This window comes from Apaloderma vittatum, unplaced genomic scaffold (assembly GCF_000703405.1).
Source record: "Apaloderma vittatum isolate BGI_N311 unplaced genomic scaffold, ASM70340v1 scaffold380, whole genome shotgun sequence".
In the NCBI taxonomy this organism is placed as follows: Eukaryota; Metazoa; Chordata; class Aves; order Trogoniformes; family Trogonidae; genus Apaloderma; species Apaloderma vittatum.
In genome coordinates, this window is record NW_009694834.1 from 1 (window position 1) to 128,951 (window position 128,951).

At 38.5% G+C, this 128,951-nt stretch overlaps 1 protein-coding gene across 4 annotated transcripts; it reads right to left on the bottom strand.

The window, feature by feature from the left end:
* Positions 1–33,701: 33,701 nt before the first annotated feature.
* On the bottom strand, positions 33,702–91,103 carry SLC1A3 (solute carrier family 1 (glial high affinity glutamate transporter), member 3). 4 transcript variants are annotated; one of them, XM_009868865.1, is made up of 9 exons: positions 90,923–91,103; positions 73,955–74,092; positions 51,580–51,784; positions 50,148–50,190; positions 41,234–41,529; positions 39,381–39,614; positions 36,906–37,100; positions 35,422–35,556; positions 33,702–34,161 (listed from the first exon to the last, which is right to left on the bottom strand). In XM_009868865.1, the coding sequence occupies exons 1-9, from the start codon at positions 91,101–91,103 to the stop codon at positions 33,957–33,959; spliced, it is 1,632 nt and encodes a 543-aa protein (XP_009867167.1). In that variant the 3' UTR covers positions 33,702–33,956. The 4 variants fall into 4 exon arrangements, with proteins under 4 accessions (XP_009867167.1, XP_009867182.1, XP_009867190.1 ...); XM_009868880.1 differs by lacking the exon at positions 73,955–74,092; XM_009868872.1 differs by lacking the exon at positions 35,422–35,556 and having other exon boundaries at positions 33,957–34,161.
* Between the last annotated feature and the right edge of the window lie 37,848 nt (positions 91,104–128,951).

Sequence of the window (128,951 nt, forward strand, 5' to 3'; positions counted from 1 at the left end):
TCTGCCTCTTGCCTTCAGCCCTGTCTCCCTTAGCTCTCTTCCAGTGTGCGGCGACTGCGAGCGTTCAGAGAGCTCCAGGCCCTTGCCACCCACCGGTTCCACGCCTCATGGACAGACAAGCCCTGCCTCTGTGTGCCCTGCGGAGCTGCCTGTGGCGCCGATCCTGTGGGCAGGAGGAGGAGGAGGCATGGGATGGAGGCGGCTGCCTTGGGACAGTGGCCCCCACAGTGAAAGGCCCCTGACAAAGGCAGGACGGATGTAGGAGAGCTGAAGAAAAGCACTGGCGGATGGTGCAGCCAGTATTCCATGACATTTAGCATATTTTTTCTTTAAAAATATGCAAGAAAGGATCAACAACCAATACAAGACAGGCAAAAATGAAAAGCACCAGGGCAGACCAAGGAGAAATGACAAAATACAGGATAGACCATGTCAGGGAAAAGAACAGAAAAGAAACACCAATAACTGAATGAAGAAGCTCTGCAAAAATATACCAGAAAAACCCACAGTCAAGGGGAGTTTCTGTAACAAGGTGTGGGCTTGGCAGGAGAGCATTCAGGCCCTCCTTGAATGGGCCCTGCAACTTACTCGGACTCAGGGGTCTTTAGAGAAAACCTGCCAAAAAGCAGGAGGTGTCAGAGAAAGCAAGTTTTCTGTGGGAGGAGGCAGAGGACAAGGCTCTAGCCACGGACCGTGGGCTGGCCCTGTGCCCTGAGAGGCTGTCAGTCTCTGGGGGAGCGTGGGAGCAGGGCTGCCGTCTGCTTTGCTGGTGGGAGTTTGTCGGAGCAGATGGAAGGATGGATGGAAGAAGTTGGAGCCAGGCCCATAAAGCCCCGGCCTGTCCCAGAACCACTGGGCCATGTCACAGAATCACAGAATGTTAGGGGTTAGAAGGGACCTCAAAAGATGATCTAGTCCAGCCCCCTGCCAGAGCAGGATCACCTACACTAGATCGCACAGCTCTTTTGAACGGCTCCATGGGAGGAGTCTCCACAACCTCCCTGGGCAGCCTCACAGTGAAAAAGTTTTTTCTAATATTTTTGTGGAACTTCCTGTGTTCCAGCTTGAACCCATTGCCCCTTGCCTTGTCACTGGACATTGCTGAGAAGAGCCTGGCTCCATCCTCCTGACACTCACTCTTGACATATTTATAAACATTGTATGAGGTCATCCCTCAGCCTCCTCTTCTCCAAGCTAAAGAGACCCAGCTCCTTCAGCCTTTCCTCATAAGGGAGATGTTCCACTCCCTTCGTCATCTTTGTGGCTCTGTGCTGGACTCTCTCCAGCAGTTCCCTGTCTCTCTTGAGCTGAGGAACCCAGAACTGGGCACAATATTCCAGATGTGGCCTCACCAGGGCAGAGTAGAGGGGCAGGAGGACCTCTCTCGACCTACTAGCTACTCCCCTTCTAATACACCACAGGATGCCATCGGCCTTCCTGGCCACGAGGGCACATTGCTGGCTCATAGGCATCCTGCTGTCCACCAGGAACCCCAGGTCCCGCAGAGCAACAGCACAGCCCTTGGCACTCACCATATTACATAACCAAAAGCTGTGCCTGGGTATGGAAAGGGTAGAAGGAGGTCCTAGAGGATCTGTGCACTGTAGCTTGTGGAGTGCTTCTTTGCCTGAACTCTTGGACATAGTGTATTATCCTGGTATCTTTAAACATACTAAGATGAATATGGACTCGTAGTGTCTAAAATATCCTATTTAGGCACACATAGTCTCCAAAATAACCTATTTAAATGTGCATAAGACCTTAGATACTTTACAGTGTTCTAGAAAAATCAGAATAATTTTTTGAGCAATGGCACGACTCAGTTGTTATAAGAGAGGACATCTCAGGGTGACATTGATGGGGAGTGGTAATGGAATATACTTCTACTAAATGTGTTTAGCACTGCAGAATTTTTATATAATATTGCTGTTCAGAGTACTAGGCATCATGTTCACTATGTGCGATCCATCTGTGCATGACAAACAAAAACCCAACAAGGAAAGCCTGAGATCTCCTATTCAACATCTTTAAGACTTACCGTCTGGCAAGAATAAAGTAAAATCAGTGGAATTTATCTACCTTTCTTTACATAGTAATTGTCTAAAAATTCGCAGTGTGGCTACACTTTTAACTTTAAATGCAAATTCACACTGGCATTTAGGCTGCTTCTCAGCTCTGCTAACTTGTGGAGTCCAGCACATACTGCATTGTTTGTAATCCGTATCTTATTATCAGTTTTTGTTACTTAGCATCTCTAGAAGAAGTATTTCCATTCCCCCTCCATCCTTTCCTCTGTGGGATTTAAGCAAGCACAGGTAAAAATCAAGGCTGTTGTTTGCAACGAGAAAAGGCATATGACACTGTAGAAAAATTATCATTAAAATTTTCATAAGTGTACAATACCAAAACCGGGAAAATACATGCTGGTTGGACATCTGGAGCATTTGCAACATCTTTGTAACAGCTTCAAAATCTCATTACTCTGAATGAGAAACTATCTGTATGAAATCCAAGCACCTAAATTAGCATATCCTGTAAGCAGGCTCGGCCACGTGGCTGAGCCTGATTAAAGCTCAACATCTCTTTCTTCTGGGTTCTAAATCTAAAATCTCTTAAAAAACCAGACGTGGTCTACTACCACACAAAACACGAGTCTTCAAGCAGCATTGGCATTAGAAATTCAGAAACCTCAGGCAAATCTCTTCTGTACTTTCTGCCTCTTTCCCACTCTTATACACACTATATATCCTTTTCTGTTACATTTTACAGAAGTCTTCTTTCTAGTTAGAGCTACATACTTACTTTACGCTATGAAGAGGACATCTCTTGGAATTGCAGAAAAAATGCTGTCTTGTTATATAGCGGCAGATCTCCATTCAGTGTTCCTTCAACACTTTACCATAGTGACAGGTATTGCTAGGAAGTTTTTCCAGCAGTTCTTAGGATGCTGACCTGAATGTTTAAACCTTAAAAGGGCCTCTAGAGTGTACATTTTAAATTATAAGTAAAAGAAACTAAGTAGTTCCTTGATACTAACAGATTGTTCTCTTAATGCTTAGCAGTGAATGCAGTTTTGTAGCCAGACCCTAGCAGTTCTCAAAGGTGCTGATCTAGTTCTTTGTTCAGGTAGCCTAGAAATTCCTATAGTTAGGGACAGAATTCAGGTATTCAGAATTCAGTTGTCAGACTGGTGCTGTGGCACCGAAGATTTTCCGTTACTTGTCCATGAGAGGAAACTGGAAAGCCTTGCTCCCCCTGTGGAGAGGTTAACCAAAAAGCTCTGTGACACTGCCTGAGGCCCACATTCCAAATGAGTTTGTCTTAAGGGCTAAGATAAGAAAACACAAGATAATAGAAGGAGAATGAAGCAAGAGTGCTAAATAGGAGTCCTGCATTTCTTGTGTGCTTTATTCCAGAACTTCAAAAGGATCTGTTATGTTCATCAAATAACAGAGATTTCGGTTCTTATTCGAGCATGTTCTGCAGGTTGCTGCTGCTCCTTTGGTGTTGCTTCAACATGGTTCTGCGATTTATTTAACTTAGAAAGTTTTGAAAGGCCACTGAGCAGACAAAAGCCAATGTTTATTAGCACAATGCCAATGGATGGGGAACATGCGCTCTCCTAGTTTTTGTCTTTATTGCCACTGATTGACTCTTTATTTTAGGCATAAATGAGATTTTAAAGCTGGAAGATGTGAGAGATTCCTCTAAGTATGTTACTTAGAAAATCAATACTGAAATAAATATTTCTATCTTGCTTTTTTTTTTGTTTTGGATATAGCTTAACTCCACAGAAATATACACTTAAAAAAAAAATCCAGTGCAAGCCGTGCAGGAACTGTTTGTTTTCATTAACACACTGTTATTCCATTTGGAATAAAAAAATAGCTTTGAAACACTCTGCTAGATTTTGTGATACTAAGCTTTATAAAACCCATAATCTGGGAATCCATTTAGCTCAGCAATTTCTCATTAAAAATATTAAATAATGAAATGTTTGCAAAACTAAATTGGAGAGGGGGAATCTGATTGTTTGTACTTTATTGAAGCAACATAAATGTGCTGCAAACATAAGAAAAGCTCCTGAGCTTGCAGGCATGTGGGTAGCATTGCTACCTGAAACATCTATGCTGAGACATGCTGCTAATGAAAAGTAAAAAGCAGATTTGCTATTACACTGAAGAGCTCAAAGCTTTTATATCAGTTCTTTCTAGAAAATGTGCAGTTTTAGGAGGAAAGGTGAGCTAGATCACTTTACCATTTCTCCACTCTTTTCCTTATGTAGAATTCTGAACAGACATGTCCATAGCTGGCCTATATGACAGATCCCACATGAATACGTCTTTGCCTAGAGGTCATTGAATGTCATTTCTGTCCAGTTCTCTTTTCAATCAGATCATTCATGATTACAACACAACTCTGTGTCATGAGTTTCTAAGGCTAGGACTGGGAGAGAGATTTGAGAAGAAGGAATAGCTACAGTCAGGTTGCCCAAGTTTAATTAGGCTAAATTGGCAGCATGGGAGAGCCTTAAAAATGCAATTCTTAAACTCTCACTTGCATAGTCTTTAGGGTCAGTACCCTGAGGGATGTGGCTATTCTGCCAAGATTACAAAATGAGATTGGGAGGGTAAGCAATACTAAGGGTCTTAAATACCAACTGGAACTTCAGGCAAAGGGGTTCAATTCTGGGTTAACTCATCCTTAGGATTGCAGATGGAGTATTTTTGTGCATTTAAAAAACTAGTTTTGAAAAGAAGATGCTGGGAAGGGCTCCTGGTTTAGGAATTATTTATTTATTATAATTATATTTTTTTATAATATATTTTTAGATATTTATATTTATTTATTATAAAATGAGATTTAAAAATTAGGCATAAATACTTTTAGGCATTAGTTTCCTAATTGAAAAAGCAGCCTAAATCTTGTATACTCCTGCCATTTGTAGTCCTGGTTCATTTACGGTAATTTTTCTGAATTGTTCTCTGATTTAAGTGTAGTCCAGAATGGTATATAAACTCAAGCTTGAGCTACTTGAGCAGTTGTACTAAGTGATGCGGTACATGCATAGCTCACCTTGGGTCAGTGCCATTTTGACAACAGTTGATTCAGTGCCTGAGAAATTTCTGAACTTGGAGCCACAACTATGTGATGTTTGTATATAGCTCTGAGAGTTGGCTAATTGTTCTTTCCTGCTGTCCCCACAATCTTCCTCTTGCTAACATATAACCTGTCTTGGTGGTAACCTCCTCTGTTCATACTGGTAATGTGACTCGAACTCTTAACTACTGCATGGCTAACATCCTTACGTGTGACAGATTCATACCTGTATTTATAGCTAATAAATCCTGTACTTTTCTGTTTATCTGTTCAGGTGAGGGATTGTTTCTATCAAAAAGGCAGACAGTGATGAAAGGCCCAGACTCCTTTTATGAGTTAATGGTCTACTGTGTGCTTCTTTACTTAGCCCTAGGTGTCCAGGCTATAGGAATCATAGAATCATAGAATGTTAGGGCTTGGAAGGGACCTCTAGAGATCACCTAGTCCAGCCCCACCCCCAAAGTGGCACCGAGGGCAGGCCACAGAGGAACTCATCCAGGCAGGTTTTGAAAGTCTCTAGAGAAGGAGACTCCAAAACCTCTCTGGGCAGCCTGTGCCGGTGCTCTGTCACCCTCACAGTAAAGAAGTTTCTCCTCATGTTGAGGTTGTGTTCTAGCTTACACCCTGTGTTCCTTGTCCTATTACAGTCTCAAAAAGAGTCTGGCACCTTCCTCTTGACACCTACTCCTCAGATATTTGTACATGTTAATAAGATCCACTCTCAGCCTTCTCTTTTCAGGACTAAACAGCCTCAGTTCTCCCAGTCTCCCTTCATAGGAGAGATGTTCAGGTACCTTGATCATCTTCGAAGCTCTCTGTTGGACTCTCTCCAGGAGGTCCCTGTCTCTCTTGAATCGGGGAGCCCAAAACTGGACACAGTATTCCAGGTTTGGTCTCAGTAGGGCAGAGTAGAAGGGGAGGAGAACCTCCCTAGACCTGCTGGACACAATTTTCTTAAGGCACCCCAGGATCCCATTGGCCCTCTTGGCCACAAGGGCACGTTGCTGTTCCATGGACAACTTACTGTCCTCTAGGACTCCAAGGTCTTTCTCCATGGGGCTTATTTTGAGCAGTACAACCCCTAATCTGTGCTGGTGCCTGGACATCCCCTAATCTGTGCTGGTGCCTGGCGTTTTTCCTCCCCAGATACAGGACTCTACACTTGTCCTTATTGAACTTCATGAGGTTCACTTTTGCCCAGCCTGTCTAGATCTCATTGGATCGCAGTGCAGCCTTCAGCCACTCATCCTTGCATATCGTATCATCTGTGAACTTGCTGAGGGTGCACTCTATCCTGTTATCCAGCTCGTTGATGAAAATATTGAACAATATCATGTAGCTCAGTCGGTTGGAGTGTAGTTCTGATAATGCCAGGGTCGTGAGTTTGATCCGTATTCGGTCCCCCTGTGTTGCCAGATCTTGTTGAGATATGTCCCTGCCCATGACAGGGAGGTTGGATTAAATGATCTATAAGGTCTCTTCCAGCCTAGGCCATTCTAGGATTCTCTGAAAACTGGAACCAGTACTTACCCCTGGGAAACCTAACACATACTTCTGCAAAACTGTAAATAGTTTTCTCCTCCAAACAGACTTCAAAAATACTAAGATGCAGCTCCTGTGAAACCTGACTAATGCAAAACCAACAGCTCTTGGAAGGGGCAGCTCTTTTTCTCTATTGTGTTTGAAGAGGATTCCAATCTACTTTAACTGTCCAATGCTGCACCCCAGAGGTAAGAGAACATTCAGTACTCATTTTAAGCACCATCTAGGACAGTTCTAACTTGATAACCGCTCTGAATATTGGCATTGAATGTCTTGCTTTTTCATTTGAGAATTTCTGTAAGTGGTGTGCTTTGTCCAGGACCACTGCACTGCTAGTGAAGCTATAATCAGCTGATGCCTGATGATTAGAAGTGAAAAAGTAGTCAGATGTGTCAGCAGTTTCTCATTGCAGTGTGTCCCGAGGATGCATCTTGGCTGTATTTTGGTGCTGGCCCAAGCACTCTAACATCAAATAGTGGTGGAATTCCAATTAGACCACATCTTTCTAAATCACTTTCCTCTTTTCTCCCCTCCTCATCACATGCTCTTTCACGGCCATCAAATTCTGCTGAATTGAACTGAAATCTGACAGGAGCCTGGAGCTCAGAATATAGGTCAAATTCACCTTGGAGTTGCAGCAAATTTTGCGTGCTGGTCTGGGCTTAGCCATTCAATGACAGATGTGCTCTCCAGACGCAGCACTGCAGAATACTTGCAAGCCCTACATGAACATGATACTAGTGTGTGCAAGCTCTGTGCAAATCTCCTGAACGCTAGGCAGATTCTGAGTGTCAGATGCCCACTCTAGAAGCTGAATGCACCTGTCCAGCCCCAACAAATGACTGGAATATACAGTGTGCCCATATTACAACTAAGGGCTAAGCAGAACCTCCTGATGGATGTGAATTCAGCTTGCACAAAAGACAGTTTCAGATCACAGAGTGCAACACACTACACTTAACAGAGCAGCATGCAAGACAGTCACCTCTCAGTGTAACTGCTCTCAGTGTAACTGAGAGCCCAGTAGGCTCCGGTTTGAGTAGAATTAGCCTCACTCAGTGACAGGAAAATAAGCGTGTCATGCGAGAAGAGTGTTCTTAACTAGGTAAGTAGTTAAGTAGTTGGCTAAATCAGATCCTACCCTTTCATTTTCTCAGATGTTTTCCCACCTTTTGGAAAACAGTTTCCTTAGATGGAAGAAGGCATCTAAAAGCAAAGTGTCAGCACTGCTGAAATTCTGTTGCCTTCTGAGCTCTTTATCTGGTGAGCATGTTTCCACTGCAGAAATCTTGCAGTCATTTTCATTATCTGTCTGTATTTTGATTGATAAGCCATTTTGTGGAAACTTCTGTCTGTCTGTACAAAATAAGCACTTGCTATATCTGATGTTTAGAAAGTGTAGCTCACTTTACCAGACTTTGGGAACCCTGCAAAGTCATGAATGCCTTCCATCCTCATGGATAACATATTATTACTGTGTTATCTATTGTTCATTTTATACTGCACATCCACAATTTACTGTTTCTTAAGCTTTAGTGAGGAATTGCAGGCTGGTCTTTGGACCTTTTTAATTATATTACTATAAATGTTACCATACTGAAACTAGGGAGAGCTTCACTTCTGTAATATTTTTCGTAACTGTGAAAGTAGTTAGTTTCTTTTGGAACAAGAAGAACTTGAAGAACTCTAACTGAGTCTTCTGTTTGTAAGTCAGTATCCCTGTGGTTTCAGTGTAAGAAGTCTAGATCTTCCTACTGTCATGGATCTTGAGGTAAATGTCTTCCTTTCCTTATTTGACCTCTGTGATCTTTAATGGATGTCAAGACTGTCTAGATACTGGTTTTGCATAAAATCCTATTTTCTGGATTCTTTGTTAGAACTACCCTTCTACAAGCATGCCTCCAAATGGCATTTCTTTGTAACAATGTTCTGAGTTTTACTGAAAACCTAAAATGGAAAGCCAGTTATTCTGCAAGCAAATAACATGAAGAGTCCAGTCTTAATTTTGTAAGAATAAAGATAATCTCTGAAATTGTCTAGACTTTGTTTTTGTTATCAGTTTCCCTATAGTTCTCTCCCTCCACACCCTTTTTATCGATAATTTAATCAGTTACATATCAGCTTTCTTAGGTTTAATTAAATAGTCAGCTCTACAATAAATATAGTTTTGGGTTTCTGTTGCAAGGTAATATTTGCATATACACAATTGGAAGAGATTCTGTGGGTATTTTTTTTGCCAGCAGTAGAAAAGGCACAACGCGCTGTTACAACTGATCATTGCACATCAACAGATGTTCAAAATTAACTGGAGTTTGCCCTTAGTTACAGTTAAACACCTTTGTCTCCCTGAAATTTTACTGGAAGACCGTAATTTTTTTCTCCTTACAGACACCCAGCATTCCAGATCACCTCAGAGTACAAATTCAGTGAGTCAGAACAATGGGAGTTGTTACTGATGCTCTGTTCTCTTTTTGTAATTTTCTCCAGAATGCATTTTTTCAAATATTCTGTTTGCTCCTTTGTATTGTTTCTTTGGTACATTAACCTGTAATACAATTTCTTGTTTTCTATGAAAATTAGAATGATGAAAATGTGGAATAAATGAAATAATGTATTTTGAGTTTTGTAAAAGATTTTTTAATATCCAACAGTTTTGTTTAGAGCCCACTGTTTCTTCGTGATACACCTTGTAAAATAAACCTTATTACATTGCCCTCTGGTGGTGTGAAATGGTAGTTTAAAATACTTTATATATCGTGAGGAAAACATTGTCTTGAGGAATTAAATAGAGAAAATTCAGTTAACGAAGCAATGAGATTACAATGCAATATCAATATGAAATTAAACAGCATTTACTGCACTGGTTGAATACACTATCACTCAGCTGAGAGGTATTAGTTTGGTTGGTACAATTGCAATAATAAATTTGAAATAAGTTGCAGTCATTTTACCATCCTGAAAACTTTCACTACAATCATTTGTCCCAGAAGTTTTCTAATCTGATGCTTTACAAGAAATAATTTAATTTTAAAGACCAAGATAACAAGAATATTCACCCATTCTGTTAAGCACAAACAACATGCTTGCAATAAAACATGATGATGACAAGAGTTTTGTGCTACTTGTACAAAGGGCCAGAAACTGCAGTAAACTTCTCATGCAGAACTCGCTTTGGATTATGCCTACTAGGTCAGTATTTTGAGTTGTTTTATTTTACCCAAAACCTTTTTTGCCAACATGGACCTTTCTAGAATGCATAAACAGAAATAAATTATGAATAAGTGTCTTGGTTTGACCCTGGCAGGCAGCCAGGTACCCACACAGCCACTCTCTCACCCCCCCCTTCTCCACTAGACAGGGGGAGAAAATATTTCAAAGGTTTGAGATAAGGACAGGGAGATCACTTTCATTTACCGTCCCAGGAAAAACAGACTTGATTTTGGGGAAATTAATTACATTTATTAGGGTATCCTCTGAGAAAACAAAGTAGAATTTCCTGCTAAATACTCAATCTGGAAAAGTTTCTGTTGTAGTTGTGCTCGAATTGCTACTTGATGTGAGTCTACTTTCAGTGTCACTGGTTCTGTATCTGCTTCAGTACACTGCTTTCAGTTGGTTGCCTACTTTATCAAAAAAAGAAGAAAATAATTTGTGCCATTTTCTTGTCTAGCACAGCATGCCCACAACCTGTAGCTGAAGTAAAAACATCTGATCCCCCACTTCCTCTCTCTCCCCTCTCCATCTTCGCTTGCCCCCTCTCCTGTCCCCTACTCTGAAGAAGATATTTCACGGTATACAAAGTGTCCAGTGTAGGCCATGAATTCTCATCATTTATTAGAATAACTAAGAGACTCCATATGCAGACCATGATAATATATGACTGGGATAATCCTGGGTTTTAATAACTTGTGCTATGACAGGAGAAAGTTGTCACCAGCTTCTGTGCTGAGATTCTCCCAGGAGACGCAGATGAGCCTGTTGAGTTCCTGATTCAGATGTAGGGATCTTGTGTGGTCCTCTCACCTCTTCTCCTCCTGCTGTGTTACCTGCCCACCATGTGGAGTCAGTGCCGCACTGCTCTTCCCTCCTGCCACTTATGTGCTTTTTCCTCTCCTGAACGCTAGGACCATGGCTGCCGTTGGGCTTAAAGCCAGCAGGAGTTTTTAATTGTACCGCAATTGGTTATGTTCTTCTCACTTGCACTCTCATCTCTTTGCTCTCCTCCCCCCACTCTTCCTTACTTTTAACAAGGTTTGCTTGGCCTACTGAGTGCTCAAAGCTTCACTAACTACAGAGCAGTGGAGCCTGACCCAGCTCTATCTTCAGAAACAGCGGTTCCTAAAAAGCTGCTAATGCCAGCTGACCTCCTTCTGACCCCTGTAGCCTGAACATATTACCCTTGTTTCAGCCCAAGTGTCCCAGGATTTACCACAGCATGAGATTAATCTTGTCTGTGTGCAAAGCGGCTGTAATTACAGTGATCTATGATAAGTGGCAGGACTATTTGACTGGAAAGACCAATAAAACAAGTAGATCTGCATGGCTGATTTTCCTATACTTTTGGGGTTTTTTGTGTGGTGCTTGCATTGGATTTGGTTAAGGAGAGCTTTATCTACTGACGTTCAGTCCAACTACCCCATTTTAGCACCAAGGAAGTGCATTTATTTTCTTCAGCAGATGCACATGGAAAGAACCATGTGGGCTTTTCCACAAAAGACACCATTGTTACAGTGAGTTGCACACACTGGGAGTGATGCTTGACCATTTCTTCTCCATACACTGTATGAACCATGCATGCTCAGTGCCTTGAGTTTCCCTGTGGTAACAAAAAGGTCCACAACCTCAGTGGACACAATGCAGGCAGCCTTCACTCTGTGGGGCTAAAGTTACCAGAGTTGAGTTAGAACAGAATGACAGCAGAAGAAATGAGGTATGATGTATATGAATCCTTTCATCTGATCTAAAGCACACATTCAGGCTCATGCAGATCGGGTAGTGCAAATGCTTATAGGTAAGAACCTTGCTTTTTTATTATACTGTAACTTGTAGACACCCATCTTTTCCCTGAGCATGTTGCGTGGCTATTATTTGTCTCTAGAAGAGAAGCTAAAATACACAGTACTGAATTTGGAATGCACAACATTGTGCTCAAACATTTCACAAATACCTATCCTTGCCTACCAGAAACCAGCCTCTCTGTGGCACTCCTCCTACTTTTATGGACTTGTCTTTTGCATATTTTTCCAGGAAAGATATGAGGAGTTGGAAAGAAATCTGGAGAATGAGGATGCTGTACGCCAAAAGGATTTTACATGCTTTTTTTAGAGTGCCAAGCCCATTTGTTGTGTCTGTGGTTGTGAAATCAATGAATAGGATAGGATAGGATAGGATAGGGTAGGATAGGATAGGGTAGGATAGGATAGGATAGGATGGAATGGAATGGAATGGAATGGAATGGAATGGAATAGAATAGAATAGAATAGAATAGAATAGAATAGAATAGAATAGAATAGAATAGAATAGAATAGGAATCATACAGCTGAAAGGGACCTATAATGATCATCTAGTACAACTGGAAGCAGTGAGAGTGTGTGCAGTAACAATGACAGCATATACAGCGACCCATGCAGAGAAGCTACAGTTATACTGGAATTTGCCAGTTTGTATAAAATAAATTTAACTTTTGCCCTTTTAGCTGCTGCCAAACAGCTTGTTCTCTGTTGTGTTGAACCAGGATTGAAAGAAGCAACATCTTCTCTTAGTCACTTCAAGAAGCCACTACTCTGTTGTATAATGTGATGAGAGACCATTTTTTAAAAACCGGTCTTTGGCTTTGTATGTCGTTGTCTTTGTATGTCTTAGCAGCCCTCTTTGTGCCAGCTCTGATTGTGTTATTTGTGAACTTCATAAACCTTGCTTTTTCAGTATACAAACTTCTTAAGATCTGTATAAGCTCAGCATGCAGTGAAAGGCTAAGTCACATTGCCTTACAAGTCCTGTGAATCCAGAGCACTCAGACCGTAGTTTCTTGCTGCTCACCTGGTGTGCAAAAACGTGTTTGCCTTTGCCCACAGGAATGACATTACTGTAACATTGATCTAAGTGCAAACTGTGAATTCTGGGTCAAGGATCTTTCTGGGACATTAGACGTGTAACTGACAAGCTAGGCATAGAGCTGCACAGCAATAACTACAGATTCATACTAGGTCCAGCATGCACTTTAGTTTTGTTGTTAATTTTTTCTGTTAAGAAAACCAGACACCCAAAATGATCATCTGTGCAATTTTGCATCTCCAAGATTCTTTCTGATGGGAAGCAGCCTACAGGATCAGTCCTGTACAGAAGCTCACGAGTAGGGACAGAATAATGCTAAAACCATTATTTGAACAAACCTGATTAAACATCTCTCAGGGCAGAATATATACTATAATCTCAAGAAAATTCAGTAGAGGCTGGAAATGAGCTTGACTGCAGATGAACTTGGTGCTTTGTGTTTGCAACATTGTAATATCACAATTAACGAGTTGTTTGTAGCTGCAAAGTGAAGTCACTTTTTGGTGATCTCAGCTGATGGTATGTCTTCAGATTCTATCTTTGTATCAGCAGATGAAAAACCAAACTGAGTCCTTCTGATCCACCCTCCTTTCATCCACTCATTTCTCTCCTTACTCTCTAATGAAATTAATTGTTCACACGGTGTCATCCAAACCTCTTTATCTGTGCTGCTCCCTATGTTTCCAGCCATTATCATTAACACCTCCTTGCTCTTTAACCTTCCACTGAGCCACACTGATGGGAGCTGCTTTTATTCTGCTTCTTGTTTCTGGGCCTGAATGAGGGACAACTCTACCCAGCTGATAAGGACCTGAGATAGTTTGGGTATCACCAGCTGTTGGAGCACTTCTGTCTTATGGCCATCCCTACACTTTCCCACAAGAACTACTCTGTTGACTCAAAGTAGAGGTGGTTGTGTCGGCCCACCATTGTCTTATATTTCCTCATCGTCAAAAAACTCTTTTGCTCTGCACTTTAGTGAATTTTAGGGGCACCAGCAGAGATTTTTTTTCAGGCTTTCTGCACAGTTTAGGATATAGGAGATTGATAGGATCTCCCAGCTAAAGATCTATAGAATGCAAAACAGTTGGATGTTTGGGGTGAGGCTAATTCCCATGGATGCATAGTTTCTAGTTTCTTGGCATTTAATTCTGAAGCCAGTAACAGGTTTCCTATCCCTCTAGGGTGAGAGGGAGTGCTGCAGGAACCTTAGACCTCCCTAGGGCTACAGAGATAATACCAAAGTTATGTATCTGCTCCATTTGCTTATAAGATCCCCATATATCCTGCTGTCCCTGAATGTGCCAAGGTAATGCTGGACTGGAGGCACTTTTTGTGGTGACAGAGCGGGTCACACTGCAGTAACTCCCTGCCTCTGCATCATACTTTGGTTTTGTTGCCCTATTTGCCTTGTGCTTCCCATTTTCAGAGTTCAAGGAGGAAGGGAACAGAAAGGCTAGAATTAACCCTTAATGTTCAGAAAACAATTACAAGATGCCAGAACATGATTGCTGTTGCCGTTGTAAAAACATGTCTACTGCTCCTGTCATGCATGGCACGATCAGCACCTACCTACTCTGAGGACACCAGCACTGGGCTCTCCCAGGTAGCAGTAAGGCTGCCCTGCTGGGTCTGCTTACTGAGCCATCCCTTTTTATGCCTGACTCGTTCATTTTTATGCTGGCTGAATAATGACTCTGTGAAATTAAAATGATTCCAACCTGTGTGTGGCAGAGACTTCTTGCTTCAAATTAGCATTATAAGTTGCATGCATGAATCCTGTGTAGACTGGAAAGGGCAGGGTGGGGTTGCTTTGTGGCATCCAATTCCCACATAAGATGATACGATACTAATAAACAAGTTGGTTCCAGGAACTGGATTTTCACAGGCTGGCTGGAGGTGCAGTGGAAAATCTTCACTGTGAGAGAACTGTGGCTGCAAACATGACTTGGGTACAATAACCTTTGAAGACAGTCAGATATTTACTTGAGTGAGATCAAAGATCCAGAGGGAGATTTGCTGTTTCTGGCAGAAATAGATTTCCTGAGAGAATCTAGTCATTTTGAGACATCTGCTTGCAGATTTAGATGGGGGATACTCTTAACCTGGAGAACTCTTCTCCACCTGGTGTCTCCTCTTGTAAATGCTGCTTACTTCAGGCATGAAAACAGAAAAGCTGTGAAATGAGCAAACAACCTGTTCAGAAAGCTAGTTAGTTGCTGTTCAAAAGGGCAATAAACGCTTTATTGGAAATCCTAGGATACATGCAGAAAACTGAGCTCACTGTGCTAGCTTAAGGAAGGATGCTGGTGCACCTGACATGGGGGCTGTGTCTGGCAACATTGCTTCCCAGTTTTCTGATGTGCTTAGGTAAATCCGTGCTGGTGAGCAGTTGGCTAGGTGGAGACTTACAGGTGGATTCTGCAGGAACATCCATAATCTCGTATAGATTGGAGCATAATATCCTATCATTCTCTCAGTACTTTCCAGGTTTTACTCTTGCTGAATCAAGATGCTTTATTTCCCTTATAAAATTACTTTGATGTGAACCTGAGAAGGCCCTTGGCCATGTGAGGGTAATGCAACATAGTCCACTGCTGGCACAGACCCTCTGAGAGAAGACAAACAAACATAATTTCTTATCTTGTTCTTTCCCATGCTGGAACATGTCCTGCAAAATATTATTGCATTCCCTTTCTCACTTTCCCAGCCCCCCTCCCTTTTCTTCCTCTCCCTCTGCCTGACACTAAATCGGTTTTAATGAAGATGCTGCTGCCAGTAAAATGATGGCTATATTTGTTTAATGAGCCTATTCCAATGTGTTATTTAATTGCTCCATTATTTCCTTTGTCAGTGCTCTGGGTAACAAAGTTATTGGTATTTGACTAATTTTTCATGCTTGAATTAAAACATATCAGTAAATACAATGTCATCTGCAAAGAGGAACTACCAGCAAACTATGTTGATTTAAGGACTTAGATTTCTTTTTCTGTCTCTCCGTGAGCAGTAATTATTGAGGTAAATGAAACTTATGGGAACTGTCATTTCAAATTGAATTTTAACCGCTTGCTTCCTGGAATAGAAGACATCAAGCTTACTGTCTGAGCAAAGCATAAACAAGAATAAATGTGGAAATACTTAGTGAAGGACTTGCAGGGAAGGCAGATAGTGGGCTGCTTGTGCTAAATGTTGTGCCCATCATATATGGGCAAAAAAAATGAAGTAACTTAAGTGACTGCTATAAGTGTAGTGGTTTTATCTGGGACGGGGTCATCTCCTTCCCTGAGAAGATGTACTTAGAGAGCATTTCAGGTCCATTTTCTGAAATTCCGTCCTAAAGAAGCACGATCACTGGGCAATCAGAGCACAAGGCTTCAAGGGCTTCAGTCCCTATGGTCAGTGCTGCAAGGGAAAGATTAGACCTATCTCCTGTAGTAGGAATTCCTCCCCCACGGGACACCTTTCTGACCTGCATCTATCTCTCCTCTTCCTCCTGGGAAGGGAAGGGGGAGAGGAGAGAGAGAAGGGAAGAGAAGAGACAAGAGAGGAGCAGAGGAGAGGGGAGGTAAGAGAGGGGGAAAAGAAAATGTAGTTAAATTCCATACTGAGCTTTTCATTACACCTGAAATGAGTGGTTGTGTAAGTAGATAAGGGCAGAGTGTGACCCATAGTGATATTAAATCCAGCAGCATACTCAGAAAATGAGTGGATAAAAGCATCTAAAAGCTCTGTTGACTTTTTGTAAGAAGATACTTCCAAAGAGGACTGATTCTGAAATCACCTCAAGTAACAAGGACAGAGTTTCCACAGTCTTTTAAGCTGCAGAAGACAGAAGATTTCCTCTTGTGTTGTCAGGCTTCCATAACCCCTTGAGACACCCTGTCACTGATTAACACAGAATCATAGAGTGGCCTCAGCTTGAAGGGACCTTAGAGATCATTTTAATCCAGCCTCCCCTGCTGCCAGGGACGCCACCTCTCGACTAGATCAGGCAACACACGGGGACCGAACGGGAATCGAACCCGCGACCTTGGCATTGTTAGCGCCATGCTCAACTGACTGATCTAACCGGCCCCCTAACATAGAACATCAGAAAACAGGAAAGGTGGAAAATGACCTGGGACAAGAACACACCCTCATTATAAGTGATTACTGCAGGACGATATCCTTTCTAACTCGTTCCATTTAAGAATAGGGCTGCAGAAGGTGAGATGAGAGCAAGTCAAAGTCCTACTGCCAAAAGTAAGCGTAGTGAGTTACAGAGGAGCAGAAGAGGCTAGAGGTGGGAACTACAGCATTTTCCAAAACAGATAAACAGGGATTCATGTTAAGATGTGGTTAACAAGGTACAGCTGCCACTGGGGGACTGTGCTCTTGCATCAAGTATTCAGGCAATTTAATCCTGGTTGTTCTTACAACAAGATGGGAATTCAAGCCTGTAAACTGATGCAACAATACGTATGGGTCTGACAACAAGAGATTAGTTATCTCTGTGTTGAAAAGGAGTGAAAGAAAAACTCCTAAACCTATAGTTTAGTTTCTGAATTAGAATAAAAAGGAGAACTTCCAAAACAAATCAGTGCTGCAGAAAAAGTGTGTGAGATAGATAAAATTATATCTGCTGTCAAAATGGTAAATCAATCTTTAATAAAGGGATAAAATCTAGAAAGTGTTAGTACTTTACTAAGGCTTCTACATGGGGAAACGCTCCATGGGAAAAGCTGTAGGAGTTGCCTGAAGCACGGAATAGGAGATCTTGGAGCATGGCAAGGCTCAGGTTTCCAAGTCTCTTAGAATCTGTATTCTAATAACATTGTATGTCTGCATTTATATGTTCTATCTCCTGAACATCTATTTTGATTATCACATATGTAGGCATGTGATCAAAATACCTACCTTCTTTAAATGGAATTTGATTAGTCTGTGGGCAGGCAATCTTACCTGGCTGTTCATTGACTTAAGAGAGAAAACCCTCTAGATTTCAGTTCCTGCTTCAAGCTGTGTTTATGTGTTTGTATTAATTGACTGTTTAATATAAATATTTCAGTATGCATTGAAGTAGAGGGCAGAACACAGCTGTGTATCCAAATCACCAAACAACAGAATGATGATATTTCTTGCTTAGCATTTTAAATTCTTTTCCATGTAGAGGCACAACTTCAAGCGAAGGAAGAGACCATGCTGTCCCCATCTGCCCCTATGCTCAGAGCTTTTTACAGGTCTAGTTCTTACCTCTGGGGCAGGTGCACCCTCTACAACTCTGCAGTGACAGGTACTTTCCTTCTCCCCTTCTTCAAGGGTAGAGCAGAACCTTTTTGCTGGCAAAACCAGTGTGCCAGAGCAGCAGACGTTTACAAAAATCTGTCTGTTTAGAGAGAGCAGGATGCTTTGTGACCAGGCAGGCAGTCACTGCTGGGTTACCCCATGTTGAGCTCTTATAAAAAGACTGGAAGTGCAAAGTTACATATGGGCTGAAATGTCATTTGAATATTATTTGAAGTTTTGAATCCTGTAGAAACTGGTGGAAGTTTTATGCTATTGATAGATGTAACAACTCCATTAGCTATCTCAGGAACTATTTACAAAGTGTAGGTCTTAATAATAATACTTTTGAAGTAGTAATAAAAAATAGTAGCATGAACTCTGTAGAGTGGTTGAAATGACTTAAGTTAGTCTGTAAGATTAGAGCTTCAGATATGCTGAGGAGAGGAAAAAATAAAATAAAATATTTCAAACAGGCAGCAGGTGAATCTGTTTGACTGATACACAGTGAAACATGCAGGCTCAGGCATCTTTTGTGTGTATTGTCTGTACAGTCACATGTGCCCCTCTGTATGTGTTGCACAACACATACTCACCGTGCTGGTTAACAAGTTTCAATCATGCCTGAAACAGGAATTAAAGGATTGCAGGGAGATTATATTGTAAACAATAATGAATAGGGTAGAACGCATATTAGTTTAAATAGTATTAAATAAATTGGAGAAAATCCCAGAGAGAACATGAAGAAATGTAAAAGGTTTGTAAAGCGTGCTCTTAAGACAGGCTGAAAGAACAAGGTTTGTTTAAACTGCAAGAAAGAAGACTGAAACAGCCACAGTCTGTACATATAGCAAAACAATTATAAAAAGGTGATTTTTTTTTTGTTTGAGATGGGAAAAGAACAAGAAAAAAAACATCTTTTGTTGCAAAGATATCTTGATGTGAACGGTAGGAGATACTTCTAAGTGGAGTGTAGATCTGGGTGTGGTTAACTGAAGATTTTCACAGACATATAAGTTTTTGAAAGCAGATTGGACAAACATCTGTCAAACAGAATGTTGGTTGTACCTGATCTTGCTTCTGCATGACAGTTAGACTGTACAGATCTCTCTGAACACCCCACTGCTATGATACCAGACTAACCTGATCTTGGTAGAATGTGAGGACTTGCCAAAATCAGAAGGAACTAAGATGTGGGAATTAAATGAAACAGGATAAAAAGTGGTGTGGATTCACAAGAAGTAGATCAAGCCAAACTTTCCCTATCATTTTATTTCTAAATGTATCTGATTTTCTTGACAAAACCAATTTATTAGAATGTAGTGTGTGGTATGATAACTTGAAGAAAATTATTAACTGAATTGAGGAAGATTGGTTTCTATAGAACTGCTCAGGAGTCTGAGACACTGGTTAAAAGAGAAAAAGATAAGAGTAATATTTAAGGGAGTGTAAGTAGTAAGATTCTCCACTTGAGACAAGTCTTAATAATTCTGTTAATGACTTCTTTATAAAAAGAAGTCAGGTACTGATTGAATGCAATGAAATTCATTTGTGCAAAGTGTGAAGTCATTGCACTTAGGGACTAATAACAAGAATTTTTGCCATAAAATGGGAGATAATTTAAACATTGAAAATGTTTAAAGGATGGCTGCATATAAAGAGAATGAGATGGTAGTAAAGCAGTAAATGAGATCTTGGGATGTGTCAGTGAAGTATTTGAAAGCTATTAGGAAGAATTAATGTTTTTGTGCATCCCTAACTTCATCTGAAACAGCATTAGCAATTCTGATTTCTTATATGCAAGAAGGGTAAGGGCTCAAATGTAGAAGAGAACTGCCAGCACAGTCAGGGGAGCAGAGATACATTAGAGTAGACTTGAGGAAATTTACAGAATCACAGAATCACAGAATGTTAGGGGTTGGAAGGGACCTCTGAAGATCATCTAGTCCAACCTTCATCCCAGCATACCTAACCACTACACCACAGCCTCAAGTGCTAGATCTACTTTTTTGTTAAACACCTCCAGGGTTGATGACTCCACCACCTTTACTCTTATTTGAGCCAAAAGAAGGCTAAGAGGAGATACTGTAACACAACATGAGGAGTGAGAAATGCTTCTGATGTTCTATAGAGTATCTAGAATAAGAACAAATGGATATAAATTAGTTTTATAAAATGGGAAAATGACTAGAACTTCCTAGCCATTGGATAGGTTAATAAACAGCTTCCTAACTATAATGATAGAGGTAAAAAGCCAAATCCTAATTGCCTTTAAAATGGACCCTGGTAAATTCATGACAGACATATGATTTGGTGTCAATGGTAAGAGGGCATCTGTATCACAAACTCTTGCTTTCTTACTTTCCAATGCTCAAGTAATAAACATATGTGTCTTATGCTTTCACATGCTTCTGTGGTAATTGGGGACATGAGAACTGCCATCCTGGATCAGATCTCCAGTTCATTTTATTTGCTAATTTGATTTTGGCAACAACAGCAACCCAAAGCTTCAGATAAAGTGCAAAACTGCTAAAGAAGGCATGTGATGTAGCATGTCCCTGCGGGATTTTTCTCCAATAGAGAGACTAGTGGGTGTCCTGAGGCATGAGAATTTCTGTCCTTTGTAATATTTGTGTATAAATTTATCTGATGTGAGTGTGGATGTTCTTACTGTCTTTATAAACATGGAAACTCTGGACTCTGCTGAAATCTTCCCCTCAGTATAATCTGAAGTAACTATAATATGTGAATGTCCAGCTTATTTAATGGACTGACATTTTGTTTCTTCTTTAGAAGAGAGGCTAAATGTCATATCATCTTTCCACTTAGTGGAGGTCTTGGCCACTTAATATCTTCTTTACTAACACTCCAACTAGCTCTACTCCTTCTATGCTCCCTTCATGTGGAAGATTTTCACAAAATCACAGAATCACAGAATGTCAAGGGGTGAAAGGGACCTCAAAAGCTCATCTAGTCCAGCTCCCCTGCCAGAGCAGGATCAGCTACAGTAGGTCACACAGGAACACGTCTAGGCGGGTTTTGAATGTCTCCAAAGAAGGAGACTCCACAACCTCCCTGGGCAGCCTGTGCCAGCGCTCTGTTCTTTACCCTCACAGTAGAGAAATATTTCTTTATGTTTGAGCTGAACTTGCTATTTTTTAGTTTGTGATCATTTCCCTGTGTCCTATTACTGGATACCAATGAGAAGAGTCTGGCTTCTTCTTCCTGACACTGATTCCCCCAATATAATTTCTCTTGCCTTCCTTGACATGGCCTTTTGCAGTTGCATAGTTGCATAGTTTCAAAATGATTCAAAAACATGGCCAAAGATGGACAGTAAGGAATTGCTATTCAGCCCACCGGAAAAAAAAACCACAACAAAAGCACAACTATTTTCTGCTTTTGTTCATTGTTTCTAGGTGTTGACTTTTTTGATACTGCATTTCATACCATTAGTTCTTCAGTGTCATTTTGAAAACTGTAGCTGAAAGAGACATAAAAACCTTAAATCAGAATAACAAAAAGTGATAACAAAAGTACATACAATCCAAGATGAATTTCCATGTGTCACTTGCATAAGTTTTTTGTTTTACTTAGAAGGTAAGCAGAATTCAGATCAAAATGCTGATTTAAATAATGTCCAGAGGCAAATTCTAGAAGAGGCCACAGGCCTTGAAATAGTAAATTTTCACATAACATTCAGGCTGAGCATGTACTATCCAAAGGGGAAACTTAAGGAGAAATCCATTCTGAGTTGCTGAAAATGTTTCTGTTCAGGGCCGCTAGATGTCAGGCAGAATGAAGAATTCACCCTGCCTGATTTGGGCTGCATTTCATCCTGGTGTAAGAGTTTACTGTAAAGCCTGCAAATCCCCTTGAGGAAGGGAGGAGGAGTCCAAGGATCACAGTCCTTGGACCAGCTTTCTCTGCAGGACCGTGTGTCACATCTATTGCTCAAGATTTCTCTGCACTTCTTTGTGTGCTGGACTCTGCCCTCATGAAGGTTGAAATTAGATACTGTAGGGACAGCACATCTTCTGGACAAAAGCACTCTGCTAGAAGTGCTTTAAACCTCACTGAGGTAGTGCAGCTTTTAGGTGCAAATTTTTTAGTGTGCAGGAGCCAAAAAAAATCAGTTCTGCTTCTTGTTTCGAGCAATTTCATGATGTGAGAGTGGCTGGCCAGGGCCCAGTCCCTGAGAAGGACTTCAGGGAGCCCCTCTGTGTAACGGGTGATGCACATAAATGTACAAAAAATGCCAGTCCTAGCTCCAGAGAGCAAGAGGCAGGAGGAAAAGCAGAGTAAAGGAGAGAGATTAAAAGAGTTAAAAAATAAATTAACAGAATCGCTATGCTTTAGAGCTTGCTATAAGTGTGTTCCTCATTCTGTGATGCCAGCTGAAGAAATGTTTAATCTTGGCAAAAGCAGCTAATTGGGCCAACGAATAATCATTCACCCTGTGACTGGGTTATAAAAGTTTACAACCCTGACCTGTTACGAGGAGAAAATCACGAGTCTCATATTCCCTCACGCTTGGCATGCTAATTAGAATAGAGACATCACATTACATCTGGAGCCCCTCGGATTTTACTGCTAATGATATTTGTGTCTATCATGGATTCTTCCAAATAAGTGCATTATAGGGGTTCAAAATCAGCTCACAAGTTTGATTTACCCTGTGGTACAAACTTTCTGCATACTTTTCTTCAGAACTGTTTTTCAACACAATAAAAACTTAAAATGACCTCTATGTTGTGGGAGAGAGAGACTTCGTAGTATGCCATTTGGAAATACCCTTATGCTGGGTTTTCTAAGTCACATGTTTTTCATAAAATGCTTTAATGGATTTTCTTACAAAAGATTAAGATCCAGAAAATGTTTGCACAAGAATGTTTTAATAATTGTATAAACAAATTCATAATAATTTAATTTATTCAAATGAAAGTAATTTATATTAAAGATATTTTGGACATAGCTCTTCAGTGATGGATACTGACAGCACTTCCGTTAACAGACGATGAATTGCTGCACCAAGTTGCTGTCTTTATCTGTTGTTGTTCTCTCCAATCAGTTGAGTGTGATGAATCTCGAGAAGTCATTTTTCTGGAGTTTTTGTTTTCAAAGCCCAAATAATTCCCCTGTTCTTTAAGAGAAAATGGCAGAAACATAAGGATAGCAAAAAATAGTATTTCAGTAAGGTGCATTTGTAGATAAGATGAAGTCTCTGTGCTTCCAACTTTGAGCTTTCTCTGTTTGGGTGGGTGTCTGGAAAACAGCAGAGCACAGCTGTACAGTTTTGTACTGACACTTAAAAGGCAGCTCCAAAGGAAGGCTGGATTTGCTGAAACTGATTAAGGAATAGAAACACAAATGATGAGAAAATATGACATTTTGTTCACTATTTGACCTGGCCATTCTTGAATTGGCCTGTGTGGGCCAAAACAGGCAGGACGCAAGAACAACCACGAGCCATGGCTGAAATGTAAAGAGTAGGTTTATTCTCACTACCTGACAATCTGGAGAGTGTTTGCAAGCAGTGCCCGCTCAGAGGGAGGCACACAGGCAGCAATCACACGAGCCCTGCGACAAGCAGCAGTGCCGGCCCGAGAGGTCTCTCCTTGGTAGAAAGCGTGTGGTATTTATCCCACTGCTTTGTTATGTTTTACTTGCTGCTCTGCCTGAGCTCCCAGGATTCACACAACAGCTTTGCTTTGTTCCTTCTCGCAGCAGGGCAAGGATGAGAGAGATGCCCCCGCATCTATCCCAGGCCTCTGTTACCTATGCGCAGGTGTGTTGCTGGTCGAGCCCACGAGGCCAAACAGGAACTCAGTGTGAGGCGTGTGTTTTCTGACATCTCAGGTGCACATCACCAGAAGCTACCTACAGTCCTCCTCGCCAATCTTCTGTTATATTTGACATGGCCAAACTGCAAAATAGTACTGGGAGCTCCAGGAAGTGGTTCTTGCTGCTCCAGATCTAAAAGAGAGATCTGTGCCTGAGGAAGTCAGGGAACTTTACAAAAAGCTGTCAAGGGTTAGGGCTGGGCCAGCCACTAAATGCTGACAGATGCTCTCCCTTCCCTGAACAGGAAGGGAAAGGGAATAAGGCAAAGAGACTTACAGACTGGAAAAGAAAACCAAAACAGTTTAATAAACAATGATAGTACTAATGACATAATAAGAATAATGAAAATATATACAAGTATGTGCAAAACTGATAGCAAACCAGACTCTCCCCTGATAGTAGTCATCACTGACACTGCAGAGCAGGCTGCTAATAATGCCAGGGTCGTGGGTTTTAAAAAAGTAAAACCTCTGAGCAGATTGGTTCTGTTTAGCTCAAATGAGGACACATGCTGCAAAGGAAGACAGAATATCATATGCAAGAGCACATACAGCATTAGCAGAAGAAAGCACATACAGCAGAAAGCAGAAGATAGGTATTCCTGAAAGATATTAGCCATCAATTTGCAGCTCCAGGGTGAGTAGTCTATGCAAGATGCAGAACCTCAATGCATGAGTAAGTGAAGTGGAAAGCCACTGGTGCCATAGGATACTTACCAGCAGAGGACAGAATGGGCCAGTTGTGTTGCCCAAATGTCTGCTCTTGTGAGACAGGTGGAAAAAAGGAAACACATTAGAAATATCCTGCTACATCAGGCCAGTGTTCTGTTAAACATGGTATTTTCTTACTACTCTGCGGTGGAGACACTGTTTAGTGAAAGCATGTGAGCTGGCCACTTCTCTGGTTCTGTTCCTTAACTTTCAAAGTTGTTGTTGTAGTAAGAATGCTGGAGAATTTGTTCTTCCATAGTCCTTTTGGCATCTGCTTTTAGACATGTTCATGATTGTATATAATCCCTTTTTGAACCTCTTGATACATTTGCCTCCACTATGATACTGTCTGCAGGCATGTCCTGCGACAGCCAAGTTCCAAATTACACTACATGATTGGTAAAACTGTACTTGCTTTTTAACTAGTTTAAACTCTATTGTAAAATACTCTCCCTGTGGTGTCATTGAGTTCCCCCTGTGTCCCGGGGTGATGGAGCAGCTCTACTGAAGAGCACTGAAGAGCACTGAAGAGCAATTCTGCGTTTACCTTATCCATTGCCTTCTTGATTTTATTACTCTTCATCATACAAACTCTCCAAGTAAGGAGTCTCAGACTTTTTGTATCACCTCATAGGGCGACTGTTTTATTTCATGATGATTTCTCTTCATTTCTCTGTACCTTTCTTAATTCCTGTACATCCTCCTTGAAATACACAGACCTGGACTGTCTACAGGACTTGAGGTGTGGCTGTACCAAGGCCTTTACATATGAGCAAAATCATGCCCCTTGTTCTTACTATCTTCACTGCCTGTTTTCTGGCCACTGCATTGATCCAATAAATTTAGGAAACTGTTCTTGGCTCATAACTGCCAGTTTGAATTCAGCATCATGTAGACATTGTTTAGATTTTTATTTTTTTTCCCCCATAGGTGCACTACATTGCATTTGTCTAAAGGGAAGCTTACCTGGCAGCCTTTCACCCATTCAGTTCGGTGAGCTCCTTCTGCGATTTGGCACCACTGGCAAGGAATTTAACTACTTGAAAGAGTATAACGTCATCTGCACGTTTAAAGAGATTTCACTGCAAACTTCCTTCTCCAGAGGCTTGGAAGGTCTTTAATAAAACTAGTCCCAGCACCAATTCTTGTGAGGACTCACTTTGGACACTTCCACCATCCTGAGGAATGTTAGTTAAGCCCTACCATTTGTTCCTTACCTTTTATCAAGCTTAAAATCCATAAAGGATCTCTCCTCCACTCCATGGCAACTTATTTTCTGTACTAGCCTTTGGTATAGAATGTTTTCAATGCCTTTTTGAAAATCCAGATATATTACACCCACTGCTTTCCTTGCTAGTGCACTTACAGAAGTCCAGCAGGTTTTCCCTTTGCAGAAACTGTCAGCTCCTTTGCAATACCCATGTGTCCATGCGCTGAGTGGGTTTATTCTCTTATCTTACCATGCCAGGAAGCCAGAATTGCTACTCTGTAGTTCCCAGTATCTCCTCCAGCACCCTTTAGCCCTTCCAGTACTACCTCCCTTCTGTTCACAGCTCAGCTTATATCTGGAGAGTGCTTTGCCCACCAAACTAAAGTACACTGTGAAAAGTCACAAACTGAAAGGAAAGAAGGAACAAGCTAAGTTTGACTCCATAGTTTATTGATTATGGCTCTGAAATAGAAGAGCTGCTTTGAATTGACAGTGAAAAGAAAAAAGTCCCACCCATGTTCCTGGAATTATTTTAAAATAATTTAAAAATTATTCTTTATATTTTTAGCAGATGATGCGCAATTTGATAACGGGGGAATTTCATGGTGGTTTGGTTATTGCTAAACTGTGAAAGCCCTAATACAGTTTGACAAAGACATTAATTGACAGGAAGGTCAATATTTGCTGGAGTAGCTTTTAAGGGATGCTATTTTAGTAGTATTCAGTATTATAGGTGTAGGATTCAGTATTAAAGATGTCAGATGTTCAAAATCATGAGTTAGTCTCTTTTAAGCCCGACTTTAAAATTATGATTTGGAGCTCTTTTTCTTAGTTTTCTGGACTTTCATGTCGCATCATGCTTTTAGACAGCAGTGAGGGCTGGAAATGTATTTTAAGACAGTGTAGGCAAAACTCTCCTAGTTCTGACTCTAGGATTTTGCACTGCAATACTGCAAGAGTTGGCAGCATTGCTGGTTTGCAAAGGAAAAGCTCAGGCCCTGGCCAGATGCCACACGGCATTTGCTTCATGCGAGCAGAGAGCAGCTGCATAGCTGGTGGATGTGACCCTGGAAGATCTCACCTGACTCATCTGAATTCTGGAGTCATTCCGAGGTTTTGAGGCAAGTTGTCAGCCTACCAGAAGGAAGCACGAAGTGCAGTCCTCATGGTTGGTTTGTACTCAGAGGGGCTCTGTAACTTGTTGGCAGGTTAGAGCAGTTGAGTCCGGGAAATGGCCTGGGCCAAGCTCTGTCTTGGAAGAAGGGAAACTTAAAAATACCAGATGCTTTTTGGCCACAGCTGGCAGCCTGGGTGATGCTTTTTCAGTTAGAAGTTAATCAAGGTTTCCTGTAGAAAGGTTAACATTTGGTCTGACTGTCAAGTCCCTTCAAAATACGCTATGTCAGCGCATTTTCTTTACATGTCAACAAGAACAAAGTTTGACAGGTCTAGATTCCAAGTGTGCAAATCTAGCATTTTCATAGCACCTATGACATCAGATTACCAAGAGAAAGCCCCTTCAAAGAGAAACAACTGACACTGGAACAGAGATTCGTAACTGTGTGAAACTCCACTGTGTTAGCAATTAGTGTTAGCAAATTAGCCCATACACCACCATTCCCCCAGTATCTAAAAGAATGTTTCAGGAACCATAGCACATTTTTCCCAAGGCACTTGCATCTTGTCTGAGAGATGCTCAGATAAAACACAGAAAAATGAACACACACATGAAAGAGTCGGTGGAAGAAGGAAGGTGCTCATAGCTGAACCTCTTTGAGGCTGTGCTGAACAGAAGACAAGCTGAATGAGTGTATTCTTTATGTGAATAAATTGGATTATAGTAATAACAGCTGAAGCAAACGGTAAGTGTTGTGCTCAAGTGTTCATCAGAGGATTTAGCTTAATTTTTTTAATTGGAGGGAAAATATTACTTGTAAGAGAACACTAGCCACAAGATGGCAGCATAATCCAATGATAATCCAATTTTGGCTGTCATTGCTGGGAAACACTTTTCAGTTTTTAGGAGGCTCATTGTGACAGGGCCACAGTACATCTGAAAATGAAGTGTTGGCAGCATCTGAATAGCTCTTTTGCACTGCGGAGGCTAAGTGGCACAGTGGGTTAGTACCGTAGTCTTTTTCTTCTGGAGACTCAGCCTTACATCCTGGCTTAGCCTGTAAATGAAAGCAAGTTGGGTGGTCTCATCCCAGTCCCCATTTGTACATATCACAAAACCACCAGGCAATTTGGCACGGTCAGGAGCTGCTGCCTGGGAGAGGAGCAGGACTCGAATAGGAGAGGAACTGCAGGTCATGGGCAAGGTGAGTTGGCAGAGCCGCCAAGGGAGGCTTGTGTAGCACCAGCTCAGACTGAATGACAGTCACCAGCCTATCATCAGTACTAATTTTATTCTGAATATTTGCACAGTAGTTTGTGCTCTCTGTGTCAGATCTTTATTTTATCCTTCTCTGTGTTGCTACTCATGGGAATTTTGCTAGTGAAAGGCGCCAACAAGCACCACAGGATTTGGACAAGTTTTATGAACAGTTAAAATGAATAAATTCATTTAAGTTTTGTTTTGAAAAGAAGCTAGCATAAATCCTTAAATACATCTCAAGGCTCCACAGCAGAGGAGATAATAGTAGAATGGTACTATGCACTAGGAGACAGAGTGCAAGATGTGACCCAGGTGTGTGTCAGCTCCACTGCATGGGCTGCTCTTCACAATCTTGATTTCTCTGGGAACAACCCTTTTGCTGGGACAGGATTATTGTCCCTGTTTTCTTAGTCAGGAACCAAAGCACAGAAAAGCTGAGTTGTGTCTAGGTTTATGAAGGAGACTGAAATCTGAATCTGGGCTTATGAAGACCTGCTGTAGTGTTGCTCTTGGAGGGGAAGCTGTAAAAATGGAGTAAGGCCAAGAGAGAAAGCAGGATAGATGGAGAGAGCAATTAGGGTACCACAGCAAATGGGAAACTGGTTGAGGCAATGAAAAAAACCATGGCACAGGAAATTAACACTTAGGAGCAAGAGTAGGAGGTAAGAGTAGTGAAAAATTATCAGGAAAGAACTGATGTTTATAATTTTTATCAAATATCACGAGTTTTTAAAAGCTCTTAAAACAATAGTACAATGAAGAAAAAAATGCCAGCAATCAGGAAAAGCAGAAAAATGTGCAAGATCTGGAGAAAAGAAATTGTAAAGAGCAAAGAAAAAGCATGAATACAAAAATATACTGCTCAAAAATGCAGTTTTGAGGCAAATAGTTGTGAAACTGTGCCAACTTCTGTATATACAATTGACTTTAAGATGAAGAGGCATTATAAAGAAGGGGAGTTATTTAATTTTGACATTTTCCTAGCAAAATAGTTCAGTGTTTTATTTCCAAATTACAGTTCATTTTGCAGCTGAATTTGCTTTAATTTAAAGTAGAGTAAAAGCAATCCTGAAGCGAGTTAGACTGTTTCAGGAAGTGGAGAATGAAACATTTTGTTATACCTGAAAAAGACTTTTTTTTTTCCTTTATTTTTATTCTTTTTTAAGCAGTAAGAAAAATATGTTTCCCAATGCCCTGGAAGAATTACTCTACCCAGTTTTTCAGTTCTCTCACTGAAGTGAAAAATCAATTATTTGTGCCGCCCTAGTTGTGCAATGAGGCATGTTGAAGGAAAACTTTGATTAGAGATGCAAGTGCTCCTGTACTAAAATTCTGGAATTTTAGATACCTCTGCTTATCTTGTAGACATCAGAGGAGTCAGGTGCGGAAAGGGGGTAAAGGAAAGGGCTTGCCATGCAGGATTATATCATCTGACTACAACTCTCTTGGTTATGAGGGGGAATTTGCTGCCTCACTGATGTTGCAAGCCTGGGTTTTTGGTTTGTCATGAGTGTGTACAAGTTTTTCTCCATCTTCCAAAATACTTTCTCTATCTTACTCCATGCTTCCAGAGCAAGCTGGTCTCTTTACAAAGATGACACAGAAATCCAGAAAGAAGTGATCTATCAGTTCATCTCAGATTTTTTTGTCCTGTTGTGGGAAACAGTTGATCACACTAGAAGCAAGGTGATCACACACTGCTGATCACAACTAGCGCACTGTTGATTGTGCTAGAAGCAAGACAAACTCTTCCAAACCATTTTCATTGAAACTTCATTAAACCAAGCATGTGCTACAACATTAGCTGAAAAAGAATGTCCTAAATTTTATATCAGTTGTGCCTGCACTGGAACACAAATGTCACTTGTGCAAATTCAGTCCTTCAGAAGCGAAGGCAGAAATACTTTCCTGTGCCAATAGTTGATTTTCCACATGCATGATCACTTTGCTTTATACTGGCCACACACTGTTACAGAGACATAAATTCTCACCTAAGAATGGCATGGCTGTTTTGTATCTCAGCTTTCAAATGAAAACACTGCTAAAAAATTATGGAATACCAGAGATCTTTGTTCTACATGGGGGCACAGAAGGGTAAGCAAGGCCACTGTGCCAGTAATATCTCCAAGTGATATGCTAACCCTCTTTCTTTAGCTCTTCTCATCATGATAGTAATTCTAGAAACACAGAGATACTTACCTGGATTGAGTGAATGAATGTATAGATAAGTAGAAGAAAAACTGAGAAATATAATGCACTTTAGAAAACCATATATTCTCTTCTTTTATACAAAATTGGTTGTACTACATATTGTTTTCACTGAAAATTATAGAATTGTAGGATGATTTGGGTTGAAATGGACCTTTAAAGGTCATCTAGTCCAACTCCTCTCCAGTGAGGAGGGACATCGTTAACTAGATCAGAGCCTTATCCAACCTGGGCTTGAATGATTCCAGGGATGGGGCTTCCACAGCTTCTCTGGGCAACTTGTGCCAGTATCTCACCATCCTCATAGTAAAGAACTTCCTAATGTTGAATCTACATCTACCCTGCTCTAGTTTAAAACCATTGCTCCTTGTCCTATCACTACACTCCCTGATAAAAGAGTCTCTCTCCAGCTTTCCTATAGCCCATTCAGGTACTGGGAGGCTGCTGTAAGGTCACCCCAGAGCCTTCTGTTCTCCAGGCTGAACAGCCCCAGCTCTCTCAGCCTCTCCTCATAGGAGAGGTGTTCCAGCTGTTCCAGCCCCCTCATTATCTTTGCAGCCCTTCTCTGGACCGCTTCAATAAGGTCCATGTCTTTCTTACCCTGGGGGCCCAGAGCTGAGCACAGCCCTGTGGGTGGAGTCTCACCAGAGCAGAGCAGAGCAGAGGGGGAGCATCACCTCCCCTGACCTGCTAACTTTATAGAGGTCATTGTCCAGAAGTTTGTTGGTGTATGTTCAGAAAGGCAGGACTTCTCCCTGCTGCGTCTGCTCCAACCAACACAATTTTCCAGATGCAAGTGATTCAGCTCATGTCTGTTATACTTTCCCAGCCCTTATGACAAGCCACTCATTCCCATTAGATGATAACTGCTAGCTGAACTGGTTGCTGAATGGACCCTGACACTATCACAAATTACTTCTGAGAGAAGAGATCTAGAGTGGCTGTAATGTTATGATGCTGTAACAGCCAATTGAATGATGGCTTTGGACCTTCTGTTTACAAATCCAAAGTGATTGGATAGCTTCGCGGTGAATCAATGAAAATGTAAATGATTTTTTTTTTCCAGATATCAGTATGGACTTATATACATGAATTTGAATGAACTTAAGTAGGATGAACATTGGTTCTTTTAATTTTAAGTGTTCCTCCCTCCCTTCTTTACTTTCTGATCATGAAACCATGAGCAGGCACTTTAAGTTCCTGAAATATCCCGTATTATGAGTTTTTCAGCTCTGAGTTTGTGCAAAGCTTCTATTACCAAGTCTTTGAAAGAAATTCTAAACCACAAAAAGAGCAGTAATGTAAAACTATTTTTATTGAAAATACATCTACAAAGTAATGTTTCTCAATCCACTCTGGGTGCATATCAATGCAGAACCAGTGAGGGATGGGGAAGGGAATCTTTCTATAATACCTGATTTCCATAAGAAACAAAGTTAGTATAAAAAAAGATCACATTCTTTGTGACACTGCATTTTTCTCAGCTGATGTCATAGAAAGACAGCCATTTATATTGTCTTTGCAATGTATTTCCAAACAAAATCTTAACAAAAAATTAAATTGTTATGCCATAAATTCTACAGTTATTGTTTATACACACATTCTGAATACAGTATCTATATAAAAATATCTCTAATTACATATCAGAAAATGCCTGGTTTTATTCTAGATTTGCATTCTGTTAGCAAAAAAATCCCCCATATTTGTTCTCTTTCAGTCAGAGATTCATTTATGTATTTGTTGGTTTTATTGTTCAATACTTTGTATTAAACCCTGCTCACTTCATTCACTGGAGAGCTCCTGCTCATATTTTCTGGGATACTTAGCTGGAGAAGATGGGCAGGAGTTTTCAGTTGTTAAAAAAAAAAGAAAAAAACAGCCTTGGCTGGGAAAAGATTTCTCTTCAGCCAGCATGCTGACATTTTCGCTGCAGTTACTTGTACATTTATGTTCTTTTAGTGACGGAAGCAACATGTTGAATGGTTTTTGGGTCATTGCAAGGGAATCCTTCATTTCCATCATCAGAATCTTTTGGTAGGGGATGGGAGAATGAAGACAATCAAATATTTTAAATAAAAAAGGATCACTCAGTGTTATTGTGCCTGTCAATTAATATTTTCTTCATTCCCCAAACTGTAACTGCATCATAAAACTTTCCGGTTTAACCTCCATAATAGTAAAGGCAAAAAGGAAAAAATACATAATTTATATTTCTAGAAAAGGGCTTCTTCAGGGAATAATCTCGAAAAGAATAAAAAAAGCCACAGCATTGCAAGTAAATTGGTACCCTTTTTCATTCTTTCTTTATCTATTCCTTGGAAGAAACCTGCAATATTTTTCTTTAAATTCTTTTCTAATTAAAATATCAGCATCTGTTATAGTATTTACTATTTTGCAATTTATATATTTTTCCTAGTAAAAAAGCACCCATTAGTTTTACTTTCTAAGGTGTTACTTTTTCTTTTTGAGATGCTACTGATAAACAAAGATTTCAAAATTTCACACTGACATAGGGAGCCTTCTTCTCCATATGGAAAAATGTATATCCAGCTAATAGCTCTGTAATTTAGGACTGGGATGACCAAGCATTTTGGAGGTTTCCAATCAGAAAACCTCCCATTGGTCTCAGGGATTCAAATTTAGAATCCAGTCCCTTTAGGATCTGAGCATCTCACCCTTCTACATTTTCTGCAGAAGGCTGGCCCTGCATTCTATTCTTATTAGTGCTTACTAAGCAGATGATTGGTGTACCCAGAGGATGCTGTGTTGTTTTTTTTCCAAACAGAGATGGAGACACACTTTTTGTCACAGACTAGGGCCTACAAACACTTGCAAACATAGATTGTTCAGGTGGGTAATGATGTTGAAATTAAAGGGGAAGAACCTTATTGGAGGTACGTGCATCCATAAATATGTGAATGTTTGCAAGTCAGTGAGAGCTAACTAGGCTAATTTTTTGTCAAGATCAGCTGAGGCTAATGCAAAAAACTCTCTCTAGCTAAAATAACTTTCACAGAACTATTTCAACTCAGCTGATAAAAGTGCTGATTTAGGGTATTTTTCTTTATTTATATATCCCCTTTGTATCCTTTCAATTAATGTCCTTTTTATTGTTTTGCTAGTATTTGAACAACAATGTAACACTAGAGAAAAAAAATCAGGTAAAGAAAGCAAAAAAACCTGTTAATTTACTTAGCTGGATGCAGTTATTATGTTAGAAATATTGATTGTGTGTTTGTAAATGTTACGAATTTTGTAACAGGTATTTAAAAAAATAAAACCATTTTTGGGCTCTGTTTTCTGTTTTTACTTTTCAGTTCATTAAAAAAATAGGTTCATAGGACTGAAATACAGAGTGACATATACACTGATTTTTGTTTTTACTTAATTGACAATCTTTCTTTTTTTTATCCTCAGTTAGCACATGTCTAGTAGGACCAACGTTGTTGCCTGTTAATTATTTTTAAGTGGGAAGCCAACATATAGCATGATCACTGCTAATTTGGAATGTATTTTCGTTAATTCTTTCCAGTGCTATTATAAAGAGAGAAATCAAGGAATAAGTGAACCTGGTGAACTCAAGATAAAAATGACTGGGAAAAGTGTGTGTTTTCCACACCTGTAGTGTTGGACTCATGCTTTCTTTACTCTACATCTTGGTTTCACTATCTAGTGGTTTCTCACTCTCGTTTTCTTGTGAGATCAGTTGGTATGGTTTCTTCATTTCATTCTCCTCTATCACAGAATTACCCATCTCAGCATCCCTGTTCTTCAGCTCATGCCGTGATAAATGTTCAACAATTCCTGCTCCAATGGAGTCTCCCAAGACATTGGTAGTGGTACGGAGACGATCCCTAGGGAGAAATAGTAGTTTAGCCTTGATTTCACCACTTGTTCAGGGAAGTATGCAGACTAGCTGTTAAAATGGCCCCTAGCTACTAGATGATTCAGCTATTCTACGTTTATTATTTTATCTGAACTGTTAATGCCAAGATTTCTTCTGCAAAAATTGGCATATGTACTAGGATTTGGAATCACAAAATGTGTTAATGCTCTTGGTAACTTAACAGCAAGAAACAGCTGAGTGATGAGGGTGATGAGGGGAGCATATGACAGATGCTCCTCAAAGACATTTCTACACTCTCACGGTTTGGGTTTATATCCTCTCAACATGTAAACCTGTAAGAATCCACCTTGTTAGCGTAAATCATCTCCTGTCCATAAACTATGGTCAGTAGTTCAGGGTGAAATTGTGCTGAAAAACATGAAATTAAACTACAATTCAGCCCTCTTAGAAGGCTCTGTCCAGAATGTGTAGGAGGCAGCTTGACGACAAATGACTGGCACTGTTGCTTGATAAGCATCCACTTACATAAAAGGCTGTGGACACGTGGTTAAATAGTCATTTGAAGAATTTCTGTTCTGATAACTACACGGACAACTTGTTCCAGGGGTCGCTTGAGAAGGCTGAAGGGTAAAAGCCTCTGGAGGTTGTAGCTAACAGGTTGTTACAGAAATGATGTTGGAGGAAACATTCTGCCTTTGATTTAGTTCCTGGACCTAAGGGATTATACCTACAGGTGTCAGTCTTCTACAAGCAAAGGAACAGAAAAACTGAGAGGCAATACATTGTGGTGGCTGGATAGAAGCGTTACACAACTATTTTTCACTTCTGTGTCCATGGGGTGGACATATGAACCTTTCCTAGATTAGATACTCAGCATGGCTACAATGAACTGCGTCAGATCTGAACCAGTTTTGAACCTGATTCATGAAAAGGTTTTCATTGCCATCCTGCAAAAACAGAAGACTGAAGCAATCATTTGCTAATTTAATTACATTGTGTCTGTAAATTGTCTTAGTTTACTTAGGTGCAGGTTTCTAAGTAACCCTTTCACCTGGAAGAGGAACCATCGTTAAGTAACACCCCCTCACCATCTGCTCTAGAGAGAATACCTTAACTGCAAGAAGTTTTGAGTCTTTTAAACACTGTATTCCAACTGCTTTCCACAACAAAAGAAACACACCACTGTTTGCAGTATTGTCAGAAAGTCCCTGGTGACTGCACTTCGAAATACGGCCTAAGTCCTTAGTGAATCCATAGAAATACTTACAAGAACCAGTCCACTGCAATGATAAGAGTAATATCATCTGTAGGCAAACCCACTGATGTAAGCACAATGACCATGGTGACCAATCCAGCTTGAGGAATGCCTGCAGCCCCAATACTGGCAGCTGTTGCTGTGATGCTGTGCAAAGAGATGGCAGAAGCAATTAATTAGCTTCCATAATAAACTCTCCGCAACATCTAGCACACATTGAAAACAGCTGTGAAGCAAGAAGGCATTTGCTTGGTAGTAAATAAAAAGATGAACACAGCCTCTTATCTGAACACTGCATAACTGCAGAGAAGTGCGGATCTTAGTCTGAGATGCTTACACTAGAACCCTCAAAATATCATTTTGTTACGGGATAAATTCCCTACTAGATGCCAAGAGGCAGACTAAACCGTAATAGCTACCTGTCCCCACAAGCTGAAAAAGGTGAAAAGAAAAGCCAAGGAGGTGAATTTGTCCTAGCAGATCTAATGCAACAACTTTTATTCTCTGTCCATCTCACTATAACTTCATGCCAGGTGAAGTATCTGTCTGCTAGCAGTTGGCATTCTGCCATCAAAAGCTGCCAGAAACTTTGAATCATATAGTCTAGTAACTGGATAGAAACATTCTTGTTCACAGCTGGTTTAGGAAGAATTTATTTTGTCAGGTGATTTGGCATGGAGCTATTCTAGTACTAATGAATGTGGAACTACTGCCTTAGAGAGTGTGAAGGCAGAGTTTTGCCTTCTGTTGATGAATATTGAATTAAGGTGCTGTTTTTTCTGGAGGGAAGCACTTCTGCTTCAAAATCTTTTACATTCCCAGTTTACATATCTGAACTTGCAGGTCTCCTGAGTAATAAATAAGTGACTCTGTTCTACAGTGTTCCTCTCTCCACTTGCTGTCATTTCTTTTTTGAGCACAAGTACCTATCACCCTTTTCTCTTAAACCATCTGAATAACGTAATTAAATTAATGCAGATAAGTTGTTCAGTGCTACTTAGTGGGTTGTTTGCTGTTCTATTTCAAGCATGAAGGCTTGTGTGCTTGAGAACATACCTGTCCTCTCCATGTCTCTCAGCTGGTGTAATAGAAGGCATTACTGCTCCTAACAGAGCTTGCTCTACTTGTATCCTGAGACCATCAGTACTAGGAAAACACTAATCTCTTCTAGCATTAGCGCTGTGATACTTGAAGTCAGCTGCATGAGTTCTTAAGAAAGAAAATGTAAAAGTCATGAATAACTGGTCTTGTTGACTCTACTAAGTGCAGTGATAGGTGTGTCATGTTTCAGTTTTTTAAAAGTTTACCTAAAGGAAAATGTGTGCTGGGCAGGCGGTCCCTTCTGTGTAGAAGATGTAAAACATTAGAATTACTCAGTTACTGCAGCAGTTCTTGTTTTTATCTCTAGACACTTTTGTTTAATCCTACATATAACAGCAAGAAGGAACCATCACAAAGATGATTTTATTAGATGTAGATAATAATGGCTTCTGTACCTGATTGTGATAATCTGCCCAAAATTCAGTTCAAAGTTGTTAACCTGTGCAATGAAAATTGCAGCCAGAGCCTCATATAAAGCAGTTCCATCCATATTAATTGTAGCACCAACTGGGAGAACAAATCTTGTAACTCGTTTGTCCACACCATTTATTTCTTCTAGACACTTAAATGTAACAGGTAGTGTTGCAGAACTGAAAAAACAAGAAAAAAAAGTAATACGTGAAGTAATTCTACGAAGAGGGAATGAAAAGAATGTCACACATTGTGATGGCCAGGGAGATTCTTCTATCTGTCTTAGTTTTTATGTAACCTACCAGAATTTTTTTTTTTTTTAATGCAAAGACTGAATCTAAACACTTCCGATGATGGAGGATGTCCTACTGCTATTGCAAACTTAATTACAGTTAATTACTGTCACTCTCTATGCAGCCCATAGCCTGAACGTGTCTGAGTTTTTTGTCATGACATTCTCCTGCTAGGCACAGGACTCTATTTAAAAATTCACACTCTAACTTTTTATGTCATGGAGTTAGGACTGAATAATCTCTAAATGGAAGAATAAAGAAAACAAGTGATGCAAAAGCAATCACTCACCACCTCCCACAGGCAGACGGATGCTCATCCAGTTCCTGAGTAAAAGAAAGCCTGCCTAAAATCCCCTCTTCTCCCTTTTCATTGCTGAGCATGAGGCACATGGCATGGAATATCTCTTTGGCTAGTCTGGGTCATCTGCCTTGTCGTGTGCCCTCTCAACCTGCTGTGTACCCCTCTGTGTGCTGCAGGGGCAGGGTGAGAAACAGAGGAAGCCTTGATGTTGTGCAAATACTGTTCAGTAATAGCTAGAACATCAGCCTGTGATCAGTGTTGTTTTGGTCACAAATCTAAAAGAAGGCACCATAGAAGCTGCTGTGAAGAAAGTTAACTCTGTCCTGGGCAGGCACTGTACACCACTCAGTCGTGTTACCCTGATGCTATGTCTAAATATGACAGAACCCAACTGAACCTTTTGGGTTCATATGCTAGAGGGGCACCCATTCAGCCTACTCATATGACACTGAGTTCCTTTTCAGAGACACCGATTCATAAGGAAGGGTAAAGTGGTTATTTTATAAGAGCTGCCTGAGTTCTTTGTTCTTAAAGGTGGATCTCTGCATCTGATCACACCAACGTAAAGAGGTTTTTCAAGACCCAGCAATCCAGATTGCTCTGTCTCAGTAACCTCTTCATTGCTAAATAATTAACAGACTTTCATGTCTTAGAAATATTTATCAATATGGATAAAAAAGTACTGATAACAGGTAAAGTAAAGAAAGGTTGTGGAAGACCGTGCTAGAAAAATCTCTTTGATGACAGTCAACTTATGGTTGATTTTTAAACAGCTTTTAAATCCACTTACATTACGCTTTCTTGCATGAATCTAGGTTTTTACTAAGAATCTTGACCAGTGCCAAGTGGAATGTCTCACAGAAACTGGACCATATCCTCTTAACACTATTACTATTACCATTACCCAGCAAATTTGTAGTTTCATTTTATTTTCTTTTAAACTACGTTGAGTGGCATTAGTTTTATCATCTTCTTTTAAAAATCATTATTAATCAAATTGTCTTCTAGGTGTTCCACAGATTTGCAGGGCTTGATATCCAAATGTCAAATGTGAAATTAGTAATTGTCTGTCTTAATATACCGTAATTTTTTTTTAAGTGCTTAAGAGCTTTTACAGTGATATAAAATTTAATCAGATTCTAAACTGATGGTCACAATAGCTCTTCATCAAGATCTTGAAAACAGTCTCAAAGACCAGGGGCTTTAATTTTATACTACACAAGTTTGATTGAAAACATGTGTCTTCGAGAGACACATTTAAAATCTATTAAAATTAAGGGTGTTTTCTTAAAGGTCATACGGTATGGAAATGTATGTTTAATTACGATAGTATTTCCTTTCATCACAGATGTGAATAGTTTTTTAATTTGTATGGCATACCTATGACTTCATCAGTAAAGACCAATAGTGGCATTTCTGTTGCAGCTTGCATATCCATCACTGCCTATCAGGATTTTGAGCACAAAACATCAGCTGTCAATAAAGGCTTTCAAGCTTTCTCAGAACCCACTCTGAACTATCCTGTTTACTGTTTCATTTTGCCAAGTATATCCTCTGCCAGCGGCATCGTTTACCAGCAAGATATTACTATACTTAAAAATCTCAAAAATCAAGGCTAATCAAAGTCACAAGGGTTCCAGTCACACAGTCGGCATCACCAATTTGATCTCCATTCAGGGATTCTTATAGAAAATAGAATTCAAGTTAATATAATGATAATAATGATCTCAACTTGAAAGCAGCAGAACTGAAATAAACAGCCCAAGTGAATACTAGGATACAGAGTTAACCAATTTTTTAGGCAAATTTGTTTCTCAGATCAGTAATATTGTAAAAAAATATAGCCTTAGAATATTGTATTATACCTGGAAGATGTTCCCAAAGCTGTGACTAATGCCTGGATTAAGCCTCCAATAAATACCCAAGGGTTCTTACGAGTGATCAGAAAGTAGAGAAGAGGTAGGACAATGACAGCATGAATTAGCAAACCAATGATAACTGTTACAGTATACATGGCAAGCTGACCACCAATGACACCCATATCTTCCATCTCAACAATTTTGCCAGCAATCAAGAAGAGGATTCCAAGTGGAGCATACCTGCAAATAAGAAATCAAATCAGTATTGTACCAAACAAAAGGAAAATTCACTCCCCCATCCAAACCTTTTGTGTTTGTATGCATGCATGAATGTAGGGTTTCACTGTTAGGATGATTGTAGTTATTCAGAAGCAGTTCAAGAGTTTAACTATTTGTAAGTAGTTCAACCTGGTTTAAACCACAGCAGTGAATGTTTCTGATAAGCCCCACTGGATTCAGGATCTGTTAAGGATTTCAGGACGTATGACATACCTTTCAGACATGTAGGGAGATAAGCTCCCCTTGGAATTTGTGTCATTTAAAAGCTAATTTAGCCAATTCTGTTACAATTTTCTGTATATGGACAAAGGCTCAACCAACACAGTTGCAGACTATGCCAAGTATCCAGTTCTGTTATCTCACCAGTGCTGTTCCTATGCTGCTGGGGAAGGAGCCCACAGCAAAGGCTGATAACTTCTGAAAATTTCAAGCTGCTTCTGGCCATGCCCCATCTGTGGGACACTGGATATATACGTAGCCTGAAGCCCTCTGTGTGACAGAGGTTAGCTGCATAGCAGCAGTGAGGGTGGTATGATCTGCTTTTTCCTTCAGGTAAGCACGGCTACAGATGAAAGGAAGAGATAGTGCTGAGCATAAAACTGAAATAATTCTACTGCAGCCAGACTTTCGGTACAGGCTTATTTCTATAAATGTCCACTTGTCTTTTCACATTAAGTTGCCACAGAACAGAACTTATCCAGCATATCTTAAGTACACTTTAAGACATGGAGAAATTTCTCAGAATTAACAATTCTGATCCACTGCTTTATCACCTTCATTGTGTTTGTACAGAAGGAGAAAAAAATTTTGCTTTGTGTAGACGGTTTCTGGAAGAATAGAATTTAAGTTACTGGAAAAAAGATACTGATTTTTAGTTCTGCATCTAATACTGTAACATATATATGTGTGCTCTTGGGTAGGCTTTTGGAGTCAATTTGTTTGTTTTCTGTAGTAAAGAAGGCAACAAGACATAGTTTCTTCTCATCACCTTCTACCTGACAAATGATGAGTCTTCGTTGTTGAAAATAGTTTATACCTATTATCTGAGGGGAAAGGCATTGGTTTTATTTACCTATTGAACACAATAAAGAAAGCAAGAAAACTACCTGTATACCAGCAGTGTGGCCACAATGCAAGGACATTCGTATATACTACACAGCTTCCAGTGGTCTTGGAAACTGATGATAACAAGGTCTTGCTGTGTAGAAATAAGATTATGGATAAGGTTTGTCGGTTTCTTTTAGTGAAGTCAGATTAGGATATAAAGAAACTGATAGCATGCAGCTGTGATAGCTGTTGTTCTTAAGACATGGAATGGCTCTGTATAAGCTTAGCAAGTTCTGCTGTAGACCTCGATTTTTTCGTGTCAAAAAGCTAAACATACTGGAAAATTAGGTCTTTGGGGGAAGTTATTGATAGGCAGAATTACAGTTCGTGGGTTCATTTATGAAAAAGCTACAAGGTAGTTAAGATATTATTGTTTGACTTCCTGCCAAGTGGACTCTTGCTATCCAGTGCCTGACTGTGATGAAAAAATATTGTTAGTAGCTTACAACGGAATTTATCAAAAAGGCACTTACCACATGATTAGAGCTACCAATCTCATGATAGCCTCATTAAGGCTATCAAAGAAGTCTTTTAATGCCTGACCTTGCTCCCTCATGCTTCCAATCACCAGGCCAAAGCTTATTGAGAAAACCACCAAGCCAAGGGCATTCACTCCATTTACAGAACCTGGAACAGGAACGAGTTCCTCTTTCATTCGGGCGAGGGTTTCCATTGCTTCTGACACATTGCTTATTACAGAAGCCACTGTGGACGTGTCATTGGATGGAATATCTACTTTGAACATTCTCTTTTCATAGTTAGTTTTGAACTGTTAAAACAAAAATAAAAGAAAAATAGATATTCTGTGAATTATAGCAAGCAAAACAAAAATCACACATTAACTTACTAATTACTTTTGTAGGACATTTGAATTCTTTGTGTAATATTTGCTGGTAAAATGTACTGTGATGAAAACCTGGCTTTCCTGAAAACAACAAAAATCCCTATTAAGTTCAAGAGCTAAATCTTTACCTTTAGCTTCCAGAACTCATTTTCTCATAAATATGTCAAAATCAAAGAACCAGACATATCATGCTTGTGAGTTTTGTGACAGAGCAATTGATTCTTAGTTTTCATTTTCATAAATTGCTGGTTTTTTTCCGAGCAACCTGTTTCCAACTGTTAAATAAATAGGTATTTTTTGGCTAGTGAAAATATTGTCATGTTCTCTGCAGTTTCCTTACCTTTTCATCTTTTTGAATTAGAAAAAAATAACCTGAAAGTAACTTAAGAATAACATGCTTCATTTTTCCTTTGCTATAGCAAAGCCATTAGTTTTCCATGCTTTGCAGTAATAAATCTTAGTCAAGAAAACGCTTCTACCTTAAATTGTTCCATTATGGAATAGGTAAATGAATTTCAAAATATTGATTTGCTTCTAAACACCTGCTTTGAAAAACAGTGTTTCACCATCTAATGCTTTACCAAAAAGAAATGTGCATCCTAAATATTTCTATCTGGGTTCATGAAGGCCTGCAACCCTGTCCTCATCAAGTTCTTTTGAACACAAAAATATAATATCACTAGTAAAATGTTTCCAGTGTATCTCAGGGTGTTAAATACGGGATGCTGGTGTCAAGATTATTCAGCAACTTTGGAATTTTATTCCTTTGGGCCTGTCAAAAAGGACAAATTTTGATTCCAGGATCTGTAATATTATTATTAATATCTGGAGACTGTTCTGCACTCCAAAAGAGTTTGATTGAAATGGAGTACTTATGACTAAGATGGGAAACCTGACTACCAGCATCTGTCGACACTGACCTGGTTTTCTGTTATTTCCCACACCTAAATAGTTTTAGGCACTCCTTCCATGTAATTGCCATATCCCCATGAAGGTTTAAAGTATTTTAGAATTTTAAATAAAACTTGCTTACAGACAATTTATGGAAAGTTTTTGAATAAGATGCAGCCAAATGAAACTGCACGGAGGTCAGATATTCTTTATGTTAAACGGAATTTGCTAAAACTTTTAATTATTTGGCCTGTTGTTAGAGCAGATAGCTGAGCTGTTTGAAGAGTTGGCTGGCATGGAAAAGCCCACTCCCACTTCTTCACCCACTTGCATCTAACCTGTGATAATTTCTCCTGTGTCAGTTCTAGTTTGATGTCTCTGAGCCAATCCTACCTGTTAAATTGGTAGAAAACTTACCAAGTAGAAAAAGTGGCCATTTTTGTGTAAAAGTGGTGAATAGGCTCGCTGACTGATGTATGTCAGAGCAGGCAAAATGCTGAGACTGGAACTACACAGCCAGGGAAGGAGGGATGGGGTTGCACCTTTGAGTGACAGAGGAATTAGAGTGAAAATGGAAATTTCTAAAACTCGTCACTAAAGAATTTTTAACTTACTTGTAACAGGAATGTTAAAATACTGCCTAATGCTGTATATCAAACACTTCTAATATTTCCTTTTTGGTGTTTTTTTTTGTTTGTTTGGGTTTGGTTTTTTTTAATGTGTACAGTTATTATAATTGTGTTATATATGTATTTTTCTTACTGTTTTTCCATAGAAGAAAAGCTTAGGTAAAAACTCCTTAATGCAAATATCTAAAGGCTGGATTTGTGGGCATATAGATTAGATAAGCACAAAAAAGCAAGCTGATTAATGAGGACTGGAATTAAAGCCTGATTTCCTAAAAAATTTCCTATTAATTTCCTATTTTCCCTAGACATATCCTGGCTGATTTCATCCTGATTCTCCTCTATGACCCTCAGGTCCTTCTCTCATTCCTACCTGTCTGACTGGGTCAAGATCAACATGTGGTACATCTGTCGGACAGGATTTGATGTGTGCTGCCTGACTGGCTGGCTGATGCCTGTTGGAACAGGTCACAAGCTAAGTCATAAACCACTTTTGTTTCAATGGCAGCATGGTCTGGATTTGTCTGAGAATTACGCCCCTCAAGTCAAATTAGGTTGGAACTGACCATTGGGCTCAAAAATTGCCACAGGGGTCTGAGAAGAAGTTGGGCAGCTACAGGGGAGAAAACACAACTGCATGAAGTTTCTCTTAAAAACCACAGTTAGAAACCATTTCAGGTTGTAATAAGCATTTTCCTTGTTTTTGGTGCTGACTCTGGAATTCCATCCCAGCAGGAAGATGCCTTCAATGCTTTACTGGAAGTCTCTCTAGGAGTATAATATGGATTTTCGGACATCACTTAGCAAGGCCCCTTTCCATTTCAGCTGCTAGACTGGTACCTGGAGATGTAGATCTTATCTGACGACTCAGTCTGTTGGTCAGAATTTAGTAATCAGAAATGTTACCAGTGAGAACAGTCTTCCTTGAACCCCTTCTAGAGCTGTGGAGAAACAGCTGACTGAGAGCAAAATTCAAAATGGAAATCTCAGCAACAGGAATCAAATCAACTTTATTAGCTCTTGGATAGTCACTTGAGCTAGCCTTTACTTAGTTACAGCTAAATGAGGTTGAGGGTATGTCTGTCTTCTTATGCCCAAGGCTGTCTATCAAAAGTCATGAGAAGGCTCCTGGTGAAACAAATTAATGAAAACCAAATAGGGGAAATGCAAAGGACGTACCTGCTAAGGAAAAAGTATAGGTTGGCCTTTATTCTTGCTAGTGCTTTTTCAGGTGACACCAAAGGCAAAATACAAGATCACTTGGCCACAGCAAAAGAAATTTTCTCTGTGTGGAATGGTGAAAAAGCCAAGTGTTTATAGGAAGTGACAGGATGGAAGACCACCTTCAAGATGACAGAAAATGTCAAAGGTTTTGAAATAGATGAAATAACAGCAGCATTAACTATTACTGCTTTGCAGAGAAACTGGTGATGAAGAGAATATTTTCAGGCAGATCTCTGCTGGTGGGAATCAAAATCATCATTTGCTGACATTTCAGTATCACACTGTGATTCTGCAAATCCTCATTCTTTTGCAACATTCACTGATGTAAGAAATTAGACAAGAAACTGATCGTATAACAGACTGCAGACTTGAGCGTCTCGGAAAAGCTGAGTCTGCCCACCTACACTGATAGTCTATCATAGACTATGATGGACTAGACAATGTCATTGCTGAGAATATTTGATGCACTTTCTCTCCAAGTAGATATATTTTTCCTGGTAAGATTTTAGATGCAGAATACTCATAATTTTTCCTCAAGTTCATGTATAGAGAACAAAATAGGAGCAAGGTAAACATTGTTTGGAACATATTAATTCTGACAGTTTTCTTATCTGCAAGTAATTTTTTTTTTTTTAAATGGCGTTTCTGGACTTCTTTACAAGACATAGTGCAAATTAACAACTTTAAAACTACTTTTAATTATCTCATTATGAAATAGGTAATGTAATTACTTTATTGCATAATATAATGAATTAGGTGTTTACACTTCTATTATTATTTTGTTTTCATTAGTGGTACTTGACACTCACAGTTATTTGACTTGAATATATTGTATGATTTTTTAAGAAGCCACATTACAACATGGCGGTAGCACATTCCAGTGGTTAACTTGCAGACAAGGTAATTGCATGGGTAACTGCTCTGATAACTCACAATTTATCGTCAGTACTCTGAGGTAGTATAATTAGCACTGTCTGGGCTAAGTCTGATGATATTGCAGCTTTTAGTGAATAATGATTGCAACAGCAAGAATTTTGCTTAAAAGTAAGCAAAAAAAAATTAAAGAAATTAAAATAAGGCAGTGATATCTCATCTTCCTAGTTACTTTTTTCTTTCCTTTCCATACGGACATGTGTGAAATCATTCTGAATTTTCTGCAGAAGAGCTGATGACACAGATTAAAATATATCTTAACTAGACAAAATTATCTTGAGGAACAGATGGCATATATTAGTATTCATGTCTGAATGTGTGATTAGCACTTCCAATACCCTTGATAAATATGAGTTCAGGAAAGAATATTTAACTTTTAAAAGCCCAGAAGAAATGTAGTTACCAGATGTACCTCTCCAGTTCCTTAAGCTTCAGCTGGCATCATATTCCACCTATTCACAACAGAATGACCTTCCCCAAATTGTTAGGCTGATTCTATTTCGCTTGATGTTCCAAGTCCGTTTGTGTTTCTTTTGTCTTTTGAAATATCCCCAGAGCACAGCACAAAGAACAAGCAGTGAAAAGCAGTATTTGCTTAACAAGCCGACTGCTTACAACTGCTTAGCCCCAGACGAGGTATGTTTTTTGAATTTGGCAAAGAAAGAGGCATGAAGCGATAATGGGCAGAGCTGAAAGATAAATCCAAAGATTTCTTTAGATATTCCTAAACTGAGGATGAGTATTCTGGAATAGAGAATATTCTGAGCAAAGTAATTAGTTTTAGGTAACTGTGGAATGCTTGTTTGAAGTCAGTCTTTTCAGATTCTTGTTAACGATAAAAATCACAAAAGCTCTCAAATGATGAGGACATAGTGAAGGTAGCAACATGTCATATGGAAATAGACAGCACTGCCAAGGATGAAGTTTCCATTAACAATCTGCTGTTTCCAGTGATCTCCATCTGCCACTGATTTATTTGGAGAAGGTCCTGATAGAGACATGGTGCCAACAGGACTTTGGTCTTTCACAGGGCGAGAGGGAGTACTGAGTGAAGAACAGAGGGAAGCCAAAGCCCAACATTTTCCAGATTATTCTTAACTTGACCTATTACGCAAGGATGGTTCTTTGTCCCTGTAGGCTTTCCTGGAGCACAGGGCTGAATGCCACCAGCTAAGCCTGAAAAGATTCTGCCGATTCTCAGCTGAAAGGTTTGAATGAAAGGATTTCCTTAGCTTTTCTGTGGGTTCTCTTTCTCTCTTACAGGGACTCTTCCTGGCATCTGGGATCCAAAATGGAGGGTGCTTTTTGGAGAGGAAGGGGCATATTTTTCCACCACTCTTCCTGTTTCTGGGGAAGAAAATGGGCAAAGAAGGAGGAGAAGAAGCAAGAAGAGGCAGATTTGTTTGCCTCACAGACTTGCTAGGAAAGAACAGGAAAGGGAATTCAAAGGACTGAAGAACTATAGAAAATTTAGGATGATCTTTCCTAAATACGTCTTAAGGTCCCAGTCTTCCTTCACCACTCTTCTTCTCCCAGCAGAAATCATATAAAAGCTTTCCCAACTCCATCTGGAAGCCCTCCCCACCTTGTTTACCCTCTCCACACAGCTCCATTTCATTTTGCAGGAGAGCAGTTTCACATCCAGAAAACTAGCTTTACTTCCCTAAAATTAACTATGAAAATACAATTTTCCATGTCTTGTTTTACAAAATTTGAGTATTAGTTCATCTTTTAAGGTTAAAACGTTTGGAAATAGTTCATGTCATGTGTTAGTGGAGGTGCTGTGGGAGGTGGTTGCTATTGATGGGAAAAGTAGCAGGTTCACAACTGGGTTTGAAGGCCATGCTGAAAAAGAAAGAAAAACCTTCCAGCGGTTACCAGTGTAGATCTCTGTCAGGAAAGAAACCTGCCCAAAGATGCTGTAACACAGAATGTGAGCACCTAATACATCACAAGATGTGATTTGAATGTGGAGTGCATATATGCCAGTGATGGTTTCCAGGTGTGCAAGCTGTGGATCAGTATTATGCCTTTGAGCATGGATGACTATAAGTAGTAGTCTGGTTTGTGTCTGGTTCTGTAGCACAGTGTCACAGAAACAGGTTAGTGCCAGGTACAAGATCCTTCCTTATATATATATATATATGTGTGTGTGAGAAATAGATGAAAAAAACCCAATATAACATTTATAAAGGCAGTGATGGAGTCAGATGTAGAAAGTCACCTGGGTACCTATGAATCTTACATATAGTTGTTTCTCCTGTAAAATGTTTTTGTTTCAAAAAATCTGCTAAAACAAAATAACTTAAATATAAAACTTTAGGTGTAGGCACCTGATTCAAAAGATAATAGAATCAGTATGATAGATTTAAAATCCTGGTGCTTCAGTAAGGATAGCTGCTGCTGAAAGCCAGTAGAAAATTCATTAAACATTTCCTGGTTTTTTGAACCATTTTTTGGAAAAACCTTTAAGCTGTAAAGCAAATGAGAAATACGATATACTTAATGTAAGCAGAATGCACAAGACATCTTTAATTAAGAACATAGATTTAGGGCTGCTATTCACTGAATCAAGTTTCCTGTTGCTGTAGGATACTTGTATCTAGAGAATTTTTCAAGCTGATGAAGTAGGTTGTTCCCACGAGTCCTAATTGAAGACTTTTTCAGGACCTCACCTTCTAGGTTATGAAGGTTAAAAATGTTACTAATTCACACTTTAGTTTCAGTAATAGTGATTTCCATTTCTTCTTGTATGAACATTTTTTTTCTTCTTGTACAACTCTGTTCCTACTTCATTTTTTGTACTGAATAGTTTTTAAATCAAGCTTACTTTTTCATTTATTGCTATGTTCTTCAGTAATCCCAGCAACCTCTCTTTTGATTGTGCTTATTTTACATCAATATTACTGTGAATGTAATGACTCATATATACTCAGTCACATTCCTTTGGCTTTATTTCCTCTCTTGGAGTAATGTTATATTTCCTTGAGGTGAATTAGAGGGTTGTTTTAGATTTTCTTCTTCTGATGATGACCTCCCATCTCAAAGCAGAAATCGCTCTTAATTTCTAAATGCCTATTTCACATGTGATGAAGAGCTAAAAGGAGATAACCAAACATGCTGTTGTCTGTAAGAGACAATTCGCTTTGTTGTTGTACTTTATAGTATTATAGTGTGTGAGAGATATACCACCTTCTTTGACATTTGTCATATAAATCTTATACAAAGTGCTTGGACTTTCTTGTTGTCTGTAAATTTCATTATGGCTATGTCATTCATAAAAATATCAGTTGAGGTACACTCAGCTTCTTCAGCAACTTCCACTGCTGTGTCCACAAATGTTACAATTCTTACAATAATCTTATCCCCTGCCCAGCTATTTCATTTCCCTCATGTTAAAACTTTGTTTTACAGAAGTTCAAAGAGATTAAATTTATTGCACTTGAATGGCACAAAAAAAAGAAAAGAAAAAAAAAAGGTGAAAGGTATAATCTGTGTTTCAGAAATCTGTGTTATTCTTCATCTATTTTATTTTTTTTCTAATGTACTTTTAATTTTCATTTATTATAAGGTCTTTATTCTTTCCTACAAGGTACTCATCCTTCAATACAACTGAGATCAAGCTAATGGGTTATTATCAGCTTAAATAATTTCCCAAATCTTCTTGAAATTGAGATTGGAAAAGCACTGTGGTTGCTTTCAGCAATTATAGATAACTTCCCAATTTGGGAGCTTTATTAAAAATACTTGCACCAGGTCTGTAACTTTATGCTCTAATTATTTCAATTATTTGAGATAAAAAAAATTGGTATAATTCTCTGATTTTATTACATTAAATTCTTTGAATTTTGTTTCTAGTTTAGATACAGATTTTTTTATTTACATACTGCTATTGTGCATCAGTGTCCTGAGTTCATCACCACCCTTACTGAAAACAGAGGCATAGCATTTGTTGGTTTTGGACCTGAGGCATAGCATTTGTTGGTGTTGGACCTGGTTCTAGTTATCTTTAATCTTGACCAAATCTTCAATCTAGAAAGTTGCTGGGTTTTATTGGTCTCTGTTTATATAACTAACTAAATAGCAAAAAAAAAAGTTACTGTTTCTTTTTAATTCTTCTGCAAGATGTAACTCAGCTGGATTTTTGAAAGCTTCTGCTTTATCCTCTTGCTTCTTGACCTCCACATTTCAGCTTTTTTTTTTTTTATTGCTATAGCAATAACTGGCAAATATTATCAGTTCAAGTTTGTCTGTGGGGTCAATGTGAAGAAATTAGATTATGGAAGTACACATTATAGTTTTCACTGAATCTTTTAAAAAAGGAATGTAGCTAATTACTATTAGTTTCTGCATAGAACAGTTAAGTTTAAGACCAGGCTAATGACAGACGAATTTTGGAAGCAACAAACAAAGAGATGCCCCTAGGTTGGTTTTGCTATTGATGTCCACAAAATTGTTCTCTCTGTTCCAAACCTATGCACATTTCTGACATGACATTCTTGAACATCTTCCAGTCCTCGTACAGATGGTGTATGTCTCAGTATCTCCCAATGTAACATAACAGTGTTTGAGAAGCAAATTCTGTATTGTCTTTAATGAAGCTTTCTGTTGAATTACAGATCTGGCATTTTGAAAGAAAATTATATGTTTTTATTTGCTGTGCCAGGTGATTTCTCACTTCTTAGAGTACATATTGAGACAATAAGATTGAAAACAAAGTACAGCTTTGGTTGTTTTAGATTAGTTTGACAGCTGGCAGCATATGTAACATGTTTCTGCTGTAAGTAGGTGATACTCCTGTAGAAAACGCTATTGCATTTCAATTTCTTACATTGTTATGTTTTCGTTAGAAAGTACAAAACTTTTTACCTGTTTAAAGCAAGCTTCCACTAGATTTGGAGGGAACATATTTCTGTGAAAAAGAAAGAAAATAATGTGAGAAGTAATAAGACTCTAATAATATCTTAAGTAGGGGCACAGCTAATGAAAGAATTGACCAGCTAATTTTCAAAGGAATCCTTAGACAAATATGTAATTATGTATAAAGTGAGTAGAGCTTTGCATATAGCATTGGCCTGGTTAGCTTTATCAGGACGAAATGTAGTAGGGTTGGATAGATCCTGGCAATTGCAGTCTCTGTATCCAATATTGTATGGCAGGTCTGGTTATGGAGCAGAGTATTAGCTAAATTATCAGATGAACAAAGCTCTGTGGGTCAGTGCTGACTTTTTATTTTTATTAATGCTTTCTGGATCCAGATTAATAAAGAAATTACTAATATGGAATGCATTTCTACTTCTCAAAAGTTTTTGCAGTCATGTAGCCTAGGACATCATGGCATTTATCACTCAATTTAGAGTCTTGTTGTGATTAAGGAATTCTGAAGTTTGAGTATTCTTTCATAATAACACATACACTTACATATGTGTGTTTATACCTGCTACATATGGGGGCTTGTTTCTTTGCTTTCCAGAATGGTGACATTTCTCAGGGAATTAGAAGCAGCCTAACTGAATAAATCTTGAGGAATCTGAGTGCAAACCTCTTCATGGGTCTTTCTGAAGTCCCCCTTCCTGGCAGCATGACTCTTGGAGGCCTTTTTCCATGTCTCTGGCTTCTCCAAATGGGTTAGTGGAACACAAAATTTTGGTGGCTTTACCTGTGGAAAAGCTCCCGAGTTCAAAACCTCAGCTTCCCTACTCCCTGGAATACATCTGTGACATATTAGCTCTATAAAAGAGGCATTGCAGAGTCACTGAGCAAGGAGAAAACACGATTTTGTATCTGTGCCCCTCTATTTCAAGCATTTTACTTGCCTGTCCCTGGAATTTATTTCCCATCCACACAATTAAACAAGTTGAGTAGATGCACCTGGATCGGTCGATACAATTCAAAATTAAGATGAATAGCTAAATCAGGGATTCAAGTGAAGTGAGAAAACTGCTGAAAGTTGGAAGTAAAGGAAAGCAGAGGAACTTCGTAATAAGGACTGTGCTATGGAAGGAGGGGAAAAGACCCATGCAGATAGCAGAACAGAAGTCTTTCTTTTGTGCATGAAAGAAAGAATCTTTCTTTGAATATTAAAACCAGTTTCATCCCTTGCAACAGCTTGAATTGAAAATAAATCCATGTACTCTTTTGTAGCATTGTAGGGATTAGAGATATCGTTATCACATAGTTGAAAAAAAATCGGCTACTTTATGCAGTCACTGTTTAAAATTGTCTACTTTTGTTCCTATATGAATCTAAATTTGACTGTATTTGCTACTGTTACAGAAAATGTGCAATATCATAGCCATACCTGATTAAGTCAAGAAAGGCATCTGCTGCTGTCACTTGCACAATTTTGCCTTCTCTGTGCATGTTTTCTTTAGTACCTTTCCCCGGGTGGATGATGACCACAATGATTATACCAATCAGTACAGCAATGATCGTAGTACTCATGTAGTAGACTACTGCTCGGACTCCCATCTTCCCTGATGCTTTACTATCCAGGGCAGCAATTCCTGGTAAATTTAAGCACAAGGAAATTCACCTCATACAGTTGTGAGTAAAGAGTATAAACTCAGCATGATGGAAATATTTTTGTGGGAAAAGTTTTGATGACCAGTCCATTTAAAGATACCCAAGGTAAGCTGACCCTTTTTGCAGCTTGTTCAGCCACTGGCTTCCCCTCCCACCACTAATGCTTGTTATTACATGATTTTCTGTTTATATTTCTATTCTGTGCTTTGTTAGCACCTTGTTAAAAGCAAAGATACCAATCTGATGCAGTGTGGCACTCCTCATATTCCAGTGAGTCAATTCATTGTTTTTGATTAGCCTAGTTACCCTAGCCTGGAAAATGTGCCTTAGAAATGTGCTAGTTTGCAATGGTAAGAAAGAAAAAAGAGTACTTTCAAGTATTGTTGATAAAGTTTGCTACAATTAGTATATATAAAGAGTTTTCTTCACTCCCTAGTGGAATGACTTCAGTTTACTCCTGTCCCAAGCTAGGGGAGTTTAAAACAGATTACATGCTGTTAGCTTGATTCAGAAAAACCTTACTATTTTATGAATAAACATTGAGGATCTTTTATAATCTTTGCAGAATTTGTGACATTAATCCTAATTCTTGGCTCATGTTAATGCATCTGATCTAACATGAATTCTGGGATGCTCACTATGGCATCTGCTAAGGTGTTTGTTTGTCAGATTGCGCCAACAGGGATGCACTGTGTTTTTTAAATGAAATTGCAGTTCTGCTGGGGAAATAATCTCGTGAGAAGGTGTGTCTTCTGAGGACCATTAGAAACGGAAATGGTCTTTCTCTTTCCAGGCAGGTGCAGTTAGTGTCCTCCTTAAAAGTCCCTTTTGTTCCTTCTCCTTAAAATTTCAAGTAGTCAATAACTTCCCCATACTTCAGCTGGAGGGCTCAAAAAAAGTATTGATGCTTCTTGTTGGAATCAAACTTTAAAAGTTCAGAACGAAAAAAAAATTCAGGAAAGGATCTCTTTTAGCTTTATTATCTCCTCCTATGGACCCCTGTATGGCACTGGATAATCCAGACTTCTGTGGACTGCCCACACATTTATCTAGATGCCATCTTTGAATATATAAAATATAGTGAAAGTTGTCAACCTTCTGTTCTGGGTACCTTTCTCAGATTTGAAAGCATTTAAAATACAGCAAGAAGACTGCATGAATATAAATAACATGGAAACATAAAATTGGAATCATGACCTGGCAAAACAAAATGTTTTCTCAAATAACTGTATATATATCGTGCTTCTATCTGTCTATCTTCTAAAGTAGGAAACATGCGCTACTGGAGGTACAGTGAAAGGACTCCAGTCCCTGATGTAAACCGAGAACAAGGCTGTGTTCCAGGCTCTGATCAAACCTTCAAAGTATAAAAACAATCACATGCTTCATACTTACCCTTTCATTTCAGCTAGCGTTTGCCTGTGCTTTCAGCAGAAGCCATTAGAGCCATCAAGATCTGTACCCACAAAATGAATTGCAAAGGAGATGACTAGATTTGCACCCTGAATTGCTTGATTTACATGTGGCTTTGTAGTGGAAGAACAAAGTGTTACTGGCAGAGTAAGAAACTGAAAGTGGAAATTCAGCAATTGAAGCACTTGATCCTTCATTTCTCTGCTCAGCTTTGCCATCTATAAAACTGGCCAATAGTGCTTATGGTAAGTTTATATTTATGTTTGGAAATCTGGTGAGGAAAATGGTAAAAACTATCAAGTAATAAGTAGTTTTCCTATCTTTAAAAAGAGGAAGTAGGTCCTGTAGGGTTATTTTTTAGAGTCCTCAGAATAATGCAAATGCAAAATAATATTAACCAATGCATAAAAATAAATTTAATACTTTTTTGAGAATTTAGATTTGGTACTGAGCTGCACCATGTTTATAGCAGACAGTGTTACAAATTTTATTTTTAAAATACCAGTATATAGCTTAAAATGAAGTGTGATTTAAAAAGTGAAAAATGAATGCATACATACTAGTCCCATCAACTTTATTTTTGCGTATTTGAGTTGCTGGTTTATGTTCTTACTTGTTGTTTCTAAAATAGAAGCAATGGTCTGTGTACATTTTCATTTTAGCTAAGATCAGCTTTAAACTTGGTTTACAACCTGAGCATGAAAAGGTTTGGAAGGAAGGTGTGGAAATGCACGGATGTTAAATCAGTCAGTTCCCAGTATCCTGCCCTTGCCAGGTGATAGATTCAGGACCAGATGCTGAGCATCATCCTTCTAGAGCGTTCACAGACGTATGTTCCTACTGCTTTAAACAAGACTGATCTTTCTTTTTACTCCATGCTTGATACTGAGTTGAGTCTCCTACAGTCCAGAAATCACAAGGAGTCAGGGGAGGGCTTATCTTACCACTAAAGATTGCTGTGTTGAAGGATTAGAGCTTTAGATCGTATTTCTTTCTTGGACTGATTCAGGCATTGAGTGCTGAACCACGTGCAATAGGTATGTCAGGGAGCAAGAGTCATGCTCTTTTCTTTCTAAGCTACTTTCCAGCTTGGTTTCCTACTACATACTCCAGCTATGACTGCATGGCCCCTTATTTTAGGTTGCTCCATCTTATTCTGGCTCCTGCTCTCATATAAATGGCTTTTCAGCTTCAAAGTAGGGAACAGCAGCGCCTCTTCTCTTGAGCTCTATATGACATGTATAGCATGTATGTATAGCATGCACGTATAACATACATATTGGCATGTATAGTGGTGAGCATTCAAAGCAGATGAATCACAGGCCTAATAAAAGCTATAGGAGGAGGAAGCAGGCTGTCACCTCAGAGAGCCCTTACTGGGGAGCTGCTGGGCAGCCCTCCCTCCCACTGAAGGTAATGGGGACTCAGGGAACTCATAAGAGGGATGCTTGGCACCATACAGAGTCGAAACTGCAGAAAAATCCAGCATATCAACAACAAGAATTATCTACAAAATATTTAAAATCTGTTTTTAAAACATGACAAAGTGAAGGGCTTGGGTTTTTTGTTTGGTTGGTTGGGTTTTTTACATTTTTAAATGTTGACAAAATTTTTTTGGAGCTGGATGGGAGTCTGGAAGGGTCCTTAATGGAAAAGCAATAAAGTTCACTCCAAAGCTTTCATTTGTCACAGACCATTGTATCCTCAGTGTGTTCTTTCACAGCCAGCCAGCAAAACTCCCATTGTCCTGAAAGAGATGTATGTGCTCCTTTCATCCCTCTTGCTGCTCTCTCCTCGCACGGATGCTGGCTCCAGCAACCTCTGCCTCCTCTCTTCCTCTCCCCTCCTCTTCCCCAAGGGGCCTGGGAAACTTCGCTGTGCCACCGGTCCCCACGCACAGGGATGCCTTGAAGTTGTCAAGGCAACCCCGAGCAGAGTGCCTGTAATTTCTCCCAGCGTGTGCGCTCACACTACATGAATGGGAATGATTTTTTTAAGTATTGAGGGGAGGCAGGGAGGGAGGAAAAGAGAAGAAGAAAGAAGGGAGCAGCAGGCATAAGCCTCTAAAACTGCAAACAAACCCAAGCTCTTACCCCTGTCATCTCCCTTCACCTACTCTTGCCCATTCTTGAGAAGTAAGTGAGGAATCAGCCACACTGTGGGTGAAATAAAGACATGACAAGGAGTTCTCCAGAGTGTCAGGGCAAGAAGCAAAGAACTACGTTGTTCTTTAATGAAGGTGTTAAGAGAATAAATGATAATATTTTAGGATGGAGGAAAGGCAGCAAACGAGTAGGTATGTAATTGCAATAGCAGAAAGGATAGCAGGAAAATGAAAAAAAAATCTAGTTAGAGAAACTTGCTAAAAATTCTGAATTGTTAATTGATAATTCTGATTGTTCAACTGACTTGATTGTGGTTCTGCAAATTAGCATAAACTAATGGTGCAGCAACTTTCTTTAACAGCTTCTACATTATGACTAATTTTGTGTCAATTATATTTTTTAATATTGTAATTACGATTCTCAATCATACAGGTTTCTAGAATTTGCAAATTTAGACTCGCTTCTATTGTTTTTAATTTTTTTGACATTGAAAGCATGCTGTACATAGTCTGTGTGTAATCTTGGATTACACCAGGGCACACTTAACATAGAAGGATGTTACTGTAGTCTTCAGTAAGATCAGAGGTAGAATATACTGGGTATTTCTTCACTTTGGATCTGTTTGTTCAAAAATAAATTCCAAGGAATTACTTTAAAATCCAAAAAGCAGAACCTATGCTAAAATGTTCTACTACTTGAGAATACTTTTCCCGTTTAATTAGCAAACGGCATCAACTGTTTTTTGCAAAACAGCCCAATGTCCTCAAGTCATAAGATATGAGCTATTTCAGTCTGAGATTTAAGTACATATCTGTGTTTCCTCTTAAAGTAGCCAAGAGTTTCTGCTTGTGGGTTTTTCTGGAAAGAAGGAATATACAAATTTACACAGACAGAACATGCATATTTACAACAATGACACGATAACTGGCTGGTAGCTGCTATGACTGGGGCCATGTTTTTGTGTATAAACTCATAGTCAGTAAAGCATTCTTGGACTGATATTTGTCATTAATGTTAATCTCTAACTAACGTGATTTGCCAGATCAGGACTCATAACTAGCAGTTACACTCAACAGTAAATAGCCTGCCAGTGGGCAAGTAGCCCACTGAAAAATTGGGAAGTAGCAAGATCCATTTTCTTTAAAAAACAGTCACTACTCATGATTGATCCTAGTACATTCATCTCATTTGTCAGAGCAAGTGAGATCTTGTCACTTGGGGGAAGGGATAGGCATGTGAGCGTATGCATATATGCACATGTATAATTTCAGTTTTAAAACGGTAAAATGCCCAGCTACTGCTTTTCATGGACAAAGTCCCTGTTTCTGAAATCTTTCTGATGTCTTTTAAAAACTTCTGGAAAAAATAGGAAGTTTCTGCTTTTGCTTTCCTATACTAAAAATCCTGCGTTTGTAACAAGAGTATCTGACATTTTGCCAACAGTGTTTTTATAGTTTTAAAATTACATTTGATGCATAATGATGAAAATCTTAAATATAGAATAGAATACTTCAGCTGGCAGGGACATATAAGGATCATCTAGTCCAACTGCCTTAGCAATCCAGGCTGACCGAAGGTTTAAGCATATTATTAAGGCCATTATCCAAATGCCTCTTAAACACTGATGGGTTTGGGGCATTGATCACCTCTCTAGGAAGCCTCTTCCAGGGTTTGACCACCCTCTTGGTAAAGAAATGCTTCCTAACGTCCAGCCTAAAGCTGCCCAAGTGCAGCACTGAGCCATTCCCACACGTCCTATCACTGGATATCAGGGAGAAGAGATGAGCACCTTCATCTCAGCTTCCCCTCCCCAGAAAGTTGTAGAGAGCAATGAGGTCACCCTCAGCCTCCTTTTCTCCAAACTAGACAAGCCCAGAGTCCTCAGTTCCTTCTCAGAGGATAGTATCAACACTACTCAGTACAAGAGGAAGGACAGGTTCAGGGCCCCGGTGCAGGCACTGGGCTGAGGAGCCACTGTGGCGCGAGGCTACCATCTGTAGGTGTGTGACTGAATGCCTCTAAGATAGAATTCTGCAAAGACATAGCAATATGTTGTTGCAAATATATAAAATTATGAACCACATCTGAGGGAGTGTGTAGAACAAACTGTGCATTCCAGACCTCTTACTCGTTGAATACTGGAAATAAAAAGATTTTTTATGATCATAGTAAATCCTTTCCTTATTCAATGTGTTAGAATTGAATTGATGGCACTTCCTTTAAACATTACAAACGAGCATCTTTTTATTGCTAATTATTTTCCTGTTTATTTCTTATGGTATCTTCATTAAGAAATTGCTTGTTAAAGTCTCCTATGGTGGAACAGCAATAATGGCAACTGCTGACTCAGGAGTGTTGCCCTAATTTTGTTTCTAAGGTTGTCTTTCACTTTCCTAATGAAGAAGTCTTAAATGGGCTACTCCCGATCCCCTACATCCACTGAGCACTATGTGATCAGTAAATTCTAAATGTGAGACCATGAGAACAATCCCTTGTGTGTATGCTGATGAGGATTTGTGGAAATTAATAACACTGTGCAAGGTCATGGTAAAATACACTGACAGAAAAATTGTAAAGGAAGAGCTATAGTTGAGTAAAGACAACTGAATTTTTGCCATAGTTTAATCAACATGATTAAGCTCTACAGCTTTATTCTGATAACTGCTGAGCATGTCCCGAGTGGTATTGAGCATTCCCAGGAAAAAAAGTTAAATATTATTTCAAGCTTTGACAACAGTCTTTACAAGGTCAAGTTCAAAATCAGTGTAAACTCTGGATTATTATTTTTAGTAGCAGTAGCAGTAAAAGAATAAAATTGCAAAGAAAAAGATGAAACATTTTCAAAGAACTACATGCATTGGTGAAGTTAATTAATATTATATCAATACAGCTAATGACTTCCTGAAGCCGCATAAAGTACATGTGTCAAGTATAGCTCTGTATGCCTTTCAACCTGAATAGATGGGACAGACCACCCTCAAATCTCAGTTTAACTTATCCTTATTTGGATATGAAATTTTACCTAATTAAACTAGATTTATTTTTTTTTTCCAGGTCCTTGACAAACACTAGGCAAATATCTCACAGGAAAATTAGCATATTTGATCCAAAAGTACATGACCTTAAGCTGACTAATGAAGCTCATGAGTGGGATCTGGCAACGCAATTCAATGAGCCAATTAAAAGGCTAAGAGCTCCTAGAGCATGAGACCTGACCCACAGCTTTGTAGTCCTGTCCTATCCTATGCCACCAGAACACTACTAGCTTTGGGTTTTGTAAGGTTAGGTTTTTTGACAGTTTGTCTTTGTGAATCATGTCAGAATCGTGTCATGTGAACATCAGAACTTTTAGAAGGGAAAGCGTGTCTGGGAGCAGAAAACTAGCATTTTGGCAGCAGTTTGCCTTTACTTCAATTTGGCTGTATTGTTAAGCGGCATCTTTGCTCTTTTGTGGCAGCGCTGCTGAAGGAAGGTAAGCATTCATTACTTCCCCCAGCTTATCTTTGAGTTGGCTCTGTTCTCACCAGGTAGCTGAGGAAACATCATTCACCTTCTGATGAGAAGGAGAGAACAAGGGTGTGTGAAGAAGTGTCTGGGCTCACGAGAGGTCTGGAGGACCACAGCTACTCAGCACTGCCTTCAGAAAAAATCAGCATAGATATATACCCTGTAAAGACCCACACATGTTCCTTTACACGTAAGAAAAAATCCCACTGCATAAGTGAATCAGAGATATCACAGACTTTAACAGAAAAGTGGGACTTAACAACATGCAGAAGAGTCGACATAACCACTTAAAGACAGTGATGTAACTTCCTTTGTGGATTCTCCACTAACTTAGTGAGAAGAAGGTTATCTATTATTAAAATTAGACCTTTTCTTCCTTGTTTTGAAATACACCTGAATGTGGATGCTAAATATCTCTCAGTGATTCTGAAAGCCCTTCAAGTTGCAAAGAGTATGCAAACTGATCATTTACTCTTTCTGTTGGTCCCATACTTTTTGATGGAAACAGCATAAAAATATCTAGCAAATAGGTGTAATATGTGCTAGCATCAAATATATTTCCCCTATCCTTTTCTAACTCTTGCTAAGGTAAAATACTTTGTAGATGACTGGTTTTTTTCATCCTTCATCCTGTTAGTTGCAAGTATGTGCTCTTCAAGTCAGTTTATTTATTAAAAGGAAAATGTTTGTGAAACCATGATAAGATAAATGTTAGAACATCACTCACTGGTGTAAATGGTAGAAGTTTAAATAATCTTTAGTGTCTTTATAGTGATTACTACCTTCCAGGTAATCATGAAGAATGAAAGACCATTTTGTTATTTGTCACTGATACTGCTCTTTCAGTGGAATAGCTTCACTTTACGAAACTGCTTTGTTTCAGTGCATCAAGATTAGTTGTTATCTTATTAAAAAATATGACAGTATTCTAGGCTAGGAAGTATTTCCTGGGCCATTGGTTATAATATTCTGATAGAGTAGGCAAATATATTATGCAGTCCTGGTAAGAAATTTATTCATCCTGAGGTTCAAATCAGTTGCTGTTTCTACTCTATTCCACAGTGTTTCTCACTTCTTGCTTTTTTTGTTGTCATGCATAAATAACTTGATTGGTCAACAGCTCAATGTTCAGATGGAGATCAGTGGTGAGTGGTGTTCCTCGGAGTTTGTATGGGGATCAGATGATTAGGGGACTGGAGCACCTCTTCTATAACAACAGGTTGAGAAAGCTGGGGTTATTCAGCCTGGAGAAAAGAAGGCTCCAGGGAGACTTTCAGTACTTAAGGAGGACATAAGAAAGATAAGGACAATCTTTTTAATAAGGTCTATTGTGATAGGGCAAGGGGTAATGGTTTTAAACGAGAGGAGGATAGATCCAGACTAAATCTAAGGAAGAATTTTTTTATGTTGAGAGGGTTGGTGAAACACTAGAGGAGCCCCATTCAAGGTTAGGTTGGACAGGGCTCTAAGCAACTTGATCTAGCTGATGTTCCTGCTCACTGCAGGAGGGTCGGACTGGATGACCTTTAAAGGTCTCTTCCAACCCAAACCATTCTATGATTCTTCTTTTAAAACTCTCCTCTATGTCAGAACACTGTCAGTCGGTGAGGGCAGAGAAGAATTCCATAAATCTCACCAGATGGTTCTTGTTGCTAAATTATTTATAGACATCAAAGTATTACACCTCCTAGTAAAATGAAAATGTAAATACGATAACGCTTAGATGCTGCATTTACTGAGTGTCAGTGATAATTGCATTACTTCAGGAAATCGCTTGCAGAACCTCTACTCTTCTGAAAAGTATAGTCAATTTACTTTTTGGGTTTTCAATGTAACTGAATGCATTTGGAAAAGCAGCAGGAAAGTACATTTCCTGAAACTCACATCTGCCTGAGAAGGACCCTGCTGAGAGGCTGTTTAGATACCCATTTAACTCTTAGCTTTATTCCATCTTTTGCTCACGGTATTGGAATGTGCCAAACAATATGCTTTTTGAAGGGAAACTGGGGAGTAATTTATCTTCTTTATGTGTGCTAAGCAGAGCAGGAGGGAGAGGCAAGCAGGGATTCACAGCAAGCCATGGAGCAGTGATTAGTAACAGCTGACAGTCTCAAACCAAGACTCTCTTTCTTTGGTTACCTCATTGTAATAACAGAGTACAAAGGACTGACTGTCTTCAAGCCAAGAATCAGAGACCTAGGAACACAGAAAATAGCAGCTCACAATTTTTTTGGTAACAAAACACCGCTGCTACCTGCACAGTGCAATTCTAAAAAGGCATCCTTTTATGCCCAGACATTTGGACTGAACTTTCCTGGAAAAGGGATTCTTCTGTTGAGCGTAAAGCTGTTTTGTTTTGGTATCGGGAATGAAAAAAAATGAACACATTTGCTTAAGAGAAACTAAAATGTATCATGGCAAATGATTTCAGTTTATTTAGGAAGTTAGTTAAGTTGTGTTTGTTAGTTTAGTTGTGGTAGCCGGTAAGCCAAAGCACTTTGAGTTAGCCTGAATCCTACAGCACATGTTGTTTCAAGGCTGAAATAAATTTGCTCGTAATTCTAAGACTTCTGCCTATGAGGATGAAAATATTAATTTTCACTAATCCAAATGCATTGCCATAAAATATCTACTCTGAACATGAAATGCATTGCATCCTGGCAAGAAACCATTGATAAAGTTACCTTTGCCTTCTGGATGGTGCTAAGCACATTACTTAGTGCTCCATAAAAATCCATAATGCAATTTTTTAAACCACATATGGAAGCTTTTAATCTGCTAAAATGCTGATGTGAGTTTTGGCAAACTGTGCCTGGAGTCCCTCACAGTAGTTTTTTTTGTGCAGCACTTATTAAACAACATTCCACAAATGTACTGTTATCTGACATGTGATGAAGCTGTAAACTATTTACTATGCTAAATCACTCCTGATATACTTCAGCCACTGCTGAAAAAATAATATTACATACTTGAGAATACAGACGTAAGATTAGAGATATCTGTATAGAAAGAGTAGCTAATAACGGAGTTTAATGTAAAAATGTGTTTTCTTATATACCTTTGGTATGTAGCAGATGTCTGAAGAGACATTTCTGTTGAATTGCTAGAAAAATGAAGTGAATATAAGCCTAGCCAGAGAGGTGCAAGATTTAAAGAATGGAAAATTAAGGCTGCCTGTCTAAAAAAAGATAGAGACATCTCTATCTGTGTGCGGAATGATGTGGCATTTGGGGCATGAGATTGTACTGATCTGTAACTTGTCACTGCTCTGTGCTGCAGGCATCACCTTCTCACTCCGAATGTGATCCAGTATTGTTGGCCAGACGGTTCTTGGCTTCTTAACTAAAACTTCCAATAATAGACTCTATTGCAGTGATACTGTCTTTTATTTGGATGATTGTCCACTAGGATCTGACAGCAGTAAACAATTTTATAGAGTTCATGCAACAGCCATGATTTGGAAAAAAGCTGTGCTGAATTGGATGTGACTCAGCTAAGCATTGAGTTAATGCATCTGATACCAACCTGGTCTTTGGATTTCTGTTTGCAATTTTAATTTTAGCACAATTTTTAAAATCCTTAGATAATCCTTCTTTGCTTATTCAGCAATATTTAGGTAATTTGTGACATAGCCTTTAGATACGTTCAAGAAGACTTGATTTTTTTTAGTAATCTGAAGTTGCCCTAGTAACTGCCCATTTTCTAAGGAATCCTGTATATTTTTTGTTGATGCAGTACCTGTTGTTGATTCTTTTATCAGATTTACTAATAATCAAAATTGCTCTGTTTTGAGCTTGTTTTTTGGGGTTTTTTTAAGAAAACTTGCCATTGACCCAACACTGGTTGATGCATCTGTGTCCAAATTTAAAGTGATGAATTTTCAATTGCTTTCAGGCTAGTAGTTCATTCATCTGCTGCTGTCTTATCCATTCATCTTCCAGAGCATTTATCTGAGCTGCTCATGGAGCTGTTGCCATCCTTTTTCTCTGTTACACAAGCCCTGGTGGTGTTCACATGTTCTTGTAATCCTTTTAGTTTATTACATTCCTTGGCATGTGCCACATTTTTTTTCTGTTTATACTTTTTTGCAACAGTGCGTAACCTTCCATGGGCTTCTCTTGATGGACTCACAATTTGTTTGCTGACTTTTCTCCTCTCATATCTCAAATATAATTTTAGCTTCTGCCAAGCTGTAGTACTATCTGCGTTCACATGAAGCAACATAAATCACTTTGAATGGAATGCCATGATGCTGTTGCCATCCTGCTGCCCCTATGGATATAAGATTGGCTCAGTTATCTGTGACAGTGAACTCAGCAATGTCAGCGTAACATCTTCTCAATTAGGGAAGTTTGTCCTGAAAGACATTACCCTCGACACTGTATTGACTTTGGTGCAGAATGTAGTATAGAGTGGGGCCTCAGTCCCTCTGATAGTTTGGGTACAAATAAGATGCACCATTACATCTGTTCATGTCAGAAGGACATGCATGGAGCTCTTTCATGTCTCTAAGTCATTGTCTGCATTAGAAATCTCAGAATGGTAATTAATTCGACAATACAGAGTACTATTAGGTTCTTATTTTTCAAAGACGCACGTTAACTTGGATTTGGTAAGTAAAACTCTGCATATAAAGTTTTGTATGGCATAAAAAATGAATATTGTCCTAATAAAGAATCTAGAAACAATCTTAGATTTCCTTTATCAAGTACAGCAAGTCTACTTAAAGAGTATGGGATCTGACACAGACATAATATGAAAAAAGTGTGTAGACCTTTTTAAATTTAAGAACTAGCAGCATTTTAAAACACTGCTTATAATCTGTAAGTTAATATCTTTATAATAAATAAGATCACCCAAATGCATAACATCATAGGCATTTTTCCATATATTTTTTGTGGACCATGGGAGTAACTCATAATTTAATTACAATGTAAATCCCTCACAAGAATTTAATGGGTAACGGTCAATCCACCTTAGGGAAAAAAATTTCTTATTTGTGAATTTAGAGCCTTCTGGTAGTATGTCATATGAATACTAAAGAGTGATTACTTTATCTGCAATTCGTCTATTACGTTTGAAATCGTCGCTATAATCTGTTGTTTTGGTTTTTTTCACAAATCAGTAATGATGTTAAGGCTGTGCTGAGAACTCATTACGAAAGTGTGGAACTGGAGTTTCATGTGAACAGGCTTTTGTTTTCTTTCTTTTCTCTCCTTTGTTTCAGTGACCTCTTGAACTTTGGGTCACTGATTCAGTTACAGCCTTGCAACATCAAAGCAGTACATTTTTTGCTTTGTGTTTCTCCAGCTTACAGACTTGTAGGAGGCAATGGAAAGAAGTTAAGACTTTCTCTGGAATGCTTGACAGTAGCGATCAGTGTTTTTTAATATTATTCAGCTCTTTTCCAGGATGTCACCGTGCTAAGTACAGCTGAAAAATAGGTTTGGGCTTCCATAACTCAAGTGTTACGCAGTTGACATCTGGGCATCATCTGCTTGCAGGCAGGATTGAATATATGAATTTCTATGAGAGGTCTGAGGTACCAAATTAAAATATCAGCTGATTTTAAACTAAACAGATGAAAGAAAAGAGTTATGCATTGTTTTGGTTCTGAGGGTTTTTTTGTGTGTTGTTTTTTGTGTCGTTATTGGACTGTGATGTTATGCAGAACAGAAAAGAAGCCTATTTACTTTTTTAACTAACTATTAAACACCCTATCTTGAATTTGAAAGCTTAATTTTCCCTATGGATGTGGGCCCTTTGCACAGCTTCATTAGCCTTGAAACGGATACTAGCCAGGCTTAGTAAGCCAATATTCTCTAACTTTGTTTTCAGTGTTTGGGGAATCAGGACACACTGCAAATTATAAATATTGGATAAAGCTGATTTTCAGTGCAAGAAAGTATTCATTAATGAAATAGCCATTCATTAGGTGAACTCTTGACCAAAACCTACTTTTTCTCTAGCTATGAAAAGAAACTATATTCACTGGAGAATCTCTGATACTATCTAAGTATTCTGATCTATGTTAGAAGTGGGTGGTGAAATGTCAGAATAAACTGAGTGTTTAGCTTTGCATATGAGTAGAGAGAAAATAAGAGGGCTGTGTATGGAAGAAAGAATAAGCAACAGCATATTAATTCCAGTGCAAATAGTGTACTTCTGGTACTGTGCTGTACTTTTATTTTGCTTACATACTGCCACTAGGGAGCTAGTGTAATTATAGTTATCTGAGGATGAAAAGGTGGAATTATTTGAAAATATGTTAATCCTTTTTATGTATGTAATTATCACAAACTGAAGCATCTAAATGAATTTTTGTGTTAATGTGCTTTGCCCAAAAACTCTTCACAACTTGTGATGTACTTGAAGCCCTTCGAACTCTACTGTGAAGTAAAAAAGATTAATATATGAGTGCTGGACTGTGTCCAGAGAACGGCCACGAGGATGATCAGAGGGCTGGAGCACCTCTCCTGTGAAGCCAGACTGAGAGAGTTGGGGCTGTTCAGTTTGCAGAACACAAGGCTCCACGGAGACCTTGTTGTGGCCTTCCAGTATCTCAAGGGGGCTACAAGAAAGCTGGTGAGGGGCTTTTTAGGATGTCAGGTAGTGATAGGACTAGGGGGAATGGATTGAAGCTAGAGATGGATCGGTTCAGATTTGATGTGAGGAAGAAGTTCTTCCCCAGGAGGGTGGTAAGACACTGGCACAGGTTGCTCAGAGAGGTGGTGGAAGCCCCATCCCTGGAAGTTTTTAAGGCCAGGCTGGATGGGGCTCTGACCAGCCTGATCTAGTGGGGATGTCCCTGCCCATGGTGGGGGGGTTGGAACTGGATGATCTTTAAGGTCCCTTCCAATCCTGACAATTCTATGATTCTACGATTCTACAGTATTTCTTACAGCTTTATACCAGATCTGATAGGTCTAACTACTTAGGAACTGCAAGTCATGCTCTCCAAATACTGGAAGACCCTAAACCCCAACATTTTTTCAAATAAGTGCTCTTTGTTGTGTGTCTCTTGAGTTTTCAGAATATAGTCAGGATCAATTTTTGAGCTTCTTTTCATGATCAGGGGGCCAGGAGTTTAATTTCTTTGATGACTTTCAGAGACGACGGGTCTTTTAAGCATGATATTAAGATCTAAAAGCTTCTGTTGGCATAGAAGATGAGCACTTGACTGTTTTGTTTGCATATTTCTCACTCGGTACTAGAACTTATTTGCTATTCAGTTGTGCGACACTTTAAAGAATTTTATTTTTTCATTCCCACATGATATGGCCTCACATACAATGAAATTTTTTTTGTGACACGTCTTTCTGTATCTTAGTAGTTTTTACTTCTCTTTGTAGAGAAATAATTTTTGTAGAGAGTGGTTTTGATAGATTCCCACAGAGAAGGTCCTTTCAAGATACTATGAATGGAAGAAATACATAGAACTTTTGAATCTAGTGATCTGAGGACCCAAAATCTAAGAGCTTGCCATCCCAGATGCTTTCCTTGCCATTTTTGTAGATAAAACTGTCTTCAGAGTAGCAGGAGCTGGAATTTTGTGATGTACTGAACAGCCCTGTTTTGCTATGTGTATTTTACAATGACAAATGCTTGGCCAAGATTGAAAATTCTAAATATACCAACTATGTTGACGCGAGAAAAACTCAGACAGGTGATTCAGGAAAGGCCAACCTTGAGAACAGGTGGGGGTCTGTAGGAATTTCTTTTTTCCTATTTCTGGAATTTGTTTGGCACTTGCTGCCTTATATAGAAACACAGTTGGGTTTTATATAAATTGAATTAACTTTGCTATGCTGCATTCAGTCAAACACAGGAAGATCAAGTCCTAGACAGAATTAAAGGCAGTGGGAAAAAGCGTCATCAGGGTGGCCCAAGTAAAATATCTGAGGCAGTGCACAGAAGTGGCAAAGTATGCCCAGACCTAAGCCAAAACTAATGCTTTCTAGAATAAGCCATTACCACAAAATTCAGTCATTTCTGGGCCCGGTGCTGTTACAAGAGTTTTGCACCAAACTTCAGCAATACACCATCCTGAACTCACTTGTGTGAAGAAAACCAGATCTGTCTGTGTGAGTCAGTGCTAAGATTAGAAGTCGAAACTAAGTTTATGTGGATGGGAGGTTGTCACCTGGTATTCAATCAGTTCGAATTCCGTGCAGAATGCAAACTGAAAAGAAGCGTGTAACAACCTGATGTTCAAACATCCGTGAAACAACTGAAAGTAGCTGTTCACTAAGAAAAGCTATATTTTCCAATGTATTTTAAATCAGGCTTTAATCAAGGGCTTCTAGCAAGCTTGAATTATTTTAGAGGGTTTTATTAGTTTCGCTGTCTTTAATTACTGAATATTATTGCTGTTTGTGCATTACTACTTGCAGCGACTAAGACTTTAAAAACTACACTCCTGTATACTTTCTGCTTTTGGATGCTGTATATCATGCCTAGGTCTTCTTTTTTTGAAGGTATAATTGAATTTTATTTTATACAGAGCATCTTTGTATGCAGGAATTTCAACTCTGCATTTTAATCTTTAGTGGGATCTGGGTTCACTTAGAATAATCTCTCTGACTGTTGTGAAGATAAGAGTTCTTGTATTGGCTATTGCAAAATTGGGTCAGAAATAGTTCATAAGTGAGTTATATTTTTTTTTTATGATCATTTCTGTAGCTCGTTGATTTTAGTATTTGCATAGAATAAGAAATATATCACTTTCTGGGTAAGAGTTTCCAGCCAAAGCTGTATTTATACTACAAATATGTATGACATTTCATGAGCATTTTCAACATCCATGCCTTGCACAATGCTTTCTGACTTGTAAATGAAGTTTATTGTTTAACTGACTTCTAACTGTGGTTTATGTCCTCCTAGAGTATTTTCTGTGCAAAAAAATTATTCAGGAAACATGCTCAGGAAACATTCAAGAAATCATAGTCAGACTGATTTCCAGTACACATTGAATCAGCACATAATTCTTATTGTGTTTTGACTTGAAAATTTATGGGTTTGGGGGCACAATAGTTTTGAACTTACCTTTTCTTCTTACTGATTTTTCAAAATATAACTGCCTGCTTCTTTTGACTTTAAAAACTTTGTTCAAAATACTTTAGAATTAAGTGACATAATTATTAAACTTATCCTGTCTGCAGTCCCTTAAAGACTGTGGAGGGGAACAACATAAGAAGGTTCCAGTTTTGTCACCTTTGAGTGCCTATCAAAATAATGATTATTAGAGGCTATAAGCCAGACCTGATAGACATTTGTTTTATACAGTAATATGGATATTGAAGAGCATATGTTTAAAGTGTATAAAGTTTCACGTTTGTCTATTTTTGACTACTGTTCATCCAAATCTATCATAAAGATGCAGACCTCAGATGAAACTGCTACATGGATCAACACTAGTAATAGTTCTTCATTTGTTTCTGTATCCCTACAGGAAATCCTGTTAACAAGGTGACTAGACCTTTACAAACCTAGTATCTTGCCCACATCTTTCACCAGTGGTGGTTTTGGACACGCAAAGCAAAGCATAAGTTTTCCTTTATTTGTGGAAGAAAAGTACTTGGATGTTCAAAATAAATAGCATTATTGTCCAAATTACAAAAATTACATGTTTAGATACCTATAGTAATGCACAAACTGATGTATGCATGAAATGCACAAGCGCACAAAATTACAGCTGCCATGCAATCCAGGTTTTTCTGGATTGAGGGGGAGAAAGAAGGAAGGGTTGCCTGAAAAAGAAGGCAAGTTACTTTTTAAGTAACATTTTATCTATTAGAAGAAAGGCAGAAGTAAAAAAAGAACATACTCCTAGGGTGTTCATGGATTGGTAACTCATAGCAGGCTTACTCTTGTAGAAGGTATCTACAGGGTTCCTCTGAAGAAAGCTTCTGATACAAATACACTGGCAAACCAAAAGGTACTTCACTGACAGAGAATCTATCAACTATCTTCTTTTGCCTATAATTAAAGTCAACTGATGTCAGTGTAAAATTTTTTTTGAATTGATGGGTTCTGATTGTTTTGACTTCTAAATTAATTTTTTTAGGACATGCAAAAATCAGAAAATTTCCAATTTTTAGAGTTTCGAAAATGGGTTCATTGTTCTAGTGACCAGCTAAATTGAGCACACAATGCCTAATTGTTTCTCAGTTTTCATGTATGAACTATGTGAACTGAGTCAGGAATGCTGTATTTCTTAAACTGAAACACGGAAGAGTGAGACTGATTTTTGTTAATATTTTGGGCTTCCAGTTTTACTGTGAATACTCAGGATGTTGTGTGGGCACTAGTTATATGTCTGTTCTGCCAGAATTAATTAAGGGAGTTTTTGCTAGGCCCCTCCTTTTTCTTCCTGGAAGAGAAGGATAACGCTAGCTCCACAGCATTTGTTCCCTTCTCTGGAGTTTTCCTCAATGAGAGACTTTCCATCTGTTGAAATTACCATAAACATTTGTGGCTGATACGAGACAACACCTGCAACCTTGTAGTAAGCGACAGCCTTTTTTCCAGAACAGGCTTGTCACCGAGTAGACAGGAGAACACCAGAACTACACAGAGACTTCATGCAGCATGGTTCCTGAGCCCACAGGATCGATTCCCAGCTTCTTTCTAGATGCACGGGTCTCTTTATGAGACCTTCCTATCGTGTGCTCTGATGTGAGGGATTAGGATGAGCAAACTCAAAATTCTGACCCTTTCTGTTTACTGCTATTAATTTAACATGTTAACTATAAAAATCAAAAATGCTAATAATTAACGAGAGGATCTTCCCTTCTTTCCTGTAGATTCCCTTTAAGTACTGGAAAGCTGCTCTAAGGTCTCCCTGGAGCCTTCTTTTCTACAGGGTGAACAGCTCCAACTCTCTCAGTCTGTCCTTGCAGGAGAGGTGCTCTAGCCCCTTGATCATATTCAGGGCCCTCTACTTCCTTACTACTCGTTTTTAACATTGTCACTATTATTGCACTCCTTTAATGGCTGAAATCATAAGTGTCATATGTAAGGAAGCATCCAGTCATGGAAAACGCCAGGTTTCTGCACTTTTTCTGTAGTTTTTGTAGTGGCAAATACTATGAACATGTCATAAAACCCTGGGCACAAAACCTTGTGTTTCATGAGTCTGCCCCCCAAAAAGTAATTTGTGTCTCCTGCAGTTGTCAGTGTTGTAGTCTGCTATTGAAAGGCTGAATCAGAGGCAGGGAATTCTCTGTATCTTTCAGAATTCATGAAAGATAGCCATTAGAAAGAGGAATGAATATAAATGAAGTCATGCTGCAAACTACATACTAAAATGTTTTTCTTCATTGAGGTAAAGTTGCTATACTTAGTCTTCTAAACTGTTCTACTACACAGCCTTCTTTTGTGTAAGAAGATTCACAGTCTTTTTCTTTCTGTTTGTACAGAATCTTGCACAAAACCATGATGTGTGATTAAGATTAATTTGTACCATGTTAATGTTACTCCCATTAACAGTTTGGACAAACATTACCACGAACTGCACAGTGCAGTATACTTCTAAAATTTTCAGGAAGGAGAAGCAGCCTGTCTATTAAACTGAGGTGTGACCAGAATTGTGCAAAATATTTGCAAATAACCCTTATAAAAATTCTCCATCTTTAAGATTTGTCACAAATGTTATGGTCCAACTATGCTTTTTTTCATAAAGACTGGTCATGAATCATTTTTGTGAATATGATGTCTGGAAATACACAGTTTGGTTAAGAAAAGATACTGCGTTCTGATGTCCTTCTGTTCAGTGAATAACTGAAACACAGAGATAAAATTTGTGAGCCAGTTTTAAGCTCTGTAACAGCTCAAAAGATGTTTATGCATGGTGGTCTTAATGCTGGTAGAAATCTTCCAGTCTTTGCCTATTTCATAACAAGTTGAACTGTTATCATAGGCATATAAATTTATATAGCTTTTAAGGACAGTGCATATCTTTAATTATGTCAGGCCATTTGTTTATATCAAATGCTTCAAGTTATAATGAAATAAGATGTAAATATTTGGCATTGACCATGAAATAATCTGAATGGGAATTTCATCTACTTCTCTGGTAATTTATGCTGCCTCCCCTGTACTGTGCTTTAATTTTGCCTTTGATTTTGTAAGAGATGCTGATTGGGAATGCTGACTTGTGAGTTCTCCCAATTTGAAAGACCACAGAGAATAAAGACCATAATAGAGTTTGGAGGTGGATCTGTGTCTAAACCACAAAAGATAAAGAATCCAGACGTTTGCATTTTCTCATAAATACTAAAAGATGGTGAAAGGTATGCAAATAACATCTGTTTTCTCCCAAGCAGATGTTAGTACATGCCTGGTAATATACACATCAGAAGATAGAATCTCGTGGAGAAAAATGCATACCTACTTCAGCCATGTGCTATAATGATGTCATAAGGCAAATGCGAGTAAAAACCTCTGAATGTGATTCTGTGTTGTTTCTTTCACAGAAGTACAAAACAGGCTATAGAGAAGTGTGACTGGATTGTTTCATATTTTACAGTTCATTTTTCCCAGAGTCTGTGAATAACCATCAAAACTGTTTACCTATGTAGCAGAAGTCTTCAGTTTCTCAATTTATCTCTCACTTACGTAACAGCCCATAGCTTCTGTAATTGCTATTTTGGTTTTATTGTTCTAATTTCTTTGACATTCATAAAACTTGCAAAGAGTGTAATAATCCCCAGACTATTTCCCATACTTCAGAGACCTTAAGTCCTGATATTGCCATAACCATTTACAATTGAGCACACTTAGAAAAATACAAATGGAGACCCAGAACATCATATCTGGGAGACACTGTGGTGTCTGCAAACAGCAAAAATATTTATTTAGATCAATTACAACTGGAAAAGCAATTACATTATCTTGGTGTGCAAGACCATGGAGAAATCTTTTTGAGGTTAGTTAAAGAGGCATCCACTTTGCTTTGCCAAACAAAATATAGGAAGTAAGAGATTTGGCTCACGGATATCAAGAGTGGCCTTAAGACTGACTTGAGAATCATAAAGCTTTTATCCAATGGATTATCCCATAATGCACAAAAAAAGAAACCAATAAAACTGCACAGTAGTATACCTGTAAAAGTTGTGATTCATTGTTATTTAGATATTCAATAATACCTGTATATTTACTAGAGTATGAAATTTCTGCAGCAAATAATGTAAGAGCATGGGTTTTTTTATAAAAAATAAAAATCAAACCAAAACCCCACACCTGTTTGGAAACTAAATGAGGTATTGTTCAGTGTAGAAAATGGGTTTTCCACTGTTTTAGCGATAAACTGAGAGATGGCTTTTAATCCTATGAAAAAGATGTAGTCCCATTGTATTTAACATTTTTTTAAAAAGAATGAAATCTGACATTTGTGAACTGCATTGAGTTTTCTCTGATTGTTCCCTGCCTTTACTAAATAAGTTTAAAATGTTGTTACCTTGAAAATTACCATCTCCACTTCAAATGGAAACTCCAGGAATGATCCACATAGTATTACAAGGCACTTATATGACAATAGGATGAATCCTACAGATAGGCAAGATTTCTCTTTGTCAGAAGCCTTTATATAATAAAAGAAATTACTGTTATGAAAAAAGGACATGGAAAAGGATAAAGGGCTAGAAAGAATGGAGAGGTGAAAACAAGCCATTAAAAAGAAGGGTATTGTTTGAATCCAAAGATTGAAGATTCTTTTCAGAATAGAATTAGTTGGGAACTTATTGCTCTGCTACTTCACACAATATCTGCTGAGACCTGTTGATGCAGCAAATGAGATTGTTGTATCACAAGGCTATCTTCTGTTGACACATGATTTTCTGAGGTGGATTTGCTGATCTTTACCTGAACAAAGTGATTTTATTTAGAATTTTGAAAGTGAATTCAAAGCCTGGTATAGGATGATCTCTCTAATTTCCTGTTTTACCTTGAACTCTCCCAAAGAACTAGTATACATGCAGCGTTACAAGGAACAAGCAGATGCGTTCTCCTGCAGTAACTCGTCCTAGAAAATGGAGCAGCAGTGCCAATATCAGCTGACACTGGAAAAGGATAAATGTCTCTCCCTTTCTACTTTTAATGGTTTTTCAATCAGTGTCCAGCCAAACTGAGGAGTTCTTCAGGTGAAAGGGCCAAGAAGACAGAAAGGAGATCTGACATGTGATAGAATTGTCTGGCTAGGAACAAAAGCCCCTGTCTTTGTTTCCCCCACAAGTTTTATAAATTTCTCTTGTTTCACTGTTCATTAAGCTTTCGGTATCCATGTAATATGTGTGTATATAAACATGTTTTATTTTCTTCTCGAAATATATGAAGGTAAATGATTTTCTGACTATGAATACTGTAGTTTTCTGCTGTTGTATTAACAGCTTATATACGTACACACTAACTTTGCTCGCTGTGAAGGTGGAGTTTACAAGAGGAGATCTTAATATTAAAATGTTTGAAATTCAGTGAAACAGAGCTCTTCCATGAAACTTAGGTGGAATGACAAGGCATGTATCATCATAGGAAATTAATTACTGTATCTCTAGCTCAAGGAACAATTTGTGTCCTTAAAACCGGCTTGAAGCTTGATAGAGTTGCTGACCAGAAGACACAAAACCAGAGCTGATGCAATAAAGTTTCTTTCAAACTCTCCAATCTATCCCATCTATCATCTGTTTTTTCTATTCTCTTGTTAAAAGATTAGGAGGTAGACAGATGTTTTACACATCTGGGTTTAAAGGCATGGGTTATTACCCATGATCAATGGTTAAAACCTTCTTGGGTCTTGGAATTATTTCTCTGAGATATATTATCTTTTATAACAATAGGACATTGTGAAGGAAATATCTGTTCAGAAAGTAAAATAAGAGAGTACAGAGTCACCTTCACAGCAGCTGCATATAGTAACTTGTACAGTTAAATTGTCTTAGAATTGGGACAAGCATCTTTTAGTTTATTTGCATATTAATTCAAACTTCTTGTCATATTGTCTCTAAAATAACAGTAGCACAGTGCAGGTTATAACAGTTCTAGGACCTGGAGTGTTCATTTTTTATTATTTGGTGTGTGCACTTTTATCAAATAACTTAAAAGAACACAAAAAATATTTCTTTTTTTTACCTGTGACTAAACTGGATACAATGAGTGGCAGGACCAGCATTTGCAGCATTCTCATGAGCAGTTCTCCTGGAAATGAAAAGTACTTGACTTCCCGATAGCTCATCTTGTATGATCGGAGAGAAAATCCAAGGATTACACCTGAAGAGAGCGAAAAGACACCATGACTTACTCTTCCTAAGTAGTAGTAACATCTGAACATGCATATCTATATAGTACTTCCTTATCTGATTGTAACAAGCAGTTTTTATTATTCCCCAGATTGCACTCCTGATTTGCTCTCTCAAACATCGGCTATTACAATGAGTAGTCCTACTAAAGCCATTACATTCATTTTCACTGTAACAGATTCAGATGGGTTTGTGCTGCTCCTTTTTTAAATCTGTACTAAAATAAAAGGAACGTCTTGAGCACTGATGAAAAGGAAACAGGCTCTGCTGCTGCAGCCAAGTGCTTTAAATTACAGGATTTTGAGTCTAATTATATATGCAAGACGTATACATACTAGCTACCTGACTTCAGAAGACTTGTCCATGCCTGTTTACTCTGTGAAGCCTGATCCTGTAGATATGCCTCAGACTGAATGAGATGACCAGGACAGCAAACTTATTTCAGAATCCCTGTGTGATTAGATCCTTACAGAGCAAAACTGCATCAGGAGGTACGTAGCTTTACACATGCCTACCCTCAGAAACACAGGCACTTGCAGAGAAGCAGCTAATCAGGGTTGGAAGGTCTACTGGATGACTAATTGGTGGGTTTCAATGCCTGAGGGAGTGGAGTAAAGGAGTGCCTGGGTCCATTTATCTTGCTGGGAAGAGATAAATGGTGCTTGAGATATATTTACAAATGGAAGCCACAGAGAGGCTGACATGTGGCAATGTAAATTTCTCAGCTAGAACTTTGTAGATTTTGTTCTGTACTTGTCACCAACTCCTTTATTCCTTATTTGATATATTATTTGGTTAATTGACAGAACTAGTTACAATTTACTGAATGTTAAATGGTTTGGTGCCCATCTAATGTAGGTTGTCTATACCCAGCCAGGCAATACATGGCTTTATCTGGAACACCTTAACCATAGAGGGTGTGAAACTCAGCTATCCCTTATTCCCATATCTGAGTCCATGTTCTTCCCCACTGTCTAGTACTGGCAGTTACACTAATTGTGGCTGTTTGGAAAGTTGGATCAGAGAATCAGTCCTGCTGCAAAAAGGATTTAGTTTACTGGGTTAATTTTCAGCCAGGTCGGTTCCCAGAGGTAATCTGTCTGCATGGCTGCAAAAGTGTGAGTACCCTCACAAGGGAATAGGTGTAAACATGCCTTGAAGAAGAGCTGGCCTGCCACTTTTGGCAGTTAGGCAGACAGGTTTCCTGAAATTTGTCATGAAACTGCCTCCTCAGTGATGTTAGGCAGCAGCGCATTCAAGCTCTCTTCTAGATCATGTTAGAGCTTGGGCATGTCCTGAAAATGCTGTAACATTCAACACTTCTGGAAACTGCTAGTCCCAATACTTAATCACTTTGTGGTTTTGCTTTTTTTTTTTAAAATCCTATTTTAGATTGATACATCCATACAGCAGATAATATCTTCATGTCAAATTTTACTAGCTAAAATACACTGTTATACCTCCTACACTAGCTTATTGCCATCTGCTGATGTAAGAAAACAGCTATAACTCTCACTTTCGTGATCCACGTCTTTTCGATCAAGCTGAGGGACTTCACCAGGTTGGTGTAGTTAAAGGGGTCCAGAAATGTCCTTTGTAGGACAGAAAATTACAATGTTACAGGACAGGAGAAAAGTGATTGGAGTACAGTTGGAACTAAACATGGAGTTCACATTATGGAAGAGGGTGGTGGGACTAGAAGACAGTTGTTTTATTCTTGCTCACACTCTCTAGACTTAGGTAGTCAAAGTACCTTTTGCATCAATGATTTTTTGAGGTGAAAGTAACTCACAAAATGCATAGAAGAGGACCTCTGAATCATTCTTGATTAAAAGAGCTGCCTTAGAGTTTCCCTTCTTTTCAACAAGGTTTTAAATTCCACTGCAGTGTTACTCATTATTTTCTTTTTATATGGGAAACACATTTCTCAGATATAAAGAATCCATCTAGACCCTTTGTTTCTGTACTTAATGAGCACTACATTTTGACAACTGGATAACAAGCAAATAGAGCTAGACCAGTTTCTTGCTTAGGCCACAGTCCTGCAATTAGTTCCACATGAATTAATTGCTGCACTAGTACAAAGCCTCACTGAAGCTGGTAAGGGTTTCTGAGGCTGCTATAAGAACTATTCTATACTATAAGGGCTTGATTATCTGGTCCTCTACTGCCCAAGCAGTACAAAGTGACCTAATAGAGAATCAGGGCCTAAGTAGATGGCCACTTTGAATGAATATTTTTACTAGGGAGAATAAGTTTCTGAAGTTCCATGTAAACCTGTTGAGCCAAAAAATATTGCTTTTCTTGTCCTAAAGTGCTCTGTGCGTAATTACAGGGTTGCCCAGGACTGTGGTTTACAAAAAGAATTTCTGCGATGTGGAAAAAATGTGCCCTGCTAGTGTATTCTGGTGAACTGGGTCAACACTCGATAGTTACTAATTATTCAGCCTTAATCTTAGCACTACTACTAATTTATATGCAGCCATACCTAAGCCATAAGAACCTTTCTCTGACTGAGTTTGCCTGCTTGTAAAATAGGTAGTGAGTAGTTGCTTCACAGATGTTTCTGGAAATTGATTGTGCTCACATAGTGATCTTAGCTGCGCCAGAAGGAAATTAAGCAAATTATTTCCTCGTAGTGTGATAATTAAAACAGGACTGCATGAATTTATCCATCTCTCTTGATTTTAGAATATATGGAGATGAATCTTTATTTTCCGTATTCAGTTTAAATACCTAGACACTGGGTACTAGATCCCGTTGAACAAATTTTTATCAATAATAATTTTGAACTTGAAACAGAAAGGTCAAACTTGGCAAGGTAGCTTTGACTTCTTTGAATTCACTTCTCAGAACCAACATTAACAAGGTTTAAATACTGAGATAAAGCATACAATGATGATGTAAAGATAGACAAAATCACATAGTACCAAAATAAAATTGCGAAATAAGACCTGGCAGGAGGTACTAAACTTTTGGAAGGTGTGCAGTATTTCAACAGTCATCCATGTCTTTCTGTGTGGTAAAAGTCGTAGTGCTTAGCACCCTCCACGGCCAAGACTGAGATGATAAATACTGGAGCTGGCCTTTCTCAGTAAAAGTTTCAAGTTTCTGATTAATTCTGAAAACTGTAATGAAACAAAGCCTTGTGTGAAACAAGCTCCCACAACCTGTTGTACAGGTTTCCGTCTACTCTTTGTAACAGAAAAGAACAAGTAATCAACATGATCAGAGCCTGACTACTCAAAATGGTGCACCATTTCTATACTGCAGGGAAGAGTAGATTTCTTGACAGAATTTGTTTTGGTTTTTTTTCTGGACAAAAATCAGTAATGCTTGTTTAATTTAAGAACCTGAATTCTATACATATGTAAAGTTGTATAACACAACTATATTGCTGAATAGTTTTTGTAGTTCATAATGAAGAAGAAAATCAGATTAGAGTTATAAAAAATTTGTAAAATGTTGTTGTCAGTGATGTAGTCAAATTCATGGAAAACCTGATTTGCAGATAATCCTGGTGACAATCAAAACAACACTTGAACTAAACCATTTTATTGCATTTTTATACCAACATAGATGTTCAACAGAAAAATCAGTCTCTACGAATACAATGAACAGAGGATTTAAAACTTGAAAGGAGCGGGAAGTGAGAATAATTCTGACGGTGAATGGAATGGATTTAAACCACCACATCAGTAAATAAAAAAATAAAGAAAAAATAAACATAACTTCTAGAAAAGGACAGAAGGGGCTTTACACAGATCTATATGCTTACTCAAGAACTTTAGGGAAGCTTAAGTCTGTCCTCCTCCTTGGCCTATTTCGAGGTATTAGATATAAAAATTTAATAGAGATAGAGGATTGCTTTTTTCACTACTTCAAATAATGCATAATTTGAAGAGAATAGTAAAGATCCTAACTGGAATAATGTTTTGAAATGATCAATAGCAGAAGTTTTGTAAAATAAGTAAAGTCTCAGTTTTTAAAATGAATCCTTACAAGCTTCTAATCTCTGTCTTATTTCAGAAACACAAAGGAATGAGATTGTACTATTATTTGGAGTTAATATTTTTCACAATGTCTGTGTTCTGTGCAGTATTTTCATGGAGAAAGTACAAATTCTAGCAGTCTTACTTTTTAATTGATCAAAAATCATTTGAGCATATTTCAAGGAGAAATTACTAGGTCTTATATTTATGAAAATGCAAGAGCTGCATTTTCTATATTATTGCTTGTCAGTTCAAACAGAACACATCAATAAGTTACATACACTTCTGCTTTTTACTAGTAAATCTCAAAACACTGTTAAACGGATCCATATCAATATCCTTTTTCTTTAATGATGAAGTACAGACTTTTTCTTTTCCATCAGGAAATAGAAGACTTCGTAATAACTGGAAAATAATACTTTAAACTAGGTAGGACAGTGCACTAAAGTAACAGCTTCTAATAGTGCTCTTCCAGAAAACTTGTAACCAGCAAGCAAATAACATTTTGTTCTGTAACAGAAATTGGGATAGAGCCAGTAAGGGAATCAGGCTCCTACCAGTTTAATGGGACATTGTATATTTTTGTTAGCTGCACAGCAATTTCATTCTTATGTTCCTGCAGAGCTCTGGAATGAATGCTTTTGTTCTTTGGGTCGTTTGTTTCTGCTTAATTTACCATTTTGTTCTGACACCTTTTCTTCTAACAACCAGTTTCAGATAAGGCTGCAAGTGTATTTACCTGAGACAAACAGGTAAATAACTTCCCTAGTGATAAGAAATACTTCAAGTTGCCGACAAAATCACAGTTGATTTCTTTCCTTGCTTGCTGCAAGAACCACACTCACCAATTCAATTGCATGCTTTTGATTTTGATCTTTTTTTCCCCCTGTTTTATATTGAATCTTTCCCCTCCCTGCCCTCATTCCCCTTGTGTATCATGCAATCTTTCCTTACTTTTTGGTTTTCCTTATATAGGTAGGGAGACACATTCCCTTTGAAACCATTTCATTGAACCTCCATACTAAGTACCTAATCTAAATATTCAATACCTAAATACTGCTGCAGTCTTGTATTTTCTTTTTTTTTTTGTGATTTTTTTCATTACTTTTACTAATTTTATCTTAAATGTTAGCTCTTATTACACTAACTATTGTTTAGAAGCTAACTAGTTCCCTTCTTTTTACTCAATTAATTTAATTTAGAAATGCCACAGAGTTACTGCTCTTAATCATTTGAGAACTACTTCTTGATTTATACAGTCACCAGTGCTGCCTTACTACAGCTCTTTGATGTTTTTTGTCCTAAAGGACCCTCTTTAACGGTCCTTCACACAAAGTATATTTGATGAGGTAATCTAAAAAGCACGTTACAAATCTTCAGTTCAAACAAGGAGAAATGCCCTTGGTTCAGGAGACACAGTTACAGTCCAAGTCCTGTGGCATCATTAGGACTGACCAAGGGTTTAAGCATAATATTAAGGCCTTGTCCGAATGCCTCTTAAACACTGACAGGTTTGGGGCACTGACCACCTCTGTAGGAAGCCTCTTCCAGGGTTTGGCCACCCTCTTGGTAAAGAAATATTTCCTAACGTCCAGCCTAAAGCCGCCCAAGTGCAGCACTGAGCCATTCCCACACGTCCTATCACTGAATACCAGGGAGAAGAGATCAGCACCTTCATCTCAGCTTCCCCTCCTCAGGAAGATGCAGAAAGCAACAAGGTCACCTCTCAGCCTCCTTTTCTCCAAGCTAAACAAGCCCAAAGTCTTTACTTCAGTGCACTACTACTTGTCAGATACTGCATTAGTCTTATCTGGGGGCTGAACTGGGGAGGAGCTATTTCCTGCTGGGTTAGTTTTCTGCCAGGTTAGTTCCCTGGACAGGTTTATTGCTGTGCTAGACGGTGATGGTGCTGGTGTGATGGCAGGGGATGAAAGCAAACATATGGGGCTGGAAATATGCAGGCAGGCACATTGGTAAGAATGGCTTCATCAGCCACAGAAACATACCCTTAAGCAATCTTATCAGTTACTTTTCCTATGACAATCCAGAATTGGAGACAGTAGGTAGCTTAAAATTTCTTTAATTCTGTTCTTCTAAGGCTGAATTTAGAACAAATATTTTCCACATGAACTTGCATCTCTGCTTCATATCTGAAGAAGATCAAGTGTCAATTGGCTTAATAAAATAGGTGTTCCTCTAAAGCTCTCATCTGACACACAGCAAAGAATCTCTTATGTATAGGTGTAATATATTTTTGTGTGATATGTTCCTTCTCTTTCAACTAGATGATGCCAGTGCAGTAGAGAGCTTAAGGACCTGTGCTTCAAGTAGTTCTTAAATTCAAGTGGAATATGAGTCAATTTGGACATAACTACCTCTCTGTTGCTTGAGAGATATCTTGAGGGCAGTCATGGAAGAAGTACATGTACAAGTGCTAGATAGTATCTGGATCCGTAAGATCCCAATGATATGATACATTGTGCTATAGGATGGTTCTAGCAGCAAAGTGGTAACTCACAACTTGTTGACAATTCTGCTGGGAAGAATTAACTACCTGGTTTATCTGTACATAAAATATATTCCTACTTTAGTTAGCATGAACTAATTGTGCACAAATGGACTATCCATGGTAGTTCTGAATGGCACATACTGATTTGTGGCAGGCCTGACACTTTAGGAGTGCTAAAGTTATGGCTCACATACTATAGAGTCTCCTGTGCATGCATACATGCACCCTTGGGCTCTCTGAGACTTCCAGACATCAAGCAATTCAGCTGAAGTTCCTGCCTCAGTTAATCTGTAAAAAACAGAAAACATCAGGGAAAAAAACCCTACAATTCCACCTACACAGAACTCCAGGGCTGTAAAAAAAGACACATCTAGAAAAAAAGCAAATGTATAGTGTAGCAAAAGTTAACACTGATGTCAAAGGTTTGTTCCCTGTATCAGAAGATGTCAGTGTGTTACCTTTGCTCATGGTGCTCTCAGCTATAGTGCTATAGAGCTATAGTGCTGCAGGTACTGTGTGTTAGGAACACCTGCCTCCCAAACTGACTCTGAAGATTTGCTTTGTCGAATGAGAGCTTCTACCTTCACACAAAAAATCACACCAGACTTCTAGTGCCACTGCAGCTCCTCCTCGGATTTTGTGGACAGAAGCCATATGACAGGAATGGGGAGTCTGAAGCTGTGAGGCAGAACTGACATAACTCAGGATGAGTAAAATCACTGGTTTATGAGGTACTGTCTAAACCAGGACACTGCTTATACCAACTCTAAGGCTATAACAACATCGGAGTGCTGTTAAATTTTTTAAAAATCGCTGAAATCTGACCTTTACTACTTCTTTTCTCCAGTGTTACACCCATACTTTTTTCCCTTCCCTCTCTAGTTATTTGGTTCATTTGCCTTTCTTCCCCAATTAGGAGGTAGTTTTCTTTAAGTACATGCCCAAAAGATTGTTCTCTTTTTATTCAACTTCTGCTTCTCTGTTTGCCTTCAAATTCCTTTTTTTAAAAAAAATTTCCCTCTTTTTCTTTGAACTGTTCCTGTATTTATTACCTCTCTGTGGTTTCTCTTTTGTTGTGACTTACAAGACAAGGAATTGCAGGGCATTTCTAGAGGATTTGGGTTGAAGAAGCTTTTTCACTGCCTGCACTGAAGCAGGACATTCTTTGTGGAACAGGGACATTATTCCTCATTTCATCCTCAGATAAAAGACTTAACTGAAAGACAAACTACTCCTAATTTATGTATTGTTACTAGTCTCCAAGATACAGAAAAAATACTTTTGGTGCAAAAAAAAAAAAATCAGGATATAATGAAAATTCAGGAATTCTCTCCTATTATGCATATAAAAAAGAACAGGCGTTCACAATACGTTCCAGATTCTATTTTGTGAAGTATTATTTAGAATGGTGATATTACTCAGTGCTTACAAAATCTGTAACAGATCTTTTTTCATGCCTGGGTTTATTTTGCTGCTTCACCTTCTTAACTAATGTTAATGTTTCTACTCCCATAAAACATAGTTCCCAACAGATAAGAAAGCTGCTCCCTTAAAATTTATATAGTTCCTTTCTTGCCTTTACATTTCTTTCTCTCCTGTTTTTCCTCAGCTGGAAGCCGACACAGTCCTTAACGGCACAGAATTCTGTTTTTCTCTACTAGAGTTTCAGCTGGCCATCTATATTATTTTGTCTTTTTTACAGCATAGTAATACTATAAAATTGCAGTCAATGAGGTTGAGATCCCTTAGAGCCAAGAATTTTGTGCAAACATGCTCAGAAAACAGAACTCTACTCTGAAGAACATCTAGTGTAGATTAATAGAGAGCCTGAGGTCAGACCTTAACAGGTGGGTTTTGGGTTTTTTTATTCCACCTTAGACATACACTACAAAACAGTTCGTAATTGGCTTCGCTTCCTTGAGACTCAGTTTTACATCGTCGTTTGTGGAACATTCAAATTATGCATTCATATCTCTATGGAGCTAGCTCAACTTTTCATTCTGACAAAACCACCTGTTCATTTAACTTGAATGCTGATAGGCTAAATCTGTAACTGAGATGTTTGCCCCTGAGGATTAAGTATTTTGTTGAATCAAGATATGCCTATGCCAGAACTCTTTGGGTCATGGAATATAACTCATGTGGCAGACTTTGTTAAAAGATTTTGAGGAATCTTTTTTTCAGTCTAGTATTTTGCTGACACATGCAAACAACTCAGACAGATGGAAAGTAAGTATTCCCTGTTGTAGAACGCAAGGCTTCTGCCATATCAGGTGTAAGCATTACCAGAATCTTTTATATTTGATTTATCATTCAGTGAACTATTTCGATAAGGAAATGAGGTTCATGACTGAAATTCATGGAATCGTGTTACCATCTTTTTAAAAAGATAGCTAGGATGCTTTTGGTCCCCAGCTGTTCGATTCTGTTACTTGATCCACTTCATCCCTAAAATCCTCAATATGACTGTGAAACTGTTCCTAACTAGAACCTTCCATTTACTTAGTTTAGTGGTCAACAGCCTCTTTCAACACATACATTTCCAAAAGTGCTTTATTTTTGTTGACTAAAAAGAAGTCTTATGACTCACTTCCTGTGAGTCAACTCCTCTGAAAGATATGTTGTAACACAGAGGATTAATTTAGATGTAACCTCCATACAGGTTGTGACAACTCTCTTCTCACTGTCAGGTGTTATTCAGAATGACAGAATTTCCCTATCTTAAAGGTCACAAAAATGGCAAAGGGAAACTGGCACCTGGAACAATATTCAATTACACGGTGAGTACCCAAGTCCAAAATGTGACCTTCAAAGTTCCTGTAGATAAAAAAAACTTAGTTCTTGAAATGTATAAAGTTAATGCACACTTCTTCATCTGTTTTGGAATATCCTTCACTCCTCACTGTTTTGCTTGTGTTTTTCTTAGAATCGCCATGACCTGAGCATCTATTTACCTAATTCCAGGCTAAATCCTGGGGAACTGGAAACTGAATGTGACTGACAAATGCATTCAGAGAATCACCTGGATTTGGGATGACCGGTGTTCCTGTTCTTGCTTGAAGGATTACTTCACAGCCTGGGGCTCCCTCTCAGAGATAAATGTTTTAGCCATTAGTTAAAACTTCATGCTGTGTTTTGCTCTCTTAGTATATGTATTTTTCTTTAGAAGTTTTGCATTTCCTTCTGCCCAATGACACAACTTTGAAAGGAATGGTGGAACTGCACCATTCTGTAACTTGCCTTTTGAAAAGAAAAGAGTAAGCCAGTTCCTCAAGCACTGCTGACACCATTCCCAAGGTGAGGGCTCCTGTGCTTCTGAATCTTGACTGGGTAAAAATACCTGGCATGGTCCTGTCCCACTCAGAAAGGAGTGGGAATAGGAATGCAAACCTGCTGTTTGTTTGTTTGTTTTTCTCCTGGCAAGTTTTATATATTTATATACTTAGCTTTTGGACTTTTTGGACTTTTGAGTCTTCTACCTTTCACTTGTGCACTAGAAAAACACTCATCTCTGAGATTTAGATTCCATATACAATTTCCTTTACTTACGTGTTCGGATTTGAAAGACCAGATTGCCCATCCATGTTTGTTTAATGTATGTATTCCCAAGTAAAAATTATTTTTAAAGACATCAAAAGATATGCAGTAACCTTATTTATCAACTGCCTTTGGTTAGTACTCCCTGAATAATGATTCTACTGTACAAAGGCAATCTTACTCATTTTTAATGTAGCTTTTGTGAATGATAAAACCAAGGCATTTACTAGGTTCAGTTTGAGGGACCAGTTTATACCTGTGTAAATAATCCTTAATACTTAAGGCTCCTATTTTATACACTTTTTTTGAACAAATGAATTTTCAGCTATGCCAAGTTACAGTAAATGGCAAAAACCAAAGCACACACTTTGTAACTGTTGAGCTGATTTCCGTCTGTGATCTTCTATCCATGCCAGTATGAAGTACATAAACATATCAAGTTTCAAGCAAGAAAATGTGTTTCTTCAGTGTGCTGTGAAGAGCAATAAGGTCTCCCTTCAGCCTCCTTTCTTTTCCAGGCTAAACAACCCCGGTTCCCTCACCGCTCCTCATAAGACTTGTGCTCTAGACAACCCTTCACCAGTCTTGTTGCTCTTCTTTGGACATTATCCAGCACCTCAGTGTCTTTCTTGTGGCAAGGAGTTTACTGAGTTGTAATGTGAAACTGAACTAAATACAGAATCTGAAGGTAATACACAGTAAGTTAAAGGAATTGGGAGGATAGACAGAGGATATACACAATTAATATGAATGCATGCATGAATTTATGCAGTTGATTCCAGTACATCTGATTTTTTTAACAAGGCATGAAAAAATAAAAAAAACCAGTACCTCTCAGCTGCTGAACTGGAAGTCGGTGCTACAGTACAACAAATCATCACAATGCTTGCATTTGTATCTTGCTTTTTAAGCAGCCTTATTTACATCCGGAAGAACTAACTTGTTTATCTGTCTTTAATACTGGATTTCTTTGTATAGCTTTTCAAAAGCACTTTATCTGGATTCACCTCAAAAGATAAGCCTTTTATTAAAATATTTTTTCTTTAGTATCACAAAATCCCTGAAAACTTTTAGGTAGTGTGAGAAATTTAAACCACATGAATGAAAGTTTCAGGAATTTATAAACATCTGAACATGCCATCTTCAGCTACAGCTTCATTGTGGCCAGCTCAAAAGCATTCCAGGGCAAATGACAACTCATTGTAGCTTTACAGTAGCTAGGGTGCTAGTAAAGATCTAACTATGTTAAACATTTACTCGGCATACAAATTATTGGCACCTTGCTTATGACTTTTTAGTGCTTTGCAGTCACCAGAGTGACTACAGTGCACACCTACTGAAAAGTGGAAAGGACCAGCAAGCCCTCATACTACTTCATTTGATGCTGAAATGTCCTTTTAATCCCCTTTGAAGCTCAACAGAGTTATTTCTTTTTATAGTCTTTGAGATGACCTGTGTTTCAGTTGTAGCATATCTTTTGATAGTATGGCTGCCATATTCTACTGGCATTCAGGGAATTTTCTTGTAAAATCTCTGAGAAACCATATAAACATCCTAAATTTATGACGTGGTTACTGTCCTGCATTCCACCCAGGACAGCCTTGAAATCTGCTTTGTAAGAAGTAGTTATACCTAAATAAATTTAAATTTAATTTCTAGAAACAATATTGAGAATCTCACCTGCCTTGTTACAAACTGTACAAACAGGGCAGTGAATCTCTAGAGTGTTTTATGATCACTCAGACATACAACTTCTGACCACCACCTTGCAAATCCATTGATTTGACAATATAGAGCAAATAAGAGGATAGTAAGTGTATACTGAGCACACTTTGTATCTTTACTGTGTAAATACAACTGTGATGCACAAAGTAGCCAAGTTTGTTTTTACTCCATGCTGTGTGCAGCAGCCCCACAACCAGTGCTGTTACATTTTAGTACCACCAGAGCGTACGGTAAGAAATTAAGATCATGATAGTGAATTAACAGAATTATATTTTGCAATTAAATGTTAAATTAGCATAATGTTCCTATTTTGCAGTCTGACTTTTATTACTGGCTACTTAATAGCAGAATTAAATTTCTCTGTATTTCTATATTTTTTTCTCCCTTTCGAGCTGGATAGTATCTTTCCAATTTCCAAGTATCACTCTGGGTGTTACAGTATCTATGTTTTTTTTTTCCAAAATTATAACTATTTCTTCATTTCAAAATTGACTCAGGTTTTGCTTAGCAATTTTTTCAGAGTATCAGTTAAGCAGGTTTTACCAGTGAGAAAGCAGTTGTGCTGGGCACGTTCTTTAGGGAGGGATTGGGACAGAGGCAGCCTTTGAGTTTGGCATAAATAAAACTAATTTCTCCTTAGCTGTCCCCGAACTATGCTGATTTGTATAAATCTTAATTTTAGGTCTGGTGTCACATTTCTCTCTCTGTATGTTTGAACTTACTCTCTCACCTGGGACTCTGCCTCCCACAGCTGTTTCTTTGGTGGGGATGGATCCTTGCTTTGTTCTCATACAATTTTACCGAGGCTGCCTTAGGCACCGTTATAGTGTTCACTGTCAGTGTGTAATGAGGTCAGACACCCTTCCCTGGGTATGTCAATCTCAGTCTTCAGTGGACACAGAGGATCTGCCAGCAGCAGGAAAGATTCAACGCCGTCTCTTTTGTGGGCATTATTCTATCTACCTGCGTACTACAGACTTCTACCTCTTAGGACACATTTTAAAGTATTGGTCAGACCAGGAGTCTGTTGAGATAGGAGAATCTGCTATTCTGCACAGCTTTTCACTGTTCAGAGATTTTAGGGTATTTGTGGGATTTTTGCCTTCAGTATTACGAAGGATCATCTGCAGGCTTTTTTTTAGCTCTTGGCTTCTTTCAAGGAGGTAGGGACATTGGCAATGACTTCAGCTCTTCTGTCTTCTTCTTGTACTTTTAACTTTTTTTTTTATATATAAAACGCTGCCAAGTTTTGGAATCTTATATAAGGTGTGCGCCGTTGTGGAACAGCTGTTGTATGGCCCTATCTAACATTCCACATCTCTTGTGAGATTGCCTGCCCTTACAGAAGGCTGAGTTCAATAACACATCCAGTCCACCACTCCCTTTGGTGAACAGGTAGCCAGAAAACAGAACTGAATCCCTCTCTGTCCCCCTGAGTGTCAGAGTGGACAACTGCAGCATGCAATGTTGACAGTATAAAGAGGATTTTAGCTAACAATTTGGAGCTATAATGGCTTCATAACTATGCAGAAACGGCTTTTTATAGTACTTTCTGCACAGCTTCCCTCTACTTCACTGAGCCCCTCAATTAAAACAGTATTTCTCTCTGAGCAGCTTCTCAGGATCTCCGCTCGGCAGCTCTGTGTGTCTTGGTCTTTCCTTCAATACAAGCTTAGAATCCACAGGAGATTCTTTGGCATTTAGGAGTCCTGCCAGAGTAAAGTCTGTACTCCTGTGGCATTTTTGGAAAATGGGAGGTAAGTAGCAGAGAATCAAGACAATCTGCTGAAGGAAGGGTATCTGAAAGGAAGGCATTTTGGGGACAGGATGATGGAGCTAAGTAGCGTGGGAGAGAAGGCACTGCCTGAGATTTTGCCAGTAATTTGGCTAGCAGTTCAAAGTTTGTGAGACTTCCTGCAGATTTTTCATGAGCCACCATGACCCCTAGCCTACCTTAAATTGCTCCTGGTCATTGTGACACTCTGAATTTACCAGTGGTCAGCTTCCCAGTTCTGCCTCACGTAATTATTCTCATGTATTCGCTCTTGCCAAGGTCCACTGCAGAAAAGTAATTTAATATTTCTAGGCATACTGGAAGAATCTGAAAAACTGCATCATAATGCTCTGACCATGCTTTTCTCAAAGTTTCTTAAAGAGCTTGGAATCAGTTTAAATTTCACTAAAACGGCAACAGTAACAATAATTACAATTTACAAGACAGATCCTACCTATGCAGAATATGAAATCAGAAGGATCTTTCACAAGGTTTTTGGGAAGTGGAGAATAGTGCCACGTAATTCACAACATGCATTATGCATCTTCATCATTAGGTTATCAAAGATTATTTGGTTTTGTACTGTAGCAGCTAATTAATTCGGTTTAGAATTCAGTTCGGAATCAGAGTAACAGTATGTCCGGATAAATGGCTGATTTTCTCCTTATCATGTGAATGCCACAAAATCTGTACTCTGCAAAATTATCAGTATGCAAAACAAACAAATGCTTGTTGCAGCTACCCACTTTATAACAAAGTGCATGTTTCCACGGACACAAGCTCAAGTGCTGATTATAAACTACAGTCCTGAAACCAGGCTAAGACGTATGATCCGATGCACTTAACCTCTACCAGCATCAATCCTCGCCAGCAAAGAACTCAGAAATGCTCTATTAAATAGGCTTTTTTATGTCAGTCCCTTGAAAAAAGAGGCTTGAAAGAAATGTTTCTGAAGAAATGCTGCTCTTTTTAAAGCTAAACTTTGATTTTCCTGAGTTTAGTCTTTATGAAAATTGCTGAACTGGCATCCCTAAAACCTGATGTCATCTGTCTGTTTAAATTACAGGGAGCATTAAGCCTTGTTTCTTATAAATGAATCAATGCTGGCCTGAGTATAATTTGGTTTCCACCTACACTCACATCGAAGTATCTCTGATGAGACAGACAGTGGTGCTAATTGGTAGATTAATTTCGCAATATTTATTACTGTCTGCTAGGAAAGGGATCGAGCCTACTACCTAATTTTCCACAGATCACCAGAAAAATGAGAGATTATAACAATTTAGTCCTTGCCAAACTAGACAGATGGAGTTCAACCGCTGAGTGTTTTCCAGACTCTTGGCCAACTCTTCCCTACTGAATATTTCCACAGTGGCAAAAAACCCTCCAAAACCCACAAATCTTTTTATGAGCTACCAAGTGTGAACTTACTGTTCTAATCATATGTACTGTATTATGTACTCTAAAATTATACCACTAATAACAAATGTGAGAAAATTTTGGAGTATTCTGTCATGGCAATGAGAAGACGATTTCCCATATATTACATCTAATATGTCTGTGGGTTCATGAACAGAATTGGAGCAGCTGGCTCATCCTACATTATGCATTTTCATTAGTTCTCTGACTTTTGTTCCAGCCTTACTGGTACTTTTGCCATTGCTGTAGGTGATAGTGGAACTCTGGGCAGATATTTGTCACCAGTCATCTAAAGCCAATTGGAACATGTAGTAACAGTAAAAACACTTGTCCATCCGACATTTCCATTCCGACATTGCCAAATTCATGGAAGTCACACTGGAGCTAGATTACCGTGAAAAAATTGCAAGAATACATTGGTCTTGTGCAGTATAGGCAAGTGACAACCTAGGAATTTTGCATTCCTTTGAGGTTGGACAGTGTTTCAAAACCTAGGTAATTTGTTCTGCGTTTCCTGACCACTGTGGATGAAATGCCTCAATTTTTTACTTCTGATACTGATGGAAGGGTTTTCATTGAACAAATTCTTATGTAGGAATTAAAAGCATTTGTGATCAAATACTGTTGATAAATATGAGAGACTAACATTTCTGTTATAGCAACGAAGTACTTTATTATACCAATTGTCTCTGAGAAAAGATCATCAAATCTTAAATTAATTTAAAATAAACCTGCATGTGTGGTATCAACAAACAATAATGATAAAGCTCTAAAATGCTAGTTCTTAAAAAAGTTGTGGAAACATAGCGCTCATATTTATGTGTAATGGCATTATCAAGGACATTAGGGCCTATGTAGCAGTAGGATATATACCCATATCTGTAAGTGCTAACATTTGTGTTTTCATGAGCAGATTCATAGTTTTATATTTTAAATTGATTAGAAAACAAAAAATGAAAGTAGTACAGTAAAGCCATAATATTCTTGCTCGCACTATAAAGAATGATATATGCCGTCATTTAGAAAATCTGTAGTTAAAGGAAAATTATCAGAAGGTGTCAGGAAAATTTCTTTAAGAAATTGGATGTTTGAGTCAAAAGATTGTCTTTCTAATGTACATTCAAAATGCGTAGCAGTATTTTAAAGGTATTTTTTGGTGCATTCCATATCTAAATGCTGTTTGATGTTCTGGATTCCTCTCCATATACTCCAAAAAGGCATTTAATCAGGTGCTATCTTGGAGTCCTCTGAATAAGTAACATCGCCATTGTTGCAACAATTGTGTCTGAAAGATGCATGTGTAAGATTGTGAGTGATGAGAGAGCATAAACTCTTACTTGGTTTGATTGTTTTGCATTTATCAAGGGAAAACTGAAAAGACTGAGGCCCTAATATATACTTTTACTCAGAAATGTAATTTCAATTCAGTCATTGAAATGAAATTCACATTCATTCATTGACTTCTGTGTATCATTGTGAGATGCTATTTTTTGATAGATTAGGTAGAAGGAAGTTACATCCTGAGCATTTTGCTGCAGCTGGCTTTGGTAAAAAATTATTTAATTGAAAACATTCAATTGTTATTGTATCTGATTCCTTAAGAGGAAAATCTGTACAACAGCTCATTTTTTTTCACCAAAATTCTCCTTAGGAATACTAGAATAATTAAAATAGCTCTCCTGTAAACTTCAACACGCAACTCTCAGAGCCAAAACTCTCCAAACTAGAACATTCTTATCAGCGCAGAAGAATCTGGGATCTCATTTGTAATGCAAATTGCCCAGGCAAACTGTCATTGTCAAATGCACTGGAGAACAGAATATTCCTGTTGAAAAGATTACTCACCAAGAATCACAGCAACAACGGTGAAGAGCACAAAGGCATTCCTCAATAAATAACTTTTAACATCATCCTTTGTTATGCTCTGCACTTTTTTTTTGGCCAAAAGTGTGCGTTTCCGGACTCCTTGCTGAATGCGTTCCATCCTACTTCCAGGTTTTGGATCGTCTCCGTTACCTTTAGTCATCTATCTTGCTGAAAGTTTTCTCTTATAATTAACTTTTGTCAATATCCCTTCAGAAAAGCGGAAGAGTCTTTTCCGTGGGAGGTACTGGAGAAACCTGCAAGACAAGAAATATCAAATATTGCAGTGAGATTTTAGAGGAATGATTAGCTGTATGTATACATGGAAGCAAATATTCTTCATTTCAGTAAAACATAGTATTTGTAATATATAAGTTGTTGATCGCAGTTTTTGATACGTATCCTCAGTGACTGTTAACTCCTTAAAAGGATTATACAGACTATTCAGATTACGTATCCTGTGCCTTCACAAATAAATCTGAATTGCTGTCATGCTGTAAAACCTAGGAGGAACTTTTGGTTTTGCGATTTCTGGTGATATACCAACGTAAAATCAGTGCAGTTTGTAGAAGCGCAAGGTGCTATGTAAAGCTTAAACATATCTGTCAGGCTTGCTTTTAATTTGTTTAGCAGACTCATGGTATCTGAAAAAAAATCTAGCTCACCTTCACATAAACCGCTGGAGAGAAATATTTTACTTGAAAGGATACGTTTAAAATGTTCTGCATTTCAGAATGTTTTTAAATGGTTGAATGTGTTGGATGAATTTCTCCTTTTCACATGGCAAAACGCAGCAGGAACAGTTTATTTATCCCTCAACCATTATTTAGAAGATATGCCTTTGACAGTTTTATGTTGATAACATTCATCTTTGAAGTGTATAAGCTATTCAGATTACATCTGTAAAACGTCAGAAGTTATATCCCACTTTGCTTGCTGCTTTGGACTCTAATATTAAAGTTCACATTGCAAAGTAATGCTTAGCTTGGCCTCACAGCAATTGTGGGGATGTAATCTGATTTTAAGAAATAGGACACTAAATCAACCTTAAAATGTTTTAATATTAGAAGTGTTTCATTAGGACATTATTTTTCATTTTAAAATTAATAGCTTGAGGGCCTGCACAAAGGTGTTTTCCAGACTTAGTTAATACAGGCGTGGTTTTATGAAAAATCTAGAAATTAATAAATGGATGGCGTTAATTGCTTCCACTGAAAACTCTGTCCGTTTATACACAGACTAAAACTAATATCTTACTTTTAATAAGTCGAGTGCCTAAATAAAATTTTTTAAGGAAGCATTTAGAATATAAATACATGAGATTTTCAAACAGTATGTTTTAGAGGAAATACCATGTTGCAACAAATTTATTTTGATAGGATTCGATGTCTTCTTCTACCATATGTTTCAAGATTGGCGCTTCAGTGCAATATCCTCTTGGAATTTTAACAGAATGCTATATGCTTTGTTTCTTTAGAGAGTGGAAACAGAACGAGACTGAGCTAGGTACTTAAATCAGTCAGTGTTCAAGTTTAGACATGACTGCTGTGTGTGAGCAGGATTTTTTCAGAACAATTAATTTTAGTATTTTTGAAGGGGGAAAAAGATTCATTGGCGGTGCCTTTTTTGTTTCCGAGACAATTAATACAGCGAATCTGCCCTTTACAACTTACATTAAGATCAAGAAAGAACGTGGGTACAGCCAAAAGGCTCGTTGCACTAAGTAACACACAAAGGCAGAGAGTGAAAAATTGAGACTTTGTACTCAAAACCCCACCAAAGGAAGCAATCGGCTCACCTTTTCAGGTCTTCAGGGCTCTAAGAAGACGGTGGTGGCAGGTAAGGCAGGGGTTTCCCAGCAAACACAACAGAGCTGCAGAGCTGAGCGGGTGGGAGGCAGAGAAAACTGACAATCTGCATGTGCTCTGGAGTGCAGCTACTTACTATCACTGGAACTTAAGGAAAGGGGAGGAGACTGTTAGCCCGACTCTGCAAAAAAATAAAAACACATCAGAGGAGAGGGGAAAGCTGGGCTTCTGGAATATTGATTAGTCTTGGCACAGTGAAAGCAGGGTCATTTTCTTTGTTTTTCCTTTTAGACCACTTTCACGCTTTGTCAGTTCAGCTTCGTTAGAAATACAGAATCAGAAGCCAGGAAGAATGGAAGGATCGCACACAACGCACACACACACAGAGCAGGGGAGGCTGGAGCGCTTCTTCGTCGTCAGATGTGCCAGGCTGGAGATTCGGAAAGTCTAAGCATAATTATGTAACACCATTCCTGTGCTTCTTTAAAATAAGTGTTAAAGTCTGTGAGCATGCTAGTTTGCTCTGAAAAGAGACATGATGTCAGGCTGCCATGTGTTTTCTACTTCTTAAAGACAGTTATTTGTGATCTGTTCTTCCCAGGGTGGGGAACCAGACATATCTTTCAGAAGCAACTGGAGCATTATCAAGAGTAGAGAAAAAACATAATCAGCTATCTTCTTTTCTTTTTTTTTTGCATGTTTCTTGTAGATATTCAGAACACAAGATGGGACTTGCCTCTTGTGTAGCAATTTAAACTCACTGGTACTAAGCCCTATTCAGCCTATTTCAATAGCATGGAATGAATGATGAAGGGAAAAGCATAAAATATCCACTTCTGAGAAACAAGTGGCCTTCAGGTTTTTTAGCATTTAAAAGTTTTCTACTAATGAAAAGATACTAGCAGAGAAGAGGCAGGGGAATTTCCAACACCTTCTTTCACTTTTTAGAGGAACACACTTTCAGTTTAGATGTAGGTAAAATGAGTTTAAAATACTCAGTAATTAAATTTCAGTGCATCATTCATGAGATTTTTAAATGTACTTCTTTATAAGGTGAATGCTGTAAATGTAAATTTATATAAATTTATACTAAACATATAATTTAAGAAGTTTTTTATAGATTATGTGGCTTTGAATGTTTTGGGGGAGGGAGGGTTTTGGTGGTTTTTTTTTCCTTTTTTTTCCTGGAAAATCATTTTAAGTGTGCAGAAATAATCTTATGTACCTAGACACACAAGAAAATAGTTATGTACACATAAAAGAGCAGTGTTATTTGCATAGTAATGGCTTTGCTAAAGTGTTTTCTAATTTAGAAGGGCTTCAGTTAGTGGTTTATAATGTAGAGAAAAATAACAATCTAATTCCAACTTACTCATGATTAAGGTAGGTTTGAGATTGGAGTACCATGGAATCATGATCTTAGGTACCTAACTAAAAGCAAGTAAGCATCTAAATCAACTTACTAATTGAATAAAAACGCATGAAAAAATATTGACAACTTGTGTCACAAAGATAGAAACACATGCTGTATTTTACTGTAGCTTGCGGCTTGAATATCTATCTCATTTTTCTGTGTGCAGTTTTTAAATACTTTCACCATTTTGCCTGGAGATGGGAACTGACCTCTTAACCAACCTTTGGCATTTAGTGATCTGCTTGTTTGATCTTCCTTTTGGAGCATGGCATGCTTTCTGTGAAACCTCCCAGATAAGAACTTCATTCTGCTCTCTCTTCCTATGAATGTTACAGTTGCCTTAATGGAACAGGGGTCAGGCCCCAAATAAGGTGATCCAAAAGTATGTCATCATTTAATGCTTTCATTAATAATGGAGGGTATGAGAAATGAGGATAATTCTACGAGAGAATTAGCTATTCAGTAAGACAAAATTGAAATAGGCAATAAGGAGTCATACCGTATAGCTTAACTTCAGCTCTAAGTCAGCAACAGGGCAATATCCATTGCACAGTGCTTAGAAAAATGTGTTCAAAATTTTCTGATTTTTTTCCCCTCCTTCATTTTCTGACTTCTATTTCTTGTATTGATTTTAACTTTTGACAGTGAAATAAGGAAACTGCATTATACAAAGAGCATTAGCCTTTATATTATAATAAACATGTATTTTAGATATCCCTGAATAGCAATAAATGAGTCACAGTTCATAGTACAGTGTCACCTTGCAATACCCGAAATTACAGTGCACTGGCATTTCCTTTTACATGTATCATAGATTTGTCAGTTAGTATACAGTACTTAACACTGAGACTAGGACAAATTTAAAATGTTACCAGTTAAGTGCTTCTATCTGTAATTTCCAATAGTATTCGTAGTTTCTAGCAAGAGCACCTTAAAATAGAAAACTTACAGATTGGATCAGCCAAGACTAAGAATATACAAGAGCTTTGGTATGTTTTGTGGAGTAACACAGAGCAGCAGTCCCAAGTGTTACTGCCAAATTTACATTGGCAAAATAATTTCTAAATGCTTCAGTTGTTTTGTTTTCCTTTTTTTCCATAAGAATCTACAAGGAATGATATAAGGCCTTGATGATCCTGTCTGTGTTGTCACATTAGCTCAGCCCTCTAATTTGTGCTTTGGGTTTCAGTTTCAGCCCTTTGACAACACACCAGGTGCCTTGCAAAGCATGGAAATGCAAGTGTAGGGTAAGGACCAGCTTTAGCTCGAACCTCATCCTCACAGGATTCAGCCAGCTTGTATCACATGTTGTGGTAAACTCCAGCTCTGTTTGGTTGTTGCTAACAAAATCAGTCAAAAACTGTACTTTGCATGTCGGTAAAATATCTGAGTGCCTTTGTAAAATAAGTAAAGGTATTAGAGTGGAAGCTGCTGTTCAGACATAAAGTATTGTTATTTTCAGCTGACAAGAGCTATCAAACAAAAACCCAGGGATGTCAGCTGTAGCAAATGCACGAAGTGGAAATGAAGCAATATATTGTACAACCGTTTTGTTTTCCAGATACTAATAAACCTAAAATAAGAGTGCATGGATCCCAGCTGTAATTGGCTTTTTAATGTTTAAAGTAACCAGTCTACACATTAATAAATCAGCACTATAAATTAATACTGGCTGAATCTTTGAAGTTTTGGAGTTTTAGGTAGAAGCTCAGAGAAGTGTTGTTGAAACCATAATGGCAAAATTGGAATAAAATTATTAATAAATAATATGTTAAGAAAGGGTATGTTGGCAAGTCCCCAGTTTTCAATTAAGTAAGTTGAACAAAATAAGAATAAATATGTCTCCATTGCAAGCTCCAATCCGCTACAGAACTGTTAATTACCATTATACTGTGTTGTACCAATGCAGAAACTGAGTCTCTAAGAGGTCAAGTTTAATCCATACAAGTTAGCAAACAGTTGACAGAGCTAAGGCATGGCCTTAGTCTCCTGAGTATTTCCACGGGATCATGGCATATTAGTTTTCCTGAGATACTTTGTTTGCTCTTGCTTTTTTGAGCGTGCAAATGTCAGTATAAGAAAATAAGGTTTGATATTTGTTTATTTTCAAATCTGTTGATCAGAGTGGGATTTGACAAATGCCTCAGTTTTGGCCAGTCAAATGTGAAAAAGAGTTTTTTTCATAAAGATCTGATGCAATGAAAATTATCACATTGCTTTATTGAAGACAGTAGGAAGAGATAGTGTGCTGTAGTTTACATACTTGCACATGCTCTACAGCACATCAAAAAGATACAGGCTGTGTTCTGTCAGTACATACATAGAGATGCGGAAAAAGATCTATAGATCTGTAGTTGGTGTTGAGGATGTGACATCTGCAGTGTATGCGCTGCAGGAGGATTACTTTGGATTAGTTGTAACCTTGTTTTGTGGCCCAAACACCTGTTAGTGCTTGGACTCTATGATCTGGGTTTGTTTCTTCTAAAGGAATTCAGTTCACACCTTCTAAGAGCACTCCATGATATGAATGAAAGCATGTTGCTCTTGGTCACTTTCAGTAGGAAACTTCTATTGGTTATGCCAAATGTGAGTTTATCTTTGACACACTGCAAAAAAATGTTCTGTTGATAGCAAAGGTTAAATTATTACTGCAAAATTCTGCTGTTCCACCAAAGGAATATTTCAAAAGCAAAGCATTTTCCCTGAGATGAGGCAGAATGTTTAGTAGTAATGGCCAATCTAATCAGCAGGTTTTTTAGTGATCTCTTTCTGCATTTCTATTTAGTGTCCTGTTAGAGTCTTAACAGTGCTCACGGAAGCCAGACAACAAATACCCTTGGTCACTTTTTCCTATATTTTTAGGTCTCATGCCATGAGAGTGATCATGATTTTATGCTTTTGAGCTCTGTCAGTTGTCAGTCGGAAGTTGTACAACAAAAACGTGGCATTCTTTTTCTGCTCTGTGAAAATTCCCAGCAGAGAAACACGAACCTCTAGTATCTCCATTCAGCATCATGGGCTGTCTGGGCCTTTACACGTACTGTATGTCTGACTGCAGCTGAATAGACAACCTTGTTTCCTTTCAACACAAGGAGTCAGATCACCCACTCACTCTTGGGAGAAGGGGGAAGGGAAAAGACCAGCAGAGGATGTGGCTCATGAACTTTTCCCCCTGACTGTCTTATCAACAATATGAATGTCTGTGTGTACAATGGAGCAATTCTCACCACAGAACAGGCAAGGTTGTCTAGGAAGGATGGGAGATAGGATGGGATTGTGTCATTGTAAGAAATCTAATGGGATCCAATCGGTAGCTGATAGCGTTTCAGATCCAAATTGCTGTATAGTGTGGCTTCACTGGCTTTCCCACAGCTAGGGCAACCACTTAAATGGGTGCCAAGGGACAGACAGGTTCATCTGAAAAGTTAATGCACCATTGTGGCTAGTTACAAAACAGTGTGGCATTGGAACCAGAAACCTGCTACTCAATCTCTCTGTCTCCCAGGTCCCTCTCTGTTTCCTCTTCCTGATTTCTTTTTTTTTTTTTTTAAATAAACCTTCTCTCTGATCAGCTGTAAAGTTCAGTATCTTGTGAATCAACTGAACTACTGAGAGTCCCCTGGGGAAGCTCTGGCTGGAAGCACAACTGTCACAGGTACTCTAAATCCCTGCTGGTTATGGTAGCAAAAGAGCCATGATCCCGCATAGGTCCTATTTTGGGTTAGTAGCACCATTGGTAGGTGTCCCACTGAACTGAGCTGTTTTCTGTTTTTATTCCCTACCAGACTGGTTGCTGAAGAAGTCCATTTCTTGGATCCTGTGATGCTCTTTCTACTGGATGTTCTTCACAGAGGGTATAGGTTTATCACTAAGGTGTGTGCCAGCCAACAGGTGGGATCTCAGGTTCCTTTTTCCTTTTTTCATACCTTTATTTTCTCGACATGATCACCTTAAAGAAAGCAAGGGCAGAGAGATGAGAAACAAAACTAAAAAGAAATACTAATTTCTGAATTAGAATCTGCAATTATCTGCGTGAAACACATTTCAAATAAAACTTTGCTTTTCATTTGACATCTTTGTCAGTAATTTTTTAAAGAAACAATGGTTTATCAGCTGTTTAATAAGTCATAGTGTGTTGTTAGCATAGCAAGTAAGATAAATACAAAGGAAACAACTCTTTTGTATGAAGTTCATTTCAGAAAACTCATTTATTTGGAGCAGTACGCTAACGTGACTTTTTAAATACACATTTACTACTATGGAATCATAATTACTGCAATCAAGACACATAAAAATCTTTTGTAAAAATAATTATAATTTAAAAGCACACAGCTCAAAGTTGCTGTTATAATAACGACTATAATAGCAACTGTTTAGCATTTGGACATTTTTTTGGCAGGAGGGCTTTGCATTGTTTATTGTGAGAAAGAAACAGGCTCTGAGAAAACATGCAAATTTTCAGCAAGGAAAAAAAGCAGCGTCAGGTTTGGAAAAGAGGCTGGCAGAAACTCTTCTTTGCTTCTGCCTTTCTAGTCCACCTAGACCTAGACGATTTAAAGTCACGAAGTTCTCCTGGATGATCTCTAATATTCCATGGAAGATCTCAAAATGTCCCTGTTTCATAGAATCCCTGGCACCCAGACACTCAGGCTGTGTGGTGATCAGCATTTATTTTCTTGCTGTGTTTTTCATTCTGAAATTCCATTCTCTGTTGGGATCCAGGGCCCACAGAACTCATTGGTAATTTGTGATTTACTTAAAAAAGGAAAAGGCTTTTACAATTTATTACTCATTGTTCTTCTTGAAATGTGATCAAACGCCTGACATCTGATCTATAGAAAAATTAGGCATTAGATAGCAGGCTGAATAAGTATGTTTCAAAGAAAAGACGACATATCACTGGTGTAATTTATTAGCTCAGTTTATCCTGTTCCGAAGGACTAGGTTCTTCACTCAGTGTCTGAAAGGATATGAATATTCCTGTTTTACAAAAGAAATTCGAAAATTGTGACTAAAATTAATTAAAATCAAGAAACAGATATGTGTTGCATCCACATTTAAAAATATTTTCTGTAACACCACAAGGGATTGATATACTGTACATTGTTTTTATTTAGATTTATTTGGTATGAAAGCTCTTCTGACATACAGTATAAATGCATCTGTGAAAGGAACACAGACAGTAGTCTTTTCAATCAGACTAGAAATTGTTAAAAGAAATATCAAATCAAAAGTAAATAAAATATTTCAGCCATTTACAGATTGACTTTGCCATATATATCAGGTTTACTTTTGAATGCAGCCACTTACTCCATCCTTTCTGCTCTCTTCTGAAATTGTGTCCCCTTCTTCTCTTTTACTTGGTAGAGCAACTACCCCTTCCGTGTTTTCAAGGTTCATCACTCCCCTTTCTCCCATTACTTCCATTAAGTCTATTTCCCTTCTTACTCCTTAGCCCACCTCTACTTTTGCTTGATCCAGAGAAAAATGATTAAGGACAGGTCTTGTTTTCATTTGAATTAGTGAATCCAAGTTTTGAGGGAAACTGTTTGGTTCTTAGACACCTTTTCAAAACTATCCCTTATTGAATACTCCTTCTGTGTGTAGTCTGTAACACTCATTTTCTCTTTATTCTCTTTTCCCTTCAGGCTCTCCCGTCCTTCTATCTCCTTCTTCTGTGTCCTTTTTCACCTTTAGATTTTCCCTGTGTTCTGCTTATACCAACTGTTGGCTGGGTTGGGGAAGGGGACTGAGGGCATTAATCATACTGGCGTGTGTCAATGGAGAAGTTTGTACCACAAGTGTGTGGCTGGGAGTGTCTTCATCGATCAGCGCCTATGCACTTACACAGCAGCATGCTGAGGACTGGTTAGTTAGAAATCTTTCCTCCTTCAACTAAACAATGGTAGAGGGCATGAACAGTGGAACAGATTTCTATTCTCAACTGCAAAGATGTCAGCTTTTCCAAATAGGGATGTCTCTTCCGCCTACAGACTGCATGCAAAAAGGAAATGATTTTAATTAATTTGTTAAACCAAAGGGAATGTCAAGCCAACAATCAGATACCTTTCAAAACAAGGGGGAAATAAGACACGATACATTTGAAGTGCTGCTTTATATAAGCCTTTCAAATGGCTCCAAAAAGTGTCTGTATTTCTTCCAGTTATGTCTACCACCTAGTGTTAACTTCAAAATGGTGATGTATTGAGTGCTTTACTTAGCTACTCTGTGAATGGCTCCCATTCACTAGAAGTCCCAGCTCACTCCATATGCAGGCAAAACTCCCAGTGAAGACAATGGGAGTCCAGGTCTCCTGACTCACATTTTGCTCAGGCAAAAACCCCATTGTCCAGTGACTGCTTTGCTTGATGAGCATTGATTCACAAGTGCTGAATAGAAACCCAGTCAGCTGTGCTTTGATATAAATTTCCTGATGATTCATTAATTCTGTAAAATCACTATCAAATTCTTTGCTGAATTAGCCAGGAATTTTGTTTCAGCCTAAACATTAAAACCACATCACTTATGAGAAGATGTCATCTTGGGAAAAGCATCCCTAAAGCAGTATTTTCTCTGAGATCTGAATACTTCTTGAAGAGTATTTGCTATTCTTGAATTCCTCTAAGCTGGGAGAATGAAAGCATTTAATTCTTTGATTGGGTTTCTGGTAGGTTGTTAAAGAGAGAATTCCAGTGATTCAGTGATTCAAAATAGGAGAATAAAATAAGAGATGAATGAAATGAGAGATCACATTCAGTTGCTTTTGTTACGCTGTATTCAAATAGCTTAAACCAAGATATGCAAATTTTGTTTAATGACAAACTAGTTAAGTGTTGGTTCAGTAACAAATGCAACTCAGAGTTCCTGGTTGTACACAAAATGTAGTTAGAAAACTTGAACTCTCATTTGAACTGTAGGAACAATATCTTACTTTCACTTACCTATGTGGAGACTATGAAAATCGAATATGCTTTGCCTCAGATCAATTTTTTTTATTTTGTATTTCACTCATTTTATTCGTGATATCTGAACAGCTTAATTTCTTCTTTTTCCTCTGATAGCTAAAGGTTCTCTAAATGCAGTGCAAAAGAAGCATACAATGCTGCTAATTTCATTTCTCACTAATTCCACTGCCATGAATGCTTGTGTAATCTGTGTGTATTTAATGTTTATTCTAATGCAGACTTTTTGAGGAGAGCTTTTTTCCCCGTATTTGCAATGTACTACAAAATTATACTTTAAATAGATATGAAGTATAACCCTTAATGTAATTCCTTGGTATTAACAGAAAATCCAGGAAAAATCTGTGACACCAAGTCCCGTCTTCCACAGATAACTCAGTGCTCTATAAGATGTGAGGGCAGGGATCCAAAAAGTGCAGCTGCTTACCACAGAACTTCTCTTGGATTACATTAAAAATTTAGATCATAGAATCATAGAACTGTCAGGGTTGGAAGGGACCTTAAAGATCACCTACTTTCAACCCCCACTGGGGCAGGGATATCCCCCACTAGACCAGGTTGCCCAGAGCCCCATGGAGCCTGACCTTAAAAACTTCCAGGAATGGGGCTTCCATCCCCTCTCTGGGCAACTTGTGCCAGTGTCTCACGTCCCTCATGGTGAAGAACTTCCTCCTAATGTCCGATGTGAACCAATTCATCTCCAGCTTCAATCCATTCCCTCTAGTCCTGTCACTACCTGATGTTAGGTATGACAGCAGAGTATTAAGAGTCACAATGCACATTGTTTGTGTATCAGATGAATGTATTAGCAGACAATTTATCAAATAAGAGTCTTTAGATAACCCTGGAAGGGCATTTCACCTAGTATTCTGGGATGGAGATCAGCTAGGTATTGGATTTCCATCACCAGTCAAGATTTTGCGTTCATTGGGCTTCTGGTTCTTCGCTTCTCCCCACTAGGTATCCTCTTGTATAAGGTCATTTTTGGACATAACATTCGTACAAAACATTGAAACACTTTTCATCCTTCCAGTGAAGGTTCTCTGTTGATGGTTGTTTTCCTCACAGAGTTTTTACCTAAGGGCTTCTTGAGGTGTTTTTTTTGTTTCTACAGATGTAACCTCTTCCTGGCCAACTATAATGTCAGCTGTTACGGTTATACAGGGTAATCACAGGCCTTCTTCCCATCCCAAATACTGGCGTCCTCAAGTTTCCTCAAGTAAACGTCACAAAACTAATGTCCATAAAAGTCAAAATTTCCATACAATCTTGAAAGGTAAATATAAACACAGTTTATTTATTTTTCTTCTGTGTCAAATTGTTTCCTGAGCTATTTTCCTCTGAAATCTCATTAGTAAATGTAAAAGGACCTGTAACATCTCTTTTCATAAGTTATTTCTTTTTTCATTGTGCTTATGTGATTAAGGAAGCTGTCTGAAGAGATCTTTTATCTTCCTTTTGATTTTTGATTTTTTAAAAAATGTATTACTAAGCTGCTTTCTTGAGGGAAATTTCAGCTCTGGACTTCTGAGCACTGTTAGAATAATTGACAGTTCTATTCATTTTCTGAGTGCTTTGGATAAGAGCCCTGAAGAAGGGACATACTCAGTTCCTCCAGAAAGACATCACTACATGACAATAGCCTCTCCCAGTCTCAAGATCTTAGAGCTATTCTCTTCATTCTGGTAGTTTTAACATAGTACAATATAACAGGGTTTTCAGAGTCCTCATACATTGCTGCCATCTGAAGTCCCAGCACCCAGTCTGCGCAGCAGTCTTTAAGCAGCAAGATAATTTCCATTGCAACATATCTCTCTCCTTCAATAAGAACTTCGGTTCTTATTCAGCAGAACAGATCTACAAAGAAAACTGGTTTTAGAGCATGCTGTATTTGTTTGGTTTCCCTGACATGCTTGTGCTCTCTGAAAAGAAACATATACACATATATAAAACTTGTTTGTATGTAAGAGTACAATTGTATGTATTATATGTATAAAATAGAACCCTAGTGTTCATTTTGAAAATATTATTTGTAATAGACTACAAATGTTATTGTATATTGTGGTACATCAGAGTATAGGAAAATGAATATAATTATAATCCACAGTGAAATTTTCTATAAAATTGGTACATTTTGATGTAGTAGATCCTTCCTGAACACAGGGTAATATTAAGTAGGTTTTAATTCTCATAGTATACAGAAGTAAATATTATTATCACAGAAAGATTCCACTGTGAGAAATTGTTACGGATTTTTTTGGTTGCTATTTTGTGAAGTAGAACCATAAAAGTGCTATGAAACTCATAGTGAACTGTGTGTTTCTTGGTATTTTGGTTTTTTTCCATATTTGAGCCTTGGAGCATGTTACTGCAGTTAGAGTTTAATAAAATAATGACTTTTAGAATAACTACTAATACGATGTAATGACTTTAGAGTAACTACTAAAAAAGTAAACCAATGCAAAATTTCTGCATAAGCAGAGATGGCACTAATATAAGTCAGCGTCTTTGACTATGTTGAAAGATAGGTGTTTTGAAAAGGTGTCACTGTGGAAGATCTTGTGAAACTTGTGTTTAGTAGCAGATTTTTATCTTGTTTAGAAGATATTCTTAAATCTGAGATAACATGTCAAGATATCTACCAATTGTTTCGGTTATTTCTTTAAAAAGATCTTTAAAAAAGACCATTACTCTCATGAATATTCTGTAGGTGGCCGTCTGATCACACATTACTTGCTAAAAACAGTTCACAGAAGAGAATACTTTTCTGATATCTGTGTTTGCCTTTTATGAACCTGCAAAACTTGCAATTTTGTATTGAGCTTTAAGTGGCTTCTGAATGTATCCTTGGCTGATGAGTGAGATGACTGTAATATAACCTGGGCTACAAAGTCACCTACAAATTGTTTAGGAAATTTCTTATTTCAGAAATCCTTCTTGCTTTGTTACTTGAACTAAACCACAGAAGCATCAGAGCCAGTAAGAATAAAAGACAGGAGAGTGCAGCAAGGAGAAGAAAGGTGGGCAAGGTTGAGGGAAGAGCACCCTTTGGAATAGCTGTGGTCTTTGATGGTCTTATCCATCTTATGAATTTAACTGGCACAGGATATGCAAATATTTCCAGGGAAGTAAAGGAATATGTTTAAGCATATGTTGTGTTTACTCACAGTCACGGCACTGTTTTCCCATTTTTTATTCATTGTTTATTTCTGTATCAGTCCTTGACTACAATGCTAAATACTTTTATGTCAAAGACAGTCATAAGAGTTCTCAGATGCTGTTCATGTAATTTTTGAAATGCCTTTTAGAGTAACTTCATTCCAAAACCAGCTTTGGTGTCATGCATAAAGCAAATTCAATTTATCTTTCAGAAAGCTGTAAATAGTTGATTATATGTATGTCTATTCATTTGTTATTTAATATCCTTAGCTACTACAGGCTTTTATCACTTGTACTGAAGCTACAACGTTTGTAAATGCCAAGTGCTGATTTTTTTTTTTCTTTTTTTGGTCACGGACAAGGTATTATCTGTGTTTTCTATGATAATAATAGAAAACTCCAATGTCATCGCATTTGGTTTTAAAAAAGATGGTAAATGAAGGAATAGTCAGATTGTCCTTTATGAGCCAACAGGAGCTGCAGCCCAAAGCAATGGCTGGGGTGGAAGAGCAGATGACAACCTAGGTCAAACGGGCTGGCTGCAGGGCTGATGGGATGGGTAGTTGGTGTGTGTGTTTGCCAGGAGCAGAGAGCAAGAGAAAGCACAAGCAGCAGTGGTGAGCACAGTCCCGTTAGGGAGCTGACAGTCCATCAGTAGTCACTGAAAATGTGTACTTTTCTGAACTTGGAAATGACCTGTTAGCTCATGTATTTAACAGTGAAACAGGATCACATTTTTGAAAATAGAAAAGCACCTGGCTATTGTCTTGCTAGTCAGCAATCTGCTTCTGCTCCAGAAGCTGGCAAAACACTGAGGGATCTACACCTTTACTTGTTCTTCTTTGCAATTATCAACAGAAATACTCAGTGAAATCTGGATGCTGCCATAGAGTGAAAACTCTGTGATTTTTAACCTAGGCCTGAATATTGAAATTATATGGGTTAATCTAAAAACTATTCTTCTCATGCTAAGGTCTTGGACGTCTTTAACACTCTGGACAGGAATGTGAGGTCTACAACAGGGCAGAGAAAGTAGACACGGTTTTACTTGGAATTAATGAGAGCAGCCAGACCTGAGTAGCTTTTATCCTGCCTACTTTGCTACCCTACCTAATATCCTTTTCTTACTGAATTTGGTCACAAACAGCCTAGTATTTCCTAAACAAATAAGAAAACTAAGCCTCCTCCTTACCGATAACGTTTTCTTCTTTTCTAACAATGCATGTCAAATAATTCCATGCGGTTTTTTCTATACTCATATATTTGAATAACGGTCTTGCAGACAGTAGAACAGTAACTTCCTTCTTCCTATAGGTGCTCTTCCATTTTCTCCTTGTAAATTCTACTGAGATTAAAACAAGAATGTCATTTAGAAAGTTTAATATTTAATATTGAAATACTTTTTCCATAGGTAGTCTGAGAAAACTTTTGAGGATACTGTTTCAAAAAGCTGCAACACGCTTTTAAATCTGACATTCTTCTGAGTTCAGAAAAGCTTCCAAACCTCCCATTTACAACATGTTATTCCATCACTGATTATATTACACACATATGAAACTTGAGGGAAAAATCTCTCAGCTATGTTTTTGCAACCTCATCGATATCATTCTGCCTCTCCTCTTTATTCCTGCCTCTCCCTTTTGTTCACAAATGTGATAATGAGTGAAATCTTCTTAGTATGAATGTACAATGACTTTGTATAGTTAAAGTGGTTTTGTTTTCCTATTCTTCATTGTTTTCTTGATAAATCTGCACTTTGATCTTGAAGCTGCCTTACCCCTGGCACAGCTCTCGTTCCCGTGGCGCCTGTGGATTCTTTGTGAATGAAAAGTAGAGTCGCCAAGCACAGGAGAATGTGAGAGCTGTGATTCACATGAAGTATAGAAATTTGCTGATTTGTTGTCAGAAAAACATGCAGTCTCTGGGCAAACTCAGAATAAAAAATTACCTTTCACATAGCTCACTAGAGCTATGAATTCCTTTTCAGGGCTACTGTGAAGAAATTTTATTTAGAACTTAGATGAAATTTAAGGAATAAGAGAAAGAGTGAAATTGCATTGAAAAAATTACCCTTTATTTCCTGTGGCTATGATATCTTCTATCAAAATCTAAAAATGAAACAATCAAAACAACTGCAGAAAACTATTTCTTTTCCTCAGACCTGTTTCAGTTTAAAAGTTTGGATTAAATTACAACTGTAAAAAGAGAAAATTTAAGTGATAAATTTTTTTTCCACAGATGGTTTATGTGAAATTCTATTCCTACAGTATGCACCTTTCCCATAACCTGCTCAATGGCAGTGAGCTGGTGACTGAGGAGGCTGGGAGAACTGTTGTCCCTGAACACTGCATTACAAGAATACCCTTTGGATGCACTTCAGTAGCTGACAGTGATTTCGGATACACCAAAGCGAGAAAATGAAAACTGAAAAGGCAGCAAGAAAAAAAAATAGACATTTTAAAACTAGACTTCTTCATGCAGTATCTTTTTCTACTTGAAACATATTCTCATGAGCTGATGTGGATTTAAAAATGCCTAATTTGGAAGGAGCCTGGCAGTGGAACTTGTGCAGAGATCTTTTTATTCAGAGCATATGCACTGGAGTAATAAATAAATAAGGCGTGTACCGCTGGCATGATACAGTCTTGCTGCTTCTTATTTTTCATTCCATATTTGTCTTACAAAGATTGATATGTTGGCACAGTGAGAATCTTATGTTTGCCTTATAGCCATATACACTTCCGTGTGATACAGGCAGCCACACTGGGAGCTCCCTGGTACTCTGCCAAAAAACCTCAACCCTCCGATCAAAACCAGTAATTATTTCAGAGAGAAGAGGTAATTCAGTCTCTGTGCTTGGGTCTGGCATGATGTGAAATTTAGAATGCACCATTTGCATTTGCATGTTAATTTTGTAACTCCATATGGAGAGTGGATTCAAAATGCTCACAGGGATTCATGTTCTATGTACTTACCACTTTGGCTACAGTATTTGCAATTTTTGCATGTTCAAAAATTCATATTTGAATGTGTGTATTGGGCAGTTTGATTTCTGACTACTGGGCCAGCTTACACCAGGCTGTGTGCAACCACAGGGCTATGTGCAGTAAATTGTGTGCACAGAAATTGTAAGGTATGCATTCATTGTGCTTAGGATGACATACAAGGAGAATAAGGACAAGGAGTCTTTTTAAAAGAAGAAGAAACGTATGTTCATTTCACAGAATCTCAAAATCATAAAATCATTATGGTTGGAAAAGACCTCTGAGATCACCAGGTCCAACCGTCAACTCAGCACTGTCATGACCACTAAAACACGACCCAAAGTGCCATATCTGCGTGTTTTTTGAACACCTCCAGGGATTTGTATATGGATTTAATGTCTGATGACGAATGTAGAAGAGCCTCAGAAGCCCAAAGTCTTGTAGGGATGACCTGAAAATGGAGGGAGATCAAAGCATCTGTTAGAATCCAGAGAGCGTAAAGGTTCCCAGGGAGGGTTGGGCCTTTTGTGTCCTCTAAGCACAGAAAAGAGACAGATTGTGCCCTAAAGGGGTTTCTGCCTGAAGACACAGAGTAAGGGTAGGTTGTACCAAACACACCAGTTTGCTGGGGAATTGACACTTCTGTCAGAGTTGAATGGAATGCACTCTGTTTCTTTTGCTTTTCTTCCAAGTCTGGAGACTGGGAAGGAAGTAGCATTAAAAGGAACACACAGATGTGAAACAGCCACAAAATATTTATAGCTGGAAGTTTGCCAGGAGCTTGAGGCCTGACAGAGGGATTTGGTGGAAGATAAAGTAACTTCCATTTATTTATTGAAATTTGAAGTGGAAGGTTTTCCAAACCACAGTATCATGATAGAAGGAATTTTAATTGTGCTTAGGATTTTGATGATAAAAGGCAAAAATAAGAGAATGCAAGATTCATATAACAACAGGTATTATTTATGATGTCATGACTTTGTGTATTTTATTTACTTCAAATTAGTCTAGACCCATGCTGCTTTGAATTATTACTTTTCATTTAGGAACTACACATACATGTTTGGCTGAAATGTTTTAGGAAATGTTTGGAGAGATGCTCTGGTGGCAGGACGGAAAGTGCAATAAACACTGCAAGGGATGCACCCGTGAGTAGCCAGGGATGAACAGGTGAGGTAGCTGTTCGAGCTGGCAGAGCTGCAGCCAGAAAGGACACATGCCCTATGTGTGCCCTAAAATACTCATCTTCCACTGCTGTATGAGGAGGTATCTCCAGTGGAATGTGCCAGGCCAGCAGAGAACGTGAGGAAAAAGCAATAGCAAAAGAGCAGAGCAGTCTCGTACCCTGCCCACCAGTACGAATGACATAATTCAGCTCAGATGTAAATTGATCTTGTCTGTACGTCTTCCAGCAGGGTTCAACATCTTCATGAAGTCCTGCTAACTAAAAAGCTGAGAGGATCTGGCTGGTATTTGTACTGTCCGAGAATTTAAGATCATGTGGCTATACTTCCGGGTTTCAAAATGAATCCATTTTCTGGATTCTGCTATGTAAACAAGTAGAATAACGAAACACACCCCCCTCCTCGCTGTTTTGTGGAGTCACATATTTCAGATTGAGTTTACTAATGGCTGTGCAAGAGACTCAGCAGGGTTGGAGACAATGCAGTGATAATAATTTTTTTAAATTCTCTGGAATTTTGATGTCTTTTTTTTTTTGTATGGAAAATCTGTGCGACTTTTTATACTGTCTTTCATTTTAGTAGTAAAGTTAATCTAATTTCCTTCTGGTTTCTCCTATGCAATCGCAGTAACTTTTGCATGACTGTTTACTGCAGTGACTAGCAAATGTAGACTGCCCTCATATTTGTTAGATACAGTTGAGTGTCTCAATTCTTTCTATTTTCACACTGCCATGACTTTTGGACAGCTGCAGAGCAATTTTTTGTTCCATTCATAGGTTTGCATAGCATCTTCAGCTGCATTAGCCTCCAGGGGTGACTGTAAAATGCTTATATATGGCAATCAAGCGACAGGGCATGCACAAACCTCAATAACAAAGTCCACTGACCTTTCTGGACAGAGCATCTTTGATCATTTTATCTTCATTTTCTCAACAGCTCTTTTTCTCTGTGTTGTTTTTTCTTGGCTCTTCTCTTGGCAGAGCTGCTGCTTCTCTCTGGCTACTGGGTATAGCCTTATTTTATTTATTCTTCCCTTTAACTTTTGTAGAGCAGCCAGATACATGGGGATGGGCGTTATGTAACAAATACAATAAATAAATAAAGCCCTATTTGCAACGTTCTTGCTGTCCACGGTGAAAGCTGTGGTCATGGAGAAAGGAGTCCATTACACAAAAATGCCCTGTTTGATCCTGTTGGGGCAAATGGCTAAAAAATAGGAGGGGTAGTTTGAACATGAAGTTTTAAAGCTGGAAAGTGAAATTAATAGAAAATCATCTGAATTAGGGACAACTGCTAGACTTGTTGGATGTTTTTCTTAAAAAGTGAAATGGAAACCTAAAATGTCCCTTTAGGTCAATCAAGTCACTGGATTTAGAATTAAATTCTTAAGCCTTCCAAATTTAAAATGGTTGAAACTCAGGTTGCTGCTGGCACTGTCCACTAAGAAGCAGTGCCAGCACCCCAGTGTACTGCAAGAAAATGATTATGCAGAGCCAAAAGACTGATCAAAGATTCACGCACTGCAAGCAGTCACTGAGTTTATTTGAAGCACTAGGATAGATTTCATAGCGTTTAGAACTTTAAAAGGGTTTTAAAGAGGAGGTCAGCAGGGTCTGTTTTTGCAGTAGGCTCTAGAGCTTGAGAAGAGGCCTTTGCTAGTGTTACCAGACTTTCTAGATGCTTGTAAAGACCTACCTTCTCTGCAATAATTCTCTTGTTCTTTCCTCTACCTTTCCCTGTTTTACCCCTTCATTAGACCCACTTCTTTTCTTCTCATACCATTACTCCTCCTTGCAGCTTCTCATTACATCCTTCCCCTTGAGCCATTTCTTCCCACTGCACTCTTCAGTCACTGGATCAAATACCATTTGTATTATTTTTCCCTTAGGGGCTAAGGAGTAAGTTGCTGTCTTGAATGGAGAATGTCTGCTAAACTGGGCAGAAAAGTATAAGAGATGCATAACTGTTTTGTTTGAAATTTGAATAAGAAAGGCCTGATGATACACTTAAGCATGCCAGCAAAACAATACCTTTGTCTTTACTGGCCTTGTAACTTAGTGCATATGTATCTTCTCCTCTGTTAGCAGTAATGTAGTTTTACAGATTTGTTAGTGTGCCCTTGCAGAAGGCCAAACACATCAATGAGATGACTTTTAGAGTGTAACAGGTGGATCAGAGGAACTTGTTTTTCACCTCTAGTTGGGACTAGTGATACCTCAGTCAGACAACTGGATGAAGTCTTGGACTCCCCAGTACAAAAAGACAACTGAACACACTGGAGCAAATCCAGCAGCCAGCTTTGACGCTGGTCATGGGGCTGGAGCATATGACGTATGAGGAGAGAACTGGGATTGTTCTGCCTTTAAAAGGAAGACAAAGGGGAGCAGATATTACTGCTGTCTTCAAATATTTCAAATACAGGAGGATGTAGAGAAGATTAATGTGGACTCTTCTTAGAGGTACACAGTAGAAGGACAAGAGAGCAGTGGGCACAAGGGGGAACAAGGGAAGTTATGACACTCCAAGTGAGTGAGGGTTTTTCCACAATGGTGATAGACTTTGGAACACGGGACCAGAGAATTTTTAGTCTCTCCATCAGTGGAGATATTCAAAATCCAACTGGACAAGGCACTGAGCAGCAAGGCCTTAAATCACACAAATCTATTGACCTTTTGCACTGCATCACTGTAGTGAAGGCATTGCCCTTAAAGACATAGTAGGGTGTAATTTGGGCAGCAGCGTACTACAGATAAAGACTGGAAGCCAGCTCAAAAGAGTAACAGGGATCAAAATTCCCTTGATCTATTGAATTAATTTATATTTTACTGAAGCGAATGCCATGTTACTTAAAGTTGGCTGGAGATACACGTTGCCATAAAACAGACTCAATGTGTCCTTCCATTCTCTCGCTCTTGAATTCCAGCAGGGCACACTGAGGCATCAAGGTGTAGCCCACAGGTGATGTATTTGTGCTCATAATTTAAGCACAGATTCTGTCTATGACAGCTCCCTGGGAGTCCTACATTTCACCACTAATATTTGCCATATAGTATTCAACATCCTGAAAATTCCCTGGCTTACTTAAAAAAATAAACCTTGCTCATGTTTCAGCCTTAGTGTATTCTGGTTTTAGTGTAATCCTCTAAGACATACTTGGGGCAAGTTTAAAGCAGTGAGTAAATGGGGAAGTCACTGTGTGCTTGCCCTGCTCTTTGATGTTTGTTTTGTTCTTAGACTCTTTCTGAAGGATCCTGGTTTTGGCCACTACTGGAAACAAAATACTGCTCTAGAGGGATGTTCAGTCTGACCCAGCACAGGCTGTGTTATGTTCTAACAATGAATTGCAATTAGAGGAGGGGATGATTTTTCAGCTGTCTTGTGAAAAACAGAGGAAAGTATGTAATACCTGAAATATCTATATACGGTTTTGTGTCTCTGTTTCCTTATTGATTTATGGATTTCGGAAAACATCCTTTCAGTCTTAAATATTCACACTCACCCTTTGCTTTAGGCATTTTCCTTAGATTATAGTTTTTCTCTTGTTATTTACACATATGTCCTTCTACCATCAACTGCTAAAGCAGTCTAAAAATTTTCTTTTTTTTTCCAGTGGCATGTGTCAGGGATTAGGGATGGACCAGTCATTGATGAAGGAGGCCAAACCCACATGATTCCTCAGCTTTATACTGAATATGATGTCCTGTCTATTCCTCCCCTTCAATCCTCCTTCAATCTTTTACTTCCTTGTGACCACTCTCACTACCCGGCACCCCCGGCGTGGCACACAAGAGCCAGCAGTGGCCTTGGTCACTGTAGGAATAAGTATCAGCAAGAGCCTTTCTGCACCCCAGTGCCAGGCAGTAACTGTGAACATCAGGTGTTATCACTGCCAGTAGCACACACTGTCTGCAAAAACATGCTGCTGACTTCAGAAAGTGCAGCCTCTTAGAAGAGACTGAACTGGAAAGTAAAAATCACTAAACAGAATGGGTTCTGCTTAGCTCAAACAAGGACAGCCTGTCTCTTGTTCTCAAACTCTCAAGATTTCAGTTTTTAAAACTTTTAGGAACATCTCGGTTCTTTGCTTTGTTCTCGTATGTTAGACACATCTATCAGATCAAAACTATTAAATGCTAACAAGTTTTTTGGTTGATCGGTAACTTCTTCTGACATGTTAGGTGGCTGAGTCCTTTTCAGGCATTTGTGGATGAAGGCACATGTAATTCATAAATATCAGAATTAAGTTTGCATAATTCATTGAAATTAAATTAAAAAATTTGTACAGAGACAGATCTATATATGTACAAAATTGATGCTCTGCACAGATCAAATTTAAAGAGGATTTAATTAGAGAAGTTTCATAACTGTATTTCCCTTTTGGTTCCTGGAGAATATTAGTTCTTTAGGAGAGGCGTTTAGATTTTTGTTCTTCTGTAAACTTCTATTTTATCATGCAACAGCTTAGGAAATGTCTGATCTTGTGTGTAAAAGAGGCTAGGAAATTAGTCACGCCAGCTGCAGGAATAATTTAGTGTTAAGGTATCCTAATACAGTGGTCTAGAAGGAATTCAAATTACTGGGGCAAATTTGGAGAAGATAAGAATGACATAATTTACACCTACTTCCGTGCTGCATAAACCCTCAGGACAAATTCTTCCCTTCACTCAGAATTTCCATCTGAAGACAAATATTAGCTTCATTGTCTCTACTGCAGAGTGCACATTTTTTTCTTTTCCCTTTCTGAGGACATTGGGATGTCTTTCTGTGGGTTACAGGTGGCCTCAGGTGAAAGCTGGATAGCTGACACTGCAGTTGGAATGCAGAGGATGTCAAGTTTAGACAGGTAAAAAGTTTTGGCTTAAAACATTTGATATTGCAGATTTTGTTTGTCACAAACATAAGCTACACAAATTATCCTTTGTGTGCCTAAATTTTACTTCTGATTTTGCAAAGATGGGGACCAAGAAGGAAATAGATTTAAAGATGTTTCACTAGTCCTCACCAACATTGTTAAATCTACAATTCTTTTCCTGCAATCACAGTTAGAAATGCAAAAAAATAAAACTGGGCTTATTTAATATTTGAAATGTATTCCTACTCTGCTGCTTCTTCTGAAGGGGTAAAATGAGAAATCATGGAAGCTGTGGCTTTGGTATCTGCATAACCTCATTAAAGCATTAGCAATGATGACACACTATAGTTTTACTTACACATAAATGGTTTCAGTTGAGGGATGTGTGTGAAAACGCAGGAAATGTCATTACTACAACTCAATTACTTGAACTCATGTTCTCACTGAAGTTTAGAGAATCTTGAACAAATATTTATTTTCTTGGTTTTCCCGTGGTCTGAAGTTTTCCTCTGGCAACAGGAAAACCACGTTCTTTTATTTTGCATTTGTTAGCATCTGGATGTCTATAAAGATTCCTAACAAGAAGTAGGCAATGGACTGAATGCCTTAAAAACTGGAGAAACATTTTTAGAGCTAACTAATATTGCATATCAAGTTGCAAAGCTGCATGGAAGTGAAAAAGAGATGCTCTTTTATATTCACTATTCAGGGGTTTTGTAACCAAACTAAAGCAAAAGCCCAAAGAACAGGAAGGTAAGTTCATAGCTGTACTGCGTGGAGTGGACATTATCCAAAAAAATCTGGTTAAATGCATCCCTTCTCGTCTTGGGACACACTGCACACAGAGGGATATTGAACATGACTAACACTCTCTAATTCAAGGAAAACGCTCATATCACTAGACTGCCATGTCAAAGGTAGAATTACCAGTCCTTACTTACATTCTTTTACATTGTTAGGAGGAAACAACATCTGTGTGCCAGTACTCAAATGCATGACTTTGCCTTTTGCTGCTAACAGCTGCAGTGATCTAACATCTATGTCACACAATTCCGATGGCTCTAGCATTTAGTTCAGCCTTTCTCCACTTTGTCACCCCCATGTCCTGCCCTCGCCTTGCCTCTCTGACCCACATCGCACCCCTTGGTGCTCTACATCGTATCTGAGTGGATGCGGATGCGGTGGTGAGATCAGATGGGAATGCAGCTTTTTCCTGCCCATAATGTTGGTTTATGAGACAGATAACTCAATTGTCAAAGAAGAACCATTGCTAATCATGGATTCAAGCAATCATAGAATGCATTGGGTTGAAAGGGATATTTAGAGGTTGTCTAGTCCAACTTCCCAGCAATGAGCAGGGACATCTTCAACTAGATCTGGGTAAGGAGTGAAAACATCTCAACGAGGCCCAGCAGGAGAGCTGCTCTGCCTGTCAGCAGTATCCAGCTATTAGATGTAGCATTAGCTGTATCATTATACTAGATTCTTAAGCTGCAGACCTTTTATTTCTTTAGGACTTTGCTCAAGCTGCTGCCCAAAGTCCGAGTTGAATTCTAGCCAAGAATGAATTCTAGCCATTAAGAATGAATTCTAGCCAAGCTAAACGGTTGACCGTTTTTGGGGACTGATGGGGCTGAGAATTAGCTTTGTGGAAACAATAACAAACAACACATAACAAACAATCAATAACAAAATCGTAAGTTTTCAGCTCAGTTACCTCCTTGATCTGGAAGTGATTCTCCAGGAAAATGCCTAAGTGCCAGCAGTAGCGTGTCCAAGGGCTCTGAGCTCTGAACTGAAGTTTTACAACTGCAGCTTTCAGACAGGTAAGGGACAGTATTCCAGATCACTTTTTTCCTTGGCATTTCCTGCCACCTGCATTAGGTATTGCCTCCTCCTTACACGTGCTGCTGTCTGGATATATTAACTCCCTCCCATTCACTATATAGAGAATTTGTCAGCACCTCGGATTTTAACGTTTAGGCACTGAAGCGTTGATCATCTCAATATCAAACTCATTTTTTGGATCTCACTCAGTGAAGGAGATTAGAGGACAGATCAAGAAAGATTACAGAAAGTATTACAAAGCTTTAGTGACTTATTCTGTTTGGAGGCAGGATGTGGAGAAAAAGAGTGAAATATTTCTGTGTTGTTACTTTTGTCTGTAAAGAAGTTTGGGTAATTTTATCATGCCAGCTCAGTCCTGACATCACTTAAAGATGTTTTTTTCAGAGCAGATGTTTTTCCTGAAATAAGTCTATGGTTTGGAACAGTGCTAACTGATACCAGTGTGTGGTATCATTTGAAATAGCAGTTCTGAGAAGAAAAAAACCTGTCATTTCTTCATTTTTTGTTTGTCAGATTAAAAACCCCTGCTGTTTTTGCACCCAAGAGAGATCACACATTGCCACCTCTCTGGGACAGACTTGCAGAGTTTAGGTACTTTCCCGGCTGTCACACTGATGTCAAAGAACCTCTAGTCTACTCACCTTAAGATCTCCCTTTCAGGTATTAGAGCCTCCAGACTTGTCCATGCAGGTAGCTGAATTATCCTGTTACCTCCTGGACAATTAAGATTTTCACTGAGATACTGGATGCTCTCAGAAGGGTCCTGCCTTCCAGTTTTTAAAGCTCGTGAGAATGTGATGCCCTGTACTCAAGCTCTCTTCTTACTCAGACTTAATCAGCACCCTTCCCTTAGGTTTTCTGTGAACTTAAAAAGATGTTGACCCTTTTGGGGAGGGTTTACCACTTCTACATAATGTATAAAAAACATAAAGCCAGCAGTGGCTATTTAGGTTCAAAAGTCTTGTATCTAAGCAATAGACACACAGCCTGCTAATGTTGTAATCAAATTTAAGTTTCAAGGAGCTAATGAATAACTAATTATCATTTTAATCAATCACCATTTTAATTAAAATAGTTAATTGACTTATATTAGCATAAAGAATATAAAACCTTAAAATCTTACTTATGCTAAGTAATAGTATGTAGGCCTTGGCTAGAAGTAGAGCTGTTACAAGTTGTGAAACGGACAGGGAATATTTTTTGTTTGTTTCCAGAGTGTTTTATGTTTGTTTCCCCTTTCTCCCTGGAGGTGTTTTGTGCCTGCTTCCCTCCCTACCTCCCTACCTTCCTGGAATGTTCTGTACTTACCTCCCTACCTTTCTATCTTGTGTTTTGTGGTAGTAACATAGAAACACGATAGAAACAAGAAATACTATCGCACCTTAATTTGTATATCAGGAGTTGTAATCAATAGAATAACCAATGATCATATCGATATAAGAATATTACTAAGGGCTAAACCGATCATTGTAAATGTCAAAATTAATAGCGGGCATAGTATGCATGTTTATGTTAAAATATTATAATTTTGTAAAAGAGTGTATAAATAGATTGAATTTTTGTTGATGCATTCGAAGCATTGGGTGATTTCCAAGCTTCCCAGCGCTGCAATAAAGAAGTGCCTGCTTATCTACATGTAGATAAGTTCTGTCGTTTTTGCTACCTTCCCTTTGAAAATCGCAACACTAAGAACTATCCATTTTTTACTGAGAATAGTCTTTTTCACCCTGTGATCTGGAGTTCGATTTGAAACTTAAGGTTTAAATTGAAACTTCGAACATTTATAATTATGGCCATGCTGATAGCTCTTTATTATGTGAACAAAAATAACATATACAGGCTGTTTTAAACCTTCTGAGATGGAACACAGGAGTGATGAACTGTTCCTGTAATTGTGTTCCATGATGTTTAACCATGATGTCTCTGAATACAGCATTTCTTAACTCTAAGGTATTGCATTTAAGTCACGTTTGCCATGGCTAGGAGCTTGGATAAAGCAGCATTGTGGCTTTGCTGTTGACTGCAGTTCATTACACTGTGTGCACTCAGCCAAGTGTCTGATACTTTAGTCTCTGTGTCTTCCCTCTCCAAAATGCTTCCCCAGCTCACTGCAGTGTTATTAAAAGAGTTTTTGAAATTGAATACACTAACAATTGTCTGATACTTATTTACTTACATGATCCGTGCAACTCGTAGAAACAGTAAAAATGGCTGACTTTAAGGTCTAACACTTTTTTTCTTTTTCCGTCAGTAATATACTGGGAATTGAAAAGAGCTCTGCTCAAGCTGAAGACTTAAGCATATGGAGTAAGTTTGGGTAGTACTACACTTTCTGCTAGTTTTTTTCTCCATAATCAATCCAGTGCCTTAAATCACTGAATGAGAAAGGGGAATGGAATTAGGTCCTGCAGCAAGTGAGCTGAAGATAAAAAAAAAAAGTTTTATCTTCCTGCAATGTAGTGTAAGATATGTTTTTTCCCTTCCCTTGCCTTCCCTTGCCTTGCCTTCCTTTCATTATCTCTTTGTAACAGTTACCATAGCAGTCATCATTGCCATAGTAATTGTAAACAAATTATTTATGTGACCAGGCATCAGAAGTGGTAGAGTACATAAACAGTAGCCCTGTGGGCAGCTCCTGTCACTACCGGAGAGTGAAGTTTTTTGAAAAAAAAAGTAGTCACCGTCCTTAAATGGCATATGAAAATGAAAAGGGTTTCTCTGGGGTGTTGTGCTTAACGGGATTCCGTTACAGGTGATGGATCTCACTTTATGGCAGTACAGTCAAAACTGCAGTCATTATACAAAAAAATCACACTTCCTGTGATTGTGTTTTTCTGGAATTACTGTTCATGCCTGTTTATAATGTAGAAGTACACAGGGAAAAATAATAGTTATTAGAATCTCCTTCATGGTTTTGCTCATCATTTCTACTGTGTGACAGGGCAGGCCCATATGCTTCCAGAAATGATTTTTCCATTTTTCTCTCTTCCTAGGAATTCTGAAGTTCACATCCAGAAGTTGCAATTTTTGTTAGTGCAAAAAACAACTAAAAACCTGTAGCATTTTCTTGGTTATTTAGCTGCATTTCAATACATGGAACTGTATTTTAAAAGGAACAAGAATTCATCATAGTATGCCAGGAACAAAATCTACCACTCTCAGAATTAAGCTCTATTTATAAAAGGGAAGCTGACCTTATCTTTCCCACTAATCGAATGTTAACATCAAGTTCTAGTGCTTCATGTGGAGGTTGATTTTGTCCCATTTTTTTTCTTGCTGCTGAAATTAAAATATTACATACAAAATTATTAAAGAAATCAATTATAAGGCTGTCATTGTAGGGAAATTTGCAGAATACGGTGAAGGAATTACAATTGAAAGAGTCAGGACATTAATGGGAACTATGCTCTGCTTTGCTAGTGCAAATGTTTTTTTAAAAAAATCTGGAATATTTAAACAAGGACAAAGCTTTTCACATGTCTTATTCTACCTGAGAGACTTTTAGAACCTTAATAAAACTAATTTTGAAATCAATATTTCAAGAAAAATCAGGTTTTAGAAAGAGAAAGTGCAAGGGCAAACCAATTCAAATTTAGTAGAGTGAAATAGATACAGTTCTATAAAAATAATTTCAAAATAAGTGAACACAAAGTAACAAAGCATAACACTTAACCTGTTTTATCCAACTTTGTCAGCTGGTCCAATAAAGATCACCTTCTTCTTCCCCTACCCTTTCCTTACCTGCTTTTGAATCTATTTATTTGCATGGTTTCAAGGCCTCCTACAAGAATATAAAATTCAATAAAATTTTTCCTTCAGAAAGATGCCCCAAACCCACATATGTGACTTACTTATACTTAATATAACATATAAAAATGTAATCTCTGACTACCTGGGTAACTAGTAGGCAGTAAGTTACTGATTTTATGCTGCTGGAGGACACAAATTCTGCTAACACCTGTCAGTGTTAATCTCTGAAATGTCAGGGTAGCAAGGATATCCCCATCCTGCCGTCAGTATTTGTTGTAATTCAGAGCACATATGGAAGTTGCATACCTGTCTCATTTTCCTCTTTAATTCCGTCTATCTTTTATGATTTTTCAGTCATGTTTAGAAGCTGCAGGCAACCCAGCATCATTGGCTGAATTCCTGCAGTAATTTTATATAATATGTGTCGATTTGCCATCGGAAGCTTCAGGCAGTAAGTCGCTGTGCTCTCTTTAGGTTTGCTTCCACCCTTTAGTAGCACAGTCTACTAGTAAACCAGATGGGAAGTGCTGTGTTTCTGCAAAGCCTAGCATGAAGCAATATCATAAAATATGCAGCAGATAATATAGTGAAGGCGGGTTTTGATATCTGTCCCGAAGTAGTGTTTACTTTGATAGGCACATGAAATATATTTTTGCTTTATTTATCAGAAAGTTTCTGTTAAAAAAAAAGGCAGTAATGAGAAGATTCATATCAATTTAATTTTTTTCCCTGGTATATGTCCCAGAATATTCATGAAGCTTGCTAAAAGCATTTTTGTAGAATAGATATCCATGCAAAAATTATTCGATGTGAATTTGTGTACCAGTCAATAATAAAAATTGTTCTAGTGAACAAGGATTAGAAACATGCGGAAAATCAGTTTGAAATCTTGAATAACTGAGTAGTTAATATGAGAAACAACAAATCTGTGAATATCATTCTCAGATAATTCTTAACAGGAAATGTCTGAATTGCATTATGTTTTTGGTTTAGTTTCTTCACCTAGCTACTCTAAAATATTGTCTTCTGAAATGGAAAAAATCTGCCTGATCTTCAGAAAGAACAAAGTATGAACTGTTACATTAATCAAAAGCATTTCATGAAATTACTCTAAATTTAACTGCAACTGGAATCTGAGATGAGGTGTGTGTTGTTTATAATTTCTGATTTAGTTTGGGGTGAACAGTTTATATGTATTCAGAAAAAAGTGTATTCAGCAAATTTATAGAACGGTACAAAAAATGTTTTAGGCAAGGGTTTGACATCTGTAAAGAGATGGAATGGGGGAAACCTAGTGATCAAATTACACTATTTTGATTTATTTTTTGGCTTCAAGTGTGATCCTAGAGGCAGCATACCCGCATAGTAGCTAACTGCTTGAAATTTGTGACAAAGTCACAGTTGAGCCTACCCAGAATTTACAGCTTCCAGTTACAGTAAGGAGTATGGATTGTTTTCTCTTTTAATCATTAACTTGAGAGCCTACACTTTCATGTGCACTGTCCATGGATTAATGTCAACATGGTGGAAAGAATTAGGCAAGAAAATGGACTGAAAATTATTTATGACCCAAGTGACTGCTACAATGCTTTAATACAAATACATAAAAGCAAGACACCAAAACAAAAACAAAAACAAAAAACTAGAACAAACGTCTGAGTAAATGCATTATGGAAGATGTTCAGAACTTGAAGAATGTCAGTATTTTAAAAATAATTAATATTCTGAATTAACATTCATATGAAGAGATACTACAATTTCATTTTATCTTTTTCTGTAGAGGTCAGTGTTACTCATTTCACTGCTATAGTATGTAGTGTTTTCTTCTGGAGGTCAGACATGAAAACACAGATTGCTTCTAGTGAAAGGTAGGTTGGACTAAAAAAAGAGTTTTAATACAAAGGAAAAGACATAAAAAGGATTTTCCTGGAATGTTGTACATACAGTTAAACCCATGTCTACTGGAACGTAATACTATCTATGGAAATCTGGAAACTTTTATTAGAGCTTCATTTTCAGTTCCTAAGACAGGGTATGATGTCGGGGACACACGTACAGTGAAAAAGTGTCTGCGTATGGCAGATATCCAGATTATTTTAAACATTTTCCTAAGGTTTCAAATTTTCAGGCATGACTTTTCAGACTGTCTAATATCTTTCATCACACATCCAAGATCCTGTTTCTTATTAGAGTTTGGAAGAATGCTGCTGTAAGCTCAGTTTGCCAAATACTCACTGTATAACTGCTTGGACAGGCTATGATGTGAAAAAAAGATATCAAAGTAAATGTACTTGCATCTGTGTGCAAGTTAGACTCCCAAACTGTAGATTTTACTCAGTATTACTAATATTAGTTATGGTAAAAATAATACCTAGTTATCAGTAGTGCTTCCCATCGGCATATTTCAAAGTATTTAATGAAGTAACTCAATTTCTTTTACCCATTTACAGATGGAGAAACCACAGTTAAAGGGGAAGGGAGTTTGGGCTGATTATTTCTTATCATTTCTTTATGTTCACTTGCATAACTGGCTTCATTTATTTTATGTCACAAAGACTGTTTTTGCTATGTAAATGGAAGCATAAGGTTCGATTTAGCAAATAGCCTATCACAAATAGTATTTACAAAGAGGGAAAAATATGGAAATGAGGCATTCCTCCTTTAGAGTCATGACTTCAGTAAATAGAGAGTAACAGCAGTGTATGCTCACAGTGCTAGTAAGCTAACATCAATTTTGAATTGAGTAAAAAGTTGGATATATGGATAGGCTAGTGAATGTGTGGGCCTGAAATAGAGATCTCTAGAGAGCTCAGCTCCCTTGTTTCCTTGTAAACTGTATTTATCTGAGTTACAGTGCAAAATTTTTTTGTGGATCTCTGGACTGAAAATGAACAGAAGTCAAATCTCATGATAGCAAAGATTTTTGAATATGTAAGCAAAGATTTTGAATATCAAAGTAAAATTTAAAATTTGAATTTTTGTTAAATAAACATGATTTGCTTGAGCTGGAGCCATTTAAACAGAATAATCAAAGAACTATGCAGATACAGAAGGGTCTAGATATCTGTGGCCTTTTTAGCCCCTACAGCTGTTGTAATCAGAACTTAATACACTGTTTTGAATTAATCTTACTGAGTTGTTTCTCCTGAGTGAAGACACACCTACAGTATTTCAGAGCTGTAGTAGTGAGATACAGGCTTTTAAATTGGAGAAACAGAACATTTTATAGCTTTTAAACTATAACATTCTTGCATATCTAAAAGCAACTTAGTCTGTTCTGAAACAGTAGTGATAGCTGGAATACAAATAAGTATACAGCTTTGGATCCAATGGAACCCTAGTAAACTTATATTTTGTCTCTACAGTCTTGATTTTATTTGCTTCTCCTTTGTTTAGCAATTATGTAAAGTTGCTCCTCACCCTAGCGTTCTATTTAGATGACTAGTATCTAATGTAATTGTTTATATTTGAATAAACAGTGACAGGTAGAGTCAGTGTTTATGTTTCTGGGCTCTCTTCTCTATTCTCACTCGTCCATGTGTGGATGAATGCACGATTCCCACTGAAATCTACCAGTGTTGGCTGTGTAAACTAGGGAGTAAATTTTCCATTACAAATTCTCTTGCTCAGTGGGAATATTTTTATTTCTTTCTATGAGACACAGACAAACCCCAATCATATAAATCACTTGGGGCATGTTTTGACCCAAGCCATATGCATATGGATGTAACAGACATAAACAGGAGCCAGACACTTTCCTGTTAAAGTTATTTCAGACCACTTTCAAACACACTGTTAAACTTAGTGTATTCATTGACTTGACTTTACTACTGGGCTTGAAAAATGAGATATTAAATATTATGCTTTAGTAACTAACTGATAAGAACTAGGACTTCGAAAGTGGGTTTATAGATTGAGAAAAATATACTTTATGTTCTTTTGTTTGACTCTTTATACTAAATAACTTATCATGAAAAGCCCCTTTTCTCAGTCTGTTAAGCAGTAAAATGTCAGTCATAGTGGAAAGGAGTGACTCCTTCTGCAAAAGAAGCTGGGCTGCATATGTCAGGTGTGTTATACCTTTTGCTGACCACCATAGAGCAAGTTTAAAAGTTCTTCTGCTCTCCCCTGCACCTGCTCCAGCAGTGAGGGGCCCAGACCTGCACACAGGGCTCGAGGTGAGGCCTCACCAGTGCTGAGCTCAGGGGCAGAATTACATCCCTGCTCCTGCTGGCCACACTGTTCCCGATACAAGCCAGGATGCCATTGGCCTTCTGGGCCACCTGGGCACACTGCTGGCTCATGTTCATCCGGTTGTCACCCAGCACACCCAGGTCCCTCTCTGCTAGGCCACTCCACAGCCGCTGCTCCTCCAGTCTGTAGCGTTGCGGGGGTTATTGTGGCCAAAGTGTAGGACCCTGCACTTGGTTTTATTGAATTTCATACCGTTGGCCTTGGCCCATCGACTCAGCCTGTCCAGGTCTCTCTGCAGGCCCTCCAGCTTGGTGTCATCTGCAAACTTACTAAGGGGAGATTCAATCCCCTCATCCAGGTTGTCAATAAAGATGTTGAACAGGACTGAGTCCAGTACTGATCCCTGGGGGATCTGGCTGGCACCAGATGCCAACTGGATGCAGCACCATTCACCACCACACTCTGGGCCCGGTCATCCAACCAGTTTTTTACCCAGCGAAGGGTGCATCTGTCCAAGCCACGGGCTGCCAGTTTTCCAGGAGGATGTTGTGGGAGACTGTGTCAAAGGCTTTGCTGAAATCGAGGTGGACCACATCCACAGCCTTCCCCTCATCCACTAGATGGGTCTTCCAGTCATAGAAGGAGATTGGTCAGGCAGGACCTTCCTTTCCTAAACCCATGTTGGCTGGATCCCCTGGTTGTCTTCCACATGTCGCTTGATGGCACTCAGGATGATCTGCTCCATAACCTCACCAGGCACTGAGGTCAGGCTGACAGGCCTGTAGTTCCCCAGATCCTCCTGGCCCATCTCATGGATGGGTGTCATGCTGGCCAACCTCCAGTCATCTGGGACCTCCCCACTTAGCCAAGGATTGGTGATAAACGATAGAGAGTGGCTCAGCCAGTTCTTCCGCCAGGTCTCTCAGCACCCTAGGATGAATCCCATCTGGGCCCATGGACCTGTTGGGATCTAACTGGCACAGCAGGTCACTCCTGTAATCCAGATCCAGGAGGGTTATTCTGTTCCCCATCCCTGCCTACCAACTCAGGAGCCCAGTTGCCCTGAGGACAGCCAGTCTTCTTGTTAAAGACTGAGGCAAAGAAGCCTTTTCCTTGTCTTCAATTACTATGTTCCCTCCCTCATTCATGGAGATTTTCCCTGACCTTCCTTTTGTTACTAATGTATTTATAAAAGCAATTTTTATTATTCTTCACAGAGATGGCCAGATTAATTTCTAACTGAGCTTTTGCATCTCTAATTCTCTTTTTACATGCCCTTATAATATCTTTAAACACTTCCTGGTTCACCTGCCCCTTTTTCCAGAGTTGATAGACTCTTTTTTTTTCTGAGTTTTTTCAAAAGCTCCCTGCTCAACTAGGCTGGTCTTCTTCCTTGTTGGCTCATTTTTCAGTGCATAGGGACAGCCTGCTCCTATGTCTTCATAATTTTAATCTTAAAGTAAGTCCAACCTTCATGGACCCCTTTGTTTCTGAGGGTGGCTTCCCAGGGCAGTCTCTGATACAGCATCCTGAATAGACTGAAGTCAGCCCTCTGGAAGTCCAAGGTAGAGGTTTTGATGATGACCCTCTTAACTTCACCATGTATTGAAAATTCTATCATATATGATATGATAGATATATATGATATGATAGGGTTGCTGTGCCCAAGACAACCTCCAACCCCCACATCTTCCACCAGCCCTTCTCTGTAATGTAGACACATGAATTACTAGTAAGTAATCCAAACACTGAGTTTCCTTTAAAGATTTCAGAGTGAAAGTAAGAAACACAGAACAGAAAAGTGGCAACACCTGACAGAGAGACAATCAGAAATTTCCTCCTAAATCTGTAGAACAGACTGACAAAGGGTATGATTCTTGACTTATGATATTATATATGAATATTAAGCACTCATAAAATCAATGCATCTTTCAGTCTTAGCAAGTTGATTCAGTGTGTCCCTGTTCCAGGCTTTTTTCCTCATTCCTGTTTACACACCACACACTTGAAACATATGGGAAAGAATTGTAGGCTAGTGTTTACACCAGCTCTAGATACCAACAAAAGAATGACTATGCACAAAGTAGAGCTCTGCCAAGCCTCTGTCACATGGCAGTATCGAATTTCGAAAGATAAATAACCAAGAATCTTGAAAACTTGAAGTTCAGTGAAGTTTCAGTAATCTGTTTACATCTGTCAGAGCTTATAAATAATGATGGTTTAATTCTTCATGCTTTGAAAGTGGAGCAACAGCAAGAATGATTAATAACTTTTTCAAGTGTAAGGCTGATTTTCCAATAACACAGTTTTAAAGTATCACTTTGCAGACGCTCAGTCTTTTTCACGGGAGAAAATGCTGTAGGTGTTACATAGAGTAACTAAATCCTACGCCAATCTGTAGTCTAAACAGGTCTCTCAAATTATTCTGCTAGGTTCAATAGCTGTATATCATAGCATGATGCTGCTGTTGCTACCATGCTAACATACCATCTTGTAGCACTTTCTCTGTGCTGGGCATTATATATTGTGTCAGCAATGTTATTGTCATTGTTAGCACAATAGATGCTGGTACCACTTGAGTGAACGAAATCAAGACCTTGCCCCTATTCAGTGAAAATATTTACAGCAACATTCTTAAAAGCAGATTTATTTACTTTTGTGTCTTTGCCAAGGTTAAACAATAAAAAAGAGAAGAAAATGCAGCCTAGAGCCTGGTTACTATCTGTTGAAGTAACCTTACAATTTTTTTGCCACTCTTCTCTGAGTTGATGCATGGCATGAAACAACTATTGCATGCTTCTTCATGAGGTGGAGAGCTGAGGGTAAAGGTCCATATTTCAGTAGTGGGTGTGTTCACCCAAGTAAATTACAGATTCCAATGCATTTGGGGAGGATTTCAGTTCTGGGAGTTAAAAAGCAGAGTATACTTGAGCTTACATATTCCCTGGAGAACTTTATATCTACTGTTTATCACATATTAAAACTCATCAAATGTTTATCGATTGCAACCCAGGTTTAATGTTTTTAAGAATTTCATTAGAACATCCTTCTGAAGTATTTTGTAATGGATGTTATTTTATGATGTGACTTTGAGATACAATTTAATTTTAGTATCTTTTCCTTGGCATTAAATTTATGTTCTCATTTTGTTCATTCTTTCAATACAAGCTCTTTAAACTGTTTCATTGCTGTTAGAAGCATCACAGGCAATTTTGTGGCTAGCAACATGGGGACCGTATTACCCAGCATGGAAACACAATTGTTTGACATTCATATAGCAGAAGGACTCAAGCTTGCTTGGCATGGTTGAGTACACAGCAACCCACACATAACCAAGCATTGACTATATGGCTGCCATAGTTCTCTCTACGTTTTTGTGAACTTGCAGACCCATAGTGTAGGAAATTTGTTAGAAATTATACTTTTATAATGGGCAACTGCACACCTGACAAACATAGAGAAATATGAAAACTCAGTCAGCTCTGCCTGGACAATATTTTGAAGTAGAAAAGTGAAGCCAGGCCCTGGAAGTCTAGGCATGCAGTCTTGCACTTTGTAAGTGGATCTAGTCTTGGAGTTATGTGCCAATGCCTGTATTTTGTGTAGGTCAGGATGACCCTCAGCTTTTACTGAAAAATGACAGTCTTGTTATTGGAGCTTAGGACAGAAATAAGTTTGTGAATGTCTGCCTCCAGTTTTGCAAGGGGTGCTTACTGTGACCCAAGATAAGCTACTTACAGTCTTTAAACTTGAGGGTTAATATGGGACATCTCTTTCTAGATCTGTAAAATACTCTGAGCTCCAGGGAGAGAAGCTAGCTATTATTATTTCACAGTGTCTTTCACCAAGACAGCTCATAAAATGTTTGGCAAAGTTTAAAATCACTTCTTCCACGTGGAAATTACTTTTTAGAAGGTATGGACTAGACTGTACCAGAATAATATGCAGATATGTGGCAAGGCATGTGTACTGGGTTCAGCTAGGATAGGGTTAATTTTCACTGAAGCCTGGGAGCTGGGCATAGCTGGGGTAGCTGAATCAAACTAGCCACTAGCCAAGGGGACAGTTGATACCATCACGAGGACGTCATGCAGGGCGGGGGTCTCTCTCTTTTCCATGTCTCTGCCGTGCTGCTGGGATCCAGGTGGTGAGACATCCACATTACGTATTACTCACATTATATCTGGTTAAATACCACTGTTATATCTTTTATGTTTAATCATTAAAACAAACTGTTTTTATCACAACCCCACGAGGCTCTGCCTGCTGCTACTTCCAGGCTCTCCTCCTCACTCCCCGCAGGGCAGAGGCCAGCGAGGGAGTGACCGCGAGGGAGTGACCGCGTGGTTCCTTTGTCTCTCCCTGCCGGTCACTCGGCTTGAACCACGACAGCGTGGCTGACTCCATGTTCCCTGCCAGCCCTCAGCTCTGTCCCGCAGCCACCAAGACAAGATATACTTTGAACTGTAAACTGAAGCCACGTGGTGACTTCTGGAGAATAAGACAGATATTCCAAAATGTAATCTGTCAGGACACTTGGGCCTGCTTTTGCAGGAAGTACCAAGAGGGGAGATTCTCTAATGCCGGAGGCTTCACTTGCAATGACACAGATAAGCCTCTGATTAATTTATTGCAACTTTGGTAAAATGGTTTCTTATGTACCCTTTTCTAGTACATAATATAATGATTTCGTAAGAAAATAATGATAAGCTTAAGCCAACATAGCTAAAATACCACAAGGTAATTTTCTGTGAGAAAGTCTGAAGGTTCTGAGCATAAATCTAATTCTCTGATAAAGTAAACACTTTTTGAAAATAATCGTACTTCATGAAAGTGCGTGTTTAGAGTCCCAATTGCCATTTGATTTTGTACTAGCAATTTAAAGTACAATTAGCAGTAAAATAGCCAGTTGTTAAGGACACCAATAAATTAAAGCCAGAAAACAATGGTGACTTGTGCTTAGTATGCAGATCATATAAACCCCAACTGCAGAGCTGAGCATTAGGATTCTGGACAACTGGTCTGTTCTGATGTTGAATAAAGAGCAGGGCTGAATGTTGGGCTTCAGTCGTACACTTCTAGTGGCTAATCCTCTTTGTAACGGTTGATTTACATGTTAGACGATCTAAAAGACAGGAAGTACAGTGTCTGGCTTTAAGTCTTGGTTCGAGAGTTTTCCATTCACCTTCCTATGGCAGGAATTGCAATTCATTGCCTGCTATTTTGCAGCTTGCTTTGAAAGAATTTAATACGTTATACAGTAATACAGAATTTGAAAAGCATGGATACAGTTCAGGCTTTTTTTGGTATGTTGTATATTCTAGAGCTGGAAATAAGGCTGTTCATAATATAGGTTAAATACTTAACATTACCTAAAAAGTGTAACAGCATTATTTCATATGACTCAAATATGCAAAGAAATGCTCAGGTGTATGGGTGCTCAGGTGAGTCTCAGGCTACAATGTCCATAATACACTACATACCTTCCTTTCAAAGTCCCTTCGAAACCAGTGACCTTAATGCAGCTATTCTGGTTTTTAAATTGTACAGAAAGTCATGCTGCCAGAGTCGTTATTCACAAAGGAGACAGAGGAGTTCTGCTTTATTTGAATAAGGGGAGAGTCCGCTGGACATATGTCCCTGTGGGGTCTCTCAAATCGCTGGAGGACACAGCTTCCTTTTACCCTAATTTCCTGGCCGTATAAGACCCTTTCCCCATCAGCTGAGGTACTCGTGAGGTACAGACTTCCCAATCTGCCCATCACATGCTCCCCCTTATCGAGTATCCTCCTTAACAACACACATCACATGTTTCATTAACTCCAACTTTATGCTGCCCCGGGTGGTGAAGTTAAT

What these genes read in the sequence shown, in the direction of transcription:
- SLC1A3 (XM_009868865.1), bottom strand. Translation starts at nt 91,103, where the DNA reads ATGACTAAAGGTAACGGAGACGATCCAAAACCTGGAAGTAGGATGGAA. An exon ending in GCTTTGGGAACATCTTCCAG is followed by an intron (nt 37,101 to 39,380) that starts GTATAATACAAT and finishes TTGTTTTTTCAG; the next exon opens with TTCTGCAACACTACCTGTTA. An exon ending in GGGCAGATTATCACAATCAG is followed by an intron (nt 35,557 to 36,905) that starts GTACAGAAGCCA and finishes CTCTTTGCACAG; the next exon opens with CATCACAGCAACAGCTGCCA.